This window comes from Dendropsophus ebraccatus, chromosome 1 (assembly GCF_027789765.1).
Source record: "Dendropsophus ebraccatus isolate aDenEbr1 chromosome 1, aDenEbr1.pat, whole genome shotgun sequence".
Taxonomy (NCBI): domain Eukaryota; kingdom Metazoa; phylum Chordata; class Amphibia; order Anura; family Hylidae; genus Dendropsophus; species Dendropsophus ebraccatus.
The window spans coordinates 192,350,422-192,494,600 of NC_091454.1; the positions used below are offsets into that span (position 1 = coordinate 192,350,422).

General features: G+C 42.3%; 6 protein-coding genes across 9 annotated transcripts; 1 reads left to right on the forward strand and 5 right to left on the reverse strand.

Moving 5' to 3' along the window:
* Positions 1-10,225: 10,225 nt before the first annotated feature.
* On the reverse strand, positions 10,226-79,703 carry LOC138765969 (gastrokine-2-like). Of its 2 annotated transcripts, none has more exons than XM_069943200.1 (6): positions 79,698-79,703; positions 14,729-14,782; positions 13,877-14,014; positions 12,277-12,387; positions 11,623-11,761; positions 10,226-11,091 (listed from the first exon to the last, which is right to left on the reverse strand). In XM_069943200.1, the coding sequence occupies exons 1-6, from the start codon at positions 79,698-79,700 to the stop codon at positions 11,000-11,002; spliced, it is 537 nt and encodes a 178-aa protein (XP_069799301.1). In that variant the 5' UTR covers positions 79,701-79,703; the 3' UTR covers positions 10,226-10,999. The 2 variants fall into 2 exon arrangements, with proteins under 2 accessions (XP_069799301.1, XP_069799292.1); XM_069943191.1 differs by lacking the exon at positions 79,698-79,703 and adding an exon at positions 15,987-16,052.
* Positions 26,892-33,038, reverse strand: LOC138765977 (gastrokine-1-like). Of its 2 annotated transcripts, none has more exons than XM_069943221.1 (6): positions 32,943-33,038; positions 32,807-32,854; positions 31,468-31,605; positions 31,044-31,151; positions 28,711-28,840; positions 26,892-27,159 (listed from the first exon to the last, which is right to left on the reverse strand). In XM_069943221.1, the coding sequence occupies exons 1-6, from the start codon at positions 32,952-32,954 to the stop codon at positions 27,086-27,088; spliced, it is 510 nt and encodes a 169-aa protein (XP_069799322.1). In that variant the 5' UTR covers positions 32,955-33,038; the 3' UTR covers positions 26,892-27,085. The 2 variants fall into 2 exon arrangements, with proteins under 2 accessions (XP_069799322.1, XP_069799316.1); XM_069943215.1 differs by lacking the exon at positions 26,892-27,159 and adding an exon at positions 27,262-27,453 and having other exon boundaries at positions 32,943-33,033.
* On the reverse strand, positions 35,447-39,272 carry LOC138765987 (gastrokine-1-like). The gene is made up of 6 exons (XM_069943233.1): positions 39,208-39,272; positions 37,801-37,842; positions 37,422-37,559; positions 36,770-36,880; positions 36,174-36,303; positions 35,447-35,567 (listed from the first exon to the last, which is right to left on the reverse strand). Exons 1-6 carry the CDS (start codon positions 39,217-39,219, stop codon positions 35,500-35,502), a joined length of 501 nt encoding a protein of 166 aa, XP_069799334.1. The 5' UTR covers positions 39,220-39,272; the 3' UTR covers positions 35,447-35,499.
* LOC138765994 (gastrokine-1-like) lies at positions 50,084-55,786 on the reverse strand. The gene is made up of 6 exons (XM_069943246.1): positions 55,713-55,786; positions 55,057-55,098; positions 54,653-54,790; positions 53,474-53,575; positions 50,913-51,036; positions 50,084-50,240 (listed from the first exon to the last, which is right to left on the reverse strand). Exons 1-6 carry the CDS (start codon positions 55,722-55,724, stop codon positions 50,173-50,175), a joined length of 486 nt encoding a protein of 161 aa, XP_069799347.1. The 5' UTR covers positions 55,725-55,786; the 3' UTR covers positions 50,084-50,172.
* Positions 62,078-73,042, reverse strand: LOC138765889 (gastrokine-1-like). Of its 2 annotated transcripts, none has more exons than XM_069943026.1 (6): positions 72,964-73,042; positions 71,911-71,952; positions 71,421-71,558; positions 70,173-70,283; positions 69,272-69,407; positions 62,078-62,299 (listed from the first exon to the last, which is right to left on the reverse strand). In XM_069943026.1, the coding sequence occupies exons 1-6, from the start codon at positions 72,973-72,975 to the stop codon at positions 62,211-62,213; spliced, it is 528 nt and encodes a 175-aa protein (XP_069799127.1). In that variant the 5' UTR covers positions 72,976-73,042; the 3' UTR covers positions 62,078-62,210. The 2 variants fall into 2 exon arrangements, with proteins under 2 accessions (XP_069799127.1, XP_069799118.1); XM_069943017.1 differs by lacking the exon at positions 62,078-62,299 and adding an exon at positions 66,867-67,157 and having other exon boundaries at positions 72,964-73,034.
* A 44,242-nt stretch (positions 79,704-123,945) lies between the features above and the next one.
* Positions 123,946-136,773, forward strand: BMP10 (bone morphogenetic protein 10). The gene is made up of 2 exons (XM_069957604.1): positions 123,946-124,384; positions 135,763-136,773. The coding sequence occupies exons 1-2, from the start codon at positions 124,066-124,068 to the stop codon at positions 136,695-136,697; spliced, it is 1,254 nt and encodes a 417-aa protein (XP_069813705.1). The 5' UTR covers positions 123,946-124,065; the 3' UTR covers positions 136,698-136,773.
* Positions 136,774-144,179: the final 7,406 nt, after the last annotated feature.

Genomic DNA, 144,179 nt, shown 5'->3' on the forward strand with positions numbered 1-144,179 from the left:
ATAACTTCATTTAAGTAAATGTGCACTTTATCATCTACCACTCAAGTTCCTCTACTGCCACCAGGAACTGCAATACCCCCTTTAGTTTAGTCTAATGCATAATTCATATAGGCTTCTCAGAATAGTACATATTGGATCAATATCTGGCTATGTTCACACAACTTTTAGTGCCAAAACACGGCCATTTTATGCGCCGTGTTTTGGCGCCAAAATAATGGCCATCCAAAAAAGCTGCCAAAAAAAGAAGTTGTGTGAACATAGCCTCCTATTGCCTTTGTATCTGACAGGTTAGCAGGCCAATCACCATTAAACAAAACACTATAGGGGGAGATTTATCAAACTGGTGTAAAGTGAAACTAGCTCAGTTGCCCCTAGCAACCAATCAGATTCCACCTTTCATTTTTCAAAGAGTCTGTGAGGAATGAAAGGTGGAATCTGATTGGTTGCTAGGGGCAACTAAGACAAATATACTTTACGTCTTCTTTTCCTCAGTGTGGGTCATTTATTAGTAGTGTTGTAAGAAGTATACATTTACCAGTTGGTGAACATAAAATATTTTACACTTCAAATCAATTTGCATTCTAAAAGGTCGACAGCAGCACTCTAGCAACTGCTTGCAGCCCCATCAATACTGTCCTGTCATTGCTTTCATGCTGCTTGAACCGTAAGTCATTGAGGATGTCCCAGGAGGCCTCTCCCCACTCTCTCAGCCTTTTCATGACCTGTTTTCTGTTCATAGTCTGATCATCTCTCCCTCCACCCGTGTTATTGATTAGTGGTTAAAGGGTATTCCACTCAAACATTACTTATGATATATTGCTGCCCATGGTGAGATTAGCAATTCATTCCATACTAAGCACAAAAATCTGTGTGTGAGCTTTTCTCTCTGTCTTCTCCTCCTCCCCCCTCCCTTCTGAGACGGCTGATGTTAACAAGTCCCTGGCAGGCTGTATCTGCAACATTGATGGTTAAAGGGGACAGGTACATATCTGCAGTGAAATGAAAATTCCTCTGCGGATATGTAACCCCATAGACCTTCACACTACAAGGATTTACAGCGGATTTTGCTAACTTGCAGCGTGAAATCTGCTTTGAATCCTTTACGTGTGAAGGTACCCTAAATTGCACTACTGTACTGACAGGCTGTTTCATAATGATACATGATGCCAGGAGTTTTGCATTCTGGTCCTTAGCACATCGTCCATGCATGTACCATAATCCTGGAACATGTGAATGCCCCCTAAGGCTCAGGAAATCTGCCAGAAAAGGGCACATCCTCTAACATGGCTCTGTAGAAGCTGCTCCGTCTGCGGCACTGGTTCTTAAGCCCTTACAATTTTGAACAAGATACTTACACAAATGTGTTAAATATAAAGCTAGACTAAGGCTATGTTCACACGCTGAGCATTTTTGCTCAGTATTTTGGTTAGTTTTTTTTATTAACATATTTTTATTAAAGGAGTTTAGCCTATGGCTATGGCTGTATCCCAGTTTTCCATGCGGTCCTCCGGCTGTATCCACCCTCTCCACGGAACGGACAGACAGCGGGAATCAGAAGCCGAGAGTTCAGGTTCATACGAACCCGAACCTCGGCCGGTTTGCTCGTCCCTAACCAGAACGTTACGAGATTATACAGCCTGAACCCACAAACACAAACAAACAGCTAACTCCACCACCCCACGAACTGGAGAGAATGGAACGGCTGCACATCCCATTTATGGCTGATACTAATGCCGCTTGGCCTATATTAAAAATCAACACCAGAGTGTCTGTATATGAATTGATCAAGCCATATTGCCCCGTGTACCACCGCGCAGGTCCTCTGGTCCACATGGGTCCCTACACTAACTCCACAGTATCAGAAGACCTGCACGTGGTACATGAGGCAATATGGTTTGGCCAAATTATATACTAACTTCTGATGTTGGTTTTAAATGTAGCTGAACAAGCTTTCGTGTCAGCCATGGGTGCGATGTGCAGCCATTTCTGTCTTTTTGGCTTGTGCATATTTAACTCCACCACCCCCCTCTAAAAATCCCCCCCGCAGAGTGAGGCTTCATCCCCATAATAATTCCAAAATTATCTTTATTCCTAGTCCAGCAATTTCAATGCCCCCAGAGTGCCGCCAACATCCGCTTCCAGGTACCACTTAGTGTTTTTGAACGGGGTGACCATCTTTTGGCCACCAACAAAATATTATGCACTAGGCCAGTAGTAGTAATCTCCTCTGGGGGGGGTCTGCAGTATCATCAAGTGTGGGTCTACCAGAATGTTTACCTTCCTGGTCAGTATTTTTCAGCCAAAATGGATTTAAAATTACAGTAAATGTTTGTCATTATTGGCTATACAGTACAGTTCCCATATATCTACCCACAATTGTATCCTATAATCTACCCACCTGATAATGTTATCAGTATGTTGCAGCTAGTTCTATAGATTGTAATGTGAGTAAATATAGAGAAGGTGGACGGGATGTGTCCTGTTAAGGTACTTTGTACATTGTTTCTCCATGTTCATCTGGATACCATTTACCCTGCATATGTGAGTTTGCATACAGATTTCTGGTTTCTTATCAGTAAAAAGAAAAAGAAAATCACTGTGTTCAATATACAGTGGCACCTTGGTTTAAGAGTAACTTGGATTGAGAGCATTTTGCAAGAAGAGCTCACAGTTTTTCAAAATTGTAACTTGGTTTAAAAGCATTGCGTTGGTACTAGAGCTCCATTTACTTGGTGGGAGGTGGAACGTGGGAGGGACATTTTCTGCATAGCGGGGTCTACAGCACTGTACTCTGACCCAGGAAGTCTCCCACACAGTGGCGTAGCCACCGTGGTCGCGGGGGTCGCCGCCGCGACCGGGCCCGCCACAAGGGGGGCCCGCGGGGCCCCCCGATCAATCACTCTTGTGACCGCAAGCATTGTTTTGCTTGCGGTCACAAGAGACTGGCTCCGTCTTTCCCACGGCTTCTGCGCAGCTGCCGGGGGTGTCGCGTCTTACCCCCGGCAGCGCGCGCATCCCAGAACTCCCTGCGCGCCTTGGGCCCTGACTTCCGGTTTCCGGCGCGCAGGGAGTTCTGGGATGCGCGCCCTGCCGGGGATAAGACGCGACACCCCCGGCAGCCGCGCAGCAGCCGGGGACAGACCGAAGGCGAAGGAGTGAGGATCAACGTGGGAGCGCGATGTCAGGTGAGTTAAGTTTTGTTTTTTTATCAGCCTGTACGGGTGGGGGGAAAGGAGGGGGGCATCTATGAGGGTGGGGGGGAAGAGGGGGCCATCTATGAGGGTGGGGGGAAAGGAGGGGGGCATCTATGAGGGTGGGGGGAAAGAGGGGGGCATCTATGAGGGTGGGGGGAAAGGAGGGGGGCATCTATGGGGGTGGGGGGAAAGGAGGGGGGCATCTATGGGGGTGGGGGGAAAGGAGGGGGGCATCTATGAGGGTGGGGGGAAAGGAGGGGGCCATCTATGAGGGTGGGGGGAAAGGAGGGGGCCATCTATGAGGGTGGGGGGAAAGGAGGGGGGCATCTATGAGGGTGGGGGGAAGGAGGGGGGCATCTATGAGGGTGGGGGGAAAGGAGGGGGCCATCTATGAGGGTGGGGGGAAAGGAGGGGGGCATCTATGAGGGTGGGGGGGAAGGAGGGGGGCATTTATGAGGGTGGGGGGAAAGAGGGGGGCCATCTATGAGGGTGGGGGGAAAGAGGGGGGCCATCTATGAGGGTGGGGGGAAGGAGGGGGCCATCTATGAGGGTGGGGGGGAAAGAGGGGCCATCTATGAGGGTGGGGGGAAAGGAGGGGGGCATCTATGAGGGTGGGGGGGGGAAGGGGACTATCTATAAGGGAGGGAGGAAGGGGACCATCTATAAAGGGGGGGGAAAGGGGACCATCTATAAGGGAGGGGGGGAAAGGGGACCATCTATAAGGGAGGGGGGGGGGGAAGGGGACCATCTATAAGGGAGGGTGGGGGGAGAGGGGGGCCATTCATAAGGGAGGGTGGGGGGAGAGGGGACCATCCATAAGGGAGGGTGAGGAGAGAGGGGGCCATCTATAAGGGAGGGGGTAGAGGGGGCCATCTATAAGGGAGGGGGTAGAGGGGGCCATCTATAAGGGAGGGGGTAGAGGGGGCCATCTATTTGGGGGGGCAACATAGGGGGAGAGGGAATACACAGAGGGGGGCATATATTAGGAGGTCACATAGAGTCAGGCTACCCACTAAATGAGGGTGTAAAGGGGACAGTACAGATGTGCAGTGTGTAGAGAGATGGAGATGGTGTCAGAGTGTGGAGCCTAATATGTCTGTCTGGCAGATTCTGTGGATTCGTGGCTCGGAGAAGTTCTCATAACGGCCTAGGACGGATGGAGAAGAAGATGAAAAGGAAAGAACTCCGATCAGAAAAGACGTCTCCTGTGAGTCACCTGATATAACTGCACAGTAATGTATATGGTGTATAGAGCCTGTGTAGAGCTGGGGCCACCTCTATATGACTGGATGAGGTGATTTAGTGTACTGGATTTGGTCAGTAACAATATGGTGGTGATGGTTGTGGTTGTGGTGTGGCGGTAATGTTTCCTCCCTATATACTGGTATTACTGGTAATATTGGTCTCAGTATACAGGATTTGGTCGGTAACAGTATGGCGGTAATAGGTAATATCTGTCTTGGTGTGTGTGTGTGTGTGTGTATATATATATATATATATATATATATATATATATATATACAGTGGTACCTTGGTTTAAGAGTAAATTAGTTTAAGAGCGTTTTGGTTTAAGAGCTCACAGTTTTTCAAAATTGTGACTTGGTTTAAGAGCATTGCTTTGGTTTAAGAACTTCCTGTATTGGGTGGGAGCGCGAGTGGAGAAGGGGCATGGCCTGCATAGCGGGGTCTACAGCACTGTACTCTAAACACCTTCCAAATCATAGCAGATCCCCTTCAGGCTGGGGCTTACATCAGGGGACAGGACTGTGGGGGGGGTAATCTCTTCATAGCTGTAACCCCTCTCTCCCCGGGCAGAGAGTGCTGCATGTATGTGCCCACATCTGTACTGCTCATTCCTTCATGCTCCCTGCAGTCTCTGTCCGCCCTTGTGTTTCCCATCCTCTCCATTACTGTACAGTACAGAATAATAAATATATTTGGGGTGTGGAACCAATTGTCTGCATTTACATGATTTCTTATAGGAAAATTTGCTTTGGTTTAAGAGTGGATTTGGATTACAAGCACAGTCCTGGAACGAATTATGCTCATAATCCAAGGCACCACTGTATATGTATATATATATATATATATATATATATATATATACACACACACACAACAATAGCATCACTTGGTCGTGAAAGGAGGGGGGGGGGGGGGGCCCAAGTTGGCCTCTCGCACCAGGGCCCAGGAGACATTAGCTACGCCCCTGCTCCCACACACTTCAAATCATAGCAGATCCCCTTCAGGCTGGGGCTTGCATCAAGGGACAGGACTGTGGAGGTAATCTCTCCATAGCTGTAACCCCTCTCTCCCCGGACAGAGAGTGCTGCTATACTCTGCCCTGCTCATTCCTCCATGCACCCTGCAGTCTCTGATAGCCCTTGTGTTTCCCATCCTCTCCATTCTTGCTATAATGCGCCTGTACTTACACTCAGCTATACACACTGCCGCTATAATATGCCTGCACTCACACTCAGCAAATGCTGTGTATAAAGGTTTCTGTCACTGTCCTCCTGCACATCTCTGTGATTCTCACATCCTGATTGGTCCATGCTGAACACACACCCCTTCCCCACTGCAGTCATGTGACCACACAGACCTCTGACAGCAGCCCTGCTTCTCTATTCTAGCCTGTTGTACTACACTACTGCATTATGGGGATCTGGAGTTCCATCCTGTATCTACAAACTGCTGCTGTGTTATCAGGTTTATGCCCTTACTATACATAATACTCCACATGCTGATTGTTATAATGTACAGTAACTTATATTCAGCTGTTTCTCATTGTTTGTTTCATTTGTTTTACATGTTATTCAGAACAAAAAAATCATTATTTTTGGGGTGGGAAACCAATTGTCTGCAGATCCGTGATTTCTTATAGGAAAATTTGCTTTGGTTTAAGAGTGGATTTGGATTACAAGCACTGCCCCGGAACAAATTATGCTCGTAATCCAGGGCACCATTGTATATCCAAGGCACCACAGGAAATATCTTCAGTAATTTTATTGACATTTTCATGAGATTTGCACATGTAGATGTAGCAGAGCTAGATTTGCACCACAAATAAAGAATTGTACTGTAATTGTAAAAATTATATGTATATGAGTAGTTGATTAGATAGCTACATCATAATAAGCTGAGACACAGTGAGGAAAGTGAAATGTTATAGTACTAGCATCAGGAAATGGTAAAGGGATAGTAAAAGGTAGTCAAGTAGTAAGTCTGAAGTATAAAAGCTGAAGTATAATACACAAAACTAACCAGGTATTCTTAGTAATATCAGAGGCAGGTGTATAAGAATGTGAGAAGCAATGAGTCCTGTGGGTATGGACAATAAAAGTATAAGCATACACTGCATTACTCAATGCCACAAAGCTTAAAGGGGTACTCCAGCAAAAATATTTTCTTTTAAATCAACTGCGGTTAGAAAGTGCTACAGTTTTGTAATTTACTTTTATTTAAAAATCTTCCAGTACTTATCAGCTGCTGTATGTCCTGCAGGAGAGGTGTATTATTTCCAATCTGACACAGTGCTCTCTGCTGTCACCTCGGTCCATGACAGGAACAGTCCAAAGCAGTAGCCAATCCCCATAGAAAACCTCTCCTGCTGTCCAGACTGGTAGAAATACACCACTTCCTGCAGGACATACAACAACTGATAAGTACTTGAAGTCTTAAAGAGGACCTGTCACCCCCCGTGCCGGGGTGACAGGCTCCTGACCCCCTGCTAGATCCCCCTATACTCACCTAATCGCGCCGGGTCCCGCTTTAAGATTTCAGCTCCCGAAGCCCGGCGCGCGCGCACACAGCAGAGTCCGACGCTCATAGAGAATGAATGGGGAGTCCGATGCTCCGTCATTCTCTATGGGCATCGGACTCTCCTGTGAGCGCGATTAGGTAAGTATAGGGCGCTCTAACGGGGGGTCGGGAGCCTGTCACCCCGACACGGGGGGTGACAGGTCCTCTTTAAGACTTCCAGTACTTATCAGTTGTTGTATGTCCTGCAGGAAGTGGTGTATTTTTACCAGTCTGGACAGCAGGAGAGGTTTTCTATGGGGATTCTATGGGGATTGCATCCCGCATCAGAACTAAGCGGCGCTTAAGAGTATCCGGCCAGTACTGCAGTACCAGCCGGGATGATCTTTTCAGAGACCGGCCTTTCCGTGACCCGACCCTCTTAGGGCCCTATTCCACGGGACGATTATCGTTCAGATTATCGTTAAATCGTTCGAATCTGATAATCGTTCGGTTAAAATAGCAGTTAACGACTAACGACTGAACGAGAAATTGTTAATCGTTTAATAAGACCTGGACCTATTTTTATCGTTGCTCGTTCGCAAATTGTTTGCATTAAATAAGACGTCGTTCGGTCATTTGCAGTAGTGACGAACGCAATAGCGACGACAAGACGACCGCCTAACGATTATCGTTCCGTGTAAATGGGTGAATGAGTTCAGGTCTTTCGCAATAGCGGTCTTTTGGATCGTTTATCGTTAACGATTATGCGAACGATAATCGTCCCGTGGAATAGGGCCCTTACAGTGTGTGAACATAGCCGTATGCCGCTCAGAGGTTTAATAGAATGAACACTTTTTCCTGACAAACTTGCTTTGTCTACACCTGCTGGGTTTTTTTTCTGTGTGAGTGAACTTACCAAGAATAGTACAAATCCTGACATCTTGTGGTGATAGAGCAGAATGCAACATCTCATAGAATACAGTAGGACATTTTACAGCTGTGGGCAGCGATAGACCACCCTCATGCAGCAGTATTTGGGTCAGTATTTTAATTCTAACAGAGGAAAAAGAAAGATTTGTATATGTTGTGTGTTTTGGACCTACTGCTAGTTTTGGTTTACAAACGCTGATCTAAAATACTGACTACTAATATTGACATATGGACTCCATGTACTCTTCATTGATGCTTTTACATAATAGTTTAAGGGGGGGGGGGGGTTCATACCTAAGGATACTAAGATGTTGTTAAATGAAATTTAGCTTCAAAGTGAAACTGCGCAGCTGTGTCAATACAGTAGCGCCAATATTTAAACAGTTTTGGACCTCCCGGCATCATCATGAGAGCAATGAGTGCGCTAGGCAAGTAGGAACCACAAGCTCTATTTGTGTGCAGCAGAAGTATGTGGAAGGCAGCAAAGGACTGTATACTGTAGTAGTCACAGACAGGCAGGAATCATGGGCAGGAGAGCTGTGACCGCTAGCTAAGGGTTAACATGCAGAGGCTCCACCAGGGAATGTCATGGCAGATGCTATTAAGGGCTCACTGCCCCTATAAATCTATAGCGCCCTAGGGAGCTGGCATAGAAGCAGCAGACAGGTGAGGCACGTGGGGGGATGACGATTGCTGTAAATCTTGCTGTTTGAAATGTTATATATTAAGTTTATTCAATCTGATTAGTGTTACATAGGGGGTTGTTTTTGTTTTGTTCAATTAAATCGCCGCTGTGGCTTGTTCGACCACAATGAAGCATCTGTGATTATTCAGGTAAGTTTGGGGATCATGTTAGGGGATCTTAACTCTCACCAGTCACGTATACTATGTAGTAGGTGGGGCCCTGGTAGCAACTTATAAACCCGGGTAAACAAATTTAGTTTTTTGCATTCTATATTTTATTTTTTAACAACTATTTCTAGGAATGTGTATAAAATTGTGAACTACTGAAAACTGGAGGGGCCCCGCTCCATTTTGTCTTTCAAGAATAAGAGTTTAGAACCTACAGTAATCATCCTTAGGCTATGTTCACACTGCGTATATGTCCGGCCGCATATTTTCGCGGCCGGACATATACGCGGTAAACTCCGGCCGGAGATTTACGCTACTTGCGGTCGGCTACGTACGGACCGCAAACTTACGCCGCAGTCTACTTACGCTTCCCGAGCGCCCTACGTAGCGATCTGACAGTGGTCTTTTACTTGGAAATCTTCGCCTAGCCCCGGACACCCCACAGAACCTTTTGGATCGGCACAAAAAGCTGCAAAAATGAAGAAATCACCACTACGTACGGGACCGCATGTAACGCTACGGGCGTAAGTTACGGCATTTTCGTCCACAAACAATGGTCTGGTTCATTTTTTACGCCGCCGCGTACGATCCGGGCTTAAGTTTGTACGTAGTGTGAACTGTGCGGCCGTACATCGTATACTTTCCATTGTACGCAAACTACGTAAGTCTCCGGCCGCTTATTCACGGAACCCGCTACGGCCGGAAACTTACGTAGTGTGAACATAGCCATTAAGTGTACCTGTCGTTATAACTTTCAAAATCTAAATCAGCAGTAGATGTGATATAAAGTGAATTTACATTCATTATTTTTTTTAGTTATCATGGAGAACACGGCACTTTCTGTTTTCTGACTCTTTTTTTTCTCAAAAAACAGGAAACAGTCAGAAAACAGGAAGTCCTGTGTATCCCAGACAATCTGAACGCTCACAGAGAGAAGGCAGTCATGTGATTGTTGGACACATTGAGCCGTGACTCTCTGTACTGGCCGGAATTCCTGTGTTTAGTCTCTTTTTTACAACCAGCACAAGTCAGAAAATCTGCCTTCAGGAGACTGGACCTGGATTTCTGGTAAGTATCGCTTTATTTTACAGCATGATAACAGCAAAAAAATAATGAAGGTATATTGCAAACTTGCTTTATATAATATCTACTGTTGATTTAGATTTTGAAAGTAATAACAACAGTGACACTTCTGTGGGATATGTGGGATATTGCGCCATCTGGTGAACACTCCATGAATTACAATCTCAGTTGTGCGGATTGTGGACTTGTGTTTCTGCCCATTGTGGTCTTTTATTCTGGTGTTTACTACTTATTTACTATTTATCCACATGAGATGAGGCCGAGCATTAATTGATGGGGCCCTGATGTTTAATACAGTCATATTTCTGAGATGCACCTATCAAATACTGTACATGTATGATATATAATGCTCCAATTCAAAGTAAACTTACTACTACTGTGTTTCAATTAGTTAATAGCTTTATAGACAAAAGAAAATACAATCATATTTTTTTTTTCTTTTTATTGTTGGTCTTTAAGTCTTTACCTATAGCTTAATACATATAGGCTATTTGAACATTGCAGCTTGCAGCTGGCACATCGGGATTTAAAGTGAATCTGTCAGCCCTTGGCCACTTACTAAGCTGGTGGGTTCGCTGGATAGATATCAGGTAAAGCATTAAAGGGGTTATCCAGCGCTACAAAAACATGGCCACTTTCTTTCAGAGACAACACAACTCTTGTCTCCAGTTCAGGTGCGGTTTCTAATTAAGCTCCATTCACTTCAATGGTACTGAGCAGCAAAACCCCGCCCGAGCTGGAGACAAGAGTGGGGCTGTCTTTGGGAGAAAGTGGCCATGTGTTTTTTTAGCGCTGGATAACCCCTTTAAGAATATACCTTTGTTGCCTGTGTCTGTGTTTTACTTTCATAAGGCATTTATTTGGGTTTGTTAATAGAGTCAAGGAGGCGGGGCCTATTGTTCTCTGGTTCCTAGCATGTCTCATTGCGCTATAAACTCGCCCCTTTGCATAAGCAGCGATACGCACTGTGCATACAGTACAGTGAGGTGTAGCGGTGATAGGGCCTAGAGAATGATAGTCCCCGCCTCCTTGACACTATATATAAAGACTTTTTTATGAAAGGAAAAAGACAGACAACAAAGGTATGTTCTGAGCGCTTTCACTGATATCTATCTGGTGACACCAGCTCAGTCAGCAGTCAGGTGGACAGATTGGCTTGAATGTGGACCGCACCACCATGTTCTTAGACATTAGACAGATTACAGATTGAATCCTGCACAAAGACCAATGCGCAGGCAGAATAAATGAATACCAGCACATCCATTGGCACCAGCAAAACCTTCATGAGGACCTGCAGAAAATAACATTTAGTCATATTCAATGTATTCATTATCCATTTTGTTTCATTTTCAAGTACTGTGGAGAATATGGTCTGAAGAAGCAAAAACCTTGGTATTACAGGGTGTGTTTGGTTAAAAATACCCCATCAGTATTCTGAGTTAATGAAGGTTGTTACTCTATTGTGGACCTTCTTTAATAAGCCACAGTGGCTGCAAAGAACATATCTTGGTCTGGAGGATATAGCACATTAGGTATTTCATTGATCTCAATGAGTGTTGTGTAATACTCCTAATCCACCTCTGGAGGTGCTGCAGAATAACTGCACACTCACTGCTGAGTTCCACCACAGTCTATAATTAATCATTGGGTGTATAGGAAGCTGGGTACCATGTTATCAGCCTACATCAGTCTAATATTGGGAGAACCTTCTAGTACAAAGTAGATGGGTTTGGGGACAGAGAACGCTGAGCACTGATACTGTCCAGTCAAAAAGTCTCTTTAATATTTGGCAGATATACCTATCCACCGTGTCTGTACTTACTAGCGTATTCGCGAGCCCAGTAGGTTGGAATTCCCCAGCAAAGGCTTTGCACAGCATTACCATACTGGGCAAGATCGTACACCTGCTGGTTAGTCACAAAGTAATGTTTGCGCAGCTCTTCCAGTTCCTTCTTCTGTTCCTGTAGCAGGAAAAAACATCAACGTCAAAAAGTACCCCATAACTGTACACTAGTGATGAGCGAATACTGTTCGATCGAATAGATATTCGATCGAATAGTAAGGTATTCGATCTATCGAATATTATTGAATAGTTCGCAGAATATTCGATAAATATTCGATAAGCATTCAAATCCCCCAGCTTCCGGTTCTTACCTCCAAGTGGTCAAATAGATGTTTTTCAATAATCAAATACTTGTTCCCATAGACTTTAATGGGATTGAATATTCGATCGAATATTCGGGAGATATTTGTATGAATATCGAATATTCGAATATTTCACTATTCGCTCATCACTACTGTACACGTTGTTATAGCATTGTATAAACTGTTCTAATGGGGGAACGCTTCTAATCTATTATTCTGTACTCAGGTATAATGTAGGAGGATTCTGCCCCTTACTCTTATGATTTTAGCCCAGTTTATGCGTTAGGTTTAGATTGATATGTAGAGATATGTGGTACAGATAGCTAATTACCCTCTTAGTGTGAATCCACTCGTTTATCTTTCCAAGGCCTGGGAAGGTGGCGATGTCCATGTGTGCCAATACACAGATTCCTTTGTAGGGCATGTGGTAGGCAACTATGTTCTGGAAAAACAATAAGACAATAATGAGATCATTGATTGATGCAGGTTTTAAACTTGTTCTTAAAATCGTCTCTCAAAGTAAAATTGTATCTAAACACTGGAAATAAGAAGTGACTCCGCAAGGCAATTGTGTGTGAATTTCTTTATTCCCTATGGATGCATTGTGCTTCCAGTGATAGCATTATTAGTATATAGCTATGCGATCACACCGCCTACATCTCAACTAGTGAAAGTGAATGCGGTCGCGTTGTGGCATGTAAATTATCATGACTATAACCTGAGAGTTGTCAGAAATCAGTCAGTGGTGGATTTGTGTGCCAGTGATGAGCGCAACAAACTTGATAAATGTGCCCCTATATGTTACTGGAGTTCTCTGAAATTGAAGAGTATCTGTCCTTAAAAAAAACTTTTGATGTGGCATCAGGCATGTCAAAAGCTATTGATCACAGCAAGTCTAACTGCTGAGACCCACTGTGATCAGGAGATATACTGTAGTTGGGAAGAAAAAGCAACAGCAGAACTTAGTTTCAGACTGGCCCACCAGAGCAAATGATCCTGGGGGCCCACCAATGAAGAACCAGTGAGAAACAACATGTCAGTCAGTGTTAGTGCAGATTCTAAAGCTGGGGGCCCACAGGAGGATCCTCCAGTCCTCTGGTGGGCCAGTCCAACACTGGCAGCACCATCCATTCCCTGGCTGCTTTCTAATTCCGACAATGTAGCCTCATAGACTTACATTGTCAGAATAAGCAGATTGCTGCTCTCTCTCTCTCTCTCTCTCTCTCTCTCTCTCCCTAGTTATTTCTCCTGATTACAGTGGGTCTCAGCAGTGAGACCTGCTGCGATCAATAACTTTTGACATGCCTGATGAGATGTTAAAAGTTATTTTTTAATGACAGTGACTCATTCAGCATGTATGGATGATTTACAGGTGGTCCTCGGGTTACAACGGTCTCGAGTTACATCGTTTCGTGGTTACAACGCTTTATTCGACGCCTTATTCCGACTTACACGGTATCGACGTAACTCGAATACATGCAGCGGCAGAAGAATACAGTACAATACTATACTGGTACAGTACTCAGTTATGCGGTTCTAGACTGAGGATATTGATAATTATGTAGGGTACTATGTTAGGATAGGCTAAGTGTTTACATGACAGTACTGTTGTTATGGTACAGTATTGTATGAACATATGATCCGACTTACATCGAAATTCGGTTTACAACGCTGCGTAAGAACGGATCACTGACGTAAGTCGAGGACTACCTGTATTCTGCGCCATTTTCTTCCATGTCTAGAATTGCAGCTGACCTCCATCAAAATAAATAGGGTTGAGCTACAATAACAAACCCGGCCCATATATAAGATAGAGCTGTTTCTTAATCAAACTATTCATGTACTATGTACACAGTACTATGATTGGTGACACAGATGTCAATATATAGCAGATAAACCCTAAAGTGAGTCAGGCATCCCAGGCCCCTTACCTGACTGTAATCGAAGACGGCATTGGCTGACTGCCTTCCAGAGTACACGTTAATTACAGCAACCCTGACTTGCTCATTGACAGTCACGGTGTGGTATTCGTTCTCTCCATTGTATCCTGTGCCTGGGTATTGGAACGACTGGAAGACACATTTAAAAAATAAGGTTAGGCACTGTATGATCAGGTGATACACTTCAGTGTACGGCTTCTCCAACTATGAGGCACCCCCTAGATGTTGGTGAGGCATGATAGGGGTGACAGGTTTCATTAAAGCAACTATACAACCCTTTCATGGACTGCAACAATATATGGTTCAGCAACAATTTTGACTTAATGTAATGCTGAACGTAATGTAATGCTATACAAAGGTAAACTGATCAATAGTTTAAAAGTTTTTGCATGAACTTCTCCACAGATAGTGAGGCCCTGGCGTCCCCTTGGTCCATTGGGGGAGGCCCCAGAAGAAAAAGCGTAAGCAGAGAAGAAGGCTCTGGGAATTTTATCCTCACCCCCAACATTGAGTCCAACACTTCTTACAACCTATATAAGGTGTCGGGAACAGCAACTGGCAAACTTAGATACAAGGGCCCAATGGGCTTTTGCTATTAGACCAAATAGGGTAATGTAAGGGCCTTCAGCAAATATTACTTGTAATTCAAGTGCAGGACAATTTGTGTTGATGGATCAGTCCACATTAGATTATTGTTTATAACAAACACAGCACCTTACACCTTGTCAGACTATATTAGTGAAAATGCCCATGTAAACAAATTATTATTGACTATGTGTAACTGTGTGTAAATTCAAGGCACAAAAGGACCATAAAACAATTTAAGGGTTAACAATCTCTTACCTCATCTCCCTTTAGTGGGCTTATGAAGACGGCCAAAAAGCCCAGAAGAAGCAGCTGGGGAAAGTGGGAATAAGGAAAAATGTTACCAAAGAATTTTCTCTATACAAAAATTTAAAATATGCCAAGAAAAAAATAACTTAATAGATGATAAGAAATCTTAGCTTCCTTAAAAGGAACCTGTCTCCATGAAAATGCTACCTAAGCTATCGGTATCATGTTATAGAGCAGAAAGAGCGGAGCAGATTGATATATATCTTTATGGGAAAAGATTCAGTACAACTTGTAATTTTAGATTGAAATCTCTAATGTTTTATATGCTAAAGAGTCCAGTCCATTGAGAGACACCGCCCACTGGACTCCTTATCACAGAATGAGCAAGGACTTCATTTAACGTTTTTTTAAGTTATACTGAATGTTTTCCTTTAAAGATATATATCAATCTGCTCAGCTCTTCCTGCTCTATAATATGATGGAGATAGAATAGATACCATTGTCTTGGGGAAAGGTTCCCTATAATAAATGTATAATGAGCAGCCCTAGCATATTCTCAGTCTGTCTGTACAAGAAGTGCCCCAGCTGCTATATGTTTTCTTTTTCTCCAACCTAAGGCTATGTTCCCACACAGAATGGGACTAGAAAGTTATACAGATTTGTAAATTAATTATATTTAAAAATCTTAAGTCTTCGAGTACTTATCAGTTGCTGTATGTCCTGCAGGAAGTGGTGTATTCTTTCCAGTCCTACACGGTGTTCTCTGCTGCCAGCAGGAGAAGTTTTCTATGGGGATTTGCTGCTGCTCTGGACAGTTCCTGACATGGACAGAGGTGGCAGCAGAGAGCAGTGTGTCAGAATGGAAAGAATACACCACTTCCTGCAGGACATACAGTAGCTGATAAGTACAGGAAGGCTTGGGGTTGTTTTTAAATACAAGTAATTTACAAATCTGTATAATTTTAGACACTAGTTGCTTAAAAAATAAAAGTGCCAGCAAACAAATTGAGTAGAACTGACACATTAAAGACGATTTATGAACACTTGAACCATGACCAATCAAAAACTTTTACATGTCACTAGGACATATCAAAAGTTTAATATGCTAACAGGTACACTTAACTTCCCTCATATCTTAAGAGGGAGGGAGATAAATAAATAAATACATTTTTGACCTTTTATTCTAGTAAATACAATAATAACAACAGAATATAATATGGAACTACATCTGCATTATGGCAATGTACATATTTGCCTCAGCACTTACCATTGTGCCCATTGTCTGTGTTGCCTTCAGGTAAAGAATGGAGGGTTGTCATCATCTGCACATTTATATGTTCCTGTAGAACCATGTAACAATGGGGCGAGATAAGCCCTAGAATTCCAATCTGTGATACACCAGAGTAAACCCTACGTGCGGGTGATGCATGTTTGTTTAATAGGATTGGCTCAATATTCCACTCTTATGACCCTTTCCCTGTATAGACCTATGATAATCCAGGGATCGGACAGAACTGCAAACAATGAGGGTGTGGAGATGTCGTGGAAAATGGAATGATTGTTCAATTATAAAGGAGAAATTACGTTTTATACCAAGTGATGGCCCAAAAAGTAAAGACGTGAATCATAATCTAGTTATGTGATCCGATAAATAATAGGCAGGTCTCCGAATCACATGACCTGGAAGCTGATCACCATGTGTGAAATACAACATATCGGCCATAATAATAGGGGAGGTGTATGTAGTGACCTGACCTCATCCCGTTCCATCACCTACAGTGATACAAAGACGCCAACAAGTTTGCAAACCGATAACCGGCAGCACATAATCGGTGTGTATAGGGAGTGAAAACCACAGGTAAAACAAATCTATTCCATTAGCTAGGAAATTTATTTGACCTGCTTACATATTATTCATATAAATGCAAATGCAGCACAAACTGATGATGACGTTTAATCTTTTTTTGGTTTAAAACCCAATGATTTGTTATGGTCGGATTTGTGGAGCCAAGGTTTTCTTTGCCCCGGTTGGTTAGAATTTTATCTATAATCTATCATCTATCTATCATCTATCATCTATCATCTATCGATCTATCTATCATCTATCTATCTATCTATCTATCTATCTATCTATCTATCTATCTATCTATCTATCATCTATCGATCTATCTATCATCTATCTATCTCTCTATCTCTCTATCTATCTATCATCTATCTATCTGCTATCTATCTCCTATCTATCTATCTATCTATCTATCTATCTATCTATCTATCTTTCTATTATCTATTCTATTATCTATCAAAGTGCTTTAGGCACCGGTCAGAAAGTTATCCCTTTAGTGGTATTGAAGATGCATTCTCTACTTTTACCACAAGGTGCCAGTGTTATGTTTGAGCTTTGTTATATATTGCACAGCTGTAGTCACTATAGGGTTACTGTTTTTGTACCACATGGTCTGTGCCAACCAATGAGAGATGCTTTTCTTTTTCTGCCTATCCTTGCACTCCATACATACACAACACAACCCCTAGGGGACAGTCCAGTCTAGTCTAGAGTGTGATAGTGAACAGACACGTATGAAGAACGCAGAGACTGTCTTTCTAAAAGCTACACTTACATACACTATGAATTCAGAGACCACCCCAGCCCACGCCGTGAACCTCTTGAAACAGTGCAGGGCAGTATCCTAGAACAGAAGAACTGACCCGGATAGAGGAAAGCAGCCATAACCAAGGCCTATGTACTCTATCTCGCAGCGCAGGTGACACCGGGACACGCTCGGACACTTAGCTCAACTCAGGTAACCAAGACTGGGGCTTGTGTCACCCTCATAGTATGGGCTCCCCCGACACTGTAGGGCAGAAGGTGCTTTAGCGACATTCAGGTCGACACACAGGCACAAGTATGATTCTCTCAAGTATTTCTTCTGCAAGTATTTCTTCTCTCATGTTCCAGAAGAGCACATTACTGCACTGGGTTGGGGCCCTCCCGACAAACTCCTCTCCACTCTTTTGAACTCTCTACTCAACTGAACCAGTACTGCTATTCTACCTCAGCACTTCAGCATCTTTCAGCACAGATTTAGTGAACTGAAGTCTGTATCTCAAAAGTCACTCGTTACTCTACTATCCTGTATTGTAAGAGATTTCCATCAAAGATCAGTTTATTTATTCTTATATTACGTATTTATATATACGTAGACTACATTGTCCTTGGGTTATTTCCCCTTTCTTGGGGTGGCCGTACTGACAGTCTTGGTGGGTCCTCTCTCCTCTCCGGACCACTGTGATAAGAGCCCAATGGACACATCACAACCCGGCAGGTCACCGACCATTGGGGGTCAAGACAGCCAGCCACATAAACTAAAAGCAGGTACAACACCATACCTGTGTGCTGAGTTAGCACTGGCATCACGACTATTGGCTGAGCTGTATTCCAACCACTGACATAACATTATCCCGGCGGTTGGGCACCACACAAACCGGTGCACATCATCACCTATCTTCACTGCTCAAAAAAGATATTTGGCTTGCGGGTAAAATAGATGGGAAATGTAAAAAGTGCCCTCTCCAGTGATATCATATCATGGGGTATGTAAGTAGAAACAGCAATAGTGATTACCCCATTTAAAACATGTTATTGGAACAAGAGCCAACACCAGTGATGGGTATACCCCAGCAACATGTCACTGTGTCAGTAACTTGTCGTGTGTCCTTGAGCAAAGGGTGTCTCATATTGTTCACAAGTCTCCTTATTGTCTGCTGAGGCATGGCATCCCACTCTTCTTGAGGGCGGCCCTCAAGTCACTGAGGTTCTGGGGTGCAGCGTTGAAAGCCTCTACACCGCAGCTGAGTTGATCTCATAGGTTAGGTCTGTAAAAAGTGCGGATCACTCCATGTGAGGTCCCCCAGTCTCCAGCAGCAGTTCCCTAATGATGTGACCTCGATGAGCTGGAGCATTGTCCTCCATGAAGTTGATATTAGGCGGCTGTGTTGTTTATGCAGAGACATAATGATGTTAGTAGTATGGGCTTGTCACTGTACCATCCTCACAGTGTAGGGCAGTTCTATATAGACTAGACACACCTGCCCACACTGTAACCACCACCACTAGACACAACTGCCCACACTGTAACACCAACTCCACTGGACACACTTGCCCACACTGTAACACCACCTTTAGACACAACTGCCCACACTGTAACACCAACTCCACTGGACACACCTGCCCACACTGTAACACCACCTTTAGACACAACTGCCCACACTGTAACACCAACTCCACTGGACACACCTGCCCACACTGTAACACCACCACTACCAAAGGCGACAGTGGCTGATGCATAGTGATCTCCTTCTATGCTGGATGACAGACCAGTGGCCTCTGTGCTGTTCACTGATGAAAGTCGATTTACGCTAAGCAGAAATGATGACTGCCAATGATGTTGTGTTTTCCATATATTTCACCTGCAAGCCAAATATCCCTTACTTTATGTAGTAGTATATGTCTATCTATCAAGATGAAATTTAAGTTGCATATACATTAAATACACAATCACAAGTCCGTCTCACACCAGCGGACTAGAACAAGACACCCTAACGGTGAGTAAATCAATATACATAAGGGGTGAACACCATTAAAACATCACTTTTAATATTCTTCTAAAAAACATATAACCCCACAACCAAAACCCAAGTCCAAATGAGTCTGTAATTACACCAGTAACTGGTGTAATTACAGACTCATTTGGACTTGGGTTTTGGTTGTGGTGTTATATGTTTTTTAGAAGAATATTAAAAGTGATGTTTTAATGGTGTTCACCCCTTATGTATATTGCATATACATTAGACCAATGTAAATCTGCCCACAATGTATTGTGTATGAAGTATTCCAATTATCCTGAAATGGAACATGTCGAAGAGATTGAGTATCATCATTTTGGGCTACAACATGCATAATCCTTTGTTAGGTTGCTAGCAGAGGTGTTGGACACTCACGAGATCTTCTAGGCTCCACCATGTTTGGACTCATTCCAGTGTGGCTTATTTTCTCCGGAATGTTCTTGTCTACATGGATTCTCTTTTCTATAACTGTCTCCACATGTGATCTGTGTAATATTAACAGGCATCCCCACCCAAAATACATACATAGTTCTTCTTTTGTGAGGTTATCCTTACATTACCTGTGCAGCCATGGGACATTACAATTACTATTATTATGGGCTCCACAATGCTCGATAGTTTATGATGCTTTCCATGGGAAGTTATCATAGCTTGGTCTGTTCCTGTTCTCTGTAGGCCATAATAGCATAGTATGCAGTGCTTTTTTTGGTAAAACATCAGACATCATGACTGAAACCCGATGCATTGTTTTTATTATGTGGTCCAATGTAAATTTGTTGCCAATGGTACTTTAATTATTTTGCTCCTATGACACAAAGCAATAGCAATACTTTGGCAGATATGAAGCTGATTTCAGTCATTTAAACCCTTAAATGCTGTGATCGATAAAGATTAGGGCATTCAAAAGTTGAAATGACATGTACTGTATGGTTTTGGCTTCTAATTATCTAATATGGCAGCTGGCAGCCTTTTGAAGGCCTCCATGCCTGCCATATTAGCTGTGCCAGTACAGGCTGCATCAGCATTGATCTACTCATTAATGCAATTAAAGAAATTTTAAAGATATTTTTGTTCCTGATGTTGTAATTTTTGTTTTTGACAGACATACTTATAATTTATTGGTGTTGGTTATCCATTCTAACATCTCCAGTTATAATCTTCTATTGGCCAGTTGATATTTTTGTCTGTGTCATATGTGCTTTGTACATATGTACAGTGACGGCCCTGGTGTTAGTGTAAGCCGTGGTTTTAGCTTGATATGTTGCACCTGCGGTAGGCTGGGCCTTGTGGCATACTGCCAGCCTTGTCATGGTATCAGAGGGCAAGATGTTTTTCACTGAGCAAGTCCCATGCTTCCATGAGTAATCTGCAGTGTTGAAGGGTAAAAGGCCCTTTAAATGCAACAAGGCCCTTTAAATGCAACAAGTATTTTAGTGAACAGTAAACTTTGTCAGGCGGAAACTCCTTGGTACAGTTGGCAGTGGAATATAGTTACAGGGTGTAGAAGGTAGTGCTGGGTTAACCTGTGGGAGCCTAATACAAATTCTGTGTTCACATTAGTTAGGAGGGCTAGTATTCACATTAGTAAGTTCTCTAAAGATAATAAAATTCATAGGTTTTTGCAACTCACATTGTGGTGTGCAGGTTTCTAGAGCATGACGTGCTGTTCTGGCCCAAATAGTTCCAGAATGGCTTCTAGGGGGAATTTAAGGGGTTATCCAGCGCTCCAAAAACATGGCCACTTTTCCCCCTCTCTTGTCTCCAGTTCAGTTGTGGTTTGCAATTAAGCTCCATTTACTTTAATGGAATTGAATTTGAAACCCCACACAATCTGGAGACAAGAGAGGGGGAAATGTGGCCATGTTTTTGTAGCGCTGGATAACCCCTTTAAAGACCAGAATAGTTAAATAGCTTAGTAGCGACTAGTGACTCAATTTTCTAGAACTTTCTGTAATGTAAACTGACAGCATGGGAAAATGTAAATCATATAACTCACTTTTTTCCTAATGACACCAGTAGATGGCAGAAAGAAACAACCTATATTAGATGATGTGTGTAAGTGCGGTTATCCCTTAACATAAAATAACATTAACTAGAACAGAAGAAACAATTAACAGTACAAAAATCCTTTCAATGGTGCAAATGGACATAATGAACACAGCAAACAGGTTGTGTTACACCTAACCAATAATTATGGGATACTGCAAATATTTTTATTTTGACTTCCCCCTTGTATTAATATTGTGCCTTATTGTTAGTCCTGAGGGTATCTGAGTAGCGGGAGACACAGTTAGGATCAAGGTAAGGCAACTGCTATAGGTGAAGCCCAGCTCTGCCATCTAGTGCCAGACCAGCAATATTACGCCTAAAAAAGGCCCCTAGTTTCAGTCTTTGTGTGGGATTTTTTTTTTTACTGGAAATCTTTATAACAGTTTAGGGTGGAATCACCCTTTTAGTCTAAATAATGGAATACAGCCCTTTAAATGTAGCTGGAGGCAAAGTAGGAACTGGCAGAATCATGAAGCAAATGCCTTGTATATTTATATAGTGTGGCTCATCTGGCAGCGCCTCCGCATTTCCTATGCAGAACTATGGGGTGCTATGCCTCGCCGCACAAATATCTATTTTATTACTTAAACATTTTTGTGTATAGTTTTAGAATTTGTTCTGTATTTATTATGGATGCAAAATCAAAACTCTATATTGTAGAATACAATGAGCTTCATTTCAGTGTCCCAATTTATAATCATATATATATATATATATATATATATATATATATATATATACATATACATTTTTAGTAACCAAATAAGCAACATGTAAAGGGTATATGCGCAATATCAATAAATTAAGTAAATGTATAATACAAATGTTGGGTATTGGTAATAAATGAGTATGATCCACTGATAATCATGACGTCCAGGGTGTAATAATGTATAACCATCCCTTAGATAAATCAATTATACATATACATGCATAGTAGAAAAATGGCTGAAATCCCACCAGGTAATAATATACACACTTTCCCCTACATGTCCTAATAATAATAACAAAAGATGACAGAAAGCTTTGCTGTTCTGCATAAATATTACCCAGAAAGTGACTCCACATTGGATCCTGGACCAACATGCGCCCCCAAGGTTTTCCTCTAAAAAAAATGTTTTTGTTTTTTTTTAGAAGAAAACCTGTATTATTAACAATAAATTGCTGAGATATTAAAGGGGTACAGTTCCTGACATGGACAGAGGTGGCAGCAGAAAGCACCGTGATAGAAGACCAAAGAAAACATGACTTCCTGTAGGACATACAGCAGCTGATAAGTTCAGAAAGACTTGGGATTTATAACTAGAAGCAATTTACAAATCTGTCTAACTTTCAGAGATCTATTGATTTAAAAAAAAAATTTCCTTCACCTGAGTACCCCTTTAAACATGAAGTCACCTGTGTGAATCAACTTAACTCAGAAACCATAGTGGAAAAATGGTAAGTTTAGGCTATGTTCACATGAAGTGAATGCTACAAAGTTTCCTTTGTCAGTTAAATCAGCTTGGCAACAGGATCGGTACTGGATCCACTCTTGTGGTTAAAACAATGGAGTGTTGACAGACCATAGTATAATTCAATAGGGATCTTTGGGCACACTGAGATCTGTTGTATACTGGATCCTGCAATGCTTGTGGCTTTAACCATGATTCAAATGTGAACAGAGCCTTAGGCTGGGTTCACACTTCGTTTTTGCAATCCGTTTTTCTTATCTGCTTTTGCAAAAAAAAACTGATGGAAAAAATAGGTTCATTTGTGTGCATCTGCTTTGATCCGTTTTTCCATAACAAGGATAGCATCAAAACGCATCCGTTTTTTTAATGTACACAGAGATGTGGTCGACCACATTTTTGTGTACTTTAAGAAAATAAAAATAAAAATAAAAAAACGGATGTAATGATCCTTTTTTTTTTGTATAAGGGAAGTCAACGCAAAAACGGATCAAATGGATGCACACAAATGCATCCGTTTTTTCCATCAGTTTTTTATTCCATCAGTTTTATTGTAAAAATGGATGTGTGAACCCACATGTGAACTCTGTTGCCTCTAATACAGGGATGTAGGGGCCACAGATGACTTTTCACTGGTTGTATCATTTTTAATAGTAGTTGGATCTGCTTCACATGCACTGTGTCCTTCATACTAATAAAAAAAATAAAAAAGTCAATTATTGAATGCTGTCCTTCCTTGAACCATGAGCTGTATGTTTTACCATTTTAGCCCAAATACCGGCCTCAGGAGACAGACAGACCCCATGACGGACATGCATTGAAGAACACAACAGAACAGTACCGGCAGTAAATTATGGGTCATGTATGCAATGATTATACATACTGTAAGTAATAGAGATGAGCGAACCGGGTTCAGGTTCAAGTCGATCCGAACCCGAACGTTCGGTATTTGATTAGCTGGGGCTGCTGAACTTGGATAAAGCTCTAAGGTTGTCTGGAAAACATGGATACAGCCAATGACTATATCCATGTTTTCCACATAGCCTTAGGGCTTTATCCAACTTCAGCAGCCACCGCTAATCAAATGCCGAAAGTTCGGGTTCGGATGGACTCCAGCATGCTCCAGGTTCGCTCATCTCTAATAAGTAATATTTAAATAACAATACAAAAGTCATCTCAGAAGTTTCATCTTCTTCTGTTGTAGAGTATTGGAAAGTATTAATATTATTTTATTGTAATAATATATGCTGTAAACTGGAAATTTAAATTTTGATCTAGTGCCTGAAATGTCTGGATATGTAGCCACAAACACTCAGAAAAATGTATTATTATGTAATGATGACACACTGCCAGCTTCATTTTCAACACATTCAATGTTTATTAAAAAAAAAATTCACACAAAAGAATAAATCACAAATTCAACACTGGTAAAAGGGAGAAAGGGAGAGACAAGGAATATACTGTCTGAATATACTGTAATAAGCCAAAACAGTACGCCTAATCGATATGTAAATACCCGATGTAGTAGGAAAGGTATATAACGGAAACATAAGACTTTAAAGGTACATCAGGTCTCGGTCTACAAGCGTGCCAGTTGAATACTACCATAAAAAACAAAAAGGAAAAAAAAAAAAAAAGCTATGAAATCTCAAGTGTGTCAGAGAAATATGAGCAATACATTGACTGCCACAAATTCAGGTAGAGCAAAATAATTATAGCAGTCGTATAGTTGACCTTGGTCCTTAAAGGGGTAGTTCAGCAAAAAAAAATAATAATAATTCTTTCAAATTAACTGGTGCCAAAAAGTGCTAGAGATTTGTACTAGAGCTCTATACAGCGGGATCACAATCTCCCTCTTTCTACTGGTTATACCTCTAGCTACACAGGCCAGCTTTTAGAAATTACTACCCCTGAATCCTTCTCTTCTGAAGTCTTTGCTAATATATAACAGCCGATATGATACTAGAATAAAGGATTCCTTCAAGTGTAATATTTTGTATTTAGAAACATTGAACTGCTTATTCAATTGTTTCAACCACATATTTACAGACACCTCCAGAAATATATACCTTATTAGGGCTGAGTTGAAATGTCATAGGAAGATCCTAAAGAGATATGGCACTATTTCTGGATCAGCACTGTGTGCACTATTCATGTATTATAAGGTTTACTTATCCTGGGCTGGGACATCAATGTAGGGCCTTTCTTGAGATTGGAATTACCACTGTTTTGTGACATTACTGCATGCATTTTTTCCTAGCTGCGATATCCCTATGTGCATTCTTAAGCTGGGTTACACTTGCATTGCAGCTCCATTCAGGGAGCTCCATTGCAATTTCCGTTTATTTTGCAAGATCTAAGCCGGCGAAAAAACCCTGCACGCAGCATTTTTTGTTTTTCAGATTAAATCCTACAGAATAAATGAACGTCAGTTGAAAACTAATGGATCCCATTGAAGTCAATGGAATCTCTTTGAAAGCATAAGGATATGTCTGAACAGAGTCTGCAACAGAGGCCCCAAGCAGAGCCCTGATGCCTGTGTAACTCCAGCCTTATAATCCCACATCACTGCATGCTACATTTATTTCTGATGTCACTGTGTTTATTGTTTACGTCGTATAACATCACAATCGCTATTATTACTCGGCTGTTACTCACTATGGTTATTGCTGTGATCTTTATTATCTCTATATTGTTATATTGTTATTGTCCAACAAAAGTTAAATCATTTTTGATACTTCTTATCCAACTTCTTCTCTGCTTTTCAGTTTTAACCTTCTTTAGTTATTGGCTCATAACCCCCCTCCCACCCTTTTTCTGTTTCTGCAATGAGAAAACATTAAAGGGAATGTGCCATCAGAAAATCACTTTAAAGGGGTACTCCGGCGCTGATTAAAAAAAAAAAATATCAATAATAAACATAGTTTTCCCATTTACCATCCCTCCTGAGTCTGTCTCCGTTTGAATTTCCCACTGTTTGCAGGTCCCTGAAGCTCCAGTTGGTGGCTTCATTTTTTCTTTACTTCCTGGTTTGGGCTTTCCCATGATGCATTTTGTCTCCTGTGATGTCTAACTGACTCTGTAAAACTGTTAGAGGGCTTACATTTGTTCAGCCAATCAGAGCTGAGCAACCTGAGTCATCTGACAAAGGGAGGCTGGCCTAACAGGGCTTAGACCAGCCTCCCTCTTGATGATGTCATTGTCACAAAATGGCTGCCACAGAACAGCCTGGGGACAACAGTCATTAGTTAAGAATGAGTTTACTTCACTTCCTGGTAGGGAATGAGGGGGAAAAGATAGAGAAGGGGGGGAGGCAGATAGGTTATTGAAGCATATTACAAAGTTATATAACTTTGTAATGTGTTTCAATTACTGGGGAAAAGCCTTTCACTGGAGTACCCCTTTAAATATTGTTATTTATGGTAAACATATTTTTTAAGAATTTTTGGTGACATTTTTTCCTATTTTCCTATCTATATTATAAAATAATCCTGAGATCTTGCAGTTTTCATTCTCATCAATGGGGCTCAAACTAAGCTGAGACTTCCTGTTGTGTGTGGTGATGAGAGGAAGCTGCTGTAAAGTGATCTGTACAGCATTACAGCATCATAAGACACCAGTAGGTAGAGGAGATAATAATAGCAGCTCCTTGTGGAATCACCTCTGCAAAGGTCACAGTGTGTGCTCAGTAATGTTTCAAATTCACCTCAAGGGCACAGAGTCTGTCTATTGTCATTTATGTCCATGAGACTTGCTGTAAAGCATCTCACTGAATGCTGTTAAAAAAGCTCAGGCAAGATGGCAGCCCCCATAACAATGTACAAAAAGTGAAATTAAAAAAATTACTGCTAGAAAATAGAAACAGATTGGAATAAAAGAACAGCTTTTAGTAAAAGAAAATGTAGGCGACAATAAATAATATAAATATTCTAGTGGTTGAAAATATGTCCTTTCTCTCTACAGGAAGAGGAAGTAGCTAACTTCTTTTCCTGTTTGGATTTCAATACAATTCAAAGTAGATGGCATCCTGGGATGTAAATGCACGTTGGGAATAAAATAATGAAGTAGATTTATTGTACACCCTGATCCACAGACCCCGGACCATGGGTGAGGCATTATACAAAGAAATAGACATTATTCCCTGAAAAACTTTTTATTGCAGGTGTTCATCATCATGAAGATAACCGATAGGGGACTCTCTGGGTGAGTTGTGTATCCAAATGAATCTGGTTTAAGAAAGTTCATCTTAAAAACAGAAGCTGATACCCAAAATGGTGATTTGGCTGGAGGCGCAGCAGACCGCGTACCCTCTGGCAGAACCTGAAAAGGGACGTCTGTTAGAGCACATTCTCCATAAATGCTTCCTGTAAGCCTCTTGCAATTCTACATTCTCATTGCATATTATAAGAAGACACAAGCAGCTGATAGCCACAGATAATATTTTATTAAATGTGATTTAAGGGATATTGAAAGAATCCACAATACAAAGTAGTTTCAGTGTATGTCCATGTCAATGGGCTCGGGCCATTGGACTTCCATCTTAAAAACAGAAGCTGATTCCCAAAATTGTGATAATGCTGTTGGCTCTGCAAAAGGCAAAGTCTCCTCCGACATCTGAAAAGACATTCTTGTTATAGCTCTAACAGTCATGTAAAGTTCAGAAGTGAAGTCACTAAGGAAAGAGAATCTGGATGGAACGCAAGAATGTGGAGCTTTTGCAGAAAAACAATGGTCAACAATTCTCACACTGGTGCTATATCGGCCAAAACACAGGTCTTGACTATGGTATGGGACAGAAGGATGACTGGAGGCTTAAATGAATGGCTATATGTGAACACAACTTTGTTTTAGTTAATCTTAATAGGTTAAAAAAAATTGTGATGATTCATTGATAAAATCCTTACTGCCTGCAGCCAACACTAGAGGGAGCTGATGTTCAGTGCATACTGTTTATCCATTGAGCTCAATAATAAATCAGCCAGCATGCAATAAGCTTCTAGGCGCCATCTAGTGGTAGCTGCAGGAAACCAAAACTTCATCAATTAATTCTGTGTTTATGCTGGATATTTGAAACTCTGTATAGTTAAAAGGATTTCCGACAACTTTTTGAATTTCTTAAAAATTATTTAGCACAAAATTTTCAATCCAAAAGTTGAAATAAGGATCGATCACTATAAAGTGTAAAATCCTAATTCTAGTTCAAGCAGGCATGAGAACCCTTTGGACCTCTAGCTGTTGCAAAACTGCAATGCCCATCATATACTGCCCAGAAATTATAGGAATTGTAGTTTTGCAACAGCTGGAAGGCTGAATGTTCCCGATGTCTGAGTTAAAGGGTAAATCTTCGGATGCCGTCCCACATCCATTTTACAGTTTGGGGTGATGAGACGCAGCTCATGCTCCCCAGTCTGGTTGCTAAGACAAACTTACAATACCTTGTTTGTGGTCCTTGTCGGGGCCATGTGTTCGCCATAAGTATTATAGTAGTAGTATAGTAGGGACCACGCATTTTTTGATTAGAGATGAGAGCGACTAATACTAGAATATTGGTGGCTGAAGAAGTTGGATGCAGCCCTAGGGAGTCTGGGAAACCATGGATCCAGCCACAGACCATGGGCTACATCCATGTTTTCCAGGCCTTGCTAGGGCTGCATCCAACTTCTTCAGCCACTAGTATTTAAATCCTTAGTGAGTAGACCCAGGCATGCTCAGGTCACACTCATCTCTATGTTTGATATATGTATTTATTTTCAATGTTTATTAAAGACTCTTTAAAAAAATGTACAAAAAAATCTATAAAAAAAATCTGGTTCAGAATTTCTATTTGTTAAAAATTTACTGTTAAAGATAACAGAAATGATGGCTACTTACTGGGCATCTCCTGAGCGGTGTAGGCTGGCATGCCCTTGCACAGAGCCTCGATGTGCTGGCCGTACTCCCCAATGTTAACAATGGGGGTCTGGTTGATTGTGTAGGTCACCAGCTGGGTGTTGGTAGGGAACTTTAAATAGAAGATATGGATATTACAAATCAAAGATGGAAATATTTATCCTATATCCAAATACATAGTAAAAAGCTATATAGTGAAGAAAATACTATGGTCTGCAGAAACATAATGAGCATATGCAATAAATAACATTATACTATACAACAATTAGACAAATGAACATGATGATATGATGACTAAAGCAATAAAGCTCCTCATAGCCGACCAAGAACAATAACTTCATGAAGCCGGCATGCTTTCCCTATGTCTGGGTACAGTTTCCTCTGGGTACTCCTGTTTCCTTACACACTCACTGTTAGGAAATGGCCCATATGTGGGTTTTTGATATAGGGAATATAGATTACAAGAGTCACAGGGGGCAGGGGGTGATGTGAGTGCTGACAATATCTGTAGTGATCTGCACTCTATAAAGAACTTTGCTCTTTCAACAATCTTTAAAAAAAATCTGCAGCTCAAGCGACTTTAAAACACTTTGTAATATATCTTATCAGAGAAAAAATGCTTCCAATGTTTTCCTTGTTTTGCCTTCTCAATCATCATCATTAGCTCTCAATTAACTCCTGAAAATCCGAGGAATGAGACAAATGACCAATTCACTTAAGGATCAGGTGACATGCTGTCCCATAGGACCAAAGGTGCAATGTTTCATCTTTAAGAAGAGCACCATGTTGCTTGTATAGGTGTATAACAAGGACAGGAAAAAGGGGATGAGAGGAGCAGCTAGAGAGGCATAAATCAATGGGAATTTAATGGAACTCTGAGGACATCTGTTGAACACAATAAAGCACTACACTCACTGCATACTACAGTATGATATAGAATGAGATTTCCTTATTTCCAGATTATGTGCCATTCTTCTTTACTTTAAGAAATTATCCCTATATGTATCAATATATTGTCATATGGTGCCTTGCACTAAATATATTATTTCTATCCGTTCCACCTGTATGGGAGCCTTTGGCAGTTATCGGGTAGAGAGTGCCAGCAGCCAGATTGATTACAGAAAAGGCTGCTCGGAATTTATTGCAGAACTAAGAGGTTTATACATCACTATAAGAACTCTGTCATTTGGCCACTTCACTTCTCCACCTCAGACTCAGGCTGTGAGGATAAGTTATTGTTAGGAGGACATCATGTGCACACAGGCCGTACTCTCGCCATTATTATTAGAAGCAGTGCCATGGTATGCCCTGTCAGCTCTGGGCACAGGTACTACGTTGGCATGTCTTATGTATGTATAGCTGGAGAGAATTTCCTAAGAATCTCCTTAGACCATTAAAGACCTGTCTTAGCTATCAAATATGATGGATATATGAGAAGGAATTTCTCGAAAAAGTTTAATATTGAGTCTCTTTAGATTCCAAATAATTCTCAGGCCAAAATACAGTTAGCCATAGTATTTCCATTTCTCCATGTCTTCCATGGAAATCAATGGAAAAATTGATGCACCACAATGCATTCGTTTTTCATCAAAACATTTTTTTGGTATAAAACGGATAAAAAAACAGACTGCAAGAACGCAATGTGAACCCAGCCTTAGATTTTTTTTTTAAAGGAGTACTCCAGCGAAAAAAAAAATACTTTCAAATAAACTGGTGTCAGAAAGTTTTGTATAGATTTGTAATTTACTTCTATTTAAAAATCTCAAGTCTTCCAGTATTCATCAGCTGCTGTATGTCCTGCAGGGAGTGGTATATTGTTTCCTGTCTGACACAGTGCTCTCTGCTGCCACCTATGTCCATGATGGGAACTGTCCAGAGCAGTACCATATCCCCATAGAAAACTTCTCCTGCTTTGGACAGTTCCTGATATGGACAGGGGTGGCAGCAGAGAGCATTGTGTCAGACTGGAAAGAATACACTACTTCCTGCAGGACATACAACAGCTGATAAGTATTGGAAAGCTTGAGATTTTTTTTATAGAAATAAACTTTCTGACACCAGTTAATTTGAAAGCACAAATATTGCTGCAGTTCCCCTTTAAACTATGTCTTTCTTTGAAATTCCACAGCATTTTAAAATTAAACTTAGTAGTAATAACAAGGAAGACTATGGTTAAGGCCGCATAGATTTCCACTAAACCTGCTCTATTGGATAAAGTCCTTTCTCAATATATTCTCCAAAAATTCTACATTCAGATGAACTGATTCTTCTAGTGCTGGCCATCTGACATCCACAGTACATGGATATAACTTTACCTGCTTGGTCTTGGCAATGGTGCTGAGCTTCTCCAGGGTGGGGAAACTTGGCTTAATCTTGGTGACCACACAGATCTTCTTGTTGTACAGTCTTGTAGCAGCAAATCCCTATGGTGTAAAAGACTAGATTTAAGATGGCATAGATGAGGACATAGCGGTACCCAACAGTTTGGGGGCATTAGGGGAGATTTATCAAACATGGTGTAAAGTGAAACTGGCTCAGTTGCCCCTAGCAACCAATCAGATTCCACCTTTCATTCCTTACAGACTCTTTGGAAAATGAAAGGTGGAATCTGATTGGTTGCTAGGGGCAACTGAGCCAGTTTCACTTTTCACCATGGTTGATAAAGCTCCCCCATTAACTTTTTTTTAACCCTTTATTTAGCAGCATTCTCATTTTTGGAGTGAAAAAAAGACAACTTACCTTGGCATAGTCACAGATGGAATCCCAGGAGTTCCAGCCATTGAGATTGTTGATGTTGGCTACTTGGTCCTGATTGTTAATGTTGACTTGCTGGTTCACACTGCCGCCATCATTACCTGAATTGTTAATTCTGATGTTCTGGAGAAAATAAAATAACATTTTTTAAGGGTATGGGTATACAATATGTGGATCATTTACTTGTCAGTAAAACAGAATACCAGTAATTGACATAAAGTATGTACTAAATAATAGAAATCTCCATTAACTGTTTCAGTATATGGCTATGTTCACACTACTGTATGTAAAAAGGATGTCTGCGTTTCAGAACAATGGCCGTCAATGTGCAAATAACAGACATTATTATTTAAATAATGGACGTTATTTTCACAATGACGGCTGTTGTCATGAATGACAGCCGTCGTTTTGCATAGTTTCAACCTAGTCTATGGCTATGTTTACTCACTGTATTTAAAAAAAAAAAAAAAGCAACAGCCTTTCTTATAAAAAAAAAAAATCCACTATGTGGAATCCTATGGGTAAATGCGTCCACTGTGCATTCAATGTATTGCACAACGACCACTGTTCCCCTGCGGCCGTGGAAATAATTGACTTGAACAACGGCCATTCTCACAATGTATGGCAGTGCTCACGGCCATACATTGTATTGAGGTCAATGGTTATTGGATTGCAGGCACACCCAAATGTGGCCACAATCCAAATTAAATGCAGATACTGCACTATTGGCCGGGTGAACATGTAAGACAGCAGCCATTGTTTGACACGGCCATGTCAAACAACAGCCGCTGTCAATACATTGTGTGAACATAGCCTTAGATTGTAGTAACAGTTTTTTTTCAGCTTTTTAACCACTTCCAATGGTGGCGAAGAGGCTGGAGGGGATCTCCAAAACAGCCAATGGCTACCCTATGCAATCCTTCCAAACACAAGCACACTTGATTCAGCCAAGTACTGTATACACATGTTCTGAATTTGAGAATGGGAAAAAGTTACTACCAGATGCTTACGGTGGCAGCTTATTTCCCCGAGAACAAAAGGATTGGGCACATTGAGATCCAAATTCCTGATCTTTCTCTCCCTGTCAAGTACATTAGTTGGGAGGCCCCCATTCACATTAGACAAGTTGGTCCCAAAGAATTCTGTGGGTTCTGTAAACATTATACCATTCTATATGGTAAGCTTCTTAGCCCAGATATAAACATAGTAAAACATAAACTATAGAAGTACAAGAGTCCAATTTGTCCATTGTATGAAAAGCTTCTGGTATTTCCCACGATACCATAAACCCAACCCAAGCCACACCATACATCCAGCTACTTACATCATTTGCTAGAGCCTGAGTCAGGAAGACTCCAAGGACGGTCACAATCTAAATATAGGAAGATATGGAAATGTTATTATTATACATTCTATCCAGCCATTCATTTACATGATAAACCACTTCAGCACATTCTCACCAGGAGTTTCATTGTGGATTCTTGTCTGGAGAAGGGAGATTGCACCTCTAATGTATTATCCAATAGACTGTATATATTTTATATAGAAGAAGCATATTTACCTAGGGACTGGCGTCCCATTCCTTGTTTGCTGTTCTGAGCTGAGTTCACACTATCTGAACTGATATGATGGAAGGATCGAGATAACAGGACACATGGCTCTGCCCAGTTCTATGTGCCGATCTCATTAAAAGTGACTTATACAAATCCTACTGCTGATACCATTGGTTTGAAGACTTATAGTATTATTTATCTGGGCTATATGCTGAAGGTGGAGCACAGTAATAGGGGACCTATTAAAGTCAATCAGCCAAATATTCTGCACACGTCAGTAAGAGATTGTCGTTTGGGACTCCATTCCCCATAGAATGAACATGATATTGGTGAAGAATTCTATAAAGTCTCATAGAAAGAAATAGTACAAAGGAAATTCCATGATAGGAGTTACTATGTCTGATCCAGAGCTTTAGGGCCCATTCACACTGAGTAATTCAAAGAGTCTAAAAACAGGAAGTCCTGTATTTCCCAGGTCATCTGCGCTCACAGAGAGAAGGCAGTCATGTGATTGATGGACACAATGAGCCGTGACTCTCTGTACTGGCCGGAATTCCCGGGTTTAGTCTCTTTTTTAACCAGCACAAGTCTAAGGGTGGTATTACACGGAACGATTATCGTTCGAAAAATCGTTAAATCGTTCGGATTTGAACGATAATCATTTTGTGTAATAGCAGCAACGATTAAACAACCAACAAGAAATCGTTGATTGTTTAATAGGATCCGGACCTATTTTTATCGTTTGATCGTTCGCTCATCGTTCGCACATCGTTCGCATATCGTTCGGTGGAATAAGAATTCACAGCTGAAACGTACGCAATATCGACGACTAAACGACCGCAAGAACGATCATAAATAACGATCATCGTTTTGTGTACTTGGGCGAACGATTTCGGGTCGTTTGCTTTAGCGGTCGTTTAAGATCGTTTATCGTTAATCGTTAGTCGTCGGAAAATTGCTTGGTGTAATAGTACCCTAAAAAGCCTTCCTGAGCAGCTTCTGGCCGCCTTAGGCTATGCTCCCACAATGTCTTTTAGATGAAAAAAATGTCAGTTTTTTATTATGACAACTGTTAATAATGATCATTATAATTATTTACAGACGACGTTATATAAAATAACAGCCATTAAAAATTTTTTAAAAAAAGGCTGTAATTTCACCTAAAAAGACATTGACATGGTGGCCGTTTTTATTTTTTAATGATCATTATTTGGCTGTCGTTATCAATAGACGGCTGCCTTTTGCTAGAGGCATTAAAACACTTACTACCTATGCACTGGTTAATATTTCACTTACCCACAGGGCACTATGGTTTCTTGGTAGTAAATCAGACTGAGAATACCCCATCTGTTTTGCTGACCTGAAATTTGTTTGAATCTCAAAAACTTACATGTGGCCTCCTCCCGTGCCTCATTTATCATGATTTCCGCTTGCTCCTAGGCGTGTGCTTCTTAGTGAATCCAGCCAGGGGAACGGACATGGTAATTATTCGCCAACGTTTTTGTTAACAACAGTTTTTTTGTTGTTGTTGTTCACACACATTTTATTTTTCCACCGTCCTTTCCCCATATTTACTATTAAATTCAATAGATCTTCAAAAGAGAACCACATCCAAAAGGGCCTGGAACTAGAATAGCTTACCATCAGCCATTATTGTAATGACGGGCGTCCAAAATGCAAAACGGCTAATATCATTTGGAACTCAAAACGACGGACGTCATTTAAAAAAAAAAAAAGAAAAAATGGAAAGAAAAAATGTCATGTGAACATACATGACCATACACTGATAGGCTATGTTCACACAACGTCAAAAATAGAGAAAAGGCAGCCGATTTTGCTATTTAAAAAAACGTCCATGATTTAACTGACTGCAATGGCAATGCATTGAAGTCAACAACAATGATGCTACCTGCGTCGGGGATCAAGCATCCATGGTTTGCTTTCATGCACAGTCTGGTGTTCAATCCTGCTTCTTTTTGACTCCTTTGCTTTTTATACATGTGTTTTATGAATTGATATACTTTATAAAGATATGTTTTTGCACTTTGGTGTAAGTGTTTTCTTAGAAACATGACATGGAATATATGGAAATACTGTACATACATTTAAAGACTTTAACCCAAGTTTATCGAAACTTATGACTTCAACTAAATCTATTCTAGAATGTATAGAGGACCATACATAGTAAAAAAAAGAGCCCTGTAGCCATATAATTCCTGATCAGTCATCCTATTAAGGGGATTTCTGTTTGTTTAACAAAAATTACCTGGAATGTTGCCGGTAGAAAGCGTTAGTCAATGTCCTTTGTATTACATCAACCATCATTCATTTTTGCTTTATTAGTTCAGTTTTTTTTCTCTAATATTTAATTTCTCTCTCACATGATCCATAAGCACAAAAACAACATCAAACCATTTATATAAATGCTTTATTAATAGCTTTAATCAAATAATTTGGTGCTGGATTAAAAGCAGAAACTGATGCCTCCAATATCGATGATGCTGTTGGTGTCACAACCGTAATATTCATCCACTACAAGAGAAGAAATAAGAAGGTTAGGGTCAAAAGCCACATGTTAAATGTTGTGTATTTAAATTTTTTTCTTTATTTTAAGAAATCTGTTTTGTTTAAAGTGACACTGTCACCCCCTTTTTGCATTTTAACGTCTCTACACAGGTGTAAAGGGTAAACGTAGCAGTTTTCATACCATATTTTATATCATACGTCATGGTGCTTGTTCCAGTAAAAAGTCATCTTTTAACATCTGTGGATTGTGCTACCTGGGCGGGGCTTCACAGACGCAGCACCACTTAGCCCCGCCCAAATCAAAAGAGAACATGCTCAACTAGATACTAGAATAGTTCTCCAAATGCATCCACCCCATAACTGCGCTATGGTATATGGCCACGCAAATGTTTTGTATTGGTGAAAGGGGTTAAAGGGGTTATCCAGCGCTACAAAAACATGGCCACTTTCCCCCTACTGTTGTCTCCAGTTCAGGTGCGGTTTGCAATTAAGCTCCATTTACTTCAATGGAACTGAGTTTCAAAACCCCACCCAAACTGGAGACAACAGTAGGGGGAAAGTGGCCATGTTTTTGCAGCGCTGGATAAACGCTTTAAGGACTCCAGGCCTCACCTTGGTTTACATCAGCAGTATAGGATGGGGTTCCCCGACACAGGGCTTCAATATGGACTCCATAGATGCCAATATTTGCAATGGGAACTTTGTTGACATTGTACTTGAAGAGACTTGGTGTGGTCTTGACCTAAGCATGAAAATTAATGAAAATGTATAAATACAATATTAGACTACACTCATATGGTTGTGTCATGGAGATAACCACTCTCCATATACATTATTAGGGTTTATGGATATTATACGTAAAACCTCTTCCTTTATTATCTATATATATATATATATATATATATATATATATATATATATATATATATATATATATCATATATCATTATATGGGTTGCCATTCATCTGTGAGTGGATATAGAGATGAGACTGGGTAAATTTGTCCATCAAGATCCTAGAATACGGTAAGTCTCTTCAATAAGAGAGGTGAGACAGACTCCACTGGCATTAAGGCATGTGTCTATAGCAGTGGCCATAAAAGTAGATACAGGGCCCTATTACACAGTGACAGAGCAATAATTTGCACAATCAGGACGATCAGCCGATACTAAAAACTAAAAGAAATTGTAAATTGTTGAACTCCTTACGGGTTTCCGTTGGGTTTGTGTGCCGAAGACTTCCAGGCTGGGGAAGACAGTCTTATCAATTTTTGTCACCACGCACGTCTTCTTTCCGTAAAGTCGTGTTGCAAATACACCCTTTAAGTTAAAAAGATTGAGACTGATTATAGATTCAGCCATTGCATTTACATTGAAATTGTAGAAGTTTTGAATAGTATAAAGGTCGCCATACACATTTGGCTGTCAGTCTATGGTGTATGGGGCCTCTGCGAGCAACACCTGTAATAGGGGGCAGCTGTAATGGGAAATGACGGCCGACCCCTTTGTTAAAGTGACTGTACCACCAGGCCCAGGCTGAAGCACTGGAGCTGGGCTGACCCACCCTTAGTAGGAAGGAACTCCAGCCCCTCCATGACGTGACTCCATTAGAATCAATGGAACCCTATCATAGAGGGGCTAGGGTTTCCTCCCACTAAGGGTGGGTCGGCCCGCCTCCAGTGCTTCATCCTGGGCCTGGTGGTACAGTCACTTTAAGAAAGCCACATAAGCCACAGTGAGAGTGCTTTTATTATGCTATCCCAATTGTTGTATGTAATGTGCTGTAGATACAATAATAATGTGTCCTTACTATATATGTAGAAATAGGCCATTTTTATGACCGGATTAGGGGGGTACTTACTCTTCCAAAGTCAAAGATGGAGTCCCAGGATTTGCATCCATTCAGACTGTTCACATGGGCCACTTGGTCCTGGTTGTTGATGTTCACAGTTTGATGCACGTTGCCGCCAACATTCCCCCGATTGTTAATATCTACATTCTGTGGGAGGTTTAAAGAAAGTTACTCACAATCCTCTAAAATATCAAACTACAACAAGAGAAGTATGAAAATCACAGTCTAGCAACAGACAGCTGGTAAGAACATATCAGCTCCTAGTATGTAGCCGGATATCAATGTTTTCAGAAATAAATAGACCCAAGAAAATCAGGGACACATATGCCAAATCCATAGAAATAACAATACAGAATAATATACAGAATATTTTTGTGGAGATTCTTACATCATTAGCAAGCAGAGTTCCAAGAAGAGCAGCGAAGACCACCTGAAAAAGAAACATATGAACAATATTCTAATTCTGGTATGTTTACTAGACTGGGCACAAACAAGCAAGCAATGTATTATAATGATGTTTTTTGTATTATCTAAATTTTAATTGCCATTGTAACCATTTAAAGGAGAAGTCCGAGGGGTGGGGGGAAAAAATCATGACGGGCAAGGGGTGAAGGAAATAAAGAAGTTATAGTCACTTGTCCTGGTGATCCCACCGTCTGTCTTCTCAGCTCCCCTCCAGCTAAGTCATGACCCCGCTGATGGATGCCCCACTCAGCCAGTCATTAACTAGGGTGGGACACCACTGCAATCACAGATTGGCTGAGTAAGCTAAATCTCACCCGTCTGTGACATCGAACCTGGGTTGTGAGCCTGGGAGAAGATGACAGCCAGCGGGGTCCAGGAGCTCCAAGATGGGGTGGTAAGCATATTGGGGGAGATTTATCAAAGGGTGTAAAATTTAGACTGGTGCAAACTTGCCACAGCAACCAATCACAGCTCAGCTTTCCTTTCACCGGAGCTGGAAGCTGAGCTGTGATTGGTTGCAATGGACAGTTTGCACCAGTCTACATTTTACACCCTTTGATAGATCTCCCCCATTGTCTCCCCCATGCCCCCCCCCCCCCCCCCCCCCCGCCAGACTTCTCCTTTAGGCATACATGAAAAATTCTTGCAGAATATATGTAGGAAGAATGTTTGCTGCTGAAGCTATAATACCCCTTTAAGTTTTTAACATCAATAAACTTGTTTTCGAATGTAAAAAAAAAAAATAGTCACAAAATCACATTAACTATATTTCTGGAATGCTATGTTAAAAAGGTTGTTCAAGATTTAAAAAACATGGCTGCTCCATTCCATATAGTCTATAGCAGCATCAGTCCTTAGTACATAATGTGCTGTGCATGCTTCACCCGACCTGATCCAAGGTCCAAGTCCAACAAAGATTCCAAGGCAGCACTCTAATAATCAATACAAAAGAACCTTTATTCTACCATGCAATGTTTCGGGATGAACCTTTTTTCAAGCAGCACTACTCTTGTCCTCAGTTTGGGTGTGGGTTTTACAGTTTAGTTCCATTGAAGTAAATAGAGCTAAAATGTAATACCAGACTTTATCTGATGACATTGGTGGTGCTGTTTTTGGAGAAAGAAAAAAGCAGCAAAGTTTTTCTAATCCTGATAACGCTTCTGATAACCCTTCTACATGGAACACTTACCCATTTGGCAACCTACCACGTCATTCTCCCCATCATTGCGGCTCTATGCCTTACCCGCAAGCTATGTGTCAATATAGCCTACAGTCTAAAATCTAAAAAGAAATCAGCTGGTGTAGCAATAATTTGGTGGTAAATACATACCAAGGTTTTCATTTTGGCTATTCCTCCAGAAAGAGAGGCTTAGAATGAAATTAAAGTACAGACCCCTCTCTTGGTTTCCTTTATATACAGACGAAAGGACAAACACACAGACTTCCAAATTATGTCTTGGAATGTGTCCACCTTGTGATGAAAAAGGCACAATGTAATTTTTTATCTTATTAAACATAGATATGGAAGTGACCAAGCACAATTTGACAAAGGTTTCGTTGTTTTTGGTTCATATTGTGCAATACAAGGTATGGTGTGCGGCCAAGTAAAAAAAGTTACATCTGAATAGTGGGCTGAAATTGAAGCATAGCCATGACCCCTCAGTGACCCATAGACTACTATTAGCTACTAGAGATGAGCGAACCTCGAGCATGCTCGAGTCCATCCGAACCCGAACTTTCGGCATTTGATTAGGCTGCCGAAGTTGGATAAAGCCCTAAGGCTATGTGGAAATCATGGATATAGTTATTGGCTGTATCCATGTTTTCCAGACAACTTTAGAGCTTTATCCAAGTTCAGCAGCCCCAGCTAATCAAATACCGAACGTTCGGGTTCGGATGGACTCGAACCCGAACCCAGTTCGCTCATCTCTATTAGCTACATATGCGACATAACTTAGAGATCACCGGGGGTCCAACCTTCTTAGTTATGCCCAATCCTGTGCAAATATATATGTGTGTGTGTGTGTGTGTGTGTGTGTGGTGTCCCACTAGGGGTGTTACTGTTGTTCACACCCTTCGCAGAAGTCTGTACTATTTGTGGTCTTATTGCAGTATTATTATTATAGCATTATTATTAAAGTGTGAAAGCTGCAGAGCTGAAGTGTCTCAAAGGGTTATTGTGTTTGCGTGTACCAGAATCTGTGAACCAGTAGGATCTTTACTTTCTTCTGTCCTATCACCTCTCCTCTCCCTGCTCTTCTGTTGTACTCTTTCCACCCAACCACAGCGCGCCTTACACGCTGGATAGGAAGTGAGTCACGCGGGAAAGAGGAAGAAGAGTCTAGTCTTAATCAGTGCCCCGCAAGGGTAGGACGCAGGACAGTGCTCTGCTTCAAATTTTTCTCAGCAACTATACACAGCACTATGCAGTGCTAAAGCCTCTTAGGAGAGGACTAGCTAACAGATCATCTCAACCCACGCCGTGGACTAGGAGGATAGTGCAGGATAGTATCCACTAAAGAGCAAAAGAGCTAGGAACTGATCCGGGTGGAACAAAGTTACTATAAAAGTCCATGAACTCCATCTCGCAGCGTGAATGTCAGCCAGGAAACCCTAAGCACTCTGATCATCCCAGGTAACAATGTCTGGGGCCTGTGTCACCAAATAGTAGGGTTCAGCCAACGCTAGCGGGCATAAGGTGGTGTGAAGACTCTAGAAAGGTCAATACACAGGCACAGGTTTTCTCATTCTTCGTCTCCTTCTTCTAAAAGTATTGTTCTCTACACTCCAACATCCCAGCAGAGCACATTACGGGTTGAGACTCTCACGGCACCCTCCTCTCTACTACCCTACCTCAGTACAACTCTACCAACTCTACTATATCCTACTCAGCACTTATCACGCAGATCTGGTGGTTTTATGTTCAAGTATTTATTTGAACTTTATCAAGTGTATATCTCACCTGTATCACCTGTTGCACATTCGTCAATAGTAAACGAAGTCAACGTTATCTATGGAGTCTGTGATTATTCACCACCACCTGCACAGCATCTACACCACAACCTTGGGACATCTCCCCTCTCTGTGGGTGGTGGGTCCTACTATTCGGAAGGGTCAGTACACTGCTCTAGCCACCTGTGACTACAACATCCTTGACTACACTATCCCAAGGGACCCGGTAGCAACCCGACAGGACACCGACCACAGGGGAAAAGGGTACAACCAGCCTTACACCTTAAAAGCAGGTGTGCCATCACACCTGTGTGCCCACCTGGCACTGGCAACAATGTCTTAAGGTCCAGCTGTATCTCGGTCATCCACCACAGGAGATGCGTCACACTTCCATCTAGCAAGAGACCGGCCGTCCCACCGCTATAACACCATCCACGGGGCTCATCACATATATATACAGTGGTACCTTGTATTACGAGCATAATTTGTTCCGGGACTGTGCTTGTAATCCAAATCCACTCTTAAACCAAAGCAAATTTTCCCATAAGAAATCAAAGAAATGCAGACAATTGGTTCCACCCCCAGAAAATAATGATTTATTATTCTGAATAACATGTAAAACAGATGAAACATCATTCAGAAACAGCAGAATATGTGATATTATAAGTTACTGTACAGTAATGGAGAGGATGGGAAACACAAGGACTGACAGAGACTGCAGGGAGTATGAAGGAATGAGCAGGGCAGATGTGGGCATTAGAGATGAGCGAAAGTGCTCGTCCGAGCTTGGTACTCGATCGAGTATTAGGGTACTCGATGGTACTCGTTACTCGGACAAGCATCTCGCAATACTCGAGGAAATCTCATCATCCGTTTCCTGTAAGTTTGCGCGCTTTTTCGCAGCCAATAAGCTTGCAGGAGACTCTTTGGTACATCCTGCAATGACGTGGGACCCATACATGTCGATAGCAGCGATTGGTTGGCCAGATCAGATGACCCTGCCATATAAAACTCGGCGCCGGTAGTGCTCGCTTCAGACGCATGCTGTGAGAGATCAGGAACAGAGCTGCTGCTGGTCAGGGAGAGTGTCAGTGTAGGATTTAGCGTTCCAGTAGGCAGGGAATACTAGTAATATTAACAAACAGACCTTTTCAGGGCTTAAAAGCTTTTATTAAAACTATTACTACAGACTGCTGGCTGGGACTTGCAGTGCTGCTACCGCGATTTAACCAGCACACTGTGGTGACCGGCTGCTGGCAGAAAGGGGACATTAGGTGTTGCATACACACCCCTAAGAAGTGCTCAGTGTACTCCTTTTTGATTTTGGGGCTGGTCGTCCTGGTGTACTGCACTGTATAGCTGGGAGTTGTAGTGCATCTCGCATAGAACTTACTTCACTGCTCATATTGTATTGGGGTGACAAAGCGTGTACAGTTGTTGCCCATACCAGATAGCACTACCTAAACTAGTGTTTATTGCACTGTATAGCTGGGAGTTGTAGTGCATCCTGCATAGAACTTACTTCACTGCTCATTGTATTGGGGTGACAAAATGTGTACAGTTGTTGCCCATACCAGAGAGCACCGTCAAGCCCCCCCCCCCTAAACTAGTGGGCACTACACTGCATTGCTTCTGTATCACTTCTAATGGTTCTCTGTGTCCTCACTGCCATGCTCTGACGTCACACTACGTCTGCGGAGGAGCAGGACTGATTGCCGGGGGCTCGCCGATCGCGCCCCCGCCAACCAGCCTGCTGTTTTATTTTATTTTTTTGGTCTAGCCAGGGCCGGGGCCTCACCACCCCCGGTCGAAAAGGCATCAAGTGTACTCTTGATGGTGAGTGGTGAGTGAGAGCAGGCCTAGCCAGTTAGCTGTCAGCACCCAGGTTCATGTCCACTACATATCCCAGCCCCTGGACTCACTCCAATTTTTGGGTGGGCTCACTTGCTTCCTCACTCACTTGTAATGGCTCTCTGTGTGCTGAGACAATTGCCAGATGCTCAAGGATCAAAGTCAATTTCAAAATCAAAAAAGCGGTGGGGGGAGAGGTGGTGAGTCACATTATGCAGGGAATGTTACCCCAACTGCTACATTCAAATTGAAAATTGAAAGGGTGCTGGGGGTAGGAGTGGGGAGTCACGTGATTCAGGGAATGTTACCCCAACTGCTACAGGAGCGGGACTGGTTGCCGGGGGCCCGACGATCGCGCCCCCACCAACCAGCCAGCTGTTTTATTTTATTTTTTCTTGTCTAGCCGTGGCCGGGGCCTCACCACCCCCGGTGGAGAGGCATCAAGTGTACCCTTGATGGTGACTGACAGCTGGCCTAGCCGGATTGTATCATACAGCCCCCCCAAAACTAGTGGGTACTACACTGTATTGCTGGGATTTGTAGTACATCCTGCATAGAACTTCACTGCTGGCCCACGTGTTCAACCTAGTGTTGCAGTTGTTTCTTAAGACCTACCCCAATTTGGCTGACTTGCTCACCAAGGTGCGGCGCATCTGTACGCATTTCCGCAAGTCAACCACGGATGCTGCCACCCTTAAAGCAGTGCAAAGGCGCTTGCAACTGCCGGCTTACAGACTGCTGTGTGACGTGCCCACGAGGTGGAATTCCACCTTCCAGATGGTAGCCAGGGTTTACCAGCAACGCAGAGCCGTTGTGGAATGCCAGATGTCAACCTCGGTTTTGTCCATTTCAAACCAAATGATTTGTGGTCCATATGCCTACCTCTGCCATCCATGGTGACTACTGGTGTGCCTCCCTTGCCTCCTTTTGGCTGGGCCTTAACTGGCATCCATGTCGACTACTGCTGGGCCTATAGTTTACTGGTGACCCTAAATTTGCCTCATTGTTTTGTCCATTTCGTACCAAATGATTTGTGGTCCATATGCCTACCTCTGGCATCCATGTAGACTACTGGTGTGCCTGCTCTTGCCTCGTTGTTGCTGGATCTTAACTGGCATCCATGTAGACTACTGGTGTGCCTGCCCTTGCCTCGTTGTTGCTGGGCCTTAATTAGCATCCATGTAGACTACTGGTGTGCCTGCCCTTGCCTCATTGTTGCTGGGCCTTAACTGGCAGCCATGTAGACTATTGGTGTGCCTGCCCTTGCCTCGTTGTTGCTGGGCCTTAACTGGCACCCATGTAGACTACTGGTGTGCCTGCCCTTGCCTCATTGTTGCTGGGCCTTAACTGGCATCCATGTAGACTACTGGTGTGCCTGCCCTTGCCTTGTTGTTCTCTGCGTCTTCACTGCCGTGCTCTGACATCACACTACGTCTGCGGAGGAGCGGCACTGGTTGCCGGGGACCTGCCGATCGCGCCCCCGCCAACCAGCCAGCTATTTTTTTTTTTTTTTTTTACTCTTACTCTACTGTGTCAGGCCTAATTTTTGTGAGGTTCCACGCCTGCCTCATCTAAAGGCCGGTAATGGCCATTTTATGTTTTTTTATTTTCTAACCTTCAATTTAAATTTTAAAATCAAATCGACTTCAATTCAAGTGCAATTTTGCACGGCTGTCTGGTCATCTATTGTATCTCCAAGATACACGCCACTGTTCAAAGGAACAGACAGTGAAAATTGTGGATCCTAATTTAGCATCCTTGTGTTATCTATTTCAAACCATATAATCTGTGGATGTCAACTTGCGGGGGTTCTCTGCCGTCCTTTCATTTTTTAGCTGGGGGCCTCTTAAGAAGACTGCATTGTTATTCTTCGTCCCTACCTCCAAAAAGATGCCTATCACGCACAACTGCATGAGGGTGTGAGGCTAAATCTAGCCATAATCCGGCTATTTTAGTTTTAGGCGCAGCAGCACTCCCGTGGGTAAGCGCCAACAGGTGGTGCTAAAACTGCTGAACAGCACCTTCTACCTTCCTTGGATGTTTTAGCCGTTTTGAAGGCAGGATTGACCAGGCCTTTTACCAGTAGCTTCTTTCCTTCCTTGGATGTTGTAGTAGCCTTTTTGAAGGCAGGATTGACCAGGTCTTTTTAATAAACAGGCTACCGCACTTGCAGTCTCTTAGAGACTCTTTAAAGGATTAAAAGTGTATTTGATCAAAATCCGTGGCCTCTTAAGCAGACTGTATTGTTCTCTGTGTCCTCACTGCCATGCTCTGACGTCACACTACGTCTGCGGAGGAGGGGGACTGGTTGCCGGGGGCCCGCCGATCGCGCCCCCGCCAACCAGCCAGCTGTTTTATTTTAGTTTTTTTTGTTTAGCCGTGGCCGGGGCCTAACCACCCCCGGTCGAGAGGCATCAAGTGTACCCTTGATGGTGAGTGCTGACTGACAACTGGCCTAGCCAGTTAGCTGTCAGCACCCGGGTTCATGTCCACTACATATCCCAGCCCCTGGACTCACTCCAATTTTTGGGAGGCTCACTTGCTGCCTCACTTACTTGTAATGGTTATCTGTGTGTTCAAGGCCCTGCTGTGTCTGGCCTAATTTTTGGGAGGCTCACTTGCTTCCTCACTGACTTGTAATGGTTATCTGGGTGCTCAAGGCCATGCTGCTTCTGCCCTAATTTTTGGGAAGCTCACATGCTTCCTCACTCTCTTTTAAGGATTCTCTGTGTGCCCAATGCCATGCTAGGTCTGGTATAATTTTTGGAAGGCTAACTGGCTACAGCTTCTACCTTGTTCGCTCTGTTCTCACCGCCATGTTGTGTCAGGCTGAATTTTTGGGTGGTTCATGACATGCTACCTCTGTTTTAATGGGTCCCCGTGTTCTCAAATTCCAGGGCCTCTTAAGAAGACTGTATTGTTCTATGTGTCCTCACTGCCTGACGTCACACTACGTCTGCAGAGGAGCTGGACTGGTTCCCGGGGGCCTGCCGATCGCGCCCCCGCCAACCAGCCTGCTGTTTTATTTTATTTTTTTGATCTAGCCGTGGCCGGAGCCTCACCACCCCCGGTCGAGAGGCATCAAGTGTACTCTTGATGGTGAGTGATGAGTGAGAGCAGGCCTAGCCAGTTAGCTGTCAGCACCCAGGTTCATGTCCACTACATATCCCAGCCCCTGGACTCACTCCAATTTTTGGGTGGGCTCACTTGATTCCTCACTCACTTGTAATGGCTCTCTGTGTGCTGAATGCCATGCAGTGTCTGGCCTAATTTTTGGGAGGCTCACTAGCTTCCTCACTCACTTGTAATGGTTCTCTGTGTGTTCAAGGCCCTGCACTGTCTGACCTAGTTTTGGGGAGCCTCACTAGCTTCCTCACTCACGTGTAATAGCTCTCTGTGTGCTGAATGCCATGCTGTGTCTGGCCTAGTTTTGGGGAGCCTCACTAGCTTCCTCACTCACTTGTAATGGCTCTCTGTGTGTTCAAGGCCCTGCAGTGTCTGGCCTAGTTTTGGGGAGCCTCACTAGGTGTGCCTGCCCTTGCCTCCTTTTTGCTGGCCCTTAACTGGCATCCCTGTTGACTACTGCTGGGCCTTTACTGGCATCCATGTTGACTACTGCTGGGCCTTTACTGGCATCCATACTGGAAGGCTGACTGGCTACCACTTCTACCTTGTTCACTCTGTCCTCACCGATATGCTGTGTCAGGCTGAATTTTTGGGTGGTTCATGATAAGCTACCTCTGTTTTAATGGTTCCCTGTGTTCTCAATGCCTACCTCTGTTTTAACCAGGCTGTTGCACAGAATTAGGCATAATGGTGCCATTAGGCAGCCTCAGAGGCATGCATACATGCTGCCCCTGCTGTTTCCTGTCCATTTCCGTTGTGTTTCCATCAATTTCTGAGGTTGACAGGTTTTCACATGACCTTCCCTCTACCGAACTTGGGTCCCCTCAAAAAATGCTCGAGTCTCCCATTGACTTCAATGGGGTTCGTTACTCGAAACGAGCACTCGAGTATCAGGAAATACTCGGCTCGAGTAATGAGCACCCGAGCATTTTAGTACTCGCTCATCACTAGTGGGCACATACATGCAGCACTCTCTGTCCGGGGAGAGAGGGGTAACAGCTATGAAGAGATTACCTTCACAGTCCTGTCCTTTGATGCAAGCCCCAGCCTGAAGTTCATCTGCTATGATTTGGAAGATGAGGGAGACTTCCTGGGTCAGAGTACAGGGCTGTAGACCCCGCTATGCAGGCCATGCCCCTCCTCCACTCCCCCTCCCACCCAGTACAGGGAGCTCTTAAACCAAAGCAATGCTCATAAACCAAGTCACAATTTTGAAAAACTGCAAGCTCTTAAACCAAAACGCTCTTAAGCTAAGTTACTCTTAAACCAAGGTACCACTGTATAGATAGATATACAGTGGTACCTTGATTTAAGAGCGTTTTGGTTTAACCCTTTGAGGACCAGGCCCAAAATGACCCAGTGGACCGCGCAAATTTTGATCTTAGTGCTTTCGTTTTTCCCTCCTTCCCTTCTAAGAGCTCTAGCACTCTCATTTTTCCATCTACAAGCCATGTAAGTGCTTGTTTTTTACAGGAATAGTTGTACTTTGTAATGGCGTCATTCATTTTACCATAACATGTATGATGGAATTCCAAATATATTATTTATGAAGATATAAATAGGTGAAATCGTAAGAAAGAATGCAATATGGTAACGTTTGGGGGGTTCCTGTGTCTATGTAATGCACTATATGGTAAAAGCGACATGATACCATTATGCTATAGGTCAGTCCGAACACAACCATATGCAGGTTACACAGATTCTCTAATGTTATATTTTTTTTTTTTTATGAAATCCTTTTTTTTGGCAATTAAATATTAATAAAATGGGCCTATTGTGACGCTTATAACGGTTTTATTTTTTCACCTATGGGGCTGTATGGGGTGTCATTTTTTCCGCCATGATCTCTAGTTTTTATTAATACCATATTTGTGAAGATCGGACGTTTTGATCACTTTTTATTGATTTTTTTTAATATATAATGTAACATAAAATCGGTAATCTGCGCACTTTTTCCCCTCTTTTCGTGTACGCCGTTCACCGTTCGCAATGACGCTTGTTATATTTTAATAGATCGGACAATTACGCACGCTACGGTATATTATATGTTTATCTATTTATTTATTTTTATATGTTTTATTTATATAATGGGAAAGGGGGGTGATTTAGACTTTTATTGGGGGAGGGGTTTTGGGGTAGTGTGTTAGTGTTTTGAACTTTTTTTTTTTACTCATTTGAAGTCCCTTTGGGGGACTTCTACATACATTAGTTTGATTTATACACTGATGAATGCTATGCCATAGGCATAGCATTGATCAGTGTTATCGGCGCTCTGCTCATTGAGCCTGCCTGTGCAGGCTCAGTGTAGCAGATCGCCGATCGGACCGCATGGAGGCAGGTGAGAGACCTCCGGCGGCCCGTTTCAACGATCGGGACCCCCGCAGTCACACTGCGGGGGTCCCGATCGGTAAGTGACAGGGGACTCCCCCTGTCACTTACACTTAAACGCTGCGGTCGCGCCGCGATCGCGGCGTTTAAGGGGTTAATGACACGCGGCAGCGCGATCGCTGCAGCGTGTCATTACCGGTGAGGTCCCGGCTGCTCACTGCAGCCGGCCCCCACCTCCTATGAAGCGCGCTCCGCTCCGGAGCGCGCTTCATAGCGGGAATACCACCCATGACGTAAGGTTACGTCATGGGTCGTCTGGGGACAGACTTCCATGACGTAACCCTACGTCCAGGGTCGTCTAGGGGTTAAAAGCTCACAGATTTTCAAAATTGTGACTTAGTTTAAGAGCATTGCTTTGGTTTAAGAGCTCCCTGTACTGGGTGGGAGCGCGAGTGGGGGAGGGGCATGGTCTGCACAGCGGGGTCTACAGCACTGTACTCTGACCCAGGAAGTCTTCCTCACCTTCCAAATCACAGCAGATCCACTTCAGGCTGGGGCTCACATCAGGGGACAGGACTGTGGAGGCAATCTCTTCATAGCTGTAACATCTCTCTCCCTGGACAGAGAGTGCTGCCCACATATGCCCTGCTCATTCCTCCATGCACCCTGCAGTCTCTGTCAGCCCTTGTGTTTCCCATCCTCTCCATTACTGTACAGTAACTTATAATATCACATATTCTGCTGTTTCTGAATGTTTGTTTCATCTGTTTTACATGTTATTCAGAATAATAAATCATTATTTTTGGGGTGTGGAACCAATTGTCTGCATTTCTTTGATTTCTTATGGGAAAATTTGCTCTGGTTTAAGAGTGGATTTAGATTACAAGCGCGGTCCCGGAACGAATTATGTTCGTAATCCAAGGCACCCCTGTATTTATTTATTTATTTATTTTCCGATTTCTTTTGGCCTGTCATTGGTACCACTTACCTTTCCCAATAAGACCATTTTAACTCTAGGTAACTCATTGGCTTTACCCACTGACATTACTGTGTCAATTTTTGTATTGAAGCCAAAAGATAGAATAAGAATACACTTCTTGTGGCGAGATCAACTAAACAGTTTGTCGTTCCAACCCACAGACAAAAATGAACATGTTGACAGATTGGGCTGGAATCATAGATATGCATCTGATTCATTGCTACTTTTCCCGGACAGCCTTCCAGTAGTGTAACATAATGGGACAGATTTGCTAAATCATGGCACATTTTTACAAGTTTTAAGAGCCCTTTAAGTGCCATTAAGGTCTTCACCTTATTTCTTGCTCTAGGATGCAAAAGCTGGCAGTCAGACAGATATAGACAGGCAGTGAGCCCTGGCTGTTCCCACCCTCTGTCTCTGCCTACTTGCCTCGGTCAGCCATAGGCGGCTGCGGACAACCAATAAGGCGGTCCCTGCACCGGTGTAAGTGGAACACAGACACTTACAGCTCAGTGATAAGTACAGGATATCCCGTGGCCACATGTTTTGTCTTACATGGCTTTTAAATGGCTTCTTCAGCAGAACAATGCTTACAAACACAAAGCAATGTTTCCCAGAAATGTTTCTGGAGGATTGCAGCACTTCTGTGGCCACCATGTAGTTTGGCATTTATTCCTTTACACTCCACATCTGCATTATGGATTACTTTTACATATTTTTTGAAAAAAAAACAAGAAAACTGTTTACTTGTTCACTGTGCATTTTTCTATATACATCATTGTGGTGTCTCTTTTGTATGTGTCAGGGTTAAATGTTCGTCAGTCTTTGTATTTGTCTTGTCTTGACAATGCCAAGTTTTGCTGTTGTTTTTTTTGCTTTATAGGTTCTAATATTTTATACTATATTATACCTCTCTGTAATGTTTGATTTCTCTTACTTATGATACATAGCACAATAGCAAAACCAGGAATTTATGTAAATGCTTTATTTATAGTTAAAAAAAAAAAAAAAAATTACAGAAAATGCAAAGAATTCAGTACAAAGAGATGCCATACTGAATTAAAAGCAGAAAGTGATGCCTAAAATAGTAATGATGCTGTTGGGGTTACAAACGTAATATTCATCCACTGCAAGAGAAAAAACAAGAGCAAGTTAGGTTCAACAGCCCCGTGTAACGTATTTTGCAATTTTCTTGTCTTTTTTAATCATTCATTTTAGATTGAATATAATTAATTCATTCTTTAGATTGTATAGGATTTATGCTAGGATTAATCCTTGCACAATAATCACATATGGAGATTCTATTATATTACAACTAGAGATGAGCGAACCTCGAGCATACTCGAGTCGATCCGAACCCGAACTTTCGGCATTTGATTAGCGGTGGCTGCTGAACTTGGATAAAGCCCTAAGGCTATGTGGAAATCATGGATATAGTCATTGGCTGTATCCATGTTTTCCAGACAACCTTAGAGCTTTATCCAAGTTCAGCAGTCACCGCTAATCAAATACCGAACGTTCGGGTTCGGATTGACTCAAACCCCAACCCGGTTCGCTCATCTCTAATTACAACCTAAAATAATGGTTTGCTGTGTCTATTAAAATGCTTGGACACCCTCAACTCCAAACCAAAAAGTTGAGTCAGTGATTGTCCATGGTATTACATCAACCAGCCAGTCCTTGCTTTCCACCCGTCCAGTAGGTTTTGAATTGAATAACCGAAAAATTATAATGGATTCCCCAAATGCACCCCTATACACTAGTCTGGCTTATGTTAATAAAAGGACTCCAGGCCTCACCTTGGTTTACATCAGCTGTGTAGGAAGGGATTCCCCGACACAGGGCTTCAACATAGACTCCGTATATGCCGATATTAGCAATGGGAACTTTGTTGGCATTGAACTTGAAGAGACGTGATGAGACCTAAATAAATTGAAGAAATTATATAAAGTCAACAAAAATTATTTTAGTTTAGGGCTATCCTCCCACTATTTTTGATCAGTATTTCTCAACCAAAACCAGGAGTGGATTGAAAACACAGAAAGACTGTCCACACACTGTTGAAATTTAGTGGATGACCCCCATTAAATGGCAAATGATTGCCGTTAATTTAAAATAACGGCGGTTGTTTTGAAATAACGGCCTTTATATGCTGTTAAATGAGGGCCATCCACTAAATTTCAGCAGTGTGTGAACATAGGGTGAGATTTATCAAACTAATGCAAAATAGAACTGGCTCAGTTGCCTCTAGCAACCAATCAGATTCCACCTTCATTTTCCAAAGAGTCTGAGGAATGAAAGGTGGAATCTGATTGGTTGCTAGGGGCAACTGAGCCAGTTTCACTCTACACCATGTTTGATAAATCTCCCCCTCTGTTTTCAATCCACTCCTGGTTTTGGTTGTAAAAATACTGACCAATATACTGAGCTAAAATACTGTGTGTGAACATAGCCTAAATTTATGTGGTTTGTCTCATGAATACAACCAATGTCTACATGCCCTATAAAGGCATATAATGTATGTGCCATAGATAAGATCCTACCTCCATGTCCACACTACAATAAAAGTGAATAGGTGGTAGAGGGGAAATGTCAGGTCAGACATGGCCTCCTAACCTTCAATGAAAAGGGGTGGTCTTTGTGAGAGCCCCTTTAATACATCCTCTGAAATTACTATAACAGTTTTTTATTGAAGCTCTATTAGATGACCCCATACACTCCCATATTAAAGTGGTACTCCAGTGTGGGTGCTATTTTTAGATGTGGCCGGGGAGGAGGTGGCTGAAAAAAAAAAAGACATCCACTCACCTCCCCGGTTCCAGCGGCGGGTCCCGCATCGCGGCGCTCCGGTGCCCGGTTCTCGGCCACTTCCGGGTGTCTGACGCGGGCCCAAGACGTGACGTCTCAGGTCCGCTCAGCCACTCAGTGAAGGAGGCGGGATCCGGGGAGGTGAGTGGACGTCTTTTTTTTCAGCCACCTCCTCCCCGGCCACATCTAAAAATAGCCCCCACGCTGGAGTACCCCTTTAATATCACATAAAATTCAGTGCTTTATATATTACCAATATAATAACAAGTACAACGCAACTAAAAATGAAGCGTAAAATAGGGGACACTAGGACCCCCAGTCCTGCAAGGTTAGAGGTGTAGTGCTGATAGAGCCTACATGCTGCCCAACTCTTAGCTGTGCTATGGGGCCCCCAATTCTTCATATTCCTTATTAAAGTGAATCTAAACTATTGCCTCAAGATGAATTAGCATTGGTCAAAAATCCTTTAACTCATGTCAGGGCCCCAGGGAACAAAGACACAGGACAAGTGGGCCCTATGGCTAACAACCCCCACGCTGTCCCTACCTACTTGCAGTGCAGGTCCTAAATGACCATCCGCAACTGGGCGGCGTTCCCTACACTGCAGTACGTGCAAACACGAAACAAGACAAGACAAAACTCACACAATAAAAGAATAGTCAGCGGGCAAGGTTGGCAACAAATGGGCAGCAGAAGTAAAGAAGCAAAATCCACAAGAAAGGTCGAGGTCACAAAATGCAGAGGTCAGAATCACTAATACACACGGAAAGGAGATACTAGGACAAGGCACTATAACAGACAGTAGACAAGGTAAATGGTGAAACAGAAGCCAGAGACAAAACAATATGAACTGAGAACAGAGCAAGGAACACTGAACTCAAAAAACAAAGACTGGAGAGAAACAAGCAAAGGGATCAGAAAACAGACAATATGACAAAGGCTGGATCTAGCTGAAGAGACTAGCTGGACAAAGCTATCAAGAGCCCAGGCTGGAGGGAGAAGCTTATAAGGGAGCAGAAGTCCCGGACTCCAAGCAGATAGGAAGAACAGGAGAAACACACAAGAGAATCACAGAAAGCCAGAGGTGAAGAGACCTGTCAATCACAACACAGCAGAGACAATTAGTGAGAAAGCCACAGCAAAGGAAAGTGCAGGGAGAACAGAGAAAACATGGACCGATCACAAAAGACATAGGCAAAGAACATAATAAAACCAGGAACGGATCATGGCCAAAAGCACAGTCTTTAGCGCAGAGGTCAGATCTTCGCCACAGAGGGTGGCACTGATGCCTTTTCAGGCGCGATCATGACACCATATTTCTATTTCTAATATAAGAGTAGGTTATTTCTAATATATTTCTATTTCTAATATAAGAGTAGGTTATTTCTAATATATTTCTATTTCTAATATAAGAGTAGGTTATTTCTAATATATTTCTATTTCTAAAATAAGAGTAGGTTATTTCTAATATATTTCTATTTCTAATATAAGAGTAGGTTATTTCTAACATATTTCTATTTCTAATATAAGAGTAAGTTATTGAACTCCTTACAGGTTTCTGTTGGCCGAGCACCTCCAGGCTGGGAAAGACAGTCATATCCATTTTTGTCACCACGCACTCCTTCTTTCCATAAGGTCTGGTTGCAAATACACCCTTTAAGTTAAAGAGAATGAAGCATATTATACACTCAGCCATTGCCTTGATGTCAAAACTGTGTAAGGAAGAAGAATGAACAAATGAAAGAATGAATTGACTAATAGGTACAAGACATTACTTTTCTCAATAGGTCTTGCAAGGATGGTGTATATTTCCCCCAATATGCAGTTGATTTTAATTGTAGCTAACAGAAAAATGGATTTATAACTAGCAAACAATGCTACGTTATAATTTAAAAAAAACTTGCCTGCTTTCTTCCAGAAACAGTGCCACTCTTGTCCTCAGCGTGGGTGTGGTATTGCAGCTGAGTTCCATTGAAGTGAATAGAGCCAGGTTGCAATACCACACACAACCTTAGGTCAGGCGTGGCACTGTTTTTCGAAGAAATCAGCTATGTTTTCCTAATTCTTCATAAACCCTTAAACCTCTACTAATAAGGTTACTTTTATGTGGCAGTATGTTGGTCAATATTTTGCATTACAATTCATAAGCCAAAATTAGGAATGGGTCCAAAAGAAAGTGCAAATCTTCTTTATGTAGGCTATGAATACTTTAAAAAAAGACTGGTAATTCTTATGTGTATTCCATATGCCCTAAACCAGTGCTTCTCAAGTCCAGTCCTCAGGCCTCACCAACAGGTCATGTTTTGAGGATTTCCTTAGTATCTCACAGGTGACATAATTATAGTCAGTACATCAGGTATTAGCAAAGGTGTCTTTTGTATGGGATATCCTCAAATCATGACCTGTTGGTGAGGCCTGAGGACTGGAATTGAAAAGCACTGACCTAGAGAGTATAAGTTCACATGGACAACACTATACTGTTATACGTAGTTGCTTCAATGTGTTACATCTGTTGCTGTATGTGCAGCGCTATATATACAATAGGATAGATTTATCAAATCGGTGTGAAGTAGAACTGCCTCAGTTGCCCCTAGCAACCAATCAGATTCCATCTTTAATTTTCAAAAGAATATGTGAGGAACGAAAAGTGGAATCTGATTGGTTGCTAGGGGCAACTGAGCCAGTTTCACTTTACACCATGTTTGATAAATCTCCCACGTAACTTGCTTACTCTTCCATAGTCAAAGATGGAGTCCCAGGAGTTCCAGCCATTTATATTGTTCACATGGGCCACTTGGTCCTGGTTGTTGATGTTCACAGTCTGGTGCACATTGCTACCATCGTTCCCTGAATTGTTAATATCGACATTCTGCAGAAGAAATAAAGAAAGTTACTCACAATCCTCTAAAATATCAAATAAAACCAAGAAAATGGATAACTACTGGTAAGAACATAACAGTTCAATGTGTGGAGCCGGATAACTCAACTGTTCTGCTTCAGGAATAAGTAGAACCAAGCAATACCAGGACAGAACTGGATAAATTACATATATATATATATATATATATATATATATATATATATATATATATATATATATAGTATTTAGATGGCAAATATTATGTGTATACTTACATCATTAGCAAGCAGAGTTCCAAGGAGAGCAGCGAAAATCACCTAAGAGTGAAACATATGAACAATATGTTTATTACACCGGGTTCACATTGCATTTGTGTTACATCCAGAAAAAGTGTCTGATATATAATGCACTGCAAGAAATGCTATTCCATCCAATGGGGTCTTGTTGTAGAACTGATACCTCTAGACCTTCTTTCTCTCTTTCTCCTGAGCTCCCTTTAGAGAAGTGGTAATGCTGACAGCCAGCTGGCCGTCAGTATTACGGCCGTCAGTATTACCACCTCTGAGCAGGGAGCTGAGGAAGAGGATACAGTAGGAAGACTGACTTCAAAGCCATAATACTTACTTGGTGAGGTTCAAATGATATAACTTGCTACAAATGGAAGGTTATCATATATGCAGTGTCACTGTGTATACAGTGTTGGACTGGCCCACCAGAGGACGGGGGGATCCTCCGGTGGGCCCCCAATCTTAGAACCTGCACAAACACTGACCGATATGTCGTGTCTCATTGGTTCTTCATTGGTGGGCCCCCAGGATTATTTCCTCTGGTGGGCCCCAGATACCCCACTGGCTGGCTTTATACCATAAATTTATCATCTAAATTGTATCAGCCATTAGCCATAGCAATAATTTCGGTGGTAAATACATACCAAGGTCTTCATTTTTGGTTGTCTCTCCAGGAAGAGAAGCTTAGAATGAAATCAAAGGTACAGACCCCTCTCTTGGTCTCCTTTATATACAGAAGAAAGGACAAGCACACTGAATTGAATGGAATTCTTGGAATGTGTCCACCTTGTAATGAAAAAGACACAATGCAATATTTTATTTATCTTATTAAACATAGATATGGAAGTGACCAGGCACAATTTGATAAAGGTTCCATTGTTTTTAAGTTTACATTGTGCAATACAAGGTACGGTGTGCGGCCAAGTCAAAAAGTTACATCTGAATAGTGGGCTGAAATTGGAGCATAGGAATGATCCACAGATCACCCTGAGGTCCCTAGGGAACTTTGTTGTGAGCTTCGACCCATACAACATGAGTCTTGACATAAGCAAACAAACTATTAAATGTTGTGGCTATAAGTACTGTAAAAACTAATTGGAATATACATTCAAATAAAGAACTTTTTAAGGGTACCTCTCATTCAGTATGCTGAGATAACCAGTGTTGCCATGATATAACAATGGTATCTTTGGCTTTTGTTGCAATGTAACTTTATCATGTAACTTAATCATTTTATTAGGTGAGAAAATTCAATTGTTACAATTAAAAACTAAACTAAACCAAATTAAAATATTTAAAATCCTAACAAAAAATGTCAATATGTGCAATGGGAATCTGTGAGATTTTTTTTTTAATTAATGAAAATAATGTGCTATAGGTTGTGAGCTCCTAAAGGTCCCTATATACCTTATACTTTTCTCTTCCGTGCCCGCCACTTGCAATGGGTTTGACCGTCAGTATAAGGTTTATGAGGCTATTCCAACCAACCACCAACAGATGACGTCAGTGGAGATAGGGATAAGGAAAATCACTGCCCGACCCCTTTGTTCTGGGAGTGATAATCCACCCTATAAAGAAAACAGGAGCGCTCAGCCATGCTGAACGTTCCTGTGTATGGGGAGGATGGGGGCTGGTCGAGGGAAGATAACTGACGCTCAGACGTCAGTTATTTAAGGTATCTGGGGACCTTAACTTTTGACTTAAGGAGTAATGGAAAATAGATGAATGACTATAGTGTCATCCCACTATGTCCCATATGCTATGACTTTAAAGTGGATCTTTAAAATGACAATTGGGCAATACCAGTTGGGGTGTATGCCTAAACACTAATCCTGTCCAATCAGTGCTGATAACATCAGACTGTGCTGGGACACACCTCTTTGACAAGGTGGCAAGTAACTCCCAATTGTCAATTTAGTCATGAATATTCCGGAGAAATAACAGAGGAACAGCACCACCCAGCGCTGTACGAAAATAGTCTTCAGAGTTAAAAAGAAAAATATGCCCGACTTGAGTAACAAGCACTGGAGCATTTAAGTGTTTCTCTCAACACTATCCTTAGGTTTGAGAAAGGGAGCCCAGCGCTCCAGAAATGTGCTACCTGTGGATATGTACTTGTACATATGTATCTCCTTTTTGTTTGGACATTGTATCTCAACACAACCTGTCACCAATGATGCTGTAGTGTCATTACGTACATTACGTACATGCTATAAAAACGAGTCACTGAGGTGAATTTTCTCGCAGTCTTTCCTGATTCTTGAGCCGTTCAGTAGGGAGAGTGATACGAGCAGGGACAGCATCTGAATTTATTTACCCAGTAATATTCACAGTGGTAGTTAGTCAGTGTAGGGAGGGAGAGCTGGCCGAGTAGGGCTTAAAATGTTGTGAAATTCTCAGTGACTGAATCCAGCGTTTTAGCACCATTAGGATTCATTTCTTAACGCTGTAGTGACCAGGTGTCCTCTGTGAAAAAATCTTAAAAACCCAACAGTCCTTTTTAGGGCTAATTTTTTTTTTTTTTTCATTAATCTTTCTGTCTGGCTCTGCTGTGTGCCAGTGATTGCCAGTATATACCCAGGGGCAAATAAAAGATATGCTAATGCTATACACCTCGCAATTGCTCCGCTATTTCATAATTTGCGCTTTGCGCCTGGTAATCTGTACACACCGAAACGTACGCGTCTACTGTGCTTCGTTATTTGTTCGTGAATGTTTGCCGAACACGCACGCGCACCGACCACAATAATTTTTTTTTTATATTCGTGTTTGGGATCCGAACCAAACATCAGGATGTTCGCTCATCACTAGTGAGGACTAGTAACACCCAGTTATCAATTTTTTTTTCACAAATTTCTGAGAACTAAGGAGTGCATTTTTAGAAAAGATGCCCCCCCCCCCTCCCCCCAGTTGTAACTTCATGGGGTATGGTACTATTTACCATACTAGTCATGTCAAGAGTACAGCGCTAATTTTCAGGTTTGTTCGAACTCAAACCATCGGCATTTGACTCCCGATGCCGCCTGGAAAACAGGGATACAGCCTATTACCTAGTAGCATTTAACTTGCTGTGTTTGGCTGCAGCTTTCTCTCCTCCCCTTTTGAAAAGGCATATATGCCCCTTTAAGTTATATTATATATAGTTTTATGTTATAATATAGTATAGTACATAGTAATCCATATAAATCAGTAAGCTCTACCCGACTATTTATCCCTTCATCCAGTAACACCCGGGTCCACAAGCTAAATATTTTTCTAGAATTTCTTTTGGCATGTCCTTGGTACCAGTGGCCCTTCCCAACCAAACCATCTTTACTCTAGATAACCCATTGCCTAAGCCGCTGACACTACTGACTTAATCAGTATATAGAAGCCAAGAGATACAATAAGCACACACGTCCCATGCTGGACTGGATCCACTAAACTGTTTGATGTCCAAAACCAAAGATAAAAACTTATGTGTTGACAGATTGGGCTGGAATCATTGATAAGAATCTGATTCATTGCTGTCTTTCCCAATAGCCTTGGTGCAGTGTAACGTACAGTAGTATACTGCAGATGGTTCGGCAAAGCTGAATTGGAAGTATAAAAATCAAGCTAGCCTATAGAGTATTATAAAGTATTTGTATTTACTTTTTATTCTTTTCTGTTTGTCTAATATGCATGTCATCTATGGGGGCAGCCATAATGCCAGAGCTTCTGTTCTGCACTGCTGACAGCAGCCATAGGAGCTGACTGATTGACCTATAAGGGAGAGTGTATCAGGCATGTTCTGTGACCTGTGCAGAGGAAAGGAAGAGGGGACCTGCGACCATTATCTACTATGGATGGTGGATACTGTATTAGCTATATATTTCCGTCCGCTTTCATTATAATCCTACTTTTAATTACACTAAGGAGACTACTGAAAAGTTTCCTCTACAGAGGATGAAGTGGCAGTCTTATTTAAAGGGCAAAAATTTTCAAATCAACTGATGTCAGAAAGTTATACATATTTGTAAATGACTAAATTTAACTATCTCTAGTCTTTCAGTACTTATCAGCTGCTGTATGTGCTGCAGGAAGTGGTGTATTCTTTCCAGTCTGACACAGTGCTCTCTGCTGCCACCTCTGTCTATGTCAGGAACTGTCCAGAGCAGAAGCAAATCCCCATTAAAAACCTTTTCTACTTTGGACAGTTCATGGCATGGCCAGAGGTGGCAGCAGAGAGAGGTTTCTTTTTTTGTGAAAAATTTGTTTGCCTGATATACAAAGAAAAAAGTTTGAGTAAAGAAACTTTCCGAAAAGGAGCTATTGGTGTCATAGCGTGCTGTTTCTATTATCTAGCAGAGAGCACTGTGTCAGACTGGAAAGAATACACCACTTCCTGCAGGACATACAGCAGCTGATAAGTACTGGAAGACTTGAGATTTTTAAATCGAAGTAAACTACAAATCTTTATAATTTTCTGACATCAATTGATTTATACGTAAAAAAAAAAAATCTCACCGTTGTACCCCTTTAAGGGGTTATCTAGCATAGAAAAAAAACGTAAAAAAGACACAGTGCCACTCTTATTTGTGTGTGGTGTTGCAGCTCAGTTCCATTGAAGTAAATGAAGCTAGGTTGTAGTACCCCACAAGGTCTGAAGCACCCCTGGTGCTATATTTGGAAGAAAGCAGCTATATTTTTTCAATTTCTGGATAACCCTTTTAGGTTTAGTTGCTAGAATGAAAACTTTAAGATATCAGGAATAAATAGATAGATTTAAATACATATATATGTATATTTATTTAAACAATAAGTACTTATCTGATGACACATTCCCTTTAGGTCCCATTATGGACTACACCATCAGACTAATGTTGTTTATGTGTGATGTTCCTTTAAGACAGGGAAGGGGAATCTTCAGCCCTCCAGCTGTTGCAAAACTACAATTTCCATCATGCCTGGGCAGCCGAAGCTTTAGCATGATGGGAATGATCATCTGGAGGGCCAAAGGTTCCCTGCTTTAAGAGCTTGCAGTTTTGCATCTTCACTGAGCAATATACATTGAGGAGAGTCTGATGCTACGTTTACACGGAGCGATAATTCGCCCAATCGATCGTTTAACCATTTTAAAGCAACGATTTGGTTTTTATAATGATCAGCATTTAGACGAATAAATCGTTAGAAAAATCGTAAGAAAATTTGTAAGAAAAATCGTTAATGCGATCGTTTTTAAGGTTGCTTAAGCCCATCTTTTACATAGGGTGAATCTTTGAAAGTACACAAAACGATCTGCGAATTTTTAGCGAACGACGAACGACGATTTAAGAACATGTTGAGAGATCAAAATGAACGATTTCTCGCTCGTCGTTCGTTGCGTCTACACGTACGATTATTGTTCGAATTTGATCGTTATTGTGCAAATTTGCACGATAATCGTTCCGTGTAAACGCAGCATTAGAGGTTAAAATTATACACAAAGAGCCAAAGCCAATCATCTGTGCTATTATATTATTGGCTATTATTGTGCTTATAAGCGTTATATAACATCACCAGTAGATGTCAGCAGGAGTTTACTGATTTTACCTCATACTATCCGGCTGATTCCGGAAGCTTTGGACAAGACTGGCTTCAGTAACATCATGTGCAGGATAAAACCAACCAGCAAGTCAAACTCCATGAATGCCTATCTATATTAATGAAGGTCCGTAACCATGCCAACCGCTGGCCATAAGTAGTGGTAAGTAGTGGGCTAGGCCTCAGCATTCTGGGATGGCTATCACAGTTAATGGTTCATCAATAAACGTATCATTTTATGAAGATTGAATTGTTGTTGGTTCCATCTTGGCCATGAAATAGTTTTGTCACTATATATCAATCTCCATTTACTTCTCTGCAATTCACTGCATTCCTGTACAACGAAGATGGAGAAGTCATAAAAGGAAAGTTATCCACCAACCTGTGGTGACCCTTGTCTGTCATATACTGATGATCTGTCCGAACATTGTATACAAATAATAAATTTATATTATTCATCAAAGTGGACATTCTGTATGTTAAGTGGATGCTAGGTACCCAGAATCCAACGCTCCCCCAACGTATTTTTTCTTTTCTTTGGCCCACGTACCATTCTTTATAACATTGGTGTCTTCTTATGTGGTAGAAGATCTTTGGGCCCATTCAGGTACAAGGGTGTAAAGCAGGGGTGGGGACCCTTTTTCCTGCCGAGGGCCATTCGGACATTTTAGGGCTATACACTAAATGGCTGCTGCACTCAATGTTACAGTGATGTAGCAAAGTGTTGTGCCCCCTAATGCCCCTGCTATTGCAGTTAACCCCCTGTTATGCCCCTGGTAGCTGATGTTAACACCTAGTAATGCCTCGGTAGCCAGAGTTAACCACTAGTGATGCTTATGGAAGTTGTAGTTAAAGGGGTTATTCAGCATTAGAAAAACATGGCCACTTTCTTCCAGAGACAGCACCACTCTTGTCTCCAGTTTGGGTGTAGGCTTTCCATCTCAGATCTATTGAAGTGAATGGAGCTTAACTGCAAATTACACCTGAACTGCACACAAGAGTGGTGGTGTCACTAGCAGAAAGAGACCTTGTTTTTCTAATGCTGGATAACCCCCAGTGATGCCCCTGGTAGCTGTAGTTTATCCCCTCTGATGCCACTGGTAGCCGTAGTTAACCCTCTAGTGATGCCCCTGGTAGCTGTAGTTTACCCCCAGTGATGCCCCTGGTAGCTGTAGTTTATCACCTGTGATGCCACTGGTAACTGTAGTTAACCCTCTAGTGATGCCCCTGGTAGCTGTGGTTTACCCCATGTGATGCCCCTGGTAGCCGTACTAAACTCCCAAAAAGATCCCCCCCCAGGGAAGCCTCTGGTAGTAGGTAATTCAAGGCAAAATGGCTAAAAAAAAATGCCTGTCCCACACCGGGTGCCAATGGCACTCCAGGCAACTGACTAGTGACTACTTGACTTATGCTTGGTCTTTTCCCTGGAAGTAAATATTACTGAGAAGTAATGAAACACAATTCCTCTTTGTGAACGAAAACTTTATTATAGAAAAGTGAGCCGCTACAAATCATTCATTTAATTTCATGATCAAAAATTAACAAGTGAATCGATGAATATGGACTAAAAGCGAGAAAAAAATAAGGAAAATTTACTGCTAACAGTTTAAAGGTCCTCCACAGATTGTGATACCGAGTATGTTTATGATCCCACTGGTGGTGCAGCCCGTTCCATAGAAGCTTGCATCTGGAACACAAACAAAAATCACTAGATATCTTATTATTATAAGGCTGGGTTCAAAGTCTGTGGGAAAACATTGTAACAAACTGTGTACACAGACTGACATTTTTCTATAGACTGTTAGCACATTATTAGATTAAAAATATGATTGTGTTTTATACCTATTTTATGAATGTCTCAGTTGTCCTAGAAATAAGCAGATTAAATTTATCAACAACTTACAAGAAAATCATTTCCTTATGTTACCATCTCAGTGCAGCACAGTTGTTTTTATATTACCAGGGCTTGCTGCGGACCAGACTACAATGATTTAATTTCCTTCTCACAGACAATGGGGCTGACTTACTAATATGTTCCTGGCAGCAAATTGACAGGTTTTTGTTCATTTTCCCTGTTGGTTTAGTGTTCCTACCTATTTGCTAAAGGTGTGCGACACAATTTTTCTGAAAACCCAACAAACCTGTAATTTTTGTCTAAAAGTCTGCAATGTGGGCGTGTTATGGGTGTGTCATTTAAAACCTGCCACAACTACTAGATTTACTAAGGAAACCATCATTTTTTGACTGGTTTTCTGTTCTACATATCAACATCTTCTAGTGTGGCAGGATGGTCAGGTTTTAGTTTTGTCCTATAAAAACCTTCCAGAGCATGCACCACATTGATGAATTTGATGCTAAAAACAGACACAACATTAGCATAACAGCTTAAAATTGATGGATTATTAGTAAAAGGAGCCCAATACCTCTATTTGCTGCCTTCAAGCCAATCTATTACAAGGTGTAAGGTAGTGCTATAAGTACTCTCTATACTCTCAGCTAGATGGATACTGCCCTGTGTCTCCTTTGCCTTTTTCTTCTGAGCTTTCCAAAAATATGTATACAAATGCAATCAAAAGTATAACATAGTTGATTTTCTGTGTACAGAATCCACTAGTTTTGATTGTAGGTGGGCACTTGGCATCATTTTACTTTTAAATGAATACTATTTTGGGTAAGGAGGATCATAAGATAAGAAGGAGCTCTGGGCAAAAAAAAAAGTCAGTTCCAGCAATGTAAAGTATCTTAAAGGGGTAGTGCAGTGAAGAACATTTCCCCTCATTCCCTCCCCACATGAAAAGTTGTATAACTTCATAATATACTTTGGTAGCCAATTCTAGCATTGTACCCCACTTTCCCTGGTCCCGCTGGCTACTGGAAATCAAGATTATCTTTCAGCCCCGGACGCCATTTTGTGCCGAGACGTAGGCCGACATGTCATGATCTGGGGCGTTCCTTGGGCTCCCAGGCACTCCCTCCCTGCTTGGCACACCTCCCATACCTCCCCAAGCTCTGCTATTGGGTCCTGCTTCCCTCTGCCTCTCTCTGTACAGCCATGTCAGTACTATTAGAACTGCAAGTCCCAGCGCACCTGATGGTGATACACATGTCAGTCCAGTGTGTATGACCATCGGGTCTGCTGGGACTTGCAGATCTAATAGTACTGACATGGCTTTACAGAGAGCGACAGGTTAAAGCAGGTCATACACTGGCCTGACATGTACCCCCTGCCCCCTACCGCACCGCTGACAACCGCGCCCCCCGTATATACGATCGCCCACCCGGTTTATACAGTCATGTACGAGCGCCCCTCCCCCGTTTAAACAGTCATGTACACACACACACCTGTGTATACAATCCTGTTCCCCCTGCAGGCACCGCTAACGACATCTATCACCCCCACCCGGCGGGCAAGTGACAGTGCCACAGAGTCGCCATCCACCTCCTTTGTCCTGTAACCCCACCAGTCTCCATAATTTTAACCAATGTCTAAAATGAAACTTGGCTAATGTGTTGACCTATGTTGCACTATAATCAATCACTTATTTATTTGACTTGCTTCTTTTCCTATATTATATACTTATCCCTCCTTTTCATATGTTCACTGCCCTGGAGTTAATGGGACTTTAGAAGGAATAATATTTTTTCTGACTATTAACGGTTTTCTATAGTGGATGATAAATGAAAGATCAGTGATAAGATAATATGCTTCTTTACTGCCTAAACTGTTATTATTGTGTCAAATGTCACCTCACTGTATGGTAGTGGAATATGAAAACTTGTGTTCTTGGCTCATTGGTTGAGTGTGTGCTTAAAGGGGTAGTGCGTCATCAGCCGCTCAGCCGCGATTGGCTGAGCATAACTGTGCTCAGCCAATCGCGGCTGAGCACAGTTGTGACGCGGCGGAGGGGGGACGGCGACAAGGATTCGTCCGTCCAAAGATGATGTTTGGCACAAAATGGCGGACGGCCCTCGACACGGATCAGGTAATGTATAATGCACCACACACTTGCGGGTACACGGGCGGGGGTGGTGGGACACGGGAAGGGGGCGATTCACAGACATAACATACATTACAAAGTTGTATAACTTTGTAATGTGTGTTATTCTGTGAATAAATTTTTAGCGCCGCACTACCACTTTAATCCTGGATCCCTCTGAGCCGGATCCCGGAGAGTTTGTCGTTGAGCATTGACAGAATAATTATCCTGTGTTCAATTTCTCTCCAAACATAATTAAACATTTGTTTTTGCTGCTTTTTAAAATGTGTTTTTGTGATGTTTTATACTCCTTTCATGCTTTGTAACACTTTAATTTAATTTAATATTTATAGATGATGTAGTAGAGCGTAGCACATAGTATATAATTCATGGGACCACGAAAATAAATTACATTTGTGTCTATCTGGTTCGATGTATGTAATATACTTGTTCACAAAAAGAAGTCTGAAATCTGTTGATATTTTGATTATTCCCTGGTTCTTGTGGTCAGGGGAAATCCATAAAATAGGGATTTTATTCAGTGTGAGATGCATAGCTGTTAAAGGGGTTGTCTAGGCTTTGAAGAAAATGGCCGCTTTCTTCCGGAAACAGTGCCACTCTTGTCCTCAGTTTGGGTGTGGGTTTTGCAGCTCAGTGCCATTAAAGTGAATTGAGCTCAGTTGTAATGCCACACCCATCTGAGGACAGGGGTGATACTGTTTTTGCAAGAAAGTAGCTGTGCTTTTCCAAATCCTGGATAACTCCTGTAAAGGAACTGAATGTATGTCAATTAGTTCCAACAGAGTAGCACCTCAGCACTACCAATGACATTGGGTTGGTAAGTGTGAACTGCGGCCAGTGAACTCTTCTGCCGGTGGTGCTCTATCATCCAGGCAAAGTCAGTAAATGTAGATACACTTTTTAAACAAGTTGAAAGATAAGGCACTAAGCAGTCCATAATCATTCAGCAGTTTATTTTATATTAACAGGAATACAGGACACGGATGAGTGCACAGATTGGTGAGAGCCTGTTTCGCATGCTGACATGCACGCTTCCTCTGGGCCGAGCTCGTCAGCACGCAAAACAGGCTGATGCCCAACCATTCACTCGTCGACATACTGTATTCCTGTTAAGCTATGAAATAAACTGCTGAATGATTATGGACTTGTTTGAGAAGTATATCTACTGAATGTATTTCACTTCCACTGAAAAGATACAATTCTTGAATCTGTTGGTATAAGACATTTGCAGAGAGACCATCAACTACTGAGCCTTTGGGTCACCCTAACAGACTATTCTCTATTGTCATGATATTGTCTTAAAGGGATAGTTCACCCCCAAAAATTCTTTCAAATTAAGTGGCACCAGAAAGTGCCAGAGATTTGTAATTTACTTCTTTTAGTACTTATCAGCTGCTTTAGGTCCTGCAGGAAGTGGTGTATTCTTTCCAGTCTGACACAGTGCTCTCTGCTGCCACCTCTGTCCATGTCAAAAACTGTCCAGAGTAGTAGCAAATCCCCATAGAAAACCTCTCCTGCTCTCCTGCTCTCCTGACTCAAAAGAATACACTACTTCCTGTACTAGAAGACTTGAGATTTTTTTTAATAGAAGTAAATTACAAATCTCTGGCACTTTCTGGCACCAGTTGATTTGAAAGATGTTTTGGTGAACTACCCCTTTAATTCCTCTTAGTGACCCAGGCACCATTGGGATTAATTTGGTTTCTGTATAAGAAAATTGTCAGTGACACCATGTTGGCATCACACATATCTGAACACATTCACAATCAATACAAGAGTACATCCTTTGAAGTGAATATAAGTGAACGTAAAAAGATGAAATGCTATATGCCAATACTGAAGAAAGCTTACTGCATACCATCTATTGTATACAGTTAAGTCAATAGTAACAGTATGCAATAAGCTCTAAAGCTCCCCCTGGTGGTGGCTAAGGTAGTGTAATTTTTTACACTAATGACCTGTTCTAAGGACCAGCCACTCAGCTGACTGAAGGGGTACATCCCTTTTACTGTTTTGGTGCTTGAATAGGACTCAGATACCCTAAATAAATCACCTATAATTGGAAAACTACTGTGTCTACCTTGATCCTAAATAATATAGAAAATGCACATCAGAAAACAGTCGCATAACTGCGCATGCATTGATAAGTCGCCTTGTCTTATTATGAGACTCGTCCCTTATTGCAGGATGTGTCCTAAATATTTGCCTATTGTAATAACACTGGATACAGAGAGGAAAACGGGAAAACAAGGCAGCTGTGTTTATGGTGGCTCTTTATTCACAAACATGTCATCTTATTTTATGTATAAAAAACACGGACTATCTGACCAGTGGACACGCAGAATAGAGATGAGAGAAGATGGAGGATGGGGATGGGGGGGGGACGTGGGGGGGGGAGTCTAATCACAGCAGCCAGGCACGTTCATTTAGATTGTGAGCAATGAAGGCAGGAGGTCTAGCATCCGATATTCCCACACAGAGAGATGCCCAAGAATCTCAGAATGCCGAGGTTAGTACAGCCATGCAGGTTCACAAACAGACCAGCACCTAAGAGAGACCAAGAGGACATGTGACATATGACACCAGCTTGTTAGGGTTGATTGCATCACAAACAGGAGAAGGTAATTTTGCCCAAAACCTACAAATTTGAGTGATTTTAGTTGAGTTCTCACCAGCCTATATAATACTGATAGAGTTGCCATGGATAAGATCTGGGGAAAACAATATGAGCGATGCCTACTGTATCTATGGCATGCTTTTATAATATTTGTGCCTAAAAACATTAGAGGGAGACTTATTAAACTGGTGTAAAATAGAACTGGCTCAGTTGCCCCTAGCAACCAATCAGATTCCACTTTTCTTTCCTCACAGATTCTTCGGAAAGTGAAAAGAGGAATCTGATTGGTTGCTAGGGGCAACTGAGCCAGCTCTACTTTACACCAGTTTGATAAATCTCCCCCATTGTGGTTTTTTTAGGATCAGGAACTGATTTTTTGAATATGCAACTTATTATTTTATAGGTTTTAGAACCAAAATGACTAGTTACTTTCTTTAATGTCCCAGGCAAGCACAAAGAATTCTAATGGAGCTTTGTAATGTTAGACTGGCTATACATATTAGATAGCTGTAGGGTGAACACTTATGTAATGTGTCAGCTGACGGCTATTTCTGACCCTTTATGCACATGTACACTTGACTTTTCAGAACAAGTTCTGATTATGGATACAAAAAGGGAATGAGCCATTGACACCTCAGACTACGGCTTATCTACAGGATCAGGCTTGTTGGTTCCCCCTGCCTGATCCTTCTCTCACCCGACATCTACTGTCAGGGAATTGTCGGCTGGTCCTGCTAAAATTGCCAAGATCATATATATATATCTTAGTATTTAATGTGGTCATAGCTGAATATTTAGAATGAGAATGACTTTAATTATTTGAGATTAAATACTGTCTTGTTAAAAATACAGTCCAGTCTATGGGCAGCATGTTAGGAGGAGAATGAACTGAGCAGACTAATAAATAGTTTTGTGGGAAAAAATGTAGTATAAATTGTCATTTACTAATAGAAATCTTTGCTCATTCTGGGCTCGGTAGTCATGTGGGTGATTGACAGCACTCTTTATAAACTTCATGGCCATGTTCACATGGCGTAAGAGACCAGCCGTTATGTGACCCTGTCGGGTCACAGAGCGGCCAGTCTCTGCAAAGATCATCTTGGCCAGTACTGCAGCAGCGGCCGGATGATCTTTTCGGCCACAGTGTTCTGATGCAGGCGCATCAGCGTGCGCCCGCATCAGAACTCCTTACTGCACATTAAGAAGCGAGTTGCCAGTGTGCACTGACATGGTTTTCTACGGCCGCTATTCGAAGAATTGCGGCCACAGAAAACTGACATGTCAGTTGTTTGCGGCGCCGTGAGAAATCCCGGCCGGAGCGTATACTATGTGTATACGCTCCAGCTGGGATCCCATACAAAACCAAGCAACGTGTCTTTTTATAAAACGTATGGCTGTTGTCGGGGTTTTTTTGTCAGATTGCTGGAAAGGGGGACGATGAAAGTAGTAACATGCTCTCACCTCCCCTACTCCAGCTCTGGTGCCAGTGTCCCTCAGTTCCAGTCCCCCAGTAAAGGACACTTCTGGGTCTGAGACCCAGAAGTGGCCAGAGGTGACCCAGAAGTGGCTGGGGAACCAAAGCTGCGGGATACCGGCACCAGCGCTGGAACATGTTCCTTCTTTCATCCTTCCGAGCACTCTGCCAAAAATCACCCCAGCCCAGAGTTCTCCTTTAATGAACAGATAAAGGTGGTAATTTTTTGAATTCATGGTTTTGAATTTGGTCAACAGTTTAGCCTTAATATTTGCAATTCTGCAGACTGGATCCAGTTTACAGACTTTAATAAATTACAGTATATGAATTCTGTTGACTCTTTGAAATATATTTGGAACCAAGATAAATTATGAGCTCAACACTAATACTTGCAGCTAGAAATGATGTCAACGTAAGGGGTTATGATCCTTTCACACTACCGGGAAGCAACAAATAAGAGCGGATCAGCTGAATCCGTTGGGGTATCGACAATTTAATTTGCCACCCAAAAAATTTAATCGGCCAATCGGCCACTTTGTTGAGCATATGATTTACAGTTAGTTAACATACCTTGGGTTTCTTGAGCATAGAAGGTTGGGACCCCTTTGCAAAGTGCTTCAATGTGGTTACCGAACTGTGCCACGTTCTTGACTTTGGTCTGAGAGACTGTGTAGGTCAAAGTTCTTGGAGGAGGAGCATTGGGGTTCTGTGAGAAAAAGTTAAAGAGTCGGTATTGGTTTTATATAATTACATAACATAACAACAAATCTTGGATTCTTCTAGACTCTAAAGAACTGAATATTCTGCACATTTCACATTTATCAATATGTCAAAGTACAGTACTCAGTGATCTCTCCCTCTGACATTTCAGAAGATATTAAGCATAACTTGGACGGGCACGTGGTGACGTGGTGACGAATAATATATTTCTTTCTCATTTGCATTTACGCTAAATGAAGAAAGATGTTCCCAGCTCAACAAGCCCCCCACCCACCCCTGTTTAGCTATACTTGGCAGGAACACATATAAACAATGATGTGTAAGGATAACATAAAGAACAAATCACATGTGTATGTAAATAGTTTTGGATAAGCGCCCAAGGTCAGTCTGACACTATAATGTTCACTAAAAATGTATGGGTCTTATCCCCCATAATAAAGATTGTGTAGAGCTCCCCCAAATTTATCTATTACATCTTGACACTTGTGCCCCTTGTGTTTAATAAATAAAGCTGTGATCATTTCCACTTATTGTGTTCCATGAGATAAGTTCCTGACGTACATGTTAACCAGGGCCATAGGGCTCGATTAAGCCAGAAGTGTGTCAATGATGCAGGCTGTCGTAGAACTCTCCATGCCTTTAGCAGTCTGTCAGGGGACACGTCATTTGACATGGGGCCATACATTACAGAAATTAGACATAAACGTTATGTGAAATGTTTCCACTGCTCTATGATCATGGTTGGGATTACCTGTTTCTCCTGGCTGGCTTTGCTGAGCTCTACCAAGCTAGGAACCACATTCCTGTTCATCCTGCTAACCACACAAGCTCTCCTGGACATAAGGCGGACAGCATAGAGGCCCTGCAAAACAATTTGGACAATGCAAGGACCTACCAAAACTGAATTGAAAGTTGGTTTCCTACAGGGAGTCGTCTTTTCAGAAAAGATGATGGTATTCATAATACATGTAGGAACTGAAAGTTTGTAAGTAGAAGGTCAGTACTCCTGAGTTGAGGTGATTGAACATCAGAAATTTTCAGGTTCGATCGAACTCTAACCTTGTCGAACCTTTGTCATTTGATTTCCGATGCCTTCCCGTTCCATGGGGAAGGTGGAAACAGCCCGAGTACCGCCTGGAAAATAGGGATACACCCTAGGTTATAGGCTGTATCCCTGTTTTCCAGGCGGTATTCAGGCTGTCTCCACATTCCCCACGGAACGGGAAGGCACCGGAATTCAAATGAAGAAGGTTCAATCGAACCTGAAAATTCCCAATATTCGATCATCTCTACTCCTGAGTTCTCAAAATCACATCTTCGAATAAATATGTCACTACTAGAGCACATAAGGGATACCCCTGGACACTCCAGTCTTGGAATACGAAAGAAGAAACAGTACTCTCTTCAGCTCAAGTGAAACTTTCTTGTTACTTTAGTCACACATAATTAAGATGCCGATGCGTTTTGGGTCATGGCTCTGTAATAACAACTGTTCAATGATCATAGTTAAATAGAGATGTCCGGCCACGGTTTCCCTTATATGTGGCCTGATCCATTGCTTTAGCATGTTGCGGTGAGAAGAGACACACATACCACAGCAATGGACCGGGCCAACAGACCGGGGAAACCAAGGCTGGACGTCGCTATTTAACTATGCTCATTGAGCCGGTGTTATTATAAAGCTATGACTAGGGGTCAGAGGACCCAAAACGCGTTGCATCTTAATTATTTTTGTATAAAGTAACTAGAAAGTTTCAGTTAAGGAGCCGGAGAGAGTACTGTTTCTTCTTTCGTATGCCAAGACCCCAGTGTCCAGCGGTATCCCTCACATGCTCTAGTAGTGACTTATTTATTGGAAGATGGGATTCTGAGAATTAAGGAGTGCTGACTTTCTACTGACGAACTTTTGCTTGACAGCTTCTTAAGGTATATGGCCACTTTTGAGGAAATTTTTATTTAATTTAAGGGGTACTTGGTTTAAAAACACAATTCCACTTACTCTTCCATAATCCCAGATGGAGTTCCATGAGTTCCAACCATTGTACTGGTTTACATTGGCAACGTTATCATGGTTATCGATGTTCACGGTCTGGTGGACGTTGCCGCCATCGTTGCCCTGGTTGTTGATGTTGATATTCTGTAAAATATAAAGGACAGTTGCATTAGAATCTACATAGTTGTTTTTCTTGAGTATTTTAACCATTAGTAACATCATTACTGAAGGGTCGTTCCAAAATTGGTTTAAAATAAAATTGTTTACATAGAAAAAAATATCATTATGGTAAAAGATATACATTTTTTCTAATTCAGAACATGAATATGAGGAGCTTCCCCCTTGGGATGTACTGTGTGTGGGAATGTGGCATGCTGAAAGAGAATGATGTGATTACATTGTCATCCATCGTAAGACATCTCTAATCAGCCCCAGCTGAAAGGCACATCATCTCAATTTAGTCATTATCTATATATTACAAGGACATGTAACCTACATCAGTCGCAAAGACCACGCCAAGAACGGCCGCAAGGAGGATCTGAAATAGAAATAGAAGAGTTAGTGAGTCAGACGAGAAACTTGATCATTTTGATGTCGAGAAAGAAAGGGACATTGTTTTTATATGAATCACGCCCAGCAAAATATTTTCACTAGATGCCATTTGTGATGAGTACAATCTGGATACAAGCCATAGAACCGTTTTCTATCACTGGTTATATTTTATTCTTATTTCTGTTTACAAAAGTTCAAAGTTATTATTGGCCAATAGTGGAGCTGTCGCAGAAGTCACCTAACGTTCTTAGAGTTGTCTGGTAGAGTTAGCAAAAAGTTTACAAGTGCCTACCAAAAACCCTATGGGAGTTGGACATAAGGGTTCTCAACAAAAACTCCTAAATGAAGTAGCTGAATAGAAAAAAAAATTCTGCTTAACAAAGAGCGATGGTCTGTTGCAACCATGTTTTTGACCAAAAGTGATGGTGGGAGACGTATCTATAAGGGTAGGAGTCCTTTTGCCAAAATAAACATCAGAATCTTGGTTTACAGCAAAGTCCTGGTTGCCTAGATGAGTAGTCCCCTTGCTCTTTAGGCTGCATCTCCCTATACATTTTAAAGGGGTTCGCCAAATTCAAATCAACTGCTGCTAGAAAGTGCCAGAGATTTGTAATTTACTTCTATTAAAAAATCTCATGTCTTCCAGTACTTATCAGCTGCTGAATGTCCTGCGGGAAGTGGTGCATTCTTTCCAGTCTGACACAGTGCTCTCTGCTGCCACCTCTGTCCATGTCAGGAACTGTCCAGAGCAGTAGCAAATCCCCATAGAAAACCTATTCTGCTTTTCAGACTGGAAAGAATACACCACATCCTGCAGGACATACAGCAGCTGATATGTACTAGAAGACTTTAGATTTTTTTTTTACTAGAAGTAGATTTTTAATAGAAGTAAAAAAAAAAGTGTACTTATTTCCAATGTTTTCAATGTCCGTGTGTCTTTTGTTATAATAGTAAAGCAGATGAACAGAGAAGCTTGAAGGAAATCTCAGATACTTACTAGAGCCTTCATTCTGTATGGCGGTGAAGATGACTATGAGCAGGAAAGCAGTGACATTATATCGCCCATATATATATATGTGCTATAGAGAGCCTTGGTTAAACAGGCAGAGCCTAAACCAGTAATCATTGGAAAGGGTCCATATCAAAATGACGCATGAGCTCGACAATGTTATCGGAATTTCCAGAGAGGGCAAATTTATTTAATGGGATACAATTTAATTGAATCATAAGCAAATAGAAATATGATAACCATTGATTGAATGGGTGTAATATTGCGCAAAAAAATGCAAAAGGCCACAGAGAGATATGTCCAGCATTTCCTGTGCTCTGTCTTTGATGAAACAACTTGCATATTATCACGTCAGTATTCAGTCACTGTCATCAGTAGTCCTAGAGTATTCCTTATTTGGATACATGATCATCTAAAATGCAACACGTAAAAACCTAAGGCCCTACTACACAAAACGATTATCGGCCGTATTCGGCTAATATTGGCCGTTACGGAACGGTAATCGCCTTGTGTAATATAAGACAACGATCAGCCAACATGAACAATGTCGGCTGATCATTGTCTGTCGTTTGTCTTTCAACATGTTGAAAGACAAATGACCAGGATAGCAACGATCTGCTGCCGTCGCTTTCTTATTCTCTATCAATATATGTTTGATTTCAGGTATGGATATTATAAAGGAGATTGTAAGTCCTCCCGGGCAGGGTCCTCTCTAACCTATGTACCAGTCTGTCATTTACTTTATTTATGTTGTCTGTTGTTGATTTGGCGTTACGATTTGTATGTTAACCCATTATTATATGTACAATATTATGGACTTAAAGGGGTAGTTCAGCAAAAAAAAATTCTAAACATTTCAAATCGACTGGTGCCAGAAAGTGCCAGAGATTTGTAATTTACTTTTATTAAAAAATCTCAAGACTTCCAGTACTTATCATCTGCAGTATATTGTGCACAAAGTGGTGTATTCTTTAAAAAAATACATAAAAATAATAATATTATTAATACATCTGAGTATTGAAATTTCAGTAGAACATCTAGTTTGTGGTATTTCTCTTGATCTTACTAGTTTTTAATTTTGAATAGAGTAATTGAATAGAGTAATAAATATGGCTAACCTCTTGCTTTTTTTAATGACTCCTGAAAATGTATTCATACAAAGCCTTGAACCTAGAGAAACCTAGCTGATACTCCTTTACCGGGGAGATGGACAGGCGCATACACTAGTAAGGGCCTGCTCACACCTGTCCCGAGGTTTCTACATTTACACATAATGGACACCACTAGTGTTTGGCAGACCCCTTTGACTATGGACAATGAATAAAGCTGAGCACAACTGGAGCATACTCAAGTCCTGGAAGTATCAGCCTTTGATTAGGGGTGGCTGAAGAAGTTGGATGCAGCCCTAGGGAGTCCTGGAAAACATGATCCACATGTGCTCAGCTCTGTTCATCGCTCATAGTCAAAGGGGTCTGCAAGATCAGCTTTACAAAAATATATACTACTATTTATATTGACATATTGACACCTACCAAGTAGAAACCTTCCCCATTACAAGTCACATATGCAATGTGCCTTTGTTATTTGGTTTTTACTTTTTATATTGGCGAAGGTGATTCCAAAACTGCAAGAATCCAGTATTACTATATCCCCGTTGATAAAAAAAACTTTTAGCCATGTCTGTCCCACTTTCTCCCTTTCATTCTGTTGTGTAAAAGTATAGAGTGTTACATACATCGACACTATAACAGAATTTTCTTCATTCCATTACACGTCTTCCCGTCTCTCTCTGTTCTTATCTATTGAATTTATTTTTTGGATTTCTATCGGACTGACCAATTCGCACTCGCCGGAGCCGCTCGCTTCATTGAGTGAACTGACAGGGTTTCCTACGGCCGCAATTCACAGAATTGCGGCCACAGAAAACTGACATGTCAGTTCTTTGCGGCGCTGTGAGGGATCCCGGCCAGAGCGTATACTATGTGTATACACTCCGTCCGGGATCCCATAGAAGAACATGAGGCTACTCCACGCATACAAAGTATGGCCATTTTTGCTGATGGCAACAACGGCTGTACTTTTACGTAGTGGGAACATAGCCTTAGGCCGGGTTCACACGCTGTAACTGTGCGGCTGTATTTTTTATGCGGCTGTAAATGTGCGGGTGAAACTCCGGCCGTGGGAAAAAATAGACATGCGGCTCAAAACATACGGTCATTTACTTGGAAATCTGGTTCAACTAAAAATAACAAATAAAATGTTAAGAAAGTGATGGAAACACCTCTGGATGCATCTGGGAAAGCAGGGAACACAGTTTACATGAATCGCTATTACCGGGGTTTGCGATCCTCTGCACTATAGCCGATGTGTCTCATGGTTAATATATTGAATTAATAAAACACATTTTCTGTCTAATAAAGTCCCTTTTATTGTTCAATAATTAAATGTAAACGATTCCATCATTTTGCAATTAAATATACTGTTAAAATAAATATATATTAATAAATGTATATTTATCTATATATTTATTTTTTGACAGTATATTGAATTGCACAATGATGGATTCGTTAGAATTAAATTATTGACCAACGAAACTGAATTTATTTAAACGAAAATTTGTTTTCTTAATTAAATATTAATTAGTACAGGAAACTCCATAAGCCGGTAATTCATATGCCGGCAATAGAGCATTCTGTACTAATCATCACTTAACTTTAATGAAAACATCAAATGTTTCTTCTAATTATGTTATCACAATAGCATTATTAGAAGAAACATTTAGAATTATATGTGCGCTCAGCTGATTGGCTGATCGGCTGAGCGCACGTATAATTAGCGGGTCCGCAGCACAGTGACTTCATTGTGCTGCGGACCAGCGAAGAGGACACATCGGGGTGAGTATAGAGCTCTCCCCACCCCCTCCCCGGCACTGCACCCCTCCCAGCAAGGAAGGGGGGGTCACTTAACCCCTTCCTTGCTGGGATGGGTGCAGTCTGACATCAGTCTGGCCCCCAGGGGGTTAAGGGGGATGCAATACATCCTCCCTTAACCCCTTGGGGGTCAGACTGTAAGCAGCGATCTGTAAAGATGCTGCATACTGTAAGGAGCACAACACCGCTCACAATGATGGGTGTTGTGCTCCTGTTTGTGTGTTTTTTGTGTGTTTCTCCCTTTTTGTTTTTCAGATATCGGTATCCTGGGGATTACGTCGGATTCCGTGGACTACGTCGATGACCAGCGTTTTTTTAATGTTTTTTTTAATAAAATGGTCAATGAGGGGTGTGGGGGTGTTTTTATTTGAATAAAAAAATTTGTAAACTTGTGTCTTGTCTTTATTTCTTTACTTTATAGACTTAGTAGTGGAAGCCGTCTAATAGACGGAATCCATTACTAAGTCGGGGCCTAGTGTTAGCCGGTATAAAATGGCTAACACTAACCCCCTATTATTACCCCAGTACCCAATGCCACCAGGGGTACTGGGAAGAGCCGGGTGCCAGTGGTCCCGGAGCGTCAAAATTGGCGCTCCTGGACCGGGCGGCAGCAGGCTGGTAAGATTTAGGGGCTGGGGAGGGCCTAAACCAATGGCTCTTCCCACCCTGGTGTTACCAGGCTACTGTCGTTTGGTTTTTAACCCGGCTGGTTATAAAAATAGGGGGGACCCTATGCGTTTTTTTTTAATTATTTATTTATTTAAAAAAAAAAACGCATAGGGTCCCCCCTATTTTTAGAACCAGCCGGGTTAAAAACCAAACGACAGCAGCCTGGTAACACCAGGGTGGGAAGAGCCATTGGTTTAGGCCCTCCCCAGCCTAAATCTTACCAGCCTGCTGCCGCCCGGTCCAGGAGCGCCAATTTTGACGCTCCGGGACCACTGGCACCCGGCTCTTCCCAGTACCCCTGGTGGCATTGGGTACTGGGGGTAATAATAGGGGGTTAGTGTTAGCCATTTTATACCGGCTAACACTAGGCCCCGACTTAGTAATGGATTCCGTCTATTAGACGGCTTCCACTACTAAGTCTATAAAGTAAAGAAATAAAGACAAGACACAAGTTTACAAATGTTTTTATTCAAATAAAAACACCCCCACACCCCTCATTGACCATTTTATTAAAAAAAACATTAAAAAAACGCTGGTCATCGACGTAGTCCACGGAATCCGACGTAATCCCCAGGATACCGATATCTGAAAAACAAAAAGGGAGAAACACACAAAAAACACACAAACAGGAGCACAACACCCATCATTGTGAGCGGTGTTGTGCTCCTTACAGTATGCAGCATCTTTACAGATCGCTGCTTACAGTCTGACCCCCAAGGGGTTAAGGGAGGATGTATTGCATCCCCCTTAACCCCCTGGGGGCCAGACTGATGTCAGACTGCACCCATCCCAGCAAGGAAGGGGTTAAGTGACCCCCCCTTCCTTGCTGGGAGGGGTGCAGTGCCGGGGAGGGGGTGGGGAGAGCTCTATACTCACCCCGATGCGTCCTCTTCGCTGGTCCGCAGCACAATGAAGTCAGTGTGCTGCGGACCGGCTTATTATATGTGCGCTCAGCCGAACAGCCAATCAGCTGAGCGCACATATAATTCTAAATGTTTCTTCTAATAATGTTATTGTCACAACATAATTAGAAGAAACATTTGATGTTTTCATTAAAGTAAAGTGATGATTAGTACAGAATGCTCTATTGCCGGCATATGAATTAACGGCTTATAGAGCTTCCTGTACTAATTAATATTTAATTAAAAAAACACATTTTCGTTGAAATAAATACAGTTTCGTTGGTCAATAATTTATTTCTAACGAATCCATCATTGTGCAATTCAATATACTGTCAAAAAATAAATATATAGATAAATATACATTTATTTATATATCTATTTTTTTTAACAGTATATTTAATTGCAAAATGATGGATTCGTTAGAAATAAATTATTGATCAACGAAAGTGTCTTGATTACAAAGAAAATGTGTTTGATTAATTTAATATATTAACTATTAGAGGCATCGGCATTCGGCATCATTGCCGGCTATTTTTGAAGTACTCCGTACGGACCACCTGTCAATCCACGGCCGCATATTCAGCCGCAAACAATGGTCTTGTTCATTTTTTACGGGTCCGTTTACGATAGGGCCGTAGATTCATACATAGTGTGCACTGTGCAGCCGTATATCCTATACTTCCAAGCATACACACGAACCACCAAAAATACCGCCGCACAATTACAGCCGCAAATACAGCCGCACTGTTACAACGTGTGAATCGAGCCTTAGACTGTATACAGCTATTGCTGTTTCATGTTTTACTAATTTTATTAATCCCTTCTCAAAACTGCTATCTCCTCTCTACAGAATAGTGCAATATTACATGTCCTGTACTGCTGTGTGTGTCTAGAATCTCCTCTATACAGTACAGTGTAATACTACATGTCCTGTACTGCTGTGTATCTAGTATCTCCTCTCAACAGTATAGTGTGATACTACATGTCCTGTACTGTGTGTGTCTAGTATCTCCTCTGTACAGTATAGTGTGATACTACATGTCCTGCACTGCTGTGTGTGTCTAGTATATCCTCTGTACAGTATATTGTGATACTACATGTCCTGTACTGCTGCGTGTGTCTAGTATCTCCTCTCTACAGTACAGTGTAATACTACATGTCCTGTACTGCTGTGTGTCTAGTATCTCCTCTCTACAGTATAGTGTGATACTACATGTCCTGTACTGCTATGTGTCTAGTATCTCCTCTCTACAGTACAGTGTGATACTACATGTCCTTTACTGCTGTGTGTCTAGTATCTCCTCTCTACAGTACAGTGTGATACTACATGTCCTGTACTGCTGTGTGTCTAATATGTCCTCTGTACAGTATAGTGTGATACTACATGTCCTGTACTGCTGTGTGTCTAGTATCTTCTCTGTACAGTATAATGTGATACTACATGTCCTGTACTGCTGTGTGTCTAGTATCTTCTCTGTACAGTATAGTGTGATACTACATGTCCTGTACTGCTGTGTGTCTAGTATCTCCTCTCTACAGTACAGTGTGATACTACATGTCCTGTACTGCTGTGTGTGTCTAGTATCTCCTCTCTACAGTATAGTGTCATACTACATGTCCTGTACTGCTGTGTGTCTAGTATCTCCTCTCTACAGTACAGTGTGATACTACATGTCCTGTACTGCTGTGTGTCTAATATGTCCTCTGTACAGTATAGTGTGAAACTACATGTCCTGTACTGCTGTGTGTGTCTAGTATAGCTTATTTTATTTTATCTTCATTTTTTCTAATTTTGGGATGACATTTTAGGGGCTTTAGAACCAATTACCAGTTTTCCATAGAGTTTTGGTTTCAAGATACAATATTGCAACCATACAATGGTCGTCGTGAAACCAATTAAGGCTACTGTATGTTCACACTATGTACGCTACCAGTTTGCAACAACGGCCATGATTACTACGTAGCTTTAGTAGTGCTGCCTTCAATGGAATCCATGGCAGAGTGTTTACATATGGTATACACTCCGGCCGGGATCCCTAGAAACTGACATATCAGAATTCAGCATCAGCATTCAGCGGCGCTAAAGATCATCCGGGCAGTACTGCAGTACTGGCCGGGACGATCTTCTCAGACATCGGCTGTTCCAAGGCGGGTCAGGGAACAGCCGGTGTCTTACAAAATGTGAACTTAGCCTAATGTTGTAACTTGAGGGACCACTATACATTGTGCCCAGACTGCCTTTGTAAACCACAATCATTTTTATTAGTCTGATATCACACATTTTCTTTCATCTGTAGATTATGTTTTTCATTGTAACTTCCATAAAAAAAACGAAAAACGCCATCTCATAGTAAGAGAAAACCTGTACCCTTGTTTGCTGCATTGGCCTTTTAAATAAATGGAGTGATGACGCTAAGCCACAGTCTCTTCCCTCCTCCTCATCCAAAGGTCATGATCTCCTTCTTTTCTACTAGAGATGAAGTGTGAAGGGTTGAACAAGTCCTAAGTTCACCAGACACTAAAAAGAAATTACAGAGGCAGACTTTTGATTTTTATATTATACTTTTCAAAAAATTGTGGTGATGCTTTTTAAAAAATTTTCATTTTTATAACTATATTATAAAATAGTCCTGAAATCTTGCAGTTTTAAGTCACCACTAGGCTTAAAACAAAGCTGATACTTCCTTTTCTGTTGTGATGATAAAGAGGAGGCTGCGGAAAAGTGATTTCCCTTCCCTCCGCTCTTTGTATTGGTCACAGAGCATGTGCTACACAAAGAATCGAGTCTGGAGATGTTCATTGTGTCTATGTCCATGGGGCTTGCTGTAAAGCATGTTACTAAATGAGGTAAAGCAGCTTAGGCAAGATGGTTGCCCTAATAATAATGCTGAAAATAGAATAATAGAAAAATACAACATATCATGCACATTAGAATAATTTTTTTTCAATGATATGATATTTTTTATCTTGCATGTTCCTAATGCCATAGGTAAATTTCACTATTAAGAGTTACAACTACATTAAATCTCAGAACTTTCACCAGTTCATTCTTGACTAACATCCAGGAAGCAGCTGTTTTGTGTGTCATCTAAGCTCATCCCGACATGCAGGGTAGTGCCAATATAAGTCACCAGCATTGATTTACAGGTAGTTCCCATACTACGGCAAATGACTAACCCTATCCCGTAAGATGACACAACATTTCATTAAAGACTTTCGTCTATCCCATCATCATAATTCATTGATGTTACTATGTCGTCCCAACCTACCACTGGTGATTTTTTTAGGCCTAACCCCTGGGGCTATGATATCAAACTGTAGCCAGATGAGAATTTAACTCTAGATCAGTATCTTGAGTTCTTCAATGAGTTTGTGGGCAAGGTGAGGATTAAGCTGAGCACATGGGATCATTTCATTTTAGACTGTCTTCTTGTGTCTCATGTTCCATCTCATCACTCACACTTGCCTCACAGCTCAGTATGAGGGCAAGTAGAGTCTCAAAGGACTGGGTGTGAGCAACTGGTAAAAATGACCCCATAAGAGGAAATCAATCATTATGGCACACCCAAGTTACAGAGAATTAATGACTTGGGGAAACACTTCAGCGAGGGCTTTTTTTAGATTATTACAGCACAGATGTTAGCCATTAATTTATCCTCGCAGAATCTATTTATCTTCAGTAATATTACGAGTAAATTAAAATCTACAAATTGTGGACGTCGTTTTATCCATTCTGTGTTTCCCACAAATGATATGTTTGCTTTGGCTCGATTTACAGATGCAATCAATGATGGCGTTTTCTGGTGTATTCCGATATGCTTGATCATATTGGTTCAAAGAAGAGGACTGGATTTATCATCAAGCATACATGGTACCATAAACATAGGCTGACCCCTGTCAAGGCAATGCCAACACCAGTTGGGCATTAGAGATGAGCGAACTTACAGTAAGTTTGGCCGAACCTGAACTGAATGGTGCGGCTGTTAATGACTATTACCTGGAAAACATGGATACATAGGTACATCTGGGTGTTATGCTTTAAAGGGAACCTGTCACCCCGGACAGCCCATACGAGCCCATCCCACCCAAGAACCGGGCCCCGCATAAATACCCACTCCTAGGTGTCCTGCTCCCGGTACCGGTCCCGTCATGGAGAATTAGCGGCGGCTCATCTGCGCGCTCAATATGCAAATGAGTAGAGATGAGTCCGATTGATGGCCATAGGAAATCACTGCTCCAGATCTCTGCAGCGGGACTTGCACGCAGGAGGGGGTATGTATGCGGGGCCCTGTGCAGGGGCGGGATGGGTTCGGGGGTTGCCTGGGGTGACAGGTTCCCTTTAACCGTAACACAGAGAGGTCAATGTATATATACCCCAGGGGGGTACAACTGTTGAAGGTGCTTCTATACATTCAGTATATACAAGATTGGGTTGAAAAATGTTATTTATTTTCATGTATTTTCCATTATTTATACAACAGCAACAAATTCCAAAGTATCATATACCGTGATTGACACAATTTACACCCCAATGGAGTTTACAATTTTAATATCCAATTTTTAGAAGCACATACATGGGACAAGCTCTACCATATTAAATTTTTTGGGAGTGTATGGAGAAAAAACTGAAATATCGAAACAAAAAATAGAAGACCATAAAAACCTCATGCAGATGTTTTCCTTGGTCACATTCAAACCCAGAACTGCAGTGCTAACCACTCAACCAACATGACCCGTTTAAAATACTATACCCTCATCTCTCCAGCGCTAACCAATGAACCATAACCCCAGTGTTAAATACTGAACCACTATCACTCCAGTGCTAAGAACTGTACAGCTGAAACCTTTTGCACCAATTTCTGTATTTGTTTATTTAACCCTTTCAGGACTGTATATCTACACATATATATATAGAATGATACATTATAACAACTACAGTACAGACCAAAGAGTTTTTGCATTTCCATGACTATGAAAATTGTAGATTCACACTGAAGGCATCACAACTATGAAATAACACATGCGGAATTACTGTATATACTTTACAAAAAAGTGTGAAACAACTGAAAATACAGTATTCTCTTGATGATCTTCAAGAAGTAGTCACCTGAAATGGTCTTCCAATAGTCTTGAAGGAATGCTTAACACTCTGTGGTCCAGCTCACCCCAAACCATCTCGATTGGGTTCAGGTCTGGTAACTGTGGAGGCCAGGTCATCTGGCGTAGCACCCCATCACTCTCCTTCTTGGTCACATAGTCCTTACACAGCCTGGAGGTGTGTTTGGGGGTCACTGTCCTGTGGAAAAATAAACGATGGCCCAACTAAACGCAAACCAGATGGAATAGCATGCCGCTACAATAGTCGTGAAAATACAGAAAACTATTTGAGTGACAAGGTGTGTCCAAACTTTTGGTCTGTATTGTATATATTTAAAGTAATGACAGTCTGTAAATTTTCTGTACCTTCATATAAAATCAGACGAGAGAGAGTATACCATCCTTATAGTAATCGACTCGAAATCTGTTCCCTTCTATATATGAAATTTAGGTTTATGATAAAACTAGTATGATATAATATTAAATAATTTCCACCTTTAAAACAAATATGTAACTTTCACCTCTTATCCCAATGTATTTAGCATTGGGAGGAAGGAGAAGGCCAAATCAAAGGACGTGTGTATTTACTCAAGCTTTAGGCAGGACAATATTCTGAGCCAAGATCGATTGTGATATTCAAACATTTCACGTATAGCTCTTACATTACCGTCTTCTTAGCTTCATTGAGATATTAAAAGTACAAGTCTATGTATATCAGGGATGGAGAACCTTCAGCCCTCCAAATCCTGATAGGGTGACAGGTACCAATAAGAATTTATTGGAGCCTTTAATGTGTCGTGAACACTTTAACTACATCTGTAAATAATGTGTGAAATGTAATGAACTTCCTGTCTCAACTACTAAAAGCAAATAAAAATGCTCTACAAATTACTTAACAAAAGTCAAACAATTGTCCTGTTTGGCAACATAATAAGTCCAAATGAAATACAGGCAGTTATCTGATCCTTACATGAGATCTGCATTATATTCATCCCCAGAGAAAAGGAAGCCAAATGATGACAATGGAACTGGTTTTACACACTCACAGATATGTTTGTGTGGTCTTAATCCATGACTAAGGCAACAGTAAGAAACTAAGTGAACAGCAAACCCCAAGACTGCAACAAAATATATTTTTTGTAAATCGAAAGTAGAATTATTCCCTTAAATAATTGTGCTTATAGCATGATTTCCCATCCAGACATTTCTATATAGATTTCTGGGAACTTGAGGTCCAGTGCCTAAGGTGGCACTTAGCAAAGGGTGGCATTGGAAGGGGTCAGTAGTGGATTATAATAGGTCAGTTTCGGGCAGTAGCCCGGGGCCCTGAGCTCCTGGGGGCCCATGGCCACCCAAAAAGACTGATACTTTCAGTGGTGTATTGTCTCCTGGCTACAGTTCTGCCATGATTCTGGCCTATGGTAAAGTTAATCCGTCCCTGGAAGGGGTATGGGGAGCAGTCTGTATGGGAAGCAGTATGGGGAGCAGTCTGTATGGGAAGGGGTATGGGGAGCAGTCTGTATGGGAAGGGGTATGGGGAGCAGTCTGTATTTGAAGCAGTATGGGGAGCAGTCTGTATGGGAAGGGGTATAAGGAGCAGTCTATAAAGAAGTGGGTTTGGGAAGCAGTATGGGAGCAGTCTGTATGGGAAGGGGTATAATGAGCAGTCTGTATGGGAAGCAGAATGGGGAGCAGTCTGTGTAGGAAGCAGTATGGCGAGCAATCTGTATGGGAAGGAGTATGGGGAGCTGTCTGTATGAAAAGTAGCATGGGGAGCTGTCTGTATGGAAAGGGGTATGGGGAGCTGTCTGTATAGGAAGGGGTATGGAAAGCAGTCTTTATAGGAGGGGCTATGGGGAGCTGTCTGTATGGGAAGGGTTATGGAGAGCAGTCTTTATAAGCGGGGATATGGAAAGCAGGCTGTATGGGAAGGGGTATGGAGAGCAGTCTTCATAGGAGGGGCTGTGGGGAGCTGTCTGTATGGGAAGGGGTATGGGAAGCTGTCTGTATGGGAAGGGGTATGGGGAGCAGGCTGTATGGGAAAGGTTATGGGGAGCAGTCTGTATGGGAAGGGCTGTCTGTTTAGGAGTGATAACCAACCAATTCTAGAGTCACTGAGCCCATCACCAGATTAATACTAATACACTGCACTCTACTCCATAGACACTGTCAGTTATTGCTTCTCAGGCACATATACTTAAATTGGGGTTAGCCACAATACCAGACACCTCATAGACAAAAATTGTTCTTTGTTTTGTTTTGTCTTGTTAAAAAAAGGCGGTCCTATTTTCTGATCTTACCCAGCCACTTTATCTGTTTTGTTTTAGGCTCTTATAAATGAACAATTTGAGAGTGGCGAACCCAAAAATTGCAGTATACAGAGCGCAGTATGATCAGCAGGGTGGCTGTGCAGCTCTGCTATCACATGTTCTATTCCTACAGGACGTCGTGGAGTGAAGCCACTTGGCTGCATGACGTGGTGAAGGTAGAACATGGGTACTAGGATCAGCTCTGTTGTTGCTAAATCTAATTGCTCAATATTTGTTCAGAATTTGTGCACAACGGTGTAACTGGAAACATATGGGACATCTGGATTACAGTTGGGGATATTATTACTTGAATGAGGAAATCCATGTAGAGGTAGAATGGGAACTCGGAGCTGCTGAGATAATAGCACCTAAGCCCATTAACCCATGTTTTGCTGTGCCAGTGCAGATTACATGATGGTAACCTATAACTTATAAATTAATATAGTAATGAAGGAGCGTTGTATAGCTTAAGGATATGTTGACCATAGCCAGATGTCGTAAAGAGATTAGTCATTTACATATGGTGAAAACACAAATCAGCAGTCTAAATATTGTGACGTTAACTTTAATTCTCCAGGCTCTGTGTGATGTGTGTGATGATATGCGGTGATTCATATAATGCAAAAATATTTATTTGGCCTAATACCCGATATCTGGATGATAGCTTGTCCTTTTTAATGTTATCACCATCACCCTTTAGTCTGAAATTGTGGACCTGGGTTAGGAAAGATAAATGTTAGGCCCCAGTCATGTCCCGTTTAAAGAGAATCTGTCAGCACCTGGTCGGGTACCTAGGTGTAGTGTAGATGTGTTCCCCATTTTCTGTCCCATACCTTTGTTTTAGCTATCGGTGGTGTAGTTTTTCCACAATACGGCCCAATACATTAGAAGCAAGTGCCAAAGAGAAGACGTTTGTGACGCACTTCGGCATGCCTCACCACTACTACCTCCCCCCTGTTTGGCGTGCATATTGATTCATATTGATATTGTGACGTCCTCTTCAGACGTAATTGCGCCATTGCTGGCAAGGGCCACCTGGGCCCACTTGCCAGTTTGTGCGTGTGCCCTGGTTCTTTTTCAGTCTGCGCTCTCCTCCACCATGGTGCGGAAGAGCCTTGCAGGCACACTGAGCTGACCAACTGAGGGCATTGGCTTCAGTCCCTCAGTGCGCCTGCACCTCCCCTCCGCACAACGGCGCATGCGCGTTTCCGGCGACAGGAGCGTGCAGTCTGGACAGATTCAGGGCGCAGATACGCCTTTGACACTTGCTTCCAATGTATCGGGCCAGATTGTGGAAAAACTACAGCACTGATGACTAAAAGAAAAGTACAGGACACATTAGGGGGAACATATCTACACTACACTTTCAGCATCTCGGGACCCGACCAGGCGTTTACAGATTCCCTTTAATACGAGCACACTCCTAACCAGCCAAAACAAGGGGTCTGAGGTGCCCCCTTTGTTAGGACAAGTACCTTTTTCCACTTCCTTGTCTGTTAACATTTCTGTACCCCATCCCTGTGCAGGTTTTCACAACCTACTGTATCAAAATGTGATGAGACCCAGTACCATGTTCATTAAAGGGGTAGTTTATTTTAATCAATTGGTGCAAGAAAGTGCCAGAGATTTGTAATTTACTTCTATTAAAAAATCTCAAGTCTTCAAATACTTATCAGCTGCTGTATATCCTGGAGGAAGTGGTATATTCTTTCCAGTCTGGAAAACAAGAGAGGTTTCTGGACAGTTCCTGACATGGACAGAGGTGGCAGCAGAGAGCACTGTGTCAGACTGGAAAGAATACACCACTTCCTGCAGGATTTTTTTTTTTGGTCAACAATCCCTTTAAAGATACTATGAGTTTTAGGGATCAGACAAATAAAACATGGTAAAATGTCCAGATGGTTTCTGGCCCATTACCCCCACATTTGTGCTGAGTTGGCTGGCATTACCTCTCTGTTCTGTACTGTATGTTCCATCTGATCACACATCTGTTTAACTGGATGAAGATCTGGAAAGAGGACAGTCTACTACAATAAGCTACATACATTCTCATGTTCTGGATCCTCTCCATGTATAGCTTAGCCTAGGGCAATATTCTGTCGAAACAGTCCACACACTGCTGCCACGATGGGTTGCACATGACTAGTAATAATTATAAGCAGATGTTCTGTGCCATTCATAGGATGGTCTTCTTTATTCAAGGGCCCATTACATGCCATGGGAATACATCATCCACCACCGTACCAGTATCTCCACCAAACTGCAGCATTGACACACAACAGATGCTGGAGATGATAAGATGTTGTTTTAGGTTTCTCTGTGAACCAACTCCCTGGGATATATCAAGACAGGCTCATGGCTACCATTAGCCTTAAGATCCAACAAAGCTGACCTCTTGTGGAATTAGCATTGCATTCGAGCTGATTTTGACCCAGTAGACGACTGTTGACCAAATGTCTCGAGCTGTGAACTGTCCTAGCCGAAGAAGTCACAGGAATGATGGCATCCAATGCAGTCATCAAATTTGCAACCAACCAAAAAAGAAGTTTCTGGTAACTTATGTGATTCAGAAATTGAGGGTCCTTTTATATGACTGGTAATTTAAGTCAAGGTAAGACTAATATAGTATAAGGTAAGACAATATATAGTATCTACATTAATAATATTAATATTATTAACATTCATATTCTGCTTATGCATACAGATTGCTTTACCTAGAACAATGGATTTGTGTATGTACAGTAGATGATATTCAAGGTCTGATGATGACTATGGAACGGGGGAGAGTGTTTGCTTTTTCATTTACGTATACATCAGAAAGTGTGAACTTTGTATGCTTTAGTATTGTAGCTATATATATATATATATATATATATATATATATATATATATATATATTAAGTTCCCACAACGTATAATTTCATCAAACAACGGCTGTAGTTGCAGTTTTGCAACCACGGACATTATTTAATAAAGTTGTAGCTTGGTTTAATTACTATGGAATCCTGACCGGAGTGTATGCACTTTGTATATACTCCATCCGGGATTCCTTGCGGCCGCTGTGACTGGACAATGTGCAGTGTGCTCAGTGTGAGTTATTTTGACGGAAACTCTGTCGCGGCATTCTCAGCTCCCGGGCACGTGCATCTCCACAGTGTCACAGACTCCATTCTATGCACGGGCAGATTCTTTCATCCGTCCAAAGAATGATCAAGTTCATTCTTTGGACGGAGGGCCTGTGCATAGAATGGAGTTTATTACACGGGCGGAAACGCACGCGCCTGCCGCAGTCTGCGAGAGGGGTTTCCGTCAAAATTACTCACATACCCTGACAGAGCAGACAATGTAAAGTGCAGCTCCGGCCACACTTTACATTGTCCGCTATGGTTAATTGGAATGCGGGCACATCCGAATGCGCCCACATCCCAATTAAAAAGAAATAAAGTTCATCTGGACGGTACTGCAGTACTGTCCGGGATCAACTTCACTGACACCGGCCGTTCTGTGACACAGACATAGTGTGAACCTGGCCTTAAGATGCATGTTCTTAGCACATAAAAGTCTTCGTCATATATACTATAGGCATAGGTATTCTATAAATTATGTTCACTGTTCATCTTAAAGACACATTGGGGGAGATTTATCAAACTAGCAACCAATCAGATTCCACTTTTCATTCCTCAGAGATTCTTTGAAAAATGAAAGGTGTAATCTGATTGGTTGCTAGGGGCAACTAAGACAATTCTACTTTACACCAGTTTGATAAATCTCCTCCATTGTTCTTAATATTTTGATAGTCCATGAGAAGGTCAGCATCTGTAAGAATGAATATTACTGAAATATGTCTCCTTTTTTAGTAGAGTCTTTGTTAATAATACTCAGGAAATTCCTGAAATGCCCATAGCCAGATAAAGTGGGTATCTGTGAGCCGATATTGAAGCTGTCTTGTAACATGTCAAAAACACAGCAGTGAATGCAGTTCTCTCCTGTGACACACCTCACCTTCACACCTCAAGCTTAACTCTTTTCTCAACGACTCTGAGCATCCCATGTAAGCACGCCAACCAGCATTCAGAGCCTCATGTTTCTTTAGGACGCCAAAATATTGAAGCTGAAAACACCCATGCAATTTATATAATTAGTTTTGCCCGACTACCCAAAAAGCCTGATTTCTTAGGAGAATAGGCTATTGTTCCACACAAGGATGCTAGTTACGAGAAGTGTCTGTAGTATGGACCATCAGAGTGGGCACTCAGATTGAGTGGCTAAGGTCTGAGGTATCACAGGTGTTGCCCTGAGCATAAAGTCATAACTGTCTACCCTCACACACACCCCCTCCACTAACCTCAACCCCCCCCCCACCACCACAACCACACGCACGCACACACAGACACATACATACATACACACAAGTCAAGCATTTAAGCACTTAGACCTTAGACAGGTTCACCCACCCTTACCTGAACTGCCTTATTTATAAAAATGGCCGGATCATAAAAACAATGATGCACTTTGTCCCTCTGCCATTTTGTCTGGCACCCCCTCCTGATAGTGTGTAAGCTCATGCATGCGAGCAGGGCCCTCACTCCTCATGTATGGATAATTATACATATATCTCTGTAATGTCTATTTATGTCCATGTATGTACCCCCTGAATTGTAAAGTGCTGCGGAATCTGTTGGTACTATATAAATAAAAAAAATAAAAAAGTTTAAATTAATTACTGTCTATGTCTGGGAGAAGAAAAAAATGTAGTGGGGTGACAAATATGGTACTACACATGCATATGATACTCTCATGCATTTTTTATGCCATGTGCATCACACAACCTTATTTTTATCTTTTTGTACTTTGTCATAATGTAATTGTAAGACAAAGGTTCATGTCCCCTGATGAATCACCTATGGGAAGGAAACATGTTGGGATGTTATATGGGTAGGCGTCAGCACAAGGCATACCTGGGCAAGTGCCGGGGCCCACAGCACCTTAAGGGGCCCAGAGAGGGAGAGGGTCCGGGTCTACTGATGTTCAGCCCCCTCACTGTAGTGCAGGATGAGCACTGAACAACATAAGACACAGGAGCCAGAGCAGGACCTGCAGAGAGAGAGAGAAGGGTGAACGACCTGATCACATGACCTGAAGGTCCTCAATCTTATAGTGTGGAGAGCACCCGACAGAAAGGAAGAGGGAGAAAACTGAGCTGTAAGTGCTGCGTGTCAGTGTCTGAGTGTGTCAGGGTCAGTTAGTCAGTGTCTGTGTCAGTAATGTGTGTTTGTGTATGTTAGTGGTGTCTCAAATGATTGTGCATAGTGGATGGATCAGGGGCCCACTGAGGCTTTGTCGCCCAAGGGCCCGCAAAAGCCTGAAGCCAGCCCCGTATATGGGGACAAAGTTTACAGTTTATAGAGGGCTTACTTGGTGGGGTAGCTCTTTTCAGAATTGATGTTCCACTAAAGCCCCTATTCCACAGGCCATCTAGAGGAGCAAATGAGCGCTCTCATCGCTCTCTTGCTCCTCGTTCCCCGCTCGCCACCGCTGCGTCGGGTGAGTGCGGGAGGGGCGGCGGGAAGCTGCGGGGGGCTGCCCGGGTGAACGCTGATCTTCCGGGCAGCCCATAGGATACAGCAGCATCTGCTGCCGACGCTCCTATTCAACGGAGCGACGGCAGCAGATTGTTGCTGTATCAGTCGCTTGTTTTTCAACATGTTGAAAAACAAGCGACTGCAACGATCAGCCGACATGAACGATGTCGGCTGATCGTTGCACTCTATTCCATGGGGCAATTATCGTCCGTAGCGGCCGTGATTGGCCAAATACGGATGAAAATCGTTCCGTGGAATAGGGCCTTAAGAGTGGCTATACTTTCAGTGGCTATACAGTGGTATAATATAAAGTGCTATAATACGGTATTATATAGGACCTCAATAGACAATATATATGTGTTTACCATTCAGTTATATCCAGTGTCTCAAAGGTGACGTTTTCTCTGAGCATTGTTCACTTCTTCCAGTTGTTTCTGCAGAGTATGGTGCCCACATTAGTGTACCAATTGGTAATGAATGATGTCCGCACTAATAGATCATTAACTTCTCTCTGTGCCCCCATTTAGTAATAAAACCTTCTGTGCCCCATACACCCTGAACTATTGCTCTCTGTGACCCCATACAGTAATAATACCCCACTGTGCCCCCATATAGTATTAGTGCCCTCTGTGTCCCCACATAGTATTAGTGCCACTGTCTCCCCCATACAATAATAATGGACCCCCCCCCCAGTGTCCTATACATTTTACTATCCCCATATAGTACTAGCGTCCTCAGTGCCTTCCATATAGTAACACCCAGTTGTTTATTCATTCGTAGCTTTCTAGTAAGAATAACAAAGGATAACATAAGATGTTCCAAAATTGTTAATTCACAGACGTTACATGTATTTTCTAAAACTAACAAGCCGGCACTGGTGACAGGTTCTCTTTAAAAACGTTGTCATTTTACGATGATACGCTGCATTTGTGTCATTCACAGAGTGGTATTTGTTGTGTCATTGGTTTAGGGAAAAATCACTTGGAGAGCTTGTACTTCAGATGACCCGGCTAGAGAAAATTTCATAATAGACTTCTTTAGTTACAGCAGGAATAAGGTTATATAACACTGGCTTTTCTTTTGCATTTTATGTAACCACATGCTAAAATTTGTGAAATAAATGTGTTTTTTGTAATAGGCAAACGTCTATGCCAAACTCTATCTTCATTTGGAGTTGTATACATTCTATTGTTCTGTGTTTTCTTCTTCTCTCCGGGTGGTGAGGTGTTCATAGGATTATATTCCAGAAAATATGGTCACTCATCTCACATATCTGCAGATCTGGGAATGGGCAGAAACCTTTACATTCCTACTGTATAAATGACTGTAACCCATGCTTAGAATTAGCAAATGTCAGGATCAGTAGCTTTAAGGCTATGTTCACATGTTTTTTCTGCCATTCCCCCCCCCCCCCCCCCCTCAAAATGATGTCTGTCGTTTTGCGTTTTTAAAGATTTAAAAAAAAATTAAAGGGTTAGTTCACCAGACATACATAGTTTCCCATTACTTGTCCTTAATCCTTAGGGGACACAGACAGTTTTTTAATTTTTGCGTTTTCGTTTTTTCCTCCTGGTGTATATAAGGCCATAGCGCCTGCATTTTTCCACCTAGAGACCCAAATGAGCCCTTATTTTTTGCGCAACTAGTTGTTCTTTGCTATGGCAGATGTAATTTTTGCCTAAAATGTTCCGGGAAACCAGAAAAAAATTATATGTGTGGTCAAATTGAAAAATAAAATAATTTTTTTAATTTGGGGGGGTTTGTTTTTACTCCGTTCGCCCTGGGGTAAAACTGACTTGTTATATATGTTCCTTAAGTTGTTACGATTACAACTATATGTAACATGTATAACTTTTATTTGATTTGATGGCTTGTAAAAAATTAAAACCTTTTAAAGAAAATATATGTTCCTTAAAATCACTCTATTCCCAGGCTTATATTTTGCACTCCTCCTGGAAGACCCACATGACCGCAATTAGCAGGAGACACCTGAGTGCTTGTGCTTTTATCCCTCCTGTTTGTCCCATTCTATCTTTGATAGCTATGGTGAGCGCAATACCTTATCCAGACTTGTGCTGTTTGGGGGCAGCTTCCTCCGCCGGCGGTGCTGGCTGGGAGTTTTTTGGGGGGGCATTTTTGGGTCTAGTCCTGTGGCATGGGGGTTGCAGGGCCGTTCCATGGCCTCCCTTCCCTGACTGTGCACGCCTGCGGGGGCGGTGGTCACTGACCGGCACAGTGTGGACTTAGTGTAGGGACCCATGTGTATCAGATACCGGCACACGGTACATGGGGCAGTGTGGCTTGATCAATTCATACACAAAATTCTGAGGTTTTTATGCAGCCGAGAGGCACTAGTGTCAGCCATAGGTGTGAGATGCAGCGCTCTTTTTCTTCTCTGAACCGTCCCATGCTTATAGTGCTTTTATCCTTTGGTCTATGGGGCTGTGTGAGGTGTCATTATTTGCGCCATGATGTGATCTTTCTATCGGTACCTTGATTGCGCATATACGACTTTTTGATCGCTTTTTATTACAATTTTGCACTTTGGTATTTTTTTACGCTTACGCCGTTTACCGTGTGAGATCAGTAATGTGATCAATTAATAGTTTGGGCGATTACGCACGGGACAATAGCAAACATGTTTGTTTATTTATTTATTTATTTATTTATTTTTATTTATAAAATGGGGAAAGGGGGGTGATTCAGACTTTTATTAGGGGAGGGGATTTTGTGTTATTAAAAATACATTTTTCTTTTACTTTACACATATACTAGAAGCCCCCCTAGGGGACTTCTAGTATATGTACTCTGATCTCTCATAGAGATCCATGCAGTATAGTTATACTGCATGAATCCATGAGATCGGTGTTCTATTGCTACAGCCGAAAGCAATAGAATGCCGAGCCAGGATCAGCGCCATTACGGCGCAGACCCCGGCCCGGGATGGATGCGGGGATTGCCCCCCCCCCCCCCCCCCCCCGATCTCCCCACTAGACCACCAGGTATGGAGATGAGCAAGTATTTAGAAGCAGCTGTCAACTTTGACAACTGCTTCTAAGTACTTAATTAGCAGGCACGGCGATCGGACCGTGCCCGCTAATAGCCGCGATCCCGGGCTACATGCGGCCCCCAGGATCGCGGCAGTTCAGAGGGGGGTCGCCTCTTGACTCCCATAGCGGCACCAGGACGTTCAGTAACGTCCTGGTGCAGCTATGGGTTAAAGGAGGACTCTGGCCAAAATCAATTTTTTTATATGTTATTGCATAAGCAAAGTTAGACAAATTACTAATGTACACTAATTATGAGAAATAAACATATAGTGCTATTTCCCTCAATGTAGTAGTGTAATCACCGGCGTATGAGGACCACTTAGGACTAAATAATACTTAACTTTTAATGAATCATTAAAAATCTACATCAAAAAAGGTCCACACTAACAAAAAAAAAAAAAATAAATAAATTATATACTAATGTGCTCTATATACAGTGAAGTAACCTAAAGGGCCAATATGTACATAGGAGAGATATCCCGCGTCCCCGAAGGGATGCTAATACTTAGGGACTAAAGGCCAGGTACCAAATTGCATAAGATACAGTCTGAGAGTCAGGGAGGAAAGAAGAGGAGAGTGATGGTGCGCCCTGCTCTCTACCCTAATAACCTCTTGCCCTGCCTTTTGGGGAACCCACCTCCTTAATAGGGTGGCCCCAACCACGATGACGGTCCCTTCCTTATTGCACGTGCCCAGTAGAAAACAAGAAACACAGAAGACAGAAAAGAGTGAAAAAACAGTGTAAACTCAAAACCACCTTAAAAACAGCAAGAGATATCATAATATATACATAGCACTAATTGCATAGGTTGTGCTAGTTCCTCATTATATATACACAGCACTAATTTCATAAGCTGTGCTAGCTCCTACACAGCACCTATATCATAAGCTGTGTTCGTTCCGACGCGTTTCAGCCATCCCAGTTATGGATGGATTCATCAGGGAACACATATAGCACTCCAAAGAGATGTGCTTAAACCAATTCCTGCTGTGAGGGATATCCTCTCATCACAAAAAATATACATGGACCTCTTAGGAATGGTAAAACATAATGTAGTGATAAATCATTAGTACTCAGTATGGTGACAGCAGATAACAGAGTAGCAAAGGGATAACCCCATATAAATAAATAGATGGATAAATAGAGCAGATTGTTGTACTTAGCTATACAGATGGACTGAAGCTTTGCTGCCTGCGAAGGTCCATGTTCACCCCACGATGAGAGGGTGACACTGAATCAGAAGCAGGCCAGGCTTATATACCGATAATGATGGTATTACTTCCGGGTTATGGCTAGTGTATTGGTGTGGTCATGTGACCTAGATGCGGTCACGTGACTTTGTTAGTGCGGTCACGTTACCCAGATGCGGTCACGTGACTCCGCTACAGTCCTGACTGATTGCTTATCAAGTAACCTCCGTTCAAGTAAAGGGCGCACAAGTACCACCTACCAGTCTTCAGAGGGATCCAACGGACGCCGAGAGTGTCAAAAATACCACTGATAATACATATGATGATGTTCTACGGCCACTTCCGGTTGCCGGAACGCAAATGCGTTCCAAGCAGCGGAAGTGCGTCATGTACCAGATACAGGGCTAGGGAGTGGAGCGCACATTGCGTTCCACCCACAACTTTATTGAACAGGACGCAGTGGTGACAGCCAGAGCACTACAGCCCATAATAGGTGGACACATTAGCCACTTCAAATGATGACCCATGTAACTACCAAATAATATGTATAGGGGCAGAGACAAATTATGTTAATAACCCACAGCTCACAGAGAGAGATAGTAAAAAGAAAACGATAAGTGATACCTAAAGTATAACTGATAATTCATAACGAATAAAGTATAAAAAGAAAACAATCATCACCATTCACACACAGATAAGGTAATGTGATGGGTAACGAGAACATTTGGTATAAATGCAATTATATGGGGTTACATTCCTGGGCTGGTGAAGCCACTCAAAATCCACAATATGAGATCAATAACCAGAGAACAGTCACCAAGAGCACACAATAAGGGCATTCTTAACCAATGAATGATGAAAACACAAGTGCTTCATTAAGGCCCCTTGGACTCACAGTCCCAAGTCTGTAGATCCACTGGGCCTCTTTTTGGAGAAGGCGTTTATCCAGATCACCCCCCCTGGGTGAGGGTCGTAGCACCTCAATCACCTGAAACTTGACCGTCCATGGGTCATCCCGATGGACCAATCGCATGTGTTTGGCGAGAGGTTTATCTCGGCTATGTGAGATGTCTCCCATATGTTCTAATATACGTCTGCGTAGTTCCCGCTTCGTTTTGCCGACATACTGAAGGGGGCAAGGGCAGCTTGCTAGATATATAACCCCAGAGGTCTTGCAGTTAGCGAACTCCCGATTCGTGTAATGCTTCCCATCTGGCCCATGGAAAGAACGAACCTGCAACATGTACTTACAGGCCTTACAGGCCCCACATTTATAGGTACCCCCCATTCGAGCCTGTCTCAGCCACATGTGCGTAGCCGGAGGGGAGTAGTGACTATGCACCAAGCGATCGCCTAGATTCCTACCCCGTCTGTAGGTGACAGCCGGTCTGTCATCCACAAGTTGGGAAACCACAGGGTCAGATTTAAGGATTGGCCAAAAGCGATTAAGTATGTCCCTGATCTCGGTCGCTGATGAGTCATAGGTCCCTATGATTCTTGTCTTAGACAGTGCATCTGTTGGTGTATCCCTAGGTACCAGTAGAGTCCGTCTATCCCGTTGCTTAGCCTCCTTATAGGCGGTTTTTAGTACATGGTCAGGATAACCACGGTCGCGGAAACGCTTGTACAGCGTTTCCGCTTCTTGTTTAAACGCATTCGGGGAGGAGCAGTTACGCCGAGCCCTGAGGTATTGCCCCTTCGGGATACCTCGGCGGAGTGGTTGTGGGTGATAGCTGTCCCACCGTAACAGGCAGTTACCAGCCGTGGGTTTACGATAGATGGCCGTATTAAGCCTACCATCAGCCCCTCTCTTCAGGGTGACATCCAGGAAACACAATTCATGTTCCTGGATTTCATAGGTGAACCTCATCCCGATATTGTTGGTATTGAGGCACTGCATGAAATCCACGAACTCGCTGCGTGTGCCCGACCAGATTACTGCCACATCGTCAATATACCTAGCCCATAATTGAATATGCTGCTGGTATTCCGATAAATGATCGCCAAAGACCATAGCTTCCTCCCACCAGCCCAGGAACAAATTTGCATAAGTAGGCGCCACAGGGGCGCCCATTGCAGTGCCCCTGAGCTGGTGGAAGATCTGGGAAGCAAAGAGGAAATAGTTCTTGGTTAGAACAAATTCCAAGAGTTGTAAAATAAATATATTATGTGGTCTATTATGGGTACTTCTGCTACTTAGGAAATGACCCACCGCTTTTAATCCTAGTTCATGATGAATAGAACTGTAAAGGGCCTCTACATCTATGGAGCAGAGCAGATGGTGTCGTTCTAAGATGACATCCTGAGTGCGCAGCAACAAGTCAGTGGTATCACGCAGGTAAGATGGCAAAGAGAGTACGAACGGCCTAAGAATTTTATCCAGGTATATCCCTACATTCTGGGTTAGATTGTCAAGACCTGAGACAATGGGGCGGCACTTTAAAGGTGTCAATCCCTTATGGACTTTAGGAAGTCCATAGAAGGTTGCCACCTGTGGGGAGGTCGGGTACATAAAGTTAAACTCATTCTGATCGATGAGTTTATTGCTTTTGGCTTGGTCCAGGATATTCTTAAGCTCCTTTTGAAATGCTGGGGTAGGGTCAGACCGTAACAATGTATAATTGGACCTATCCCTGAGGACCTGTTGGCACATCGTAACATAATCATTGTGGTCCATGATCACCAAATTGCCCCCTTTATCCGAGGGCTTGATGACCAAGGACCTATCTCTTTCCAATGATACCAGAGCCTTTCTCTCCTCGAAGGACAGATTATGTCCAACATTAGGGGGGCTAGTGTCCAGTCGTTCAATGGCCTGTATGACGACCTGTAAAAATGCGTCAATGACATCATGGTCCCCCACCGGTGGCATTCTAGTGCTCTTGGGTCTAAGATCAGTGAAGGGACCCGTCCCTGGAGTCCTATGTTGTTCATTAAGGAGGGAAGACAACGTATCAATATTGGCAAAATCCACCATATCCAGTGTCGGATCCTGATGGATCCGTTGATTTCTCAACAGGAAGAACTTTTTCCACCTGGACCTTCGCAGGCAGCAAAGCTTCAGTCCATCTGTATAGCTAAGTACAACAATCTGCTCTATTTATCCATCTATTTATTTATATGGGGTTATCCCTTTGCTACTCTGTTATCTGCTGTCACCATACTGAGTACTAATGATTTATCACTACATTATGTTTTACCATTCCTAAGAGGTCCATGTATATTTTTTGTGATGAGAGGATATCCCTCACAGCAGGAATTGGTTTAAGCACATCTCTTTGGAGTGCTATATGTGTTCCCTGATGAATCCATCCATAACTGGGATGGCTGAAACGCGTCGGAACGAACACAGCTTATGATATAGGCGCTGTGTAGGAGCTAGCACAGCTTATGAAATTAGTGCTGTGTATATATAATGAGGAACTAGCACTACCTATGCAATTAGTGCTATGTATATATTATGATATCTCTTGCTGTTTTTAAGGTGGTTTTGAGTTTACACTGTTTTTTCACTCTTTTCTGTCTTCTGTGTTTCTTGTTTTCTACTGGGCACGTGCAATAAGGAAGGGACCGTCATCGTGGTTGGGGCCACCCTATTAAGGAGGTGGGTTCCCCAAAAGGCAGGGCAAGAGGTTATTAGGGTAGAGAGCAGGGCGCACCATCACTCTCCTCTTCTTTCCTCCCTGACTCTCAGACTGTATCTTATGCAATTTGGTACCTGGCCTTTAGTCCCTAAGTATTAGCATCCCTTCGGGGACGCGGGATATCTCTCCTATGTACATATTGGCCCTTTAGGTTACTTCACTGTATATAGAGCACATTAGTATATAATTTATTTTTTTTTTTTTTTTTTTTTTTTTTGTTAGTGTGGACCTTTTTTGATGTAGATTTTTAATGATTCATTAAAAGTTAAGTATTATTTAGTCCTAAGTGGTCCTCATACGCCGGTGATTACTCTAGTTTGTCTTGACCACTGGACCTTACGCTACTATGGTGTAACGGCACCTGTATTTCCGTTATTTGGATTTCCCTCAATGTAGTAGATCAGACAGGCTTCAATTTCTCTAAAAATTGTGACGTCACGACCAGGTCTATATCTGAAGGGTCCTGAAGGGGGTGCAGAAATTAAATGTACAAAATAATAGGGCCCTTCCTGCACTTTCGGCTAAACGGGGTGCCAGCTTGCCCCCCCCCAACTCCACCCCCCCCCCCCTCTGACATGAGCCATAGTGCAACTATCCTCCAAACACCCCCTACCTGGCCACCTGATCGCACCAGAGGTATCAGCCCCATCCTTTGCAGCGGGGTGAATGTTCCTCTATTGCGGTCCCTGCTGCCTCTCTCGCACTGAAGTAATTGATCAGGTTCAGAGGGAGAGAGGCGGCAAAGGCAGTGATAGAGGAGCCTTCACCCCACTGCACAGGACAGGCTGGCACAGCCTGGGCGGTTGGGGGGGGGCTTCGGGGAATGATTGCACTACTGCTAATGTCAGGGTGGGGGGGGGGGTCGTTGGGGAGCATTCACCCCGCTGGTTTGCTAAATTTTGCGCTGAAAGTACAGGAAGGGCCCTGTTATTTTTTAAATGTAATTTCTACATATCCAGCGCCCCCTGCTGGACTTTTCAGGTATATCAACCGGGTTGTGGTGTCACTTTTTTTTTTAAAAGAAATTGAAGACTGCCTGATCTACTAAAAATAGGGAAATAGCACTATATCTGCATTTCTAATAATTAGTGTACAATAGGAATTTGTCTAACTTATGCTTATGAAATAACATATTAAAAAATAGATTTTGGTTGGAATTGTCCTTTAATGTAAAATGTAAATCTCACCCAGCGCTCCACACACAAAAACACTGAAGACCTGTGGCCATTTTTTCCTTTGGGCTAATATTATCTAGAAATGTTAATGCTGCCCATCAGTATGTGTCACCATAGGCTCCACATTTCCAAATATGAATTTGTATTGTCCCAAATTCTTCATCTAATACCCGTTGTTCCCTATGTTTCTTGCCCATAACACTGGTGACAATTAAATTTTTACCAAATTTTACCAACATGGAGAAGCAGACTGGAGCCTTAGAGGAGAGTATTGCACATTAATGAAGCGATACAAGGGTATGTGCTTTAAAGGGAATCTGTCAGCTCCCGGGCCCTACCTAAGGTGCTGACAATGTGCTAGAGCTGGCAGTCCCCTAGTAAGCATGGTGCCTTTTGGTAATTTGTCCATGCAGGGGATTATGCACAATCCTACTGTAATAAAGTGTCAAAGAGGAGTTTGTGCCACACTCTGGCATACCTCACCACTCCTTCCGCCTCCCTCTTTATGAATAATCAATGCTTCCCGGCCTTCTGCTCGCTCAGCTGTCAGCCAGTGTATCTGATTGCAGATCAGTCCTCTGTAGGTAGCTCATGTCTGAAAGAAACACTCAGATATAGTTGAATCTCTGAAGCCAAATGTGTTGTCTAGGGGTAACTCACCTGTCTGCAGACCTGCTAGCATTTCTTCATTTGACTCAAATACCCTGAAGGAAATTAAATATAGGTTTTTCTTTTTTTTCTCATTATAGTATCATTTTTAAGGCTATGTTCACACACAATGGGGAGATTCATCAAACATGGTGTAAAGAGAAACTGGCCCAGTTGCCCCTAGCAACCAATCAGATTCCACCTCTCATTCCTCACAGACTCTTTGGAAAATAAAAGGTGGAATCTGATTGGTTGCTAGGGGCAATTGAGCCAGTTTCACTTTACACCATGTTTGATAAATCTCCCCCAGTATTTTTGCTCAGTATTTTGGTCAGTATTTTGCACCCAAAACCAGGAGTGGTTTGAAAACACAGAAAGGCTATGTTCACACACTGTTAAAAATTAAGTGGACGACGGTCATTTAATGGCAAATAACAGGCATTATTTCAAAACAACAGCCGCTGTTTTAAAATAACGTCAATTATCCATTCACTCAATTTCAACAGGAAGTTGAACCAAAGAATGAACTGCTGGCAGGTGTCTAGACAGGTTAGTAACCCCTACACCACAGCTCCAACACATTTGGCTTCAGAGATTCAACTACATCTGAGTGTTTCTTTAAGACGTAAACTGCCTACAGAGGACTGACCTGCAATCAGAGACACTGGCTGACATGAAGAAGAGGGAGGAGGAAGGAGCGGTGAGATGTGCCAGAGTGCGGCACAAACAACTCCTCTTTGACTCTTCATTACAATAGGAGACCTGAGATTACCAAAAGGCACCATGCTTACTAGGGGACTGCCAGCTACAGGCAGGGCCCAGAAGCTTACAGATTCCCTTTAAGAGGTATGTGGCTGCAATCTGTATGGGGGCATGTGACTACCAATTAAGACACGTGTGGCAATCACTTTATGGCTACATTATATGCTGGATGGCATGTGGCTAGAAGATAATGGCACCGGCCCTTCACTAGGGTAAGTTATACCATTCAAGATAAGTTTGAAAATCCAGCGGTGTCTCCCACTCCCTTTAGAATTTGGTTCTAGGCCAAAACTCAAATATATTAAATGGCGACTGAGAAGGAACCAATCTGAGAACATTCTCTGTCCAGCTATGTAAAAAATCACATTTCTCTATATATAGTAATAAGTAAGTACAATAGAACAGGTCTTTATGAGTCAGTCATTTCCACAGGACAATATGCAGGGTCATTAAAGGACAAGTTGACATAGGTTGACCTATTGCTAGCTTCCAGTCTGAAAATAGAAATATTAATTACGCATACAGATAAAGCATATATTTATGAGCATTTTGGCAGGCGAGCCTGGGTGTTAGATGTACTTCCTATTAATGTACACATTCCACGGGTTTGAGTCTTCATCCATCACTCTCTTCTTTATCTGGTCTTCTTGTCACTTTTTGTACGTGATGGGATAGGAGTCATCCAATAATGCAATTTTAATTTCTCGATCTGCTGCATGACATTCCAAAGGCATTGCTTTTCTTTTAAAGGTAAGAGGTTAAGATGATGAACCACCATTACAAAATGTGTAAGAGACGTGTCTGTAATACCCAGTGAAGGATGACAGTGAAGGACACAGAGGAAGAGCAGGCAATATGATCGTTGTTGACAGTAGGCGCAAGCCTTTGAGTTACTTCTCCTATTCATTGGCCTCTAAGAACATTAGACCAGTATACAGATTACCCATCATGCACCAAAGGTCACCTATTGATCTGCTGAAAGCTTGATTATGACTTTCTGTCATCTCCATTAACCAGTTATCATTTTCTTTGTTACTCTATTTTTGCTAGTGATTAATGGTTTTAAAGGTTTGACATGCACCCCCCACCTCAATAGACAAATGGATATTATAGCATTGACTTGTAATGGCACTGTGGCTATTGGCTGCTGACCAGTCTGGCACCCTCCATATACAATAAAAGCACAAAACATTCATATATTACCAGATATTTGGGTTCTAGTTAAAACATATTTTTCCAATACCAATTTAATTTAATGGGGTTGTCAGGGGAGCATAAGATGACTGTAGCCCCCTGCTTCCTGGCACTCATTTTCTGAGATTCTATGTTTTTAGAAATAAACCTGGGCAAAGCTACGCTACAATATTTGACATGTGATAATCGCAAATTAGCCACCTCCCCTCTACCCGCGTGGGCGAATGAGGACAAAAATTTTCAGTGCTGACTAGCAGAAGGCATTAGGCCAGGATTACAAGCCGGTTGGGATTACAAGTGGCTGCACAAAAAATTGACATGTCAGTTTTGTTTGGCCGCTATTCATTGAATAGTGGCTGCACAAAACTGACAGAGCACACAATGTAACGTGTAACTTTACATTGTCGGCTATGGTGATTTGAAATGCGGGCACAATGTGGGCGGAATGAGGTTCATCGGCCAGGTACTGGGTAACAGAACGGCCGGTGTCATAAAGCGTGAACCCGGCCTAAAATGATTACTTTTACCATAAACAAAGATGTAATTTTGATCCGTTTTTTTTTTTTAATAATAGAAGTCAATGGAAAAAGGGATCCAAACAGATGCACACAAATGCATCCGCTATTCCTTTCTTTCTTTTTTTTTAATATACTGCAAAAATGCACTGTAAACCCGGCCTTAGCTGTCTTCTGCTTGCTGGACAACCCCTTTAAATATCCTCATCAGAAGAAAAAAGTCTTTTAAAAAATTGGAGACATTGGGTCAGTAAGTAGACCACCTTTAAAAATTCTTCAAAATGGTGTTAGTTGATCTGCAAAGTACAGTATGTAAAGGGTCGTAATCCATAGTATGCTAAAGTCAAGTAAGACAAAACAACTTGTTTTGGTAACTATGAAACTACTTTGTCAAGAGACAATAATCTAATAAAGGGGTTTTAAAGATCCTGAAACGCATTGTCTTGTCTTGAGACTTTAACAACCAGTGCCAGGATCTGAATATGCCCAATTTCCCTGTTAACCAAAAATATATATTTTTCCCCCCTCCCCCCAAGCAGTTGTACTACATCAACTGTAAACTTATCTAGAATATTTCTCCATAAGACAAAGTTTATCTATGTATTGATGTCTGTTCTATATCCTTTTAATGAAATGGCATAGAGATGCAGCCTGGTATAATAACCTACATTCCCTGGTTGCTAAATGACAGGAGGTTTACAGAATCATTCCATTCAGGTATCATCTCTACTGCATAGCATTGGGTTCTTAGGCAACAAGGCTGGTGGCCATAGACTAATGACACGCTCTTATCACAGGAAATTGGTCTACCAGGAAACGCTAATGAACGGCTAATCTCAACCCCAAGACTATGCCACATACAAAAGGAAGGAATTCCATTCTTTGCATTCTTTTTCCTATTCCTGAACTATATCAGTAACTAATGTATATATCAGTATAGATCATTCCCCCCACCTCCATAGAAATGCACCATGGAATCAATAGTAGAGCCAAATTTTATGACTTTATTTAAGATCTATTGATTTGAGTCATAGTTTCCTCTTTTCCCTGGAGGACACACTTCATTCAATTGAATGGAATTTTCACAGATAGCTTTAATTTTTCAAGTGTATTTCCTTTAAAATTTTAGGGGGCTTTCTTGGTTAATAGATTGATGACCATTACTAAGATTAGGGGTATTCCAGGACTTCGTAATCATTTCTTAAGGCTTGTAACTTGCCCCAATAATCTCTGTTTGAATAAACGTACATTTCCGATCGCAGCACCCTTCTGAGGTCCGGGTCTTGTGAAGTGGTGGCCCAAACATTTTCTTACCTCCTCTGATGATCTGTTCATGCTTTGAAGGCTGCTACAACTTGCTGCTACAAAGTGCTCAAGTACTTAGTGCAAAAATAATCAATACCAGTATTCCTTCAGGTAGATAGGTGAGTTGATAGAAGAAGAACGTTAACAGGAGATAGGGACCGCATAGGAGGGCCCTTGCCTGTACTTTACTCAGCCGGGATGTGGTAAAGTGTTGAGAAGTGTTGAAGAATCCTTGTACTCACGTATAGATGAGTCTAGTTATCTCACCTAACCAACTTCTGCCCCACAGTGTCGGGTGACCCGTCCTATGGGGTAGTACGAGTCCGAGGTCTCTGCTCTGGGGTGGAGCTGGCTTGTAGCGTTCTTCCTACAAATCTGAGTGCTTGTCAATAGAAAGCGGCTGAACTTGCACTGTGCTCTACTGTAGGATCAGTCTTGAGCTTGTCCGTCCCTTTTGTAAGGTGGTCCACTGTCCTATTCTGTTATTCTGTCCTCGGCGTAGGAAAAGGTTGAGACTCCCTTGACTTTGGTGTCCCTAGGTGTCTTTTCTAGCAACCCATGAAGGTTGGGAAGCTAGTAGCAAGAACAGCTATATACACATCCTGCCTGGCCTGTAACCAGGCATTAACTGAGCTAAAGACTAAAGGAAGTTACTACTATAAGGCTATGTTCACAATACGGATGAGACCGGCCGTTCCGTGACTCCGGCCGGGTCATAGAACGGCCGGTCTCAGCCCGGATCAGGCCGGATGATCTTTCCTCCATGGAGCTCTGATGCGGGCGCATCAGCACGCGCCCGCATCAGAGCTTCCCATAGCCCACAGTGAAGCAAGCGGCCAGAGCCGCTCGCTTTACTGTGTGAACTGACAGGTCCTTCTGCGGACGTAATTCATTGAATTCCGTCCGCAAATAATGGACCTGTGAGTTGTTTGCGGCGCCGCATAGGAACCGGCCGGAGCGTATACGATGTGTGTACGCTCCGGCCGGGATCCCATAGCAAACAATGCTATGTTCCACCAAGTCTACGGCTGTAGTTCTGCGGCGAGAACTACGGCTGTAGATTTACATAGTGTGAACATAGCCTAAAGGGAAGTTGTTATTAGAGAAAAGAAGGGTATGTGTAGCTAGGCCTCAGTGTTATCAGCAGCTGTGCTGTGAGAGAGTGTGATATCACGTACATGGAGAGGTGGATGGTAAGGTGGGCAGTGTAAAGCCCAGCAACTCTCCTTTGGCCGATATTCAACCCATGTAAAAATGTCAGCGATCGGCTGAGAAGCGGGAAAGCTCTGATCACATCTTTTGTGCAGATTCTAAATTTATCGCTATCAGCTGCACATTTCTCTGTGTAAACAGGGGGAATGCGGCTGATAGCAATATATTTAAATGACTGCTCAAACAATACAGGGATCGTTCTTGTGGCCCAATTAATTGTCTCTTCTGAAGACACTACAAACGAGCGCCGATCTCGCTGATCATCGCTTAATTCATCGATATTGGGCTTTTTAAAAAGACCCTAAAGGGAGAGTAGAAAAGGACCAGAACAAGAGATTACTTCCATAGATTTCACTTATCAACTAACATTGTAGTTCATGTGAGCAGGAAGTAGGTTGGGCCATCCTGAGTTAGAATAACAGTTTTACATAGGTCCAAGAGTGGCGCTGTTTCTCCCAGCAGGGAGATCTGGAATTTACTCAGACACAAAAAACACCAATATAAATGTGTTTTGTTAGCAGACTGTCTGCTTTATAAAGATCAAAGAAGATCCATTAATTATTTTGGATAGATATGAGAAAGGTCTGGGGGAAAAGATTTCTGGAGAACAAGATAAGAAGAGAGGCAAATGTATTTATTATCTTCACCCCAGAATAAATCAGGATTGCAAAACTATAATGGAATCCTATGAACTAATCTGAGGAATTAAGTGTTCTATAGAACCTGAAAACAAAATATTATTGGATTAGTGCACCGTGCTGGCAGAAGAACCCCAAGAACACAAAAAATTAGGAGGGTTACTGTCATTTGCAGTAACTTTTGACAGGTCTCACTCCTGAGATTGCGGGGGGAAGTGAGCAGTAGTGTGCTGAGTAACTGCATGCTCAGCCAATCAGTGACTGGGACGCGACGTACCCGCTTTCCAGCTGCAGATGACAGCCGGTAGCCGTCATTGGGCAGTGGCACCCAAGGCAGCACAACGGAGGCACGAGGAGGGGTGCATTTCAAGTGTCCCAGAGGGGGTCCACTGTCTTTTCTAAACACGTATAGGTCGGTACAGTGTTATGTATAACCTCTGAGACTGTAGTCTGTAGTATGCAACTTCAGCCACTAAGTGTCACTGTTCTACTGCAGGGCTGATAGCCTATATTGTGGGTGTTCATTTATAAGCCTATGGGGGGATAATGCATGCTCAGTATGTTAGTGGCACATGCATGCTGCATTAAAAAAAATGTTAAAGGGGGTCTCCTGGCAAAAAAAAGACTGATAAACTGTCCACAGGATACTTTATCAGTCTCTGAATGGAAGGGTGCTCACACATCAGCTGTGTGGTGGAATCTGATTGGTTGCTAGGGGCAACCGAGCCAATCCTACTTTACAAGAGTTTGATAAATCTATGTGCTTATGAGCGTCCTGCAACTCTAATTATTGCTATGGCTGACTTGACATTATGAACCATGTGTTGTTGCTAATATGATCTCACAACTTATCAGTTGCTGTATGTTCTGCAGAAAGTGGTGTATTCTTTCCCGTCTGACACAGTGCTCTCTGCTGCCACCTCTGTCCGTGTCAGAAACTGTCCAGATCAGTAGCAAATCTCCATAAAAACCCTTTCCTGCTCTGGACAGTTCCTGACATGAACAGAGGTGGCAGCAGAGAGCACTGTGTCAGACTGAAGAGAATACACCACTTCCTGCAGGACATACAGCAGCTGATAAGTACTGGAATGTTTGCTTTTTTTTTTTGTTTGTTTGTTTTTTCTGTATAACTTTCTAACATCAGTGGATTTATTAACTTATTTTTTATTTACCAGAATACTCCTTTAAAACCAGTGCACCTCCACTTTTCCTCACTTTTATTCTAGTATGAAAAGAAGACATCTGTTACTAACCTTCCTCTTAGTTTATTACTTGATGCTGTAGACAGACTGCCAAACCTTCTTGTCTCTCCTCTGCCTAAAGCTCTCTGTGCCAATTCTACCTTGGCCCTAGCAGCCAGTCTCATATGACCATGCTGTTCATTTCCCTCTACAGAGAGTATAGAGTAGGAAACGTGGTAGCAGTCGTGCACTATTGTCATGCATAGTAATAATTTATCATTTTAAATTATATGCCAACAACAAACCTGTGCTTAAAGGGGTAGTTCACAAAAAATATTTAAAACCAACTAGTGCCAGAAAGTGCCAGAGATTTGTAATTTACTTCTATTAAAAAATCTCAAGTCTTCCAGTACTTATCAGCTATTCTATAAGGATTTGCTGCTGCTCTGAACAGTTCCTGTCATGGACAGAGGTGTCAGCAGAGAGCACTGTGTAAGACTGGAATACACCTCTTCCAGCAGGACATACAGCAGCTGATAAGTACTGGAAGACTTGAGATTTTTTTTTATTGAAGTAAAATACAAATCTCTGGAACTTGCTGGGACCAGTTGATTTGAAAGAAAAACATTTTTGGTGAACAATCCCTTTAATTATATGTGGCCAATATTCTGCACTCACCAATATCTATTCACTAACACAGTGTAGTTACTTATTTTGGGCTATAACATTGATAATTTCCTTTGCTTCATGAGAATGCACCATTTATGTATAGAGGTTGTATAAGATTGATTTAGAAACCTGAGGGTACGTTCACACTTACCGGATCCGCAGCGTATTTTCTGCTGCGGATCCGCAGCAGATTTCATTTAAATAACTGAACACAGCATCAAATCTGCACCATCAAATCTGCTGCAGATCTGCTGCGGATCCTGTAGGTGTGAACGCACCCTGAAAAATGTTTAATCTCCACTGTACAGGTGTGTAAGGTAGAAGCCATCCAGACGTTCCTGACCGTCTCCTCTACGTGACCTGTAGACAGTGAAGCCCACAGACCCCATCTCCAGTGGCGTAGCTATAGGGGTCGCCGGGGTCGCCATGGCGACCGGGCCCCTACGCTAGGGGGGCCCGCACGGTCCCCCCTTGCCACTTGTGACACTGTCACTTTAAGCATTCCGAGAAGCTGCGGCCGCGCAGCTTCTCGGGATGCAATGATCGCTTTGATGTTCCGCCCGCACATTGAGCGGGCGGAACATGAAAGCGATCAGAATACAGGAGCAGGACCTGTCAGCGTCCTCCTCCTGTATTCTCTCCCAGAGGCTGCCGGCACTTCATACCAGCAGCCTATGGGAGGCCGGGCCGTGACCTCTCCGGCAGGCGTGATCATGTGACGTCATCACGCCTGCCGGAAGTCCCGTCCCTGCGGCTCGCAAGATGGAGCCAGAAGAGGAGGAGGAGAGCTGCTGCCTGCAGACAAAGCGTCGATTAGGTGAGTAGGATGTTTGTTTTTTTAGGGACACCTCTGGAGGCATTATTAGTTTATGGGCGCACCTCTGAGGGCATTATTAGTTCTTGGGGGCACCTCTGGGGGCATTATTAGTTCTTGGGGGGACCTCTGGGGGCATTATTAGTTCATGGGGGCACCTCTGGGGGCATTATTAGTATATGGGGGCACCTCTGGGGGCATTATTAGTTCTTGGGGGGACCTCTGGGGGCATTATTAGTATATGGGGGCACCTCTGGGGGCATTATTAGTATATGGGGGCACCTCTGGGGGCATTATTATTGTATGGGGGCACCTCTGGGGGCATTATTAGCTCATGGGGCACCTCTGGGGGCATTATTAGCTCATGGGGGCACCTCTGGGGGCATTATTATTGTATGGGGGCACCTCTGGGGGCATTATTAGTTCATGGGGGCCACCTCTGGGGGCATTATTAGCATATGGGGGCACCTCTGGGGGCACTGTTAGCTCATGGGGGCACCTCTGGGGGCATCATTATTGTATGGGGGCACCTCTGGGGGCATTATTAGTATATAGAGGCACCTCTGGGGGCATTATTATTGTATGGGGGCACCTCTGGGGGCATTATTAGTTCATGGGGGCACCTCTGGGGGCATTATTACTTCATAGGGGGCAACTCTGTGGGCGTTATTAGTTCATGGGGGCCACCTCTGGGGCATTATTAGCTCATGGGGGCCACCTCTGGGGGCATTATTAGCTCATGGGGGCACCTCTGGGGGCATTATTAGTTGATGGGGGCAACTCTGGGGGCATTATTAGCTCATGGGGGCACCTCTGGGGGCATTATTAGTTCATGGGGGCACCTCTGGGGGCATTATTAGTTCATAGGGGGCAACTCTGGGGGCGTTATTAGTTCATGGGGGCACCTCTGGAGGCATTATTAGTTCATGGGGGCACCTCTGGGGGCATTATTAGCTCATGGGGGCACCTCTGGGGGCATTATTAGCTCATGGGGGCACCTCTGGGGGCATTATTAGTTGATGGGGGCAACTCTGGGGGCATTATTAGCTCATGGGGGCACCTCTGGGGCATTATTAGTTGATGGGGGCACCTCTGGGGGCACTATTAGCTCATGGGGGCACCTCTGGGGGCATTATTAGTTCATAGGGGGCAACTCTGGGGGCATTATTAGTTCATGGGGGCACCTCTGGGGGCACTATTAGCTCATTGGGGCACCTCTGGGGGCATTATTAGTATATGGGGGCACCTCTGGGGGCATTATTAGTATATGGGGGCACCTCTGGGGGCCTTATTAGTATATGGGGGCACCTCTGGGGGCAATATTAGTTGATGGGGGCACCTCTGGGGGCACTATTAGCTCATGGGGGCACCTCTGGGGGCATTATTAGTTCATAGGGGGCAACTCTGGGGGCATTATTAGTTGATGGGGGCACCTCTGGGGGCACTATTAGCTCATGGGGGCACCTCTGGGGGCATTATTAGTATATGGGGGCACCTCTGGGGGCATTATTAGTATATGGGGGCACCTCTGGGGGCCTTATTAGTATATGGGGGCACCTCTGGGGGCATTATTAGTGTATGGGGGCACCTCTGGGGGCATTATTAGTATATGGGGGCACTTCTGGGGGCATTATTAGTGTATGGGGGCACCTCTGGGGGCATTATTAGTATATGGGGGCACCTCTGGGGGCATTATTAGCTCATGGGGGCACCTCTGGGGGCATTATTAGTTGATGGGGGCACCTCTGGGGGCATTATTAGTTCATGGGGGCACCTCTGGGGGCATTATTAGCTCATGAGGGCACCTCTGGGGGCATTATTAGTATATGGGGGCACCTCTGGGGGCATTATTAGTATATGGGGGCACCTCTGGGGGCATTATTAGTGTATGGGGGCGCCTCTGGGGGCATTATTAGCTCATGAGGGCACCTCTGGGGGCATTATTAGTATATGGGGGCCACCTCTGGGGGCATAATTAGCTCATGAGGGCACCTCTGGGGGCATTATTATTGTATGGGGGCACCTCTGGGGGCATTATTAGTGTATGGGGGCGCCTCTGGGGGCATTATTAGCTCATGAGGGCACCTCTGGGGGCATTATTAGTATATGGGGGCCACCTCTGGGGGCATAATTAGCTCATGAGGGCACCTCTGGGGGCATTATTATTGTATGGGGGCACCTCTGGGGCCATTATTAGCTCATGGGGGCACAGCAGGGAATACTACATACAGGGGGCATCCCACATTCCTACTCACTTTACTGCACATTACTCCACACAGCGCAGTTACTATGGGAGCCTACAGGAGGGAGGAAGGGAAGGAAGTTGCTAGAAATGTTCGGAGCCTAAATTGTTTGTCTCGCAGGTTCTGAAAAGATGAAACATATCTGGAAGGACTCATCATGGAGGACTGGGCCGGATGGAGAGGAAAAGGGAAAGTGACGCCTCAGATCAAAGAAGACATCACCGGTGAGTCACTGTATGACGGTTTTCTTATTTTGTAGAACATCATTTAGTAGAGGTTCCCCGAGGTGGAAAAGGTTGGGAAGCACTGCGCTAATCTGTCCCGCTGCGCCCGCTGGCACATGCTGTCATCTGATTGGGCCTCTTACCTAATCAGATGACAGCAAGTACCAGCGCCCCCTCCTCCAGACATCTGCCTTGGCGGCCCAAGCTGTGTCCTATGGCCGTATCTTTACCGCGTTGAGCTCCAGCTTGTGCTGTACTCAGAGATATCACTGCGTTATCTGTGGTGTTACATAGGACTGCAGGTGACTACTACATTATCTGTACTCAGAGAGATATCACTGTTATCTGTGGTGTTACATAGGACTGCAGGTGACTACTACATTATCTGTTCTCAGAGGGATATCACTGTTATCTGTGGTGTTACATAGGACTGCAGGTGATATCAGGTGACTTCTCCAGGTTGCAGAAGTTCAAACTTCATCGTGCCCTGCTGACAGTTTATAATGGGAGTTGTAGTTTTGCAGCATGTGGCTCTTCAGGTTGCAGCACTACAACCCCCATCGTTTCCAACTGGCAGTTCATGATGAGAGTTGTAGTTTTTCAGCTGTAGAGTCAAAGATTGGAATACAATGATTAGACAATGACACAGTACAGTCCATTAATTATAGGGGGCAGTAGTGCAGTACATGAGGTGGAGGCAGTGGCCGTGCATTAGAACATGGTGGCACATTAGAGTAATTGGATATAACGTTAGATAGGACTTTGCCTGATCGGGGGGAGATGGGGGGGGGCCCAAGCTAAAATTTTGCACCAGGGCCCATCAGCCTTTAGCTACGCCCCTGCCCATCTCCATCAGCTTGCAATGTGCTGCAGCTTCATGCTGACTCTGCATCCGAAACACATGAATAAAATTAAACAGTTTTGGCTTCGGTGATGAGAAAATGTAGCGTGGTGTGTATTCCCTGAGGTCCCCCCTCAGCCCGGCCCTCTCGTACACAGACGTACTTCATTCTCCTCCCTTTTGGAGTAAATCACAAAAGTTGAGTTAGTAGAAATATCGCCTTTAACCCCCTCGATGCCAGGCATGTGACTTCAGCACTTTTCACCGAGGAGATCTCATTGCATTTACTGTAAGTATACAGAACCTTCCTGCTCAATGCTCTGCATGTTTTCTCGTCATATACGTCACACCATTCACACCATACAAATCACCTTATGCTATATACTGTCCTCTGTGTTCTCATGTATCTCTACGTTCCTTTCCACATGTATGTTTGATTTCACTTTTTACTTTATTGTCCATTTAAAGGAACAGATGTCCATTTGGACTTCGCTTTTTAATATTTTCCTAATAGCCTAATGTCAGATACCAGGAGTCCCGACACAGGGATTCTTAATCATTTACCTTCATTCATTGGATAATAGTTACTATTGGGTTGTCTTCCTTGGACAACCGATTTTGTTTGCAGTGATAAAAACGTGTGGGGAACCCCAGCAGAGAGTGTTTCATTTCCCCGCAGGGGGAATGTAAGTATCAATTCACATTCTAAACTGCTGACACTGTTATATAGCTGTTAGGTCAAGCAGACACATTGTACCTTTCATATATCCGCCTGTGCCTGCATAGCATAAAAAATGCTTTAAGGGAGTCTGTCATCTGTAATTCGTGTTGTAAATTGATGACATTGTCAGATAGCTGTTAGGACATGGATACACATAGTACCTTTTATATATCTGTCTGTGCTTCCATATTGTAGAAAATGCTTTTACTCTCTAATACAAAGAGTTAATAGCTACAAACTGGAATGTCTCCTTTCTCCCCCCTCCCTGCTTAATTGACACCTGGAAGCTGAGTTCCAAGCAGGGTCAGGTATTGGAGGGGGAAGTAAGGAGGGGTTACAGCTTGCTGTAGTTCAGGAGCTCGAAAAAGCCTCTTTGACTCTGGTTACCATATAATAAAAGCATTTTTCTACATACTAGAATTACAGACAGATATATGAAAGGCACCAGCTGTCTTCTTGACCTAACAGCTATCTACCAGTGTTGGTGGGTTGGAATGTGAATTGCAACTGACAGATCCCCTTTAATTTCTGGTGGAAAGAGGCTTTCCCATGCTCCTGAAGTTCCTGAAATTACATCCTCGCTCCCCCTCCCATCCTTATCCCTGCTTGATAAGTCTGGAAGTCGAGTCCCAAGTAGGGTCAGATTTGGGAGGAGGCGTGAGTGTTAGGGCCCGTGCACACTACGGAATCGGCACATAAATTCCGCGCCGAATCCCTCCTGCTATCTCTTTCAATGGGAGGCCTTGCGCGCAGGTTCAGAGCAGAATTTCGGCGCTGATTCCGTAGTGTGAACGCGCCCTTAAAGCTCTTAGCAATTTAGAAGCTTAAAGGGGATGTACCACCAGGTACATCCTCTTTAATCTGAACCCACAAATCGAACAGCGCCGTCACGGGGAACCCGCGTTCGATCCATGGGTTCAGATTAAAGAGGATGTACCTATTGGTACATCCTCTTTAAGAAAGGCTCTATTGCCCTTTGCACTGAAGAAAAGAAGCATTCTTCTACATTCTGGAAGCACAGACGCATGTATGAATGGTACCATGTATCTCCTTGTCCTTATAGCTAACAGTGTCAGCAGCTGACAGATTCCCTATGTATTATGTATAGAGCATAGATTTCTATAAAAACCTTTAAATATTCTAACCCCCTTTAATACCACAGAGCGCTATACGTCTCTGTTCACAACAATTCTGTTGTCCTTTTGCCCTTTCATTAGCTTTATATTGTTTAGGTATATGGGCATAAAACGTGTGGTAGCTATGGATTTATTTTGACATGTTTGCTTATAGATTGTCGTTTAAGCCTCTCTGGAAAAAAACGTATTTCTGTTTTACGGAAACATCAAGTCCTCCTATCTATGGCGCAGATGTTTTAATATGCAGACAAGTGGCACTGTCAGTAGGACACAAGATAAGAATTGGCAAAACACTCTGGGCATCATGTAGAGTCTGCCAATCTCTATGAGGGGTTTAAGTTCAGGCTGTAATATTAACTCTATAAAGTACATGCTGAATTATCCAGCAGCCACGAGTACCTTTAACCCTTTATGCCAGAGAATGTCCATTTTAATAGCATCTCTTCCTGTTCTCCTTGCTAGTTGTGTTGACCAATATGGGTTATTGGAAAAGTATAATATAAACACATAAACTATAATATAAACACATAGATCTATGATATAACACATAGGGGCACATTTATCAATGTGCACCCCTGGAGTACAGGGGCAAACTCGCCTGATGGGCAGGCGTGGGCATGGCCTCCTTTGCACCCATTTTTTTAAATTGACTCTGTACCCACAAACTGACCCCCCCAAACCACTTGTACCTTCAGATAGCTGCTTTTAATCCAAGATCTGCCTTAAAGATCCAGCCCATGTGTCGGGCTGACACAGTTGATGAATAGTAGAAAATCTGCCTTGAGCATTCCTAATGATGAGGAGGGTGGGAAGGAGGGACAGAGAGGTTGTGCCAGCCTAATGCTTACACAATCCAGGCCACTCCCATAGGGCACGGGGCTGCCAGTTTAAAACTTGTTTTTAGGACAATAACTGCATCACCTGACGAACGGACCCCAGGACAGATCTTGGTTTAAAAGTAGCTATCTTAAGGTACAAGCGGTTTGGGGGGGACAGATTGTGGGTACAGAGTCGCTTTAAGGTTTAGCCTTCCAGGCAAAAATCTACACCTGTCAAGGCCAGCTGTACTAAGGGCTGGCTGTACTAAGGGCTGGCTGTACTAAGGGCTGGCTGTACTAAGGGCTGGCTGTACTAAGGGCTGGCAGTACTAGGGGCCGGCTGTACTAAAAGGCCTGCGCCTCTTAGTAAATCCAGCCAGGGAAAAGGGGGCGGGACTTTATGTAAGTCTTGATAAATGTCCCCCATAGATCTGGGGACTAAAAAGCAATGTATGCCTCTTAATTTAATTATTTTATTATTGCATTTGGCTCAGATTCTCTTCTGCAGCCTGCATGTCTTCACATTTATGGCAGTTCCACGGTGTTGTTCAGAGTGACATTCATCATCAGATAAGTGCCTTAAAGTGTCACTGTCGTTATAACTTTCAAACTCTAAATCAACAGTAGATGTTGCAAAGTTTTCCATTTACATTCTTTTTTTTTTTTTTGCTGTTATCATGCTGTAAAACAAAGCTGAACTTACCAGAAATCCAGGTCCAGTCACCTGAAGGCAGATTTTCTGACTTGTGCTGGTTGAAAAAAAAACAGACTAAACCCAGGAATTCCGGCCAGTACAGAGAGTCACGGCTCAATATGTCCATCAATCACATGACTGCCTTCTCTCTGTGAGCGCTCAGATGGCCTGGGATACACAGGACTTCCTGTTTTCTGACTGCTTCCTGTATTTTGAGGGGAAAAAACAGGAAACAGGAAGTGCCGTGTTTTCCATGACAACTTTAAAAAAAATAATGAATGTAAATTGCAAACTTGCTTATAGGACATCTACTGCTGATTTAGGTTTTAAAAGTTATAACAACAGTGACACTTGAAGGTCTTCAGCTCCCCTCGTTTCTCCCCTGAACAATCTTCTAAGATTAATTATGACCATGTCCTTACAGAAGAACATTCAGGAGAGAAGAGAGAAGCCAGAGACTGAGCCACCAGGGACTAATAAATTGAAAAGGTAACTCTAATGGGATAAAGTAGTGGCCTGCTATAAACTGGGATGGGATCATGTGACCTTATTCGAATAGCTATACAATCAGCATTATGTAGGCTGCATCTCTTTTGATGTTAAAAGTTTTGATAAGTTAGGATCTCACTGACAAGACCCCCACTGATCAGAAGAATGAGCTGGGAGAAGCATGCAGTAGTGTATTTCATGTCCCATCTTGCATCTATTTTTGTCCAGAAGGCTTCATTATACGTCTATGGGGCCACTGGATGGAGATGACTGACTGAAGCAAAGTGAAGCGCACTATCGTGAGCCTCTCCCCCCTTTTTCTCCTGATCTGTGGAGTTCTTAGCAGCGATATCCCGTCCAATCAAAAATTTTGACATGCAACAAAAATTGTAATGAGTGAACTTGTCAGGAAAACATTGATACAGCCTACGGCTATGTTCACACATAGTATTTCTGTCAATCTTTTGGTCAGTCTTTTTTCAACCAAAATCGGGAGTGGGTTGAAAACACAAAAATTTTGCAACTCTTTCCATACTCGAAGCGATTATCGTCCGTACTTGGCTGTCAAGACATACATTGGCAAAAAATCTGCAACTTTTTGCTGACATACTGGGTGGTGAGATGATAAAACAGCTTAGCTTGTAATGCATGCAGTTCTTAACCATATAATGTAAACAGGGCTGTTAAAATTCCGAAAATATTTTGCATAAAAAACTTTAAAAGAAAACAGTTTAAAAGGAAACATACCCTAAAACAAGATTTTTTTTTTTTAATACACTGCTGTTTAAGTCAGGATCTTTGATATCACACATGCTGGGAAATGTTCCTTAAACATGTTCTCCTAAATCTTATTAATATGCTATGTTCTCCAAAGACAATATAAACTTTGTCCCATGTGGCCATAAAATAAAGACGCTATACGCTCCTAGTATGCATGACGGCGCTAATCTAACAAACGGTTTCATATATAATGTTCAAAACATTGCAAAATATTTCAGGTAAATTTTCATAACTATAAAATGGATCAACTAGGGTCATTTCACATTTCACAGCCAATAATTCTTTAACTCTTTTCAATATTAGGCTATGTTCCCACACCGTTTCTTTTAGCCTTATTCTGATCTTTAAACTGCTCAAAAAATGTACTGAACCAAAAAGAAACACTATCCTGTGGCAAGGGCTGCACAGACATTATTAGCAATGTCCGTGCAGCCCTTGCGTTTAAAGGGGTTCTCCGGTGTTGATAAAAAAAAACAATCAATCAATCATAAACATGGGGGAGATTTATCAAACATGGTGTAAAGTGAAACTGGCTCAGTTGCCCCTAGCAACCAATCAGATTCCACCTTTCATTCCTCACAGACTCTTTGGAAAATGAAAGGTGGAATCTGATTGGTTGCTAGGGGCAACTGAGCCAGTTTCACTTTACACCATGTTTGATAAATCTCCCCCATAGACTTTACATTTACCACCCCTCCTGAGTCTGTCTCCATTTGAACTTCCCACTGTTTGCAGTTCCCTCAAGCTCCAGTTGGTGGCTTCATGTTTTCTTTACTTCCTGGTTTAGGCTTTCCCATGATGCACTTTGTCTCCTGTGATGTCTAACTGACTCTGTAAAACTGTTAGATGGCTTACATCTTGTTTAGCCAATCAGAGCTAAGCAACCTGAGTCATCTGACAAAGGGAGGCTGGCCTAACAGGACTTAGACCCGCCTCCCACTTGATGATATCATTGTCACAAAATAGCTGCCACAGAGCAGCCTGGGGTCAACAGTCATTAGGTAAGAAGGAGTTTACTTCACTTCCTGGTGGAGGATTGAGGGGGGGAGATATGGAATGGGGCAGATAGGTGATTGAAGCATATTACAAAGTTATATAACTTTGTAATGTGTTTCAATTACTGGCAAAAAGCTTTTCGCTGGAGTACCCCTTTAATGTAAATTAATAACCTCAATGAGGGTCCCCACAGCCTCACTGTTCAGCTGACTGACCAGGCCGCAGCACTCCAGCAAATTCTGTGTCCCCTTCATTGTTTTCAAGCACAGCTCCATACTTTTTGTGGTGGATATGCCTGTGCTTCTGTGAGCTAAAGGGAGGGACACAACTATCTGATATCGATGGCCAATACTAAGAATAGGCATTGGAGATGACTCGAGCATGCTTAAGTCCGAGCATGCAGTATTGGATTACTGGTGGCTGCAGAAGATAGATGAAGCCTTAAGGCTGCCTGGAAAACATGGAAACAACCATAGGCCATAGGCTGTATCCATGTTTTCCCAGACTCCTTAGGGCTGCATCTGAGCTCTTTAGCCAACTTGCTCATCTCTAAGGCTACGTTCCCATGTAGCAAAAGTTGCGGAATTTCACCAGCCTCCCTGTCATAATGACAGTCTATAGGAGGCTCGCGCCTCCTCTCTAAGCACTGAAGAATGAACATGTTCATTCTTCAGCGCGGAGAGAGGAGCCACGCAAGCCTCCCATAGATTGTCATTATGACAGGGAGGCTGGTGAAATTCCGCAACTTTTGCTACTTGTGAACGTAGCCTAATAGGCATTCAAAGTAGTGGGTCATCCGGACACAGCAAATTTGCTCATTTCTTTATGATCATTGGTTCTCCACTCTTTCCCGTAAGTGTGATGAACTTCAGTAGTGATTTCCGATTCACAATATATTCGCAACATATAAACTTAGCAAAAATGGACGAGAGGGAAGATCCAAGGACACTTTTCTCTGGATAGGGACATGTGGGGGACACGATGAGTCCTCATTTTGGTTACAATGCCATAATCCTATATTATTAAACATATTATTACACTGGGCAGGAAATGTCTACAGTCAGTAGAACTAGCAGCATTTATTCAGACCGTATGAGGAAACCAGAGATCATACACATAAGAAGCCGCATTAGAGGAAAGCTAATGGCAATCCTTCTTTCATCCTGCAATTTGTTTGTGAAGTCCATATGTCTACTATAATAGTAGTAATATGAGACCTTCCTAGTTCACATGTTTTAGTTTAGTTTCTATCTCAAGCATTAATAAACATCTATCTTATAAATCATATAGCTTTTAATCTGCCGGCTTCAGATTTTCTGACATTTTTTTTTTTTTAAATGGGGGGCCTATCCTTATGATATATCATTGATATTAGATCAGTTGTGGTCCATCTCATGTCAGTGAGCAGTCTCCATTACTTACCAGGAACAGCTCAGGACTATGGCCCTATTACATAGAGTGATGATCAGCTGAATCGCTCCGTGTAATAGAGACAACAATCAGCCGATGACTATGATCATTGGCTGCTGGTTGTTTTAGGTTTGGACCTAAAAATGTTAGGCGCTGACGGCGCATCGCTACATGTAATAGTGATGCGCGGCAACCGGCTGACAATTGCCCAAACACCTGATAGCTTACCTCTCCCTGCTCCCGTCTTCTCTCCTGTGCTTTGCAGCTTCCCGATCCCTGCGTCTGAGCGGCCTGCCAGCTAGCAATGTCTATGCAGGCCTTACTGATCGATGGGAGTCTATGGGAAACTTTAAATATTTCTAACTTTATGGCCTGAATCTAAGGCCTCTGATATTCTATGCTGTTTTATTGTGGATGTAGCATAGGTGATAAGTGTTTGATACTTTTTTGTGCAAGAGGAGACTGCTGTAGAGGGGGTGGGGGGACTTGAAGGTTCTTACAGATGAGTGCAACTTGAGCATGTTCAGGTCCGATCATTCAGCATTTGAATGACTAAAGAAGTTAGATGCAGCCCTAAAGCTGTCTCGAAAACATGAATACAGCCATAGGCCATGTTCATACTACGTATGAGACTGGCCGTTCCGTGACCTAGCCAGATCATGGAAAGGCCGGCCTCTGCAAAGATCATCCAGGCCGGTACTGCAGTAACGGCCAGATGATCTTTAGGGCCGCAGAGTTCTCCCCACAGCACACAATAGTCGCTCCATAGTGTGCACTGACAGGGTTTCTGCGGCTGCTATTCAATGAATAGCGCACGCAGAAAACTGGCATGTCAGTTGTTTGCGGCGCCGCTAGGGATCCCGGACGGAGTGTATACTATGTTTATACGCTCCGGCCAGGATCCCATAGACGGTAAGGTAAAGTATATTTTCGTAATAATCACAGTCGTTGCCGTGGTTTTACGAAAACGTTTGTTGTGTGAACATAGCCGTAGGTTGTACCCATGTTTTACCAGACTCCCTTGGGCTGCATCCAACTTATTCAGCCACCGGTCTTGAGCATGCTTGAGTTGCGCTTATCTCTACTAGTCTTATTTTGATCTTTGTTGACTGAAAGAAAAGACAGTTTTTAAAATGTTGTGATACAGGAGGAGATATAAATATATAAATCCACAGCTATCGTGTTTCTTCAAAAATAAGGCCTAATCCAAAAGAAAGACCTAGCTTCATTTTGCAGGCTTTTTGCAGTAGGCTTGACACATAGCCCCTTCTCCAAAAATAATCCCTAGTTACAGTCAGCTAAGCAGACCCCTGACACTGGGTCGCTGAGTATCAGCCAATCAGAGCCAGACTTGTTATGCTCCGCGCCTCCTGCTCAACATAAGCTGCAGAGGAGGCAGGAGGGGTAAGCAGAAGAATAAAAAATATGTGTGTGTGTGTGGGGGGGGGGGGATGGTAAGTAGGCCAACTGCAAAGGGGGGTATACAGTATGGGGATTACCTACAGAGGGTTATATATACAGTATGGGGGAACTACTACAGAGGGCAAGGGAGGTATACAGTATGGAGGGCTTTACTGCAGAGGGGGGATGTATACAATATGGGGGAACAATTAAAGAGGGGGAGAGAGGTATACAGCATGGGGAGACCTCACTGAAGAGGGGGGATGTATACGGATGTATACAGTATGGGGGAAGAACTACAGCAGGAAGGAGGTATACAGTATGGAGGATCTTACTGCAAGGGAGGTATACAGTATATACAAGACCAGCTGTACTGTTTGCTTATTCGTGCTGGAATAAAAACGCAAGGATCTGTTTGTCAGCGTTCGCCATCTCATGTATCTAAGTGTCCAAACTGTAATACACAGTATTTGCTGTTGACAGGGACGCAGTAGTGTCAGGTCACAGCTTGAGGGCGGAAAACAATGCAAGTCGATAGATAATCACGCAAGGGTAGAGAAGGTTAGAGGGGCTCAAGATGGGAACAGCCAGGACACAAAGATACAAGAAGGTTACATGAAGTAGACGACGTTCCTTTGAGGGACCCCCTATCATGTTCAGAATTATGGTCATGAATAAGAGCGTGCACTGGGAAAGCACCATAGAAAGGTGAAAACAACATAACTATATGGAATACAGGAAATACATGTGCAGTACTACATCACTAACACTAGGGGCACTATTATTTAGACAATGATAGGCCTATTACTACGGGCACTGCTATATGTGCATTGATTGGACACTATGGGGGAGATTTACCAAACTGGTGAAAAGTAAAACTGGCCCAGACGTCCCCGGCAACCAATCAGATTCCACCCTTCATTTTCCAAAGAGCCTGTGAGGAATGAAAAGTGGAATCTGATTGGTTGCTAGGGGCAACTGAGCCAGTTTCACTTTAAGCCATGTTTGATAAATCTCCCCCTAAATGTCTTAAGGTCCCCATACCCCTTCAATCAGGTAGTCAGTTATATCTTCTGCCTACCTCCCGTCCTCTCCATGCACAAGGACATACAGCATGGCTAAGTGTTGCTGTGTTCTCTATGGGGAGGGGAGAGGTATGCCGCTAGCAACGTTTTATCTCGCTTTGAACAAAGGGGTCAGGCATGATTTTCCATCACCACCATCGTCATTTGTCGGTGGTTGTTCTAGACAGCCTCATACACTTTTTACCGTTGGCCAAATCCGCCATGAGTGGTGGGCTCGGCTGACGCAATTATAGGGTTAAAAGGACCTTTACACTATTTATTATTGTTTTTGCACTGTATTGTGCATTTTATAAGGGCAATCTAATCCGGCCATTGGGCTATCTTATATGAGCCCTGTATAACATATAGATGGCACTGCAATGTGAACATTTTATAAAGTATATTATTTAGCTACTGAGCTGTCTATGTTATTTTGGAGACATATAAGATGTGTATATAGACGTTCTGTATATAGGATTTGAGTGTATGATGTGTGGAGGGAGACTAAATAATATGGTGGCATTATGTGGGCAGTTTATATCACTGCCAGATGAAAACAATATAATTTTTAAGTGTTGTATTGCATTGCACACAGTAAGTTCTTTTCCCACAAATAGTTATATTTATTGTAGAAATCATAAAATAAACCAATGTTTGCCAATTACATTCTGTTAAAATGATCCAGTAAAGAAAGAGTTATAACATTTCCTATCATATGATGGCGCCATCTGGTGTTGAAATGTCTAGCAATCAGCATGTCCATCTATTGTACTGAATGCAGGAGGACACACATCCTCAATTTCCTAACAACCAGATCTTTGCATAGTGATCCTCTCTTCAATGCAGTGTAGCCAATAGAACCAGCGTCCTGCCCTGCTAGTCAAGGTAGGGCCAGAACGTATGCAGGAATGTGGTAAAATTGCTAAGAAGACTTCTTAAGCAAGGAAAGTAAGAAGGGACTATATTGCTAGAACGTGGGGGTAGAATCATTCTGCCCAGAACAGCATAAATCAGCATCACCACCAAGAAGCTCACATGGAAGCAAAAAAATAAAGATAAAAATAAAAAATTATATATATAATCGTTACTATGATCGTTTATTCCTTCTGATCCCAGAAAAAAATGGACAATGTGCAATTACACTAAACGATTAGTGAGAAAACGATAATTTCAGGTTCAGATCTAAATCAACAATCAACGACATACGAGCGATTTTCCGGTCGTTGCCTGCAAATACACAGAACGATTATCGTTTAAATACGAGCAATATAACGATTTTTTGCACGATAATCGTCCCGTGTATTAGGGCCCAAAGACCCCACAATCTAGCATGCCAAAATGCGTCCCCTAAATCCTAACCACAACTTTTTCACCCGTGTTTTTGAGGAGGAGGAGGAGGCTCTTTATAGCTTCACACCGGGAGTGTTGATAAGGCATCTGACAGGGATGAACTCCGTTCCCATCTAGTGGCTTCCATTAAAAAAAAAGAAGCTATAACACAGTGTTGATGGGTTTTAACTACGTGGTACGTTTGAGTTCATGAAACCCGAATATTTTACTTCTATGACTAGAGAAGATGGATGCATCCATCTTCTCCAGCCACCAAGATCAAATGCTAAGCATTCAGGGTTTTAGAAGCTCGAAGCTGGTCAATCCAGATATGACCAGAGTCTTTCGCAGCAGAGTCGAAACATTTTTCCACTTATCCCTAAGTAGACGCTGCCATCATTTACATATATTATAGGACGTCTTCCATGTTTTCAAGCACGTAAAAAAATATATATAATTTCATCTCGGATAACACCATTTTTTTTGTGTGTATATTTGTTAACTCTCTATAAGTAAACATGTGGTTTAAGGTTTAGTGGCTCCTTAAAATGGTGAGGACATTACAACACATCCTGCAAGCGAGGAGGAGCCCTATTTATGGGAATATTTGCTTACGTCCATGCAAAAGAAAGCTCATCTACTCAGGGAGTTGTCTTTCTTACCAGCAAACAAATTCAGTCATATAACCCGAATCTCATTTGCTGAAAATCTGTCATATAAAAGGTCTCATTTGCTGAAAATTACTTGCAGGCCCATGTATCCCTGCATAAGGTTGTGACCTCCATAATATTACAGTTAAGACAAAAAACGTTTCCCATCCTTCTTCTGAGGAAGATCCAATTCTTTTTTTTTTTTTTTTACTTTCAGGCTTTAACGTATAATCTTTCAGAAAAGCAGCTTCTAGCGGTAATGTAAATTTGTCCTGGAAAAAATATATTCATTCACTCCGAGCCTATACATGCTTCTTGCATGCTAGCTAAAAATCACATAAAACTTCTCCGAGGGAAACTTTGGCAGACTTCAACAGGGAAGTTTAGCTGCAGAACAAGGGCAAACTTTTTTTTTTTTTCCTCTTTAGCAGAGAGAAAAATTGGCCTATCTCACAGGCAGTGTCAGAATATGGAAATGTTTACAAAATGCTCATTAGGAAAAGTGGGATTCGGAGATAGCAGCGAAATCTGGTGAGACGCTTCTAGTGTGGGAGATAAGGGAAGCAGGGATGCTGTAGGGACATGTTATCAAATTAGTGAAACCTGGCGTTTTTGAAAAGGGAAGAAGAGAGGGAGGGAGAGAGAGAGCAAGGAGTGTGTATGTGTGAGAGAGAATGGTCACAAGTTTCAGATGAGTGTTTCCATACTTGTCAACTGCAGATGACAAAAGGACTGTCCTCTCAAGAGATTAGAACACATACACCGGACACCACTACTGGCAGCTGAGAGCAGAAGCAACCGCTGAACATGGATGCCATCTCTCTGCGGGTATACATGGTCCTAGGTTTCCTGGTGCATTGCGTATCCACTAGTCCCATCATGGGCTTGGAAGATGATTTGCCTTTATATGACGAAGTCCTCTCTGAGCAGGATGGGGTCGATTTCAACTCCTTGCTGGAAACTATGAAAGATGACTTCCTGAAGACCTTAAACCTTTCCGGGATCCCGGTGCAGGCACCTGTCAAAGTGGAGCCACCAGAGTACATGCTGGAACTCTACAACAAGTTTGCAACGGACAGAACCTCGATGCCTTCGGCCAACATTGTACGCAGCTTCAAAAATGAAGGTAAGACACAGATATAAACTTGTCATTAATTGTCATAAAAATTTTTTTTTTCTTCAAAAACACAACTATTTTATCCAAGATTCTTTGGTAGCCAAACATAAGGTTTGGAGAGTTTGATTCTATTGGTGAAATTCAATTATTATTTTTTTTTTAATCGTGATTTCTTTTTTTAAAATTACTTCTCGTAAAGTTTTTTGCTCTTTGTCTCCTCGGAAATGAAATTATTTAAGAGATGCTTCTAGAATATGTCTTTGATATCGAAGGCAGCTAGGTGCATCCATCGAGGAGCTCTTGAGAGGATGCGTATGGCGACGTCTGGGCAAACTCTATAGACCAGAAAAGGGGGCAGATTAGTTAACTTGTCACAACAGCAGACATCCCACGATCTTCTTTGACATTGGCTCATTATATAACAAGATCCCTGAAGGCTTGACCACGTGTGGAGCTCATTCCAGTCCTACTTTTTTATGTGCATTCCTAAGTGTTCCATATGTAAAAAAAAAAAAAAATTCAATGACACAGAATATACATTATCACATTGTACCCAGAGGAATACTATGGACATCCATACTGACAGCCAAAATTTATTATTACAAACATATAGTTGACATCCAAAGCAATGGCATAAATTTCCTACTGTAGGTACAATTTCTTTTTCTATGTATATGATGGTCCTATGAGTTATATATCAGCTCCTCATCCAAGAGATGCATATCAAGTCTTATTTTTTTTAAAAATTGCAGTGGAAGAGTTAACCTCAGTTGGCTTGTGCACGTGAGTTTTCTTCTGAAGTTCCCGGCTTCTCTTGAATAGAGACATGAAAGTAGAATATCTCCAACCCTCCAACCATTTCACAATTTATTTGCTCACAAAAGCGAAACGTTCAAACTATCAGAGATTTTTATACAATAGTTCCAGCTGCTTCTCATCTCTTATATCAAGTCATCTCTCTCCAGGCTCACATAAAAGTCATACTGTTGTGGGAAAGGCCTCACCTAAACGTCTTGCTGGAGGTTACAGTTGGGTATTTTTTGCAATCCATTTTTTTTTTTTTTTTGGGAGTTGGAATCCGTTTTTTTTTTTTTTTAAAGGAAGTGTTCTTAAAGTAAAATAAGCTGAAACTGATCTTACTATACATATTGTTTAAATATTTGTAAATTCAGGATTTAGGGTAAAGCCTTGCTCTTAAAGATTTTGTAGAGGACTGGAGAAAGGGGACTATGTTATTCAAGAAACAGCACCACTTTTGACAGCAGGCTGTGTCTGGTATTGCAGCTCAATCTCTTTTAGGTAAATGGTATGGAGGAGTAATACCAAATCGGGCCACTGAACCATGCTGGCACTGTTTTTTGGGATAACCTTAAGGTTGGGCTCACACTGCGTTTTTCCTGTCCATATCATGGATTGTTTAATTTTTAAATGGTTACTTTTAACATATACAAAAAGGTGGTGAACCACTTTTTTGTGTATGATAAAAAAAAAAAGATTTTTTTTTTTTTAGTCAATGAAGTCAATGATTCGTTTAGGTTCATCAAGTTACACCCCTGATTACTTAACATGTCATACCTCCTAGTACTGTCAATTGCCATCTCATTAAGATGCAAGCGCAGCAGTTAAAAGGGAATCTATCAGCTTTAAATCACATCATCAAAGGAAAATAGCTTATAGGGAGATAGAACTAATGACACCTGTTGGCTGTTTGTAACATTAGAAAATCATATTTTACTTCTAAGCTCAAAACTGATAGAGGCCATGCTGAGTTGCGGCATGCTCGGCTGCTCTCTACCCTGCCCCTCCCTGCTCTGGATCGTTGATATACAAGACCTAGTGCCAGAATATCCTGTACGTCAATCAAGCAGGGCAGGGAGAGATGGGGAGGGTGGTGCATACTGCTGCTCAGCCAAGCCTCTATGAGTTGAACTTGGAAGGAAAATATGATTTTATAACTTTGCAATCTGCCGTCAGTTAGGCAACATGTATCATTTCTTTTATCTCTCAATCACCTATGTGCCCATGTCTGCAGCTCTGAGAATGTTATAGAGCTGACATTATATACAAGTATAGTATTCTTACTATAGGATATCCAAATTGCATAGGGATTTTTCCATTATTTTCAGAAGCTACATTAAGGAACGTAAAAATTCCTGTAAATGTTTAGCACACTGTGTCAATAAGAGAGAAGGTTGATGAGGGTGTTATGTTTCATGGTAGAACTAGTGGGTGGTATCCTTTTTGATATGCGCTGTCAGATTACATATCAACGTACAACCTTAAATATTCACTTGAGGGTAGTTACATATTAACCCTAGTTCCGTAACCCTTTAGACTATAAAGGGTGTTTTACAGAGTCAGGCTGGCGTTCCCCCAGAATAAATCTGTAAGTGTATGATATACAAACAGGACGTCTGTCTTTAATTATGGTTAAACTTCTCTTGCTCCCCAGTGGGCCATACATTGTGAAAAAGTACAGTACACTCGATAAATATTTTACATGGCCGTCACACAGCCATTCCTTTGCATGCAAAATATCATTAAGGCAATTATGTTCTTGGACCCAAAAGGCTAATGTTCTTTAATTGCTAGGACAATGGTATAAGGCTGTGCTAGTTAATTCTGCCCTTTACTTGGAATATTCATGTACCATGTTTCCCCGAAAATAAGACAGTGCCTTATGTTAACTTTTACTCAAAAACAGGCACTATGGGGTAGATTTATCAAACATGGTGTAAAGTGAAACTGGCTCAGTTGCCCCTAGCAACCAATCAGATTCCACCTTTCATTCCTCACAGACTCTTTGGAAAATAAAAGGTGGAATCTGATTGGTTGCTAGGGGCAACTGAGCCAGTTTCACTTTACACCATGTTTGATAAATCTCCCCCTATGTCTTATTTCCGGGGTATGTCTTATTTCTCTCCCCCGGCCGGGTGGGATAAATAAGACATCCCCCTGACCTCCCCGGATTACTTACATCCTTGCTGAAGCAGGGAAGCATCAGCAGCAGGACCAAGAGGGCATCAGCAGCGGGACATGCCAGCGGGATGTGCGGTGGAACATGCGGTGGAACATGCGGTGCTTATGGGGGCCATGGACCAGTATGCGGCAGAGGCTGTGAAGGCCCACAAGGGGATTGAGACCTGGGGGGCCGTGGGTGGCAACAGATGGCCTAACTTTCGGGAGATGCCTTACTTTTGAGGGTGCCCTAGTTTAAAGTAGGGGTGCCTTATTTGGGGGGGTGCCTTACTTTAGGCTAGAGGGTAGAGTAGTTGGGGTGTCTTATTTTAGGAGGGCGTCTTATTTTCAGGGAAAAACGGTAGATCGAGCCATTAAAAAATCTTATATCTTACACATATTAGGTAGATCTAGAACCCTATCTCTTTTTACCCAAATTGCTGATGACCAAACTTGAATTAGGAATTTCAGTTTGTCAATGTTTACCGTCACACATCACCGGTATCCCTATGAAAGTTAAGGCTGTCGATGAACTGACTTTTACTTCCCTGTTCCAAGGCTAAGTCCTGTCAAATCCAGTCTTTCTACTTCTGACATTACATTTTTTTTTGCAGTTCATTAGTATAAGTTTTATTGGACTTGGGGCTGAGCTACATCCTATTCCCAAGAAAGACTTTCTAAGAGTAACAGAACATTTTGTTGAATTGTGAGGATCATTGTATCAAACCATAGTCTCGTTTATAGAGAGTTGGCAAATGAAAAGTGTAGTTGGACAAAATACAGTCTGGAACTAATCACAAGGGAACAAAGCCTTGCCTATTCCCATTACAGAGGCCATCCATCCTAATCATGTGAATCCCTCTGAAGGATGCCCTTTAATACGTAGTGATCGGCTTCTATAATTGTGTTACTTAGGTGCCACCACTGACTGATAAACCTGCTAGACCCTCATGGAAAATCTATTAATCGTGGATAGTTATCATAACAATGACATCTTACGTACTTTCCAGTCTTCTTGGGAATGAACCTAAATATAATTTCCCCAAAAAGTCTTGTTGAAACCACTTTTTAGAGTTCTACTGCTCATTTGGTATTTTCAATCCTTGTGGTTTTCATAGTCTATTGTGGCCAGTGAATTTTAATCTAATGCAGCCTGACTCAGTCGGAAATAGTGTAAAACTAGCCTCTCCTATGGCTGAATGACACATCACAGAAAATAAATCTGCCCATGAGGTTTTCACTTAGATAACGGAGTCTATAATTATGTGCAACTAACCAATGGTTCTCATTTCATTGCTATAGAATATAAAGGGTGTCTACTAGACCCCGAGGGTAAGGCCACACATGGCGCCCACCATTTGGCCAGAGATTTTATTGCAGATCAGCATGGGTTTTGAGTGTGTGCTTGTTTTGGAATGTTGCTTATCTATAAATGTTATTAAGCATTCTAAAGCTTCACCACATCTATTAAATCATGTGACTTGTAGTTTCGGAATCATTTACTGAACCAAACAATGTGACAACCTGAAATTTACTTAAATGAATATATCTGATCATAAACTACATAAAAAACATAAAAATCAGCAGGTTTAACTGATATATATCTAACATCCATGGCCAGGTTAGGGTTACCGATTGCTGCCAGTCAAATTCTGAATTTATTTGCCATAATAAGACAACATTTTTAGGCTAAGTTCACACTCTGTATAATTTCATAAAACAATAGCCGTAGTTGCAGTTATTTAATGAAAGTATGGATCACATTAAAGTCTATGGAATCCAGGCCGGAGTGTATGCACTCTGTATACACTCCAGCCGGGATTCTCTGCGTCTACGCATTCATTAAATAGTGGCCAAACAAGGCTGACAGAGCACACAATGTAAAGTCTGGCTTTGGCCGCACTTTACATTGTTGAATATGGTGATTTGAAATGTGGGCCCACCGGAATGTGCCCGTATCTAAATCAAAAGAGATTAGGTTCATCCGGCTGGTACTGCAGTACTGTCTGGGATGAACTTCACTGACACCGGTCGTTCTGTGACACAGGGGCGTCACAAAACGGTGCCATACTGTGTGAACCCGGCCCTAAAAAAAGTGAATGTACTATCAGTACATTCGCTATAAGTCCTGCAGATGAATAGTACGGCACCGGCGCGGGAAAGCCGGTGCCGCAGCACAATTCTCACATACGGTGCTGTCCCGGCCCCACCCCAGTGGGAGGAAAACCCTGCCACTCTATGACGCAGCTCCATTATAGAGCATCATGGAGCTGCATCATTAAGGGGCAGGATTTTCCTCCCACTGGGGCTGGGCTGGTCCGTCTCCAGTGCTTCAGCTCCGGCCAGTGCTCAGTAATAGATCAGGGCCGTGTGCAGGAAACGGGCTACGATTCAAAAAAGGGCCACGGCAATGGCTTCCCCACCCCAACACCATTCTATTCATGTGCACAGCTTGAAGCGAATGATGCATTCACTTTTAGATGGAAAAAACACCTGGAAAAAGCACGGAAATGAGAGAAGATATCTCTTCAGGTCATAAGACCCATAGGTGAGGATAGACTTGCAGCCATAATCTAGATGGAGATTTTGTCTATACTACACTAGTGTGAACCCAGCCTAAATTGGACATTAAAGGGGTTTTCTGAGATGGCATATTATGCACTACTGTTGTTTCTAGTCCGCTTCTGATATTACAGCTTAGCTCCAGTCAAGTGAATAAAAATAATTTGCAGTATCGAACATAGTCCAAGAACAAGAGTGGTGGTGTTTCTGGAAAAAAAGAGAAGATCCTTTTATCTAATCCCCAACAATCCCTGTAACAATGTCCTTATCTTCATGTTGGTTGGTATTTAGAAGCCTATCACTGTATTGCTATCACTGATCTTAGTAGTAGTTGATACTATTGCTCTTAGGGTGGTATTACACGGGCCGAGCAGGGCCCGATAATACCTGTAAACGAGCAGCGATCTGCTAGATCGTTGCTCGTTTACTGGACCTATTACACGGCCCGATAATCGTTTGACAAGAGCTGCAAGGACATCGTTACCGATGTCCTTGCAGCCCTTGCTAAACTGGCATACATTACCCATCCACGTTCCAGGGCTGCTCCTGCGTCAGCTTCTCCCGGGGGTCCCGCGCGCTCTCTAGTGTCACAGCAGCCTGTCAGCTGGTAGGCCGCTCAGCCAATCATAGGCCGGGACCGCCGCGGCCTGTGATTGGCTGAGCGGCCTATCAGCTGACAGGCCGCTGTGACGCTAGAGCGCGCGCGGGACGCAAGGAGAAGCGGACGGCAGGAGCAGCCCTGGAACGTGGATGGGTAATGTATATCGTTAGTCGCCGGCCACGCACCGCTATTACACGCAGCGGTGCGCGGTCGGCGCCCGACGAAAATAGGTTCTAAATTATATCAACGATCAGCCGATGATCGTTGTCATCGGCTGATCGTTGCATTTATTACACGGAGCGATAATCGGCCGAATCGAGCCAATTCGGCCGATTATCGTTCCGTGTAATACCACCCTTACATGAACCAAATTAACAATTTTGTGTGCAATGCTATTTTATAGACTGTCACTTTTGATACTTAGATTTAGCCTTCTGATACATAAGATACTTTACACTTCATCAGTAACCGAGTTCAGCCCTAGTCATATTCAGCAATGAACCGCACTCACATACAGCAGCTGATAACACTCCGTCCCTATAAACATGTTTTAGTCATAAACCCCTTCTTCCGGTTTACAGTATTAGCACTGATGTGTAACTAGTCCCACAAGTAACCAAACAATACCCGTACTGGGCCCCTCTCTTTCCAGGCCTGAGACCTGATTGTAATTAAAACTTCATTAGCGGTTCAGTTACCCCTGAGCATTTCCTATGTTCATAGATTGGTTGTATTTATCAAAAACAACCTCCTTGCCTATAATGTAAAGAAAGAATACCTATTTTCCTTGTGATGCGGTGACAAAATAATTTATTCAATGACAGCCAACCAAGTACACCCTGCGAGTCTTATGTGATCAGCCCCAACACTATTGATTCATGTTTTAAGAGGTACTGTATATTGTTAAATTTCTAACCACACACACAAGTCTAAGGGAGCAACACTTCTTCTTGAGGAGACCACCAGCCTATGTAGTAGAGTCTTAGGGCCCTATTACACAGAACGCTAATCTGCCAAATAAGGCCAATTCAGCAGATTGTCGATCCGCGTAATAAAGACAGCGATTAGCTGATGAAACGATCATTGGCTGATCGTTGTCATTTATTCCAGCCTAAAAATCATCGACCACCGTGCTCGCATTGCTACGTGTAATAGCGATATTCGGCCGACAGCTGATGACTGTGTGAAAAAAAAATAAACGTTATACGGCTTGTCACTTCAGAGACCCGCCCAGAAGTTCCAGTGTCGGCCGCTGGCATAGGGCAGGAGTGAGAGGGACACTGGGATGCATGGAGAGTAGAGATAAGCGAACCTGGAGCATGCTCGAGTCCATCCGAACCCGGATGTTCGGCATTTGATTAGCGGTGGCTGCTGAAGTTGGATAAAGCCCTAAGGCTATGTGGAAATCATGGATATAGTCATTGGCTGTATCCATGTTTTCCAGACAACCTTAGAGCTTTATCCAAGTTCAGCAGCCACCGCTAATCAAATACTGAACGTTCGGCTTCGGTTCGACTCGAGCTCGAACCCGGTTCGCTCATCTCTAATGGAGAGGTATATATAATGTTCATTATTTTACACTAGGGCAAGGGCTGCACGGACTTTGCTAACAATATATATATACAGCCCTTGCTGCAGGATTATCAAGCCATGTAATAGGCTCAATAAACGATCGCAGATCTAGCAGATCATGCTTTTTTACATTAGTGATCGAGCCATCTAATACAGCCCTTATAGTCCAGGCAGAGTTACCTGGGAAAAGGGTATGCAAATTTGATCTCCCCCAAAAAGGAAGAAAGTTGGTTCTTTAGTGCAACCTTGGAGGTAGCTACCTTGTAAGTCTCCTTAATAAGAAAGAAGACCGATCTGTAGATAACTGTTTCTATGACGCCTCCCGGCCTATCCTAAAGGTCCCTTATCCAACCGGTCGGCACCTTGCTCTGTACCAACGGCAGGCAAAAATTTCTAAAAACCTTTTTATGGATCAGACATTGATTTACAAGGTAGTATAATAGGTGGCTACAAAATAAGCGATAGATACTGTATAGGAAGCCCCTATGGGAGCCTGTGTAAATAAATTACTCCCATGTATTCCTCGGTGCTCCAGGGCCATGACCTGATACATGAACCCAGCAAACCTGAGCAGGTGCCGAAAACAAATTATGCTCAGGGTGCCATATACCTTAAGACTGGCCGTGCTCTGATGAGGTCCCTCTCTTCATATGTATTGCAACATGACACTTGGTGTCCCTCTCTCATTCAATGTATAGTATGTGCAATCGTCTTCTTTGACGCCTTCCATTTTGACGATTTTCATTCCCATGAATATTGGATGCGAAGGAATGGCCAAGTTGCAATAACACAGGAAATGGGCCTGACCATCTTTTATCTTATTAGATACAACTTCCTTCCAAATGTCTCATACACAATTTTGGAGGCTATGTATGTAGACAACATAGTTTACTCAACCATTTCCTGCATATGGAAATCATGTTGAACTAAGAGATAAAGGTCTAACAATTCACAAGGTATGTTATTTGTTAGCACGGAGTCCTCACAATGCACGATCTATGGCACCCTGTCAACTCTGCAGATGCTTTAATCTGAGGCACACCACCATATGTTGTAAATACATACATTCTCCTGCTTTAAACAAGTGTGCGAATGTTCAGTGCACAAGTTCCCAGGCAAGAAAGGTGCTAACAGCACGGGACGGAGCCAGGGACAGTGCGAACAGACACTAAGCAGGCCTGTCTGTTCAGCTGGACTATTTCAGGGCACCTGCTCTTAGCAACTGTAAGGGTGTGTCGGGTGAATTGGAATTTGGGGGGATGGTCATTGTAGATGGACATTTCTTGTTTTCGTGCACTTCTTGATAGAAGCCCCATAGGAAAGTAATGGCAACACTCAAACTATCATGATTTGTTTCCATGCACATGGATCAACGATCAAGGGAATACAAAGCTTCATAAGGTTTGGAGAGCTGAGTCCTGATTAGAGAATCTTCTCAGTTCATTAGAGCGGTGACCGTACATTCAATGCAGGTTGATATATAGCTGTGAGAAACCTTATCCGCAGTATATGAAATGCATTAAGTGCAGTGACTTTGCCCCTAGATCTGAGGTAAGGCTGATGTTTCCGATATGCACTCAGTAGGATGCACACAAACTATGCGCCATGTGGATAAAACGAAACGTAAGAAAAATACTTTCGCACAGTGAGCAAAATGTTTACATTCCTAAATTTTATGAACCTCAGTCATTGAAGAATTTGCTTGATATGGTAATCGGTATTGTTAAACCAGAGATACTTGAAGAGGTTTCAACATGTTGTTCGATTAAAATACTATACATCCCGTATTGTTTAGCCAAATTACATCTTGAAGATAGGTTTCCAAATTCTTAATTTACTGCAGATATTATGCTGTGTGTTTGACGGGGCAGATTTCAGCTATTTATTTATACTAGTTAAATCCACTCCAATTAAGTATGTCAGAACATACTCTTAAAGGAGAAGTCCGGCTAAAATGTTAAAGTATTGTATTGCCCCCCCAAAATTATACAAATCACCAATATACACTTATTACAGGAAATGCCTATAAAGTAATTTTTTCTCTGCACTTACTATTGCATCAAGGCTTCACTTCCTGGATAAAATGGTGATGTCACTTCCTGGATTAAATGGTGATGTCACTTCCTGGATAACATGGTGATGTCACAACCCAACTCCCAGAGCTGTGCGGGCTGTGGCTGCTGGATAGGATGATGATGGATCTTCTCCAGCAGCCACAACCCACACAGCTCTGGGAGTCGGGTCGTGACATCACCATTTTATCCAGGTTGTGACATCACCATTTAATCCAGGAAGTGACATCACCATGTTATCCAGGAAGTGACATCACCATTTAATCCAGGAAGTGAAGCCTTGATGCAGTAGTAAGTGCAGGGAAAAAAGTACTTTACAGGCATTTCCCGTAATAAGTGTATATTGGTGATTTGTATAACTTTTGGGGGGGGGGGGGGGATTACAATACGTAAATAAAAATTTTCGCCAGACTTCTCCTTTAAAGGGGTTTTCAAATGATGAAACATATATAAGTAAATGGTATTTTTTGTGTGTTTCTGTGTTCTTTCATGGTTCTATTGGAAGTGGCCGCAGTAAAACTGAACCTGCTTAATGAGTTTTCCGATGATGAAACCTATTATTAATATGTCTTTCATGCTTTCCTTTTGTTTCTGATACAAATTGTCCGCTCTGTTTTCTTCAGTAACCCAACTTCCTGTGGATTGTACATCCGCTAATGGACTTTCTGTTCCTGCTGTAGGCTTTGGCTGAGCATTCAGCCAACTCTGTCTGCCTCCCACTATGTTGTAGTCAAGAAGGTATAGTGGGAGGGAGATTGAGTTGGCACAGAAGAAACAGGAAGTCTGTTACTGGATGTATACCAGACAGAAAGCTGGGATGAAGACAATAGACTAGTATTAGCAGCGGAAGGAAATCTTGAAAGACAACAAAAGAAGTACAATAACTTTATTTACCTATACATTAAATTATTAGACAGTTGTAATTATGTTTTGCTGTAAAATAAGGGTTAAAAAAAAGGAAGCTACTTTAAAGAGGTGCTCCAGCTGGGACCCCTTTCTTGGCAATGTCCAGGGAGGGGGTGGGTGAAAACGATTATATCCACTTACCTCCACTGCCGCTAGCATTCCGCTGTTCCATTTTCTCGCTGTGCGTTTGCTTCCTGGTCTTGAGAAGTGACATTGCAGGCGTTCTCAGCCATTTAGTGGCAGAGGTGGGACACTGTTATAGCCACTGAACGGCGGAGAAGGCCTGCAACATCACCTCTTAACACCAGGAAGTGGCCACACACCAAGGGCCCAGAGCAGCGGGATGTGGGAGGCAGAGCTGGAGCCAGGGAGGTAAGTGGATCTGTGGCCAAAAAAGTTGTTCAACCTGCACCTTTCTTCACCTATGTCTTTACCTGTAGCTCATGGGCATGTGTCTTTGGTAGAATCTCAGAATTGTTTTCACTATTATGTTACTAAGTGATGTGTTACTATATGACATGTTATCTCAAAGAGACTATTAATGCATACATGTATATTTTTCGTATAATAACCCGATGACACACTGTTTCTACACTTTGGTTTCTAAGCAACTTTATTGCTTTAGTTATCACTGTAATATAATACTATATGTTTCATTTGTTGCTCACACTATATTTTGGCTCCAGTTCTAATATATCTATATATCTTTTGAACAGATTTTTCCATGCCGTACAGTGATGTCCCAGAGGTGAAGAAATACCCTCTTCTCTTCAATGTGTCTATTCCTCATCATGAAGCAATAGTAATGGCTGAGCTGAAGCTCTACATATTGGTTCCAAGGGACAGGGTGCATTATGAAGGAGTGAGCAGGAAGATCACTGTTTATGAAGTACGTAGTGATGATCAAGGAGAGAGCAAGATGGTGGAACTGGCCTCCAGGCTGGTATATAAAACAGTCAGTGATTGGGAAATGTTTGACATCACTGAGGGTGTTCATCGCTGGAGCAGGTCGGAATTCACAACCCGTATGCTGGAAGTTCACTTACAAAATCCAGACATCGACCTTGAAGACGCCACAGACGCAAAGCTGGACATAGATGTGCGGCCAGAGACCAAGCATGAACCTTTGCTTGTCGTTTTTTCAGATGACCAAAGCAGCGAAAGGAAAGAAGAAAAGGAGGAACTGAATGAGATGATAAGCCATGAACAGGACCTAGGCCAAGAGAACTTAGATTTTGGGGGCATGGGGAACATGCCAAGTGAGGAGTCCTTGCTGCAGATGAGGTCTAACATTATTTATGATGCCAGCTCCCGCATTCGAAGAAACGCAAAGGGAAACACTTGCAGGAAGACCTCACTCTACATCAATTTTAAGGAAATTGGTTGGGACTCGTGGATCATTGCCCCAGCAGGTTATGAGGCTTATGAGTGCCGGGGGGTTTGTTCCTATCCCTTAACAGAAAATGTCACGCCAACTAAACACGCCATTGTCCAAACTCTGATCCATATGAAAAACTCACAAAAGGCATCTAAAGCTTGCTGCGTAGCAACAAAACTGGATCCCATATCCATCCTGTATCTTGACGCAGGAGTAGTTACTTACAAGTTCAAATACGAAGGCATGGTAGTGTCAGAATGTGGGTGCAGATAGTAGACTATGGAAGGAGAAGGCGGCTTTCTTGTAAATTTGTACATTTTGTATTTCCTTATTTAAAGAGTTTATTTAAGATGGTGTGTACAGTTAATATATGTTTCTAAAGGTCTATGAAGTGCAAAGCCTCCACTTTCGGTAAGGTGCCCTATTGCCTTGCGATCCAGAGTAACCTTGGTTCTGTAAACTCAACACTGCTGATAACTTCATCTCTAAATGGGACTAAACTGTAAGATTTTTGCCAATTAAGCAATATGTCACTTTGAAACTGATAAGCGGATTTATTTGTATATCTTGTTGTGCTATTTTTGCTGGCACGGTTTGCAGTAGTCCAGCAACAGGAACTGAGTCATAATCATTTTGGATCCCCCCAGAGATCTTTCCTCTGACTAGATAAACTTAGCCTCTCACATACGGGTCAGTATGAAAGATTTTATCTTCACCAAAGGAATTATAAAGTCACACAATACAATTACATTACTGCGCTATGGTTGTAATGTCATATACTGGAGGCTAAAAAGATTATGTCTGCGTCCCATCAGATAATTTATTTTTACTTTTAGGACTTGTGCACACGGCCCTATTATAGCTTCATTATAATGGTGCCATAATAAGGCTGTCATAACGCTGCACGAGGCTTGTACTTTCCCTCCGATTTCATAGGGATTTTACTCTGTTCAGTTCTGTATAAATATAGATCAACATTGAATTGAATGATCTTTTTTGGTCCTCCAAACTATGTGAAAAGATCATGATGTGCTCCTGTGTACTTCATGTAAACTGAGGTATTATTGTCTGTAAGCATCTCCCTAAAGCAGGGATAGGGAACCTTCGGTCCTCCAGCTGGGGCAAAACTACAATTTCCATTAGCTTTGGCCCGTAGAGTGGTTTATTGAGACTGTACCAGGCTTTTAGAGCTTTGGGCATTGATCTTAAGGCATGCTAAGTTCTGTAACTGGCTTACTTTGGGCCATCCAACTATACAATGAAGGCCCAACTTTTACCACCTAATAAATAACCCAAAAAAGGGAAACACCCAACATGGTTGAACATTGATGGTGCTCTTAGGGCCTGCTTTGGCTCATGTCCTCTTGGTGGATTCTTGTCCTTTGGTGGGCCAGTTCAAACCTACATTTAATTCATGGCAAGATCTAGCAAAATCCAAATGTTAGTGATCAACAATCACAATTTCTATAGAACATATTTTCTATTAGTGGGCTATACTCATGATAGTGTGTCACTGTTGTTGGTTAAACTAAAGAGCTAGTACAGCAATATCCGTAAAATCTTTATCTGACCCGTCCTCAGGAGTTGATATTATCTAACTTCTATTCATCTGAAAATGACCCTTATTCCTTACAATGCCATTGTTGTTAAAATAGTTGCAAATAAGAAGTCACTCTTGATTGTATATGCTAGGATGCTAGATCAGAATATTCACTATGTTTGCTCTGTTGCAGTCTTAGCTATGTAACAAAGCGGTTAACACAATACAGTAGAATTCCTTTAATATGACATTAAAGGAACATGGTTATATTAATCTTGTTTCTTAAAGGGGTTATCTCAGGATGAAAATCTCCACAGGGAGCCCCATAGGGATCGCACGAAGAGAAGTCAAGTGAATGGAGTGATAGCATTGGCCACCGCTCCATTGACTGCCTACGGAACAAGGTCAGCACTCGGCAATATTCTAAAGCCACATAGAGAAGGAATGGGATGGAGGCCAAGCATCCTGCGGATAGGGAATAACTTTTACTCTTGGGATAACCCCTTTAATCTCTGCTTATGGTTTTATAAGACTCCAAATTATTTTGCAGTGTAGAAATGAAGAGTCATGGGTAGACTTCCCCTCACCCCAGGCCCTAGCCAAGTATCTGAACACCCAAAGTTTTATGGCATTTCCTGAGCCCCAATCTCCAGTGCGCATACCCTGCCAGTTTCAAAATTTCTGCATTGTCAGATGTCGGACTATACAAATTTAACTGTATACCATCACCCTGACACTCTTTCAGCCCAGCAGCCTCATAGCTTCCTATGACTTTTATTTAGAGGATATGACATTCTGTTATTGTGTAACTTTTTCCCTAGTTTATATGCTCTACAGCAAAGTCGCAGCACACGTGGGCTGTGTGTGCCAGTGGTGTAATTACATTTATACTGCACTGGATAATGAAAGACAGATGCCCTCACATTGATCTGCATACAGTTCTCACCGAATTGCAACTGAGAAGGAGAGGGGGGCCGGGAGGGATCACTTGTTCATTAACCTCTTCGGTGTCCAGCTGAATATGGTTATCATCAGCGTCAGCACTTGATGGTTTTTATTCAACCTCTATACTGCTTTACTTTATTTTACTCTATTGAGAAAGAAAGGCTCGTACTGTCAAGAATGATTTGTGTCGAGAAGCAAAAAGTATTCTCAAAGACTTGGACTGAAATTCATTTTCTTAAGTCAGACAAAAAATAAGCAAAAAAACAAGAGTGGGAATAAAAAGTAGCTGGATGTAATTCGAAGTTCAGCGTGCGTTCAGCTCGGTACCAAAGGGCTATAGTGGAAGAGTATGGGTCATACTACATCTATATAGAACAAGAATGCCATGGAATACATTGAAGAGCATTTCCCCTGAAAATGAGAACAAATAAATCCTTGAGATTTTTTTTCTTCTGTGAAGATGTCAGATATTTGGCCAGTAGTGGGTGACTCCCAGTTTGACCACCAGAAGAGCTTGGACAACCCCCCGATAGCTTAAAGCTGCCCCAGTGATCAACTGATCACCACAAGTCCAGCTACAACGCCCAATAATATGTAGCATTGAGGCCTCCTGCACGCGTCCATGGCTAGTTTTATGGTCAGGAAATACTGATCAGGAAGCCTTATTGGAGGATTCAGGAAACCATCAGTATTTCCTGACCGTAAAAATTGAAAAAGCCATACTCACCTGATGCATGGTCCCCTTTGGCTTCTCCTTCTCTCTTCCGGCTCTGTGAGCGAGCAATACTGGTAGAGGAGAGAGCGGCTTCTTGTAGCCAGAGGCATAAGTCTGCCTCTTGCCACAAGTGGGACTGGCAGGGCAGGGAGCCAATGGCTCCTTGCTCTGTCAAACACTGTACCACATTTAATGCTCTCCTGTTAAAAAGCACAAACAGTAAAAAGACTAACAGCACTTGCCCAGGTGCTAACGCTGTCCTGGGTTCTATGGGGCATCCATTCCAGAATTCCGCACAATTATAGGATATGTCCTATACATTGCAGACCTATTTTCTGGCACTGACACCCTTCCAGATAGTTTTTCCTGACATGTGCATGGGGCTTAAATGGCACTTTTGTAACTAACTGGTTGACCATGTAATACATGGCCACATTTACCCTGTCAAAACATTAGCTCTGAGCTGTGGCTTAAAGTCAGAATCCGATAGATGGTAACTAGAGATGAGCGAACCGGGTTCGGGTTCGAGTCGATCCGAACCCGAACGATCAGCATTTGATTAGCAGTGGCTGCTGAACTTGGATAAAGCTCTAAGGTTGTCTGGAAAACATGGATACAGCCAATGACTATATCAATGTTTTTCACATAGCCTTAGGGCTTTATCCAACTTCAGCAGCCACCGCTAATCAAATGCTGAAAGTTCGGGTTCGGATCGACTCGAGCATGCTCATCTCTAATGGTAACCCCCTATAATGTCTATATGCCCTAATAGGTTATATAGAAAGGGGATTTCCAGAAGAAACACTTTTATATTTAAATAGGAATGCTAAACCAATATTTAATTTTCAGTATAATATTGTGGACCCATCTATCCCACTGTTGGGGCTCCATTGAACTAAGTGTATATCACCATAGGATCCTATTTGATTAAAGTTCAGCGTAGTGTACGCATCAAAGTTATGTATGTTGTGCCATTAAAACTCATAAAACAAAGACCACCCTGTCCCTGGCACCTATGAGGTAACCTTACTGCCCTGAGATCCAGGGTCCAGGCACTAAAAAAACACCAATATTATGGTGTAGACTAGTGGTCGATGATGCCCAGAGAACAGCTCAGGGGTGGAAAGTAATTAATATCACCAACCACAGACCTGCCACTAGTAGGGTGCACCCTTGTTGGAGATAACTCTTGTTGGGTTTCATGGTGGCCAAACTGATTATCACTTAAGCTACGAAATGGCTGAAATTCCATTGTAACTCAAGGGTTTATACAAGATCAAAATATGATCAGCTTAACGCTCTTTAAATGAGATATGATCTGCTCAAGGTAGTATGTTCAATGGTGACCATATTGGGGGAAAACGCTTCTTTGTCCACTTTTCACACTTGCATACATTGGTTATTATATAACTTTAGTATTTGTAAGCCCACACCAGGAGCCGGTCCATATACTGTAGTGTTTCTCTCTTTAAGTCCCAATTCTGGTTTAGGATCACAAAAAAAAAAGAATAAGGCCTTAACATAATTTGAAACTTATTGCAATATCTTATAACAATGTTAGATGAAGGATCCTCGATGTCAAAACTTTAAAAAACAAAAGTGAGGATTTTAAAGTGGAAAATTGTAAATTATGCACTGACATTACCCAAAACTATTTATATCTGGTTGTAACTATGTTTTCCTAGTCCTATATATTCTAACATAACAATAGAAATACTATTGTGGTTTTGATATTCTGCCGTTAGCACAATATCGCTCCCCTAATTGGCTATAATGAAGTGAATATGTACAGTAGGTACAGTATGAGGTGACTAGGCCTGCCAAGGAAAACATACAGTCCTCCAGTGCCAGGCTCCATTCTCCATGATTAGTCATTTATATATAGGCCCAGTGCATCCTATTCAGAAATACAGCCAATACAATGAAGTGGTTAAGCCGTACAATAACAGAAGTGAAGGGGATGAGGCAAAACACATTGCTCACCCTGCAGACAGATGCAGAAAACCTGCAACCAATTAACATAGGGCTAAGGATAAAACGCCGTTTCTTTCCCATGTGCTTTTGCTCTCTGGATTCTGCCCTAAAATCAGGACTGCAGGGAGGGCGGTTTGAACTTAGCATAACTATATTTTGCTTTTGTGGTTAATTTACCTCCCCATCGCTGACCTGAGAACTTGGAGTGGCTTAATGTAGTGATAGAAGGCTAAGAAATGATTTACAGGGGGACGTGTCTTATGATAAGTTACAAATGTTCACATGCTGGGATGTATTTTGCATCGAGGCCGTAAGAGCAATTCTAGCCAAGCATGGAAATTATTCAGTATATTCAGATCCCTATTCTTGTCCATAAGGTACTGGTAGGTTAAAGAGATTTAGGGCAAGTCTCTAAGGCCTCTTGATATATATGTAGGGATTACCTACCATCTTTGTGTGTTGACATTGTTGTCAGCTTGCGCACTTACCCAGCAACCAATATGAATAAGCAGAGCTGCAGTTATAAGGCATGGTGGAGGAGCGATACCAGAAGGGTGGGTCTCTGATAAATCAGGAGGTAGATTTTAGATTATCTCAGTCTACTCTGAAGCTGGAGTTAGAGGGGTCCCACCAACCATCCCGATGGCAGATGTTGGAAGAGGGATCCGTTGGGAATGTTGAATATGATCAATTCTGTTGTTCTCTGAAAGTGCTGCCCCCCCTTTACATTCAGTATACATCCACACTAAGCCAAGCCAGGTGTGCATGGTTTGAGCATCTGATAGGTCAGGAGGTGGATTTCAGACTGTCTGTCTGTTGTAAAGCTATAACTAGAAGGGTTCAGCCAACCATCCAGATGGCAGATGTTGGGGGAGGGATCAGTTGGGAATGTTGAATTTCAATATGGTCGATTCTGTTGTTCGCTGAAAGTGTCTCACCCCCTCCCCCCTTACATTCAAAATACATGTACACTAAGCTAAGCCAGGTGTGCATGGCTTGAGCCTCTCATAAGACAGGAGGTGGATTTTATCTAAAGGCCCTATTACACCAAATGATTACCAAAAATTATTTGGTGTGATAGGTCATGTTAAAAGGCAACAATCAGCCGACCTGCAAGATGGTTGATCGTTTTAATAAAACATAACTAGAGATGAGCGAACCGGGTTCGGGTTCGAGTCGATCCGAACCCGAACGATCGGCATTTGATTAGCTGGGGCTGCAGAACTTGGATAAAGCTCTAAGGTTGTCTGGAAAACATGGATACAGCCAATGACTATATCCATGATTTCCACATAGCCTTAGGGCTTTATCCAACTTCAGCAGCCACCGCTAATCAAATGTCGAAAGTTTGGGTTCGGATCGACTCGAGCATGCTCCAGGTTCGCTCATCTCTAAACATAACCTGTCGAAAATTACAACAATAGCGACGGTCTGCCGACTGTAGCTCTGCATAACAGGACCGACAACAGCAGACTGACGATATCTTCTAGGGGCCACCCGGACAATTGTCCTGTCAGGTGTCCTGACAGGTCGGCACTCACGTGCTGTTTAATATCTGGCCGTGTAATACTACTGTGTACTCTATATACTCATTCTATTCAGCTGGCCATACACACTTGCCAAACCTGCCAAATTAGGCGGGTCTAGGCAACCATTTAATGTCTATGAGGTCTTCATGATGGTCCTCCAATTCGCAAATGTGTGGAAGAGAGATCAGTTGGGCATGTTGCATTTCAAGCCGAGTCAAGCAAGCATGTGTAGGGCGGAGATTAGGAGAGAAAGGCATTCATCTTAAATGTATGGGCAACTTTGGACCTGAACAACAATCGATACTGCAGAAATAAAATATCAGATACATATTAGCTATTGGGATTTTAATGTCAGTCAATGGATGGACAACTACACATCCTGTCCACTCTCTTGGGTGTTATCACTAAGATTATTATTCCGGTTTCACACTAGTGTAATACAGATGCATTTTATACCTGTATTATGTCTATAAGTTTCAGCCTGACCCAGGATGCCAGTTCGGGTTATAAGGCATGTGGTCAAGTTTGGAACTGACGTCATAACAGAGACACAAAATTGACCATCAGGAAAGGATAAGGTTCCACAACAATTTAAGAGAATCTGAAATCTGTTCTCCCTCGTATAATTTTTGGGGATTAATACTAAGAATAAAAAAGAATTCCTGTTTTGAATAAATGTTTTTACAATTAAAATTAATCATTTCTACAGAATCATAAATATTAATCTATCATGGTTCGTTTCCCCAAATTTTGGATTCCCCGAACAGTTTTTCCCGGTATTTGCCTCCTGCTTATATTGTTCTTATAAATCAATTTCACAATTCTCCTCGCGTTCCCAGGGCGCATCTGTGTTTGCTATATATTGTTTGCCATGTTTCCGCCACTCTCCAGCAACTAACCCTCTCGATAACAAGGTGTCAGGGCAAAGTAACCACACAGCCAGCTCACGATATTTATACTGAGCTGCAAATTTGTCAGATTCTTGCCGGAGTGTGACTGACGTTGCTGCCTCCTCCCTGGCCTGAGAGCTCAGAGATCGTCCTGCTCCCCTT

What these genes read in the sequence shown, in the direction of transcription:
- LOC138765969 (XM_069943191.1), bottom strand. An exon ending in GCCCACTAAAGGGAGATGAG is followed by an intron (nt 14,015 to 14,728) that starts GTAAGAGATTGT and finishes TGTGTCTTCCAG; the next exon opens with TCGTTCCAATACCCAGGCAC. An exon ending in CTGGGCTCGCGAATACGCTA is followed by an intron (nt 11,092 to 11,622) that starts GTAAGTACAGAC and finishes TATTTTCTGCAG; the next exon opens with GTCCTCATGAAGGTTTTGCT.
- LOC138765977 (XM_069943221.1), bottom strand. An exon ending in CCATTGCCAAGACCAAGCAG is followed by an intron (nt 28,841 to 31,043) that starts GTAAAGTTATAT and finishes TTCTATTTAAAG; the next exon opens with TTCCCTACCAACACCCAGCT. An exon ending in CACCGCTCAGGAGATGCCCA is followed by an intron (nt 27,160 to 28,710) that starts GTAAGTAGCCAT and finishes GTCCCTTTTCAG; the next exon opens with GTTCTGCCAGAGGGTACGCG.
- LOC138765987 (XM_069943233.1), bottom strand. An exon ending in GAACTCTGCTTGCTAATGAT is followed by an intron (nt 37,560 to 37,800) that starts GTAAGAATCTCC and finishes AACCTCCCACAG; the next exon opens with AATGTAGATATTAACAATCG. An exon ending in CCATCTTTGACTTTGGAAGA is followed by an intron (nt 36,881 to 37,421) that starts GTAAGTACCCCC and finishes TTTAACTTAAAG; the next exon opens with GGTGTATTTGCAACACGACT.
- LOC138765994 (XM_069943246.1), bottom strand. An exon ending in CCATCTTTGACTATGGAAGA is followed by an intron (nt 53,576 to 54,652) that starts GTAAGCAAGTTA and finishes TTTAACTTAAAG; the next exon opens with GGTGTATTTGCAACCAGACC. An exon ending in CACAGCTGATGTAAACCAAG is followed by an intron (nt 50,241 to 50,912) that starts GTGAGGCCTGGA and finishes TTTCTCTTGCAG; the next exon opens with TGGATGAATATTACGTTTGT.
- LOC138765889 (XM_069943017.1), bottom strand. An exon ending in GCGTGGTCTTTGCGACTGAT is followed by an intron (nt 71,559 to 71,910) that starts GTAGGTTACATG and finishes TATATTTTACAG; the next exon opens with AATATCAACATCAACAACCA. An exon ending in CTATGCTCAAGAAACCCAAG is followed by an intron (nt 67,158 to 69,271) that starts GTATGTTAACTA and finishes GGTCTCTCTTAG; the next exon opens with GTGCTGGTCTGTTTGTGAAC.
- BMP10 (XM_069957604.1), top strand. Translation starts at nt 124,066, where the DNA reads ATGGATGCCATCTCTCTGCGGGTATACATGGTCCTAGGTTTCCTGGTG. An exon ending in ACGCAGCTTCAAAAATGAAG is followed by an intron (nt 124,385 to 135,762) that starts GTAAGACACAGA and finishes TCTTTTGAACAG; the next exon opens with ATTTTTCCATGCCGTACAGT.